At 57.3% G+C, this 138,106-nt stretch overlaps 4 protein-coding genes across 6 annotated transcripts; 2 read left to right on the top strand and 2 right to left on the bottom strand.

Moving 5' to 3' along the window:
- Positions 1–17,306: 17,306 nt before the first annotated feature.
- HES6 (hes family bHLH transcription factor 6) lies at positions 17,307–18,739 on the bottom strand. Of its 2 annotated transcripts, none has more exons than XM_058664270.1 (4): positions 18,439–18,700; positions 18,272–18,358; positions 18,068–18,149; positions 17,307–17,992 (listed from the first exon to the last, which is right to left on the bottom strand). In XM_058664270.1, the coding sequence occupies exons 1-4, from the start codon at positions 18,520–18,522 to the stop codon at positions 17,583–17,585; spliced, it is 663 nt and encodes a 220-aa protein (XP_058520253.1). In that variant the 5' UTR covers positions 18,523–18,700; the 3' UTR covers positions 17,307–17,582. The 2 variants fall into 2 exon arrangements, with proteins under 2 accessions (XP_058520253.1, XP_058520254.1); XM_058664271.1 differs by having other exon boundaries at positions 17,864–17,992; positions 18,108–18,149; positions 18,439–18,739.
- A 3,797-nt stretch (positions 18,740–22,536) lies between these two features.
- Positions 22,537–58,005, bottom strand: PER2 (period circadian regulator 2). 2 transcript variants are annotated; one of them, XM_058665197.1, is made up of 23 exons: positions 57,920–58,005; positions 49,538–49,779; positions 49,030–49,092; positions 47,816–47,970; positions 44,721–44,842; positions 43,967–44,168; positions 38,617–38,668; positions 37,888–38,030; positions 36,389–36,467; positions 34,707–34,813; positions 34,192–34,345; positions 33,875–33,983; positions 33,232–33,357; positions 32,872–32,932; positions 31,070–31,232; positions 30,853–30,959; positions 30,191–30,355; positions 29,327–29,509; positions 27,307–28,040; positions 26,345–26,516; positions 25,571–25,739; positions 24,749–24,899; positions 22,537–23,350 (listed from the first exon to the last, which is right to left on the bottom strand). In XM_058665197.1, the coding sequence occupies exons 2-23, from the start codon at positions 49,651–49,653 to the stop codon at positions 23,201–23,203; spliced, it is 3,483 nt and encodes a 1,160-aa protein (XP_058521180.1). In that variant the 5' UTR covers positions 49,654–49,779; positions 57,920–58,005; the 3' UTR covers positions 22,537–23,200. The 2 variants fall into 2 exon arrangements, with proteins under 2 accessions (XP_058521180.1, XP_058521181.1); XM_058665198.1 differs by lacking the exon at positions 49,030–49,092.
- Positions 58,006–77,764: 19,759 nt separating this feature from the next.
- Positions 77,765–115,330, top strand: TRAF3IP1 (TRAF3 interacting protein 1). The gene is made up of 17 exons (XM_058664308.1): positions 77,765–78,005; positions 79,951–80,019; positions 80,333–80,494; positions 83,992–84,135; positions 84,219–84,467; positions 86,481–86,549; positions 87,394–87,469; positions 90,059–90,151; positions 94,287–94,388; positions 96,954–96,974; positions 97,677–97,761; positions 98,014–98,097; positions 99,035–99,158; positions 99,272–99,308; positions 101,109–101,185; positions 113,860–114,083; positions 115,142–115,330. Exons 1-17 carry the CDS (start codon positions 77,883–77,885, stop codon positions 115,314–115,316), a joined length of 1,914 nt encoding a protein of 637 aa, XP_058520291.1. The 5' UTR covers positions 77,765–77,882; the 3' UTR covers positions 115,317–115,330.
- Positions 115,331–123,372: 8,042 nt separating this feature from the next.
- On the top strand, positions 123,373–137,867 carry ASB1 (ankyrin repeat and SOCS box containing 1). Its single transcript, XM_058665199.1, has 5 exons — positions 123,373–123,545; positions 124,819–124,960; positions 126,339–126,641; positions 135,402–135,787; positions 137,724–137,867. Exons 1-5 carry the CDS (start codon positions 123,512–123,514, stop codon positions 137,849–137,851), a joined length of 993 nt encoding a protein of 330 aa, XP_058521182.1. The 5' UTR covers positions 123,373–123,511; the 3' UTR covers positions 137,852–137,867.
- Positions 137,868–138,106: the final 239 nt, after the last annotated feature.

Here is a 138,106-nt window from a genome sequence, read left to right on the forward strand (position 1 = left end):
AGGTTAGAATTCAGCCCATGAGACTGAGGGGCCTGGGCAGAACAGGCAGCCTGGGAGCTGCTCCAGGCGTTACCACACAGTCCCACCCATGCGCTGAGCAGTACCCAGCGCACCACCTAGTCTGACGACCCTGGGCAATAAACCCTTAGTAGGCATTTTCCCGTTTCCAACTCAGGAGACGGTGGGACCGAGGGAAACAGCAAAAATTGGATCCCATTCCCTTAGGAAGCCCAGTCTGGATCTAGACTGGCCGCCCACCTCTCCTGAGACAGCCACCTGGCCACCAGGCAGCTTTCAGCCGTCTGCTGAGCTGCCCACCTTTCTGCTCACGTGTGCTTGCCTCCGTCTGAATGGCCAGCTACTTGGTCCATCTGAGCAGGGGCCACACCCTTCTGACCAATGCTATACTCCGTTAACCCTTGCTACCCTCCTTACTCTCTGTCACAGTCTCAAGTATGTTGCGCAGAGGCCCCCGTCTGTCCGTGTCCACTGATATTAACGTTCAGTTCTCCTGTGACCTCCCCTTCTTTGGGTGTGAGCGGGAACTGTGACTTGCTTTGACCGGTGGAATCCGGCAACAGTGACAGCAGTATGTCATCCCCTGCACGGGTTTGCAAGGTCCATCCCGATGGACAGACGCCTTCTCTGTCTTCAGTTAGTCTAGAAGAAGCAAGCTACCATGTTGTGGTTGTGACAGGGAGAGCAACTGGGAATGGCTTCCAGCCGTCAGCCCGCAAGGAGCCCAGGCCTCCATCCTTGACTGCAGGGAATTGGGCGCTGGCATAGGTGGGTGGCACAGTGCTTGAGGTCACTGCTTGGCACATCCACACTCCAAATGGGAATGCTTCTGCCAAATCCTGGGTGCTCTGCTCTGGCTCAGCTGCCTGCGAACATACACCTTGGGGGTGACTGGGTCCTTGTCATGCATGTGGGAGACAGGGATGGTGTCCCTGGCCCCTGGCTTCCTGCTGCACCAGCTCTACATTTGCTGGGCAGTTAGGGAGGGAACCAGGGGATGGAAAATCTCTCTCTGCCTCCCAGATGAAAATAAATTAAGACTTGGGGAAGGGAGCAGACCTGTGGCCACCGTGTGAACCTGCAGGTCAATGCTGCCCAGCTGAGACTCAGCTGAGATGCCGGCGTGGCCAAGCGCCGGGCTGCACCTCCCAGACAACTCACTGAGGCTTGCACTTCTGACCTGTGGAAACTGTGGGACGATAAATGACGGAGACAGAAAAATAGGTAGGTCTTTTAAAAGAGAGAGAGAGATGGAGTTATTACTTAGATATTTGTTTGAAAGCCAGTGTGGGCACACACAAGAACAGAGCAAAAGCATCTGTACCTTCTGCCCCACTGCCCACAAGCCCACGACGGCAGCAGCTGGATTGGGTTGAAGTTGGGAGCCAGAAACTCCACCTGGTTTGCTATAAGAGTGACGGAACCTGAACGCGTCGGCCATCTCTTGCTGCCTCTATGGCAAATTAACAAGAAGCTGGGTGGAAATCGGAGGAACCAGGACTGGAACCAGATTCAATGAGATGCAGGCATCCCAAGCAGCAGCTTAACACACTACGCCACAGCACCCACCCCGCCCCCGGATGCCCTCTGACCTCCCCTCCGTTGGCGTCCCTGCTTCGCAGCCGCCCTTTAGAGCTCACGCTCACTTCTGTCAGTCCTTTAGGCTTTGCTTTTTATTTTTACACTCTCATGTCTTGTACTCTATTCAACAGGGGCCACGCAGCTTGGGGTCCCCTCAGCCCTCACCCCGGTACCTCCCATTTCCTGGGGCCTTGCGTGCTTGCTCGGGGCTGCACAAGCTGTGCAGACAGCATGGGATTCGGAATCAGACCTCAGCCTAGCTACAACAAGGAAAGCATTGCTGGTGCTTTAGGCGGTACTTGGTGTTCTCTCAAGTTCACGGTGACAACCTTTGCGGTACCAGGTGCTCTTCTTTTTATTTATTTATTTGTATTTTTTGGACAATCTTTACATAATTAGGGTAAAAAGGTTCAAACCCTACAGGAAGATGGGTAAGACAGCCAGTTGTGCATTGTTTCCTTCATATATCTGATGTAAAAGGGGATTTTAAGGGAGAAGCCCCAGCCAGTCTCCCACCCCCCCCAGGTCCCGGATGTGGGGCATGCTCCGAGGGTCTTGCTCAAGTGGTTTTAATAGTTCAACAGTTCTGAATTGCTGCCAATCTCGACACTCCAAGCACGATGAGGTCATTGAAGAATCCACTGATTGACAAAGTGCATCTTAGAGTCTCCATTTGCCCAGTTTTTCGCTGCCAACATATAGCTGAGGTGGTTGACTTGTTCTGTCTTCTGTCTTTTCTTGGTTAGGGTTCTAAGTCCAGCAATTCGATTGGAGTGATCCCCAAAGAAACTTTGTATGAGGTGTTCCCAGACCAGATTCCTGTATGTACTAGCAAGCACAGGGCCCAACCAGATTCCTGTATGTACTAGCAAGCACAGGGCCCGGCACAGTCCAGTACCCCGATCAGCTGGTGGCTACAACTGCTGGGTTGGTTCTGTTTTCAGCCCCATCTTCCATTGGAACCAATGGGTGTCGCAGTCCAGCCTGGTCCTACCCAGCACATACTCGGCCCTGACACAGACCAGTGTGTGAAGCCCAGTCTGAGCGACCCACAATAACCCCCACCAGGCCCGCCCCCTGCCCTGGTTTGCCAGTATGTGCAGCAGACCAGTCCAGTCTGTCCCACATCCCATTCGGCAATTGTACATGTCAATGGGTTTTAAAACTCAGTTCCATCCAACCAGCTCAACCATCCAGCCGTCACAGATGCTGTTGGCTGCCTCTGTCTAGCCACCCCAGTCCCTGTCCTAGTTTTCATGCCCTTCCGTGGGGTAACCCAAGAGGGAGGAGCCCTCTATTTCCCTCCCAGGCCTCTCCCACTCTAGGATTATGTACTCTGCAGGTGGTTCTGTGGTTTAACTTGGCAGAATTAGCCCTCAGTGTCAGCTTCTGCTGTGGCTAAGCCCAAACAACCCTCACCCGCTCTAATTGTAGATTACACCAGTAGGATCAATCAGGCCAGCCTGGCTTTTCCCTGATCCAGTCCACCTGAGGCCCACAGGCGTCACCCTGCCTAGTCTGGTCTGCCCCCATCCCAGCCCACGCTCTCCAGTGGGAGTAGCAGTCCAGCAAGGGAACCCCCCGTTATTCACCTGCCCGCTCTGCCCCTCCCTTCCCGATTCTCACCTGTGCTGGTTGGGCGCTGCAGTCACATCTGGCACGGGCAACCTCACCTTGGCATTCCATATCGTGTACTGCTTTTGTTGCGACCGAACCTGGCTCGACCCATACTGTTTTGGCATCCGGATTAGCCAGTGGATGACGTGAACTGATTCAGCCTGGTCTGCCCCCGACCCATGCCAAATGTATGCCAGTGGGACACTTTCCATGGCCTGTTCTGGGCTGTTGTCTTTCATGCTTCTTGCGCTTACAGCAGGGTCTGTGTCCTGCCAGAGGAGTTGCCCAGGCTCCTCCATTACAGCCCCTCCGAATGCTAGATTTTGCGCATACCAGTGGGTCCATGAGCCAGCACAACTACTCAGTTCACCTCCTGTCCTAGCAGGAACAGTGGCTTTTCCTGACTGGCCTTCAACCCAATCTGGTTCTTGCTGTTCGATGTTTCAGCCCAGCCACGAATCATCCATACAGCTCCTACATGGCTCAGTAGGGGTTGAGACCTAGCCTAGTCCGTCCCACATCTACCCTGGTCCTCCAGATCACCAGAAGGTGTTGCAGTCTGGCCTGGCCTGATGCATCCAGTCCACACTTGCACCAAGAGAGACTACAACCATTTCCTGATCAGAACGCAGCCCCCATTCCAGCCCATGCGCCCCTTGGTGGGCACCTCAACCCAGCTAGGGTGTTGCGTTAGCTCCCCAACTTGGCCTGTTCCCAGCCATAGGTTGCGTGCATGCCAGTGGCTGCTCTGACTCAGCTTGGCACAGCCCCTCACCTGTCCCTACCCCTGCCTTAGCGTCCGTGGCTCATGCAGACCAGTAGGTGCAAGAACCTAGCTGGACATGTCTTGTGCTCCATTCTGGTTTCTAATTTTACTTATGGGTAAGGTTTCTCAGTTCTGCCCAGCAGGCCCATTCCATTGCCATTTCATCCATTGACCAGCCGTTGGAGCTACTCTGCCCAGCTTGTCCGACCCCCAGGTCTGGACCACATGTTCACCGGGGGAACTATGGCCCACCAGGGGGAGTTTCCCAAGTTCCTCCACTAGATCCCCTCCCAGATCTAGTTCTCATACATGCCAGTGGATTTTAGGCCAGTGCCTGGCATAGTCTGGCCTTCCTTCTGGCCTTGCATGAGCTGGTGAATGTTGCAGCCTGGCCCACCCCACACCCTATTCAGGATGCACATTCGGGTGCTGCTGCCTTGACCAGTCCGGACTGTTGTCGGTTCTCCAATCTGTGATTGATGGCAGGCTCCTTGGTCACACCTGGCTTAGTCCATCGCCACTCCATCTCTTGAAGTAACGCATGGGGTTAGAATTTCCATAGGGTTTGGCCCACACATCCCCCACAGAATCTTCCCCCCGATACGGTTCTCAAGCGTGCTTGTTAATGTCAGTGGCCCTGCCCAATGTGACCGGACTCCGCTGGGTCAGTTCTGTTTCCAGCCCTATCATCCACTTGAACCAATGGGTATTGTGTTGTATTTTCATTTTCATTTCAGTAAAAAGGCAGAAACACACACAATCACACACCTTTATAAACAGTTCTTCCGTCTGCTGGTTCACTGCCCAAATACTCATCCAAGTCAGGGCTAGATGAGGTTCTGCCCGGAAGCCTGAGCCTGCGGCCACCCCAGGCACACATCAGCAGGAAGTTGAACTGGCAGCAGAGCCCAGACACACTGAGAGTGCAGGTGACCCAGACAGCATCCGCGCCTGCTCCAGCAAGATAAAAACGCTCACCCTGAGAAATCTGGGGCTCATGGTTAGATAGTGTGTTGCTTAGAGTGGAGTGCTGGTACACTAAAAATCCCAATAGCTCAAAGATCTTTAGCTCTGGGCAGCAGGCTAAAGCTGGCAGGGTCTTGAGAAGACAGGCTTATAGAAAAATGAGGGGAAAATGTAATTGAAAAATGAGAATATAATTTTTCTGTAGTGTGGAAAGTTTAGTAAAGCAATGGACCAGAATAACATGGAAAATGTACAATGGGCAGATGGATCTGGGTGAGGGCATTTCCAGGGAAAATGGAGTAAGTGCCTCCTACAGCGACAGAAGGACCTTTAACAACAACGACCACGCCAATTCCCGACTCACAGGGCAACATAAGGCACTGCTTTCAACTACAACATTTGTGCCGGAGTCCAGCTCCAGCCGGTTCAGAACTCGTGACGTGTGCGTGGAGTCGGCGCAAAGAGAGAAAGAAAGAGACGGACCAGGGCCCGGCGGCGTGGCCTAGCGGCTAAAGTCCTCGCCTTGAAAGCCCCGGGATCCCATACGGGCGCCGGTTCTAATCCCGGCAGCTCCACTTCCCATCCAGCTCCCTGCTTGTAGCCTGGGAAAGCAGTCAAGGACGGCCCAAAGCTTTGGGACCCTGCACCCGCGTGGGAGACCCGGAAGAGGTTCCAGGTTCCTGGCATCGGATCGGCGCGCACCAGCCCGTTGCGGCTCACTTGGGGAGTGAATCATCGGACGGAAGATCTTCCTCTCTGTCTCTCCTCCTCTCTGTATATCTGACTTTGTAATAAAATAAATAAATCTTAAAAAAAAAAAAAAAAAAAAAAGAAAGAGACGGACCACTAGGATTCCATGATGGTAGTGGACTCTGCAAGAATGCCATCCACTTTATTTAAGCAGAATCAGTCAAACTCTGGCTCAGACTTTCCACGTCATGGTCAAGTGGGTGTTTCTAAAGACAACCCTGCCACCTGCTTTACCCAAAAACAATAGAAGTTCCTGCTACAATTCTTATTCTACAACTTAATCTTGTATCACAAAGAAAAGGAGAACCTAAAGATTAAGGAAAGAATGAAACCCTAAACACAGGTCCCTTGATTAGCATAAGGTCAATGGGGATAGCCAAGACAGTAGGAGTAATAGAAGGCCCTTTTGTAAGACATTATTATTGACATTAACCTCCAAGCTCACATTGTGTAAAAAGCCAGTCTCACAGTAGCAAAAATGCCTGGACGGATTAGAATTCTTCGGCACGGTGGTCCGGTGTCCATGCAAAGGAAGGTGGAGCTGCATCCAGGTGGCTGCAGATATCCGCCGGGCCCTGCCAGCAATGGAACAATGTCTTCACACCCTCGTGTCCCCCACATCCACTGCACGGACCCCAACACATCTGGAGAACCATGAAAACACAACAACACTGATTCTTCCAGTCAATGCCCATGAGATGGGTCTGGCTCAGTGGCCTCATGGCTAAAGTCCTTGCCCTGTAAGTTCCGGGATCCCCTATGGGCGCCAGTCCGTATCCTGGATGCTCCACCTCCCTTCCAGCTCTCTGCTTTTGGCCTGGGAAAGCAGCAGAAGAGGTCCAAAGCCCCAAACATCCCTGACCTGCATGGGAGACCCAGGAGCTCCTGGCTCCTGGCTACCGATCAGTTTAGCTCCGGCCACTGGGACCATTTGGGGAGTGAAACAGTGGATGGAAGATCTTCTCTGTCTCTCCTTCTCTCTGTAAATCTGACTTTCCAATTTTTTTTTTTTTTTAAAAGAACATGAGGGCCCGGCAGTGTGGCCTAGCAGCTCAAGTCCTCGCCTTGAACGCACCCGGATCCCAAATGGGCGCCGGTTCTAATCCCGGCAGCTCCACTTCCCATCCAGCTCCCTGCTTGTGGCCTGGGAAAGCAGTCGAGGACGGCCCAAAGCTTTGGGACCCTGCACCCGCGTGGGAGACCTGGAAGAAGTTCCTGGCTCCTGGCATCGGATTGGCGCAGCTCCGGCTGCTGTGCTGACTTGGGGAGTGAAACATCGCACGGAAGATCTTCCTCTCTGTCTCTCCTCCTCTCTGTATATCTGACTCTGTAGTAAAATAAATGAATCTTTAAAAAAAAAAACAAAACATGAGTTGCCTTTCTACATTTTTTGTGTCTTCCTCGTTTGTTTGTTTGTTTTTAAGATTTATTTTTATTGCAAAGTCAAATATACAGAGAAGAGAGACAAAGAGGAAGATCTTCTGTCCAATGATTCACTCCCCAAATGACTACAATGGCCGTTGCTGCACCGATCTGAAGCCAGGAGCCAGGAACTTCCTCCTGGTCTCCCACGTGGGTGCAGGGTCCCAAGGCTTTGGGCCGTCCTCGACTGCTTTCCCAGGCCACAGGCAGGGAGCTGGATGGGAAGTGGAGCAGCTGGGATCAGAACCGGCGCCCAAGGTAAGGACTTTAGCAGCCAGCCACTGCACTGGGCCGTCCTCAGTTTTGTTTTATCATTTTCATTGAAGAGCTCTTTCATCTCCTCGGCTACATTTATTCCTAGGTTTTTTCTTTCTTTTTTTTTATTTGTAGCTATTGTAGGTGAGATTGCTTTCTTGTTTTATTTTTCAGCTAGTTCATTAATGTTGTATGAAAATACTACCGATTTTTTGTATCAATTATCATCTGACTACTGAATTCATTTACCAGTTCTAACAGTTTTCCTATTCTAAATTTGTTGAGTTTTCTTTGTTTGTTGTGTGTTTTTATGAAGTTACACAAAGAGAGCAGAGCGTCCGTCTGCTGGCTCAGCAAGCTGAAGCCAGGAGTTGAATGTGGCTCACCCACACGGACGAGCAGGGCCAGGCACTCGGGCCAGCCTTTGCTGCCTTCCCAGGCACACTAGCAGGGAGCTGGGGGGGAGGCAGAGCAGCCGGGACTCTGACATTGCAGCTAGGGGCTCAGTCCATCGTGCTGCAACGCTGGCTTCAGGATGTTGAAGTTATCAAGTTCTTTTTCTGAATCTTTTGAGATAATTATGTTTTTGGTCCTAGATTCTGTTGATTTTATTTTAAACTTTAACACCTATCTTTGTAACTTCACAAGAAATTTTTAAAAGATTTATTATTATTATTTTTATTGGAAAGGCATATTTACAGAGAGGAAAACGGAAATCTTCCATCCACTGGCTCACTCCCCAAGTGGCTGCAATGGCCAGAGCTGTGCTGATCTGAAGCCAGGAGCTCCCTCTGGGTTTCCCACGAGGGCACCGAACCCGAAGGCATTGGGCCGTCCTCTGCTGCTTTCCCAGGAAGTGGAGCATCCAGGATACTAACCGGTGCCCATATGGGATCCCAGCATGTTCAAGGTGAGGACTTTAGCCACTAGGCCACCGCACTGGACCCCAGGCTAATCTGCCTACAACACAGACACTGGTTGAAGAGCTGGTTGCTCCACTTACACTTCAGCTCTCTACTTATGACCCAGCAGAGCAGTGAGGCTGACCCACATCTTGGGTCCTTGCATCCATGTAGGAGAGCTGGAAGAAGCTGCTGGCTGCCAGCCCACTGTGACCATCAGGGGGGTGAACCAGCGGATAACAGTGCTTTCTTTGAGTCTCCCCCACCCTCCCTCTTTCTCTTTCTGTAATACAGAATTTCAAGTAAACTAAAAAAAAAATTTTTTTAAAACAAACAGGCAAAACACGACAAGCAACAAGACAGGAAATGAAACAGCTGGCCTGGAACTGCTGCCCATGTGCGTTGTGGGCGTTGCAGGTGGCACCTCATCCTGCGATGCCACAATGCTGGCCCAGGAGCATGCTACTGAACTGCTATGTATTTCTATGGTTTCCAAAATTTCTTTTCTGATTGATTTCTAGTTCATTCCATTGCTGTCAGAAAAGCTATAATTAGGGTTTTGATTTTTAAAAAGTGTGTAATGGGTCCAGCGGCGTGCTCTAGCGGCTAAAGTCCTCGCCTTGAACGCGCCGGGATCCCATATGGGCGCTGGTTCTAATCCCGGCAGCTCCACTTCCCATCCAGCTCCCTGCTTGTGGCCTGGGAAAGCAGGTGAGGACGGCCCAATGCATTGGGACCCTGCACCCGTGTGGGAGACCCGGAAGAGGTTCCTGGCTCCTGGCTTCGGATTGGCGCGCACCAGCCTGTTGCGGCTCACTTGGGGAGTGAATCATCGGACGGAAGATCTTCCTCTCTGTCTCTCCTCCTCTCTGTATATCCAGCTTTCCAATAAAAATAAAAAAATCTTTATAAATAAATAAATAAATAAATAAATAAATAAAAAGTGTGTAACGCTTGTTTTGTGGCCTAACATACGGCAAATCCTGGAGAACACTCTGTGTTAAGAACACACACTTTTTGGGCCCGGCAGCGTGGCCTAGCGGCTAAAGTCCTCGCCTTGAAAGCCCCGGGATCCCATATGGGCGCCGGTTCTAATCCCGGCAGCTCCACTTCCCATCCAGCTCCCTGCTTGTGGCCTGGGAAAGCAGTTGAGGACGGCCCAATGCATTGGGACACTGCACCCGCATTGGAGACCCGGAAGAGGTTCCAGGTTCCCGGCATCGGATCGGCGCGCACCGGCTGTTGCGGCTCACTTGGGGAGTGAATCATCGGATGGAAGATCTTCCTCTCTGTCTCTCCTCCTCTCTGTATATCTGGCTGTAATAAAACGAATAAATCTTTATAAAAAAAAAAAAAAGAAGAACACACACTTTTCATTGGTTGGATAACGTGTTCTGTAGATGCTTGTTAAGGTTGTGCGACCTCTAGTGGAACTTCACTCTGATACCTCTGCTGGTTTCCGATCTGCACGATTTGTCCATTGTTGAAAAAGGAGCTCCTTCTGCCCCCAGCTGGGTGGTTTGCTCCCAGGGGCTGTGGAACTCGTGCTGGGGGCTGGCACCCACAGAGTGGACCTGGGGCCTCACGAACACGCTTCAGTTCCAAGCAGGCAAGCAGGGCATGGAGAGGTGTCGGGCCCAAAGCTGACACACTGGCATGGTGTGCCAGGGGACTAGGCTTGGTCACTTGTACACATGATGCCCCAGGCAGGCATGGTGGCAGGGGGCCTAGGGACCTGTGGACCTATGTAAGTGCTTGGGTCCCAGGCCAGCACACATGTCAGGAGACGAGTTTGGGTCCATGCATGGAGTTCGGGGTGGATAGGCAGGGCCCCAGGCCAGCATGCCATCCCACCAGAGGACCTGGCTGGGGAGCACACGCATTCATGGATGTGAGGGTGTGACTGTTGGGGAAAGGAGCATAGGATGTGGGGGAACACCACTGAAGGAACCATTACAGGTGAGGTGGGCAAGTCAAGGACCCACTGATACATGCGAGGTCTGCCATTAGGACGTGGTCCCTGCAGGTGAGCACAAGAACCGAGGCTGGGAGCAGCCCAGACTAAGCCAGCTTATAGTACCCATTGGTATATGCAGCTAAAAACTGCAGAAACCACTTGAGTAATGCCCTGGGAACATGCTCCCCATCGGGAATCCTGGGAGGTCTTCGAGGCTGTCCCACATCCCTGGTTACTGATGCGGTGGGCTACTGGGAGGTGCTCTCTCCTCTTCTCTCCCCCAGCCCCATGTTACAGGAAGAAAGAAAGAAAGACACCCAGCGCGGTGGCCTAGTGGCTAAAGTCGTTGCTTTGTAGGCACCGGGATCCCATAGTGGCGCCAGTTTGTATCTGGGCAGCCCCGCTTCCCATCCAGCTCTCTGCTTGTGGCCTGGGAATGCAGTCGAGGACGGCCCAAAGCCTTGGCACACTGCACCTGCGTGGGAGATCCAGCGGAAGCTCCTGGCTTCAGGTCAGCACAGCTCCAGCTGCTGCAGTCACTTGGTGAGTGAATCATCGGACAGAAGATCCTCTCGTATATCTGACTTCGCAATAAAATAAAATAAATTTTTTTTGAAGGCTGATAAATTTTATTTTATTATTTTTAAACATATTTTTATTGCATTTTCATTTTTTAAATTAATTACATTACATTATGTGATACATTTTTTATGCACTGGGATTCCCCCTGCCCCTCCCCACACCCTCCCCCCACGGCGGATTGCTCCACCTTGTTGCATTTCCATAGTTCAGATTCAGTTGACATTCTTTCATTGGAGGTGTTTACCAAGCATAAAGTCCGGCATCTTATTGTCCTGGTAAGTTCAATGGTTTCTTGGTGAGACCATCTCTGGTCTGAAGGTAGAGCCGGCAGAGTATCATCCCAATCAATTAAAAGCCCCAACATAATATTTCCAACCATTTACAACATTGTGGCATTAATTGACATGGTATTGATTAACCAGTATGTTAATAGGAAAATGCAGGTTCTCAACCACAACCTGTGACTTCTTCATAGACATTTCAATTTTGGTTTATATTCAACCGTGTTCTATACACCTTAAAATGGCTATAGATTGCTATTCAGCTGTCTCATGCCTATTTTAATTTTAGTCTTTAGCAGTTTATAGCATTGAAGCATGTTTTCGCTGAACCTGGCTGTTTTTCAGGTGGTCTAACTCTATAATTCTAACAGGATATATGTCAACAGTTTAGGTGAGCATGTTTAGGAGGGGTGTGCAGAGAAATCTTCCATACCCCAGTGAGGAGTAACCTTTTTGTCCCACCCAGTGAGTTATAAGTGCATCCCCGCTGACCGTTTCCTGTCTGTTTCTAAGCTTGCCTTGTTGTTCTCTGTCTATCTATTCTCATTTTGTTTGTTTGTTTGTTTGTTTTGAGGGGTTTCTGGAGGCTCCTGATGGTTATTACAAGAGGGGGTGGGGGCCCAAAACTGGAAGCAGACAAGGACCAGAGAAAGCTCCTCTCCCTAGTCCCGAAGGAAGTTTACTGTTCTTCTGTTTCTGCGGATGGCTCAGGGATCCTGGTTGTCATTCCGATGACCCTGGATCCTGCAAGGCAGGATTTGGGCTTCTTCCATCCCATGTGGTAGATCCAATTGGGGGTGGGTGACCTCAGAGTTCTTGGTCTCCGAAGGCACTCCATTTCCCCGTGGTCTCCTTGACAGTAGGGATGTAGTCCTCGGTGCTCATACTGATAGTTCTTGGTGAGGATCTAGGAGTCTTCAGGATTGGGATAAAAGCCTCCTCCTGTCCGCCTGCTCCACTCTGGGGTCCCCCCTACTCTATGCGTATGACCTCCTGTTAAGAGATTGTTAGGATTACTCCTGATTCCCCCATATGCCGTTGTAGTTTTGCTATTGTCTAATGCTAATTCGAGTCTGTTGTCTATGAGTTACCAGTTATGATCCTGATAGGTTATACTTCCCGTCTTCCTCACACCTTCTAGGGTGATGTAAGATTTCTCTGCTCTCCCTCCCCATTTCCAAGTATCATGGGGCCTTACAAGTACATTAGGTTTTCCAATTCTTTGGTGTAGATCATAAGCAATCTGCCTCATATCATTGGTTACTTCACAATATCTTATTGCATGAGATACAGGCTGTTTGGGGTTGAGATAATATTACTGTTTTTCGGATTGACATCATTTCATAACAGCCACATCGATCACAATAACAACAACAACATGAACAACAAATTGTAGCACCCTGCTAAAATAATGTGCCACTGAGTATGCAACACATGCTTAACTAAAAGGAAACACAGAAGTCTTTTGGGAAATGTGATGCCCTCGTATACTTCATGAGCACTTGATGAATTCTACTAGAGAATAGAGATTATTTGGAAGCAAACAAACTGACATAAAAACATCAAAACATATGAGATACAGCCAAAAGAGCAAACAATCACCGAAAAAAAAAAAAAAAAAAACAATTGTCTCATCTACTTTCCCCTACTTCCACATCCTTCCCACACTAATCGGTGTTCCACTTGGACATGCATGCTTCTGAACTATGTAAACATCATCAAAACAAAAATTAAAAAAAAAAAATCCCAGTTGCATGGTAGTTGTGGCATGGTGGGTTAAGCTGCCCCTTGAGAAGGTATCCCTTAGCATCCTCTATCAGAATATCAGTTTCTGTCTGGCTAATCTGCTTCCAGCCAGCTCCCTGCTAGGGAGGATGCTTTTACATGTGACTTGATGCTTCTCTGCTGTCAAGCATTGTGGCAGAGTGCATTAAGTTACTGACTAATGCCAGCCATACTGGAGTGCTGACTCAAATTCTGGCTGCCTGGGCCTGGTGTGATAGCGTAACCGTTAAAGTCCTCGCCTTGAACGTGCTGGGATCTCACATGGGCGCCGGTTCTAATCCCAGCTGCTCCACTTCTCATCCAGCTCCCTGCTTGTGGCCTGGGAAAGCAGTCGAGGACGGCCCAAAGCTTTGGGACCCTGCACCCGCGTGGGAGACCCAGAAGAGGATCTGGGCTCCTGGCTTGGGATTGGCTCAGCACCAGCCGTTGTGCTCACTTGGGGAGTGAATCATTGAACGCAAGATCATCTCCTGTCTCTCCTCTCTGTATATCTGCCTTTCCAATAAAAATTAAAAATAAATAAATAAACAAACAAATTCCGGCTGCTCAACTTCCCGTGCAGCTCTCCCTAATTCACGTGGGAAAGCAGTGGACAATGGCCTACGTACTTGGGTCCCTGTAGCTCCTACGGGACAGCTGTGGGCAGTTCCTGGCTCCTGGCTTCAGCCTTGCCCAGCCATGGCTGTTGCAAGCACTAAGGAATAAACTAGTGGATGCAAGGTTGCTCTCACTCTCTCTATATATATAATTTTCATAGCAATAAATCCCTGGCCCCAAGTTCACAGCCTGCCCCGCGTCCCCATGCTCACTAGGGTGCGCATCTGACAGAAGAGTGAACCCACCTGACGCGTCATCATGCCAAGTCCACGGGGGCATTGCACACTCGGGGGGTTACCTGGTCCTGTCCTGGCGGGAAGGACACCGCCCTTTGTCCCACCCGCCTTGTGGGCTGGTCAGTCTTTCCCGGGAGTGGGTACTGTGTGCTGCCGCCAGAACACCCCACCCCAGGGGCACTGTGGGCTGCCTGGAAAGGGGTTTGTGAATGTGTGGGATTGGGGACCACCAAGGTCGTGCTTTACAGGTGTGCAGTGACTTCAGGGGGATTCTAAGGACCAATCCATGGTACTTGCAAGTCAATGAGCGAGCTGAGACTGCGTGCTTTAGAAAGCATATCCGGGCCAGGTGAATGCGGCTGCCCACGTGGGAGCCCTGGCACCCCCGTAGCCTCCAGAAAAAAAAAAGTGAAGACACTTGCCCACTCATATTCCTCCCCACCCTAATCAGAGTCCTACCTGGGTGTATACCTCAACTACGTAAACAACGGTAAAAATAAAAAAATAAAACTGATTGAAGAAAAAGCTACCTGTGGGGTTGGGACAGGGATACTGCAAGCTGATCCTCTAACGCTGGTGCCGGCGTCCCATGTGAGCCCCACTCCCATCCAGCTCCCTGCCTGTGGCCTGGGAAAGCAGCAGAGGACGGCCCAGGCGCATGGAACCCTGCACCCGCGTGGGAGACCTGGAAGCTCTTGGCTTCTGGCTCACAGCCATGCCATCTGGGCAGTGAAGCAGCAGGTGAAGATCTCTAATTCTTCCATTCTTTAAAATCTTAAACAAGTTCAAGACAGTGTCGGGGTAGATCAGCTTGTGCAGGGGACAGGCTGAGCAACACAGAACGGGGACAAGGACAGGTGAGGGGGAGCGGCAAACGCCTGGAAGTTTCCATGAGGATGGAGCAGGCTCGGGCCGCGGGTGACCCCCTTCTGCTGCGTCCAACCCACGTCAGGCCGGCCCCTCTGTCTTCACCGGCTCACACTCACGCCTGGGTCGGGCTGCTGGGCCATCGCCACCTCGGCCGCTCCCAGGGAGGACGCGGCGGCCCACTCGGCACCCCGCCCGCAGAGGCCTCTGGGAGACGGAGTCCCGGCCGTCCGACCGGCGCGGACTACAAGTCCCGGCAGGCCGTGCGGCCGGGCGAGCCGGAGGGAGTGTTTTGGGCCTCGGCTTCTCAAATGGGCTCCGGCCGAACCCCGCTTCTCGTGCTGTGGAGCCCCGCGCCGCTCCAGGGCGAGGCCCGGGCGGCTGAGCGAGACTGGCCGGGTCCCGGTGCTCGAGTCCCGGGCAGCAACCTTGGGGACAGCGGGGAGTCGGGGTACGATTGGGGCGGAGGCCCGGTTAGGACGGGGTGCCCTAGGCCTGGTGGGCGGCAACGGAGGGTGCGGAGAGGACTCAGACTTGGTTGATTGGAAAGGAAGCAGTAGGGAAAGAAATTGAGGGTGACCTCTCGGATTTATTGCCTAATCAGTAGTATGCCTCCCAGGGGAAGACAACCTGTGCCTAGGCCCGCGGGGTCAACGTCTGGTCCATTTGCAATGTTTAGCTGTAACAGGTAGGGTAACAGCCGGGTGGCTGGCACCTGCCGTTCCTGGGCAGCCAGGATGGAGCAAGTGTGACAACGCTACCCGCTAGTACTCAGGCTTGGCTCAACACCCCGGCGTGCTGGCCCCTATGACTGCTGGAGGGCTTGGTAAGCCCCAGGCCATCCTGTGACCGGGAGGCTGTTCTCACCAGGGATAGTAGCTTCTTGGGGAACGAGTGAGCTCAGACTGAGCAGACAGGGGGTAACAGGGGAGGAACCCCAGATAGGAGCATCCCAGGAGGGCTCAACTCCCCTCCCCCACATCTGCAGGTTTGTAGGCTGGCAAGAATGTTCCAGAAGGGAGGAGAAATGGTACCTCCCACGGGGCAGGCTGGGGCCTCAAGGAAGGTGGAGTGCCTGGGAGAAGTGGGTATACTCATGTCCACACCCCAGGGCCCAGGACCCGTGCACTTGTCACACCGCAAAGGGATGGGGTCACACAGGTGTGCCAGTGTTAGTCCTAAGGGCCCTTAAAAGCCAGAGGAAGAGGCAGGCGAGCAGGGTCCGTGTTGAAGGGTGCTTGCACCTGGTGTAGGGTCAGGACACCTGCACCCTCAGCAGAGCACCCGGATCCTGGCTTCCCGCCCATGCACCCCCTAGGAGGCGGCAGGGATCCCTCAAGTCCTTGGTTCCTGCCTCCCGTGGGCGAGACCGGGACTGGGTTCACATCAACTGACCTCCCTCTTAAGTAAGGGTATAAACACACATGTAGATATTTACACATGTGACAGACGTGAGGATGGCAGAAGAGGCAGAGACAGCTGCTAGCTCTGAAGATGGAGTCGTCGGTGAGGGCTGTTCGCAGGCCAGGATCACAGCCCTGCCTGCTGACTCCCCAGCTTAGCCCCCGGAGTTGCCAGACTGTAACCGCCAGATGATAACCCATGTGGTTTCAGGCCGTGGACCTGTGCTCACCTACAGTGGGCGCCACCGAGCGCAGGCAAGGGCCAAGGGTTGGGAGGTGCCAGTTAGCAGGGAAGGTGGAGGGAAGCCTGCAGGGGCCTGGGGCTGCAGCAAGGTGGAACAGCTCCCCCTGGGGGGCATCTGGGTGCAAGGGACAGGCCCAGGGGGTCCTGGCCCGAGCCTCACCCCCTACCAGCACCACTGGGCAAACGGAGTCACTCCTTTTAAGCAGCCCACCTGGCTAACGCTGCCCAGAGAGCCTGGGACTCACTGTGGGGGTCTAGGGAAGCTGCTGACCTGTGACCTGGCCACGCCCGAGGCCACCTGGAATGACATTCCAATCCAGAGGACCAACACCCCCCACACCTTTGCTAACATCCAGTCTCAAGAGGCCAGAGCAACACCTGCTGTAGCCAGGCCCACCTGGGGACAATGGTCTGTTAAGCAACAGCCTCTAGCCAGGCAGGAGACCACGCGGCAGTCCCAGTGGTCACACCTCAGCAGTCTTGGGGGCTCTGACACCCCGGCTGCCAATTCTGTTACCTGTGCTCCCCAAGTCTTCAGAGCTCCTAGGCTCAAGCTGCCCCCATTAGGGAAGGGACACCCTGACACCAGGGGCCTCCGGGCAGCCCAGGAGCCCCAGAACAGTGGCATAGTGCAGTGGTGCGGGCACCAAGCTGCACTATGCCACTGTTCTGGGACACAAGGTGAGGACTTTTCTCTCTGGACGTGAGAGGTGGTCCATCTGCTGGCTGACCCCCCAGGTGGCTGCAACGGCCAAGGCTGGGCAAGCTCCTCCAAGTGTGGGGCTGTTTCTGCTGCCTTCCCAGGCACGTTAGCAGGGAGCTGCATGCGAAGTGGAACAGCTGGCACTCGAACCAGCATTCATGACTGACGGCGGGATCACAGCTTAAGATGCTGCTCCAGTGCCCAGAGCCACACGCATCTGACGTAACACCACCCACGCCACACCCCTCAGTGTCTCTTCACCGGGACCTTCCTGCATACCTTTATTTAATACAATGGAACACACAGCCGTTGTGCCGCCAGCCAGGCCTCCGGAAAACCTCAGCCCTTTCCCGCAGTTTTGAGGGACACCTCCTGGCTCCAAGGCCGCAAATGCGAGCTGCTGTGTGGGCCAGGACTAACAGGCTCTGTGCTCCCTGCCTGGCACGGGTGCCCAGCCCCTGGGAGAGGCTCCGCCCCACTGGGGGTTATCTCTGCACAAGAGACCCCTGGCAAAGGTGACGGTTGGGATGGGGAACCCTCCCCACCAAAATCAGGCTGGAGCCTGGCTGGGCTGCCCCATCAGGCATCCACCGGGAGCTGACTACTGCCCTCCCCGCTCCCGGGCCCAGCCGGTTCAGGACTGGCTTTGGTCACCAAGGCCTCCAGACACTCTGGGCTCTCCGGGCCGTCGTGAGGCTGCCCAAGGCCGCGGGCACCAAGTCCAGCCCCTCGGCAGATGCTTCGGGGGCCTCTTCCAGGTCGGAGCCCAAGTCATCCCCAGGACCCGGGGGGCTGGGCAATGGGGACCCAGGCGCGCCTCCTGTGGGCCAGCCAAGGCACCCAGGGGCTGCTGGCGGCGCGGCCAGGGCGTCCCCCAGTAGGTCTCGAAAGCTGCTGCCCTCGCGCAGCGGCATGGACTCCAGCAGGTGGTTCAGGAGCTCAGCGGCGACGGTGGCGTCGATGGCTTGGCACGTGGACACGAAGGTGTGCACCTCATGCATGCACTGGATGTAGCCGGCGGCGAAGCGCTCGCTGGCTTCTGCCTGCAGCTGCTCGCACTCTGCGACCGAGGATGGGAAGCGTGAGGGGGGCCCGCCCCGGGCCCCCCGACCCCGCCTCCGGGACCCACACTCACCGCGCGCCCGGCCCCGCAGCGCGCCCTGCACGCGGCGCACTGTCAGCTCCAGCACCTCGGCGTTCTCCAGCTTGGCCTGCACCTGCGCCGCCGGGGAGAGCGTGAGCAGGGGATGCGCCCCGCAGCCCACGAGCCCGCAGCCCACGCGCCCGTCCCCAGCCGCACCTCGGCGCCCGCAGCCCACGCGCCCGTCCCCAGCCGCACCTCGGCCCCCGCCAGCAGCAGCCGCAGTTCCTGTAGACTCTCGTTGATCCGAGCGCGCCGCTTCTTCTCCACCAGGGGCTTCCGGGCCTGCGGGAAGCGAGTGCCTGAGCCCCGGCCCCAAGCACCCCGCCGTCCTCACTCCACCCGCCGCCCGGCCGCGCCCGCACCTTGCGGTCCCCACGCGCCTCCCCGCAGCTGTCCTCGTCCTCCCGGCCCGTGCGGTCCCGGCCCGAGGCCAGGGACGGGGCCATGGCCGCCCCGCGCGTCTTCCGGCCTGCGACCGCCCCGCCCGTTTTTATAGCGGCTCATTTGCATCTCAATGCGCCGACTGGCGGAGCTGCCCGCCGCCCGGCGCGCCGAGGCCAATGGCAGGCGCGCGCTTTGTGCGGCGCCGGGGCGCGGCGGGCAGCTGGCGGGGCGGGCCCGGGCCGGGCGGCCTCGGCGCGGACGGGGGCCGGGCCGGCTGGAGGACGCCGGGCCGGGGGAGTGGGCGCGTGCACGCCGCCCCGTCCGCGTCGCGTGCGGCTTGGCTGCCGGCGAAGCGCCGGGGAGGTGGGCACCGCCTGGGCAGCCGGGCGCCGTCCCCGACGCTCACCCCCGGAAAGCCGTGAGGGCGGGGTCCATCCGCCTGTTGCTCCCGGGAGCTCCCCTACCCCAGCCGGGACCACCCCGCCCCCTCTTGAGCGCCCCCACCTCCTGGTGGTCCCCTGGCCCGAGACCTTCTCCTCCCCCCTCCGGAGCCTTGGTGCCCCTCTTCACTGTGAGCCACCCCCCACGCTACCCCTCGCCTCTTAGGCCCTTCCCGTGGTGACCCCCAAGCCTCCGAGCCCTTACTCGGCGTGTTTCCCCGCCCCTCTGTGGCCCCCTTTGTGTCCCCCTCCCCCTCCGCACCCCTGTATCCGCCCCCTCCCCGTCGCCGTCTGGCGCAGTAACTTGATGCCCGTGACAGTTGGCAGCTGCAGCCGCGCCAAGAGCGGCAGGTGTCGGCCGCGTCTTTGTCTCCGCCGGCTTTGTGCGCCAAGCGGGCGGGCGCTCGCTCGGGGCGGCCGGACGCCCGCGACCCCCACCGCGGCCGCCCATCTGCCGGCCTGCCGGGACGTCGCGGTGCCTCCTGCGCCCCCCACCCGAGGCTTCAGCCTAAGGCGCAGGACCCCGCAGCGGCTCCAGGCCTTCGCCCTCCGCTGGGTGGGCCCAGGGCTGGCAGCACGTCCTCTGCCCCACAGCCCGCCGAGCCCTCGGGACCCGCCTGTCCCGCGGAAGAGAAGCGGGTCCCCTGGCCAGTTGGAGGCCTTAAGGGGAGGGCAGTGGGGGGCGCCCGTGATTGTGCCCGAAGGTGGAGCTGCGTCACCTGGAGAGCCTGCTGCGGCCTCTCCACAGAGGGAGAGGGGGCAGGCCAGGCGAGCAGGAGAGCTGGAGGGTTCTGAACCCACTGCCTGTCCACTTGGCCCCTCCCTGCGGCTCTCGGCTGGCCCTGCGTGTGCTGCCGTCCAGGGGCAGTAGACTGAGCTTGCCCCACTAGCTCGTGGACGGAGCACACCCTCAGGACACACACCTGAGGCACACACGCATGTACACGTGTCCCCTGCTCCGTGGCGTGCCCCAGGGAGGCTGTGCCATACTCCTCTTCCCACCTGAAGGAGACCCCCAAAATGACTGTACTTTAAGTGTCCACTATGAGAAACAGGAAAATAAATAGGGTGATTTTTAAATGTATTGTTTAAAAGGTTTATTTTTATTTAAAAGGTAGATTTACAGAGAGGAGACAGAGAAAGCTTTTCCATCTACTGGTTCATGGCCAGAGCTGGACTGAGCAGGGGCTTGTAACAGACTTCCCACATGGGTGCAGGAACCCAAGGACTTGGACCGTCCTCTGCCACTCTCCCAGGAGCATTGGCAGGGAGCTGGGTTGGAAGTGGAGCAGCTGGGACTTGAACTGGCGCTCATATGGGAAGATGCTGGGGCAGTTGGCAGCTTAACCCACTATGCCACAGCACCAGCACCAGCCATCTGCTGGTTCACTCCCAGAGTGTCTACAGTGGCTGCACGCCAGCCTGGGATTTCATCTGGACCTCTTGTTCTAGGAAAATAAAAAGCAAAAGGCCACCCAAGAAACGTGGTATTAGCGTCTTGCTTGGCTCAGCAGTCAGCAGTCTCAACACACCCCGCATGCCAACGGTGTCTGGAGGGAGTTGCATTTGGGATCAATCCCAGAGAAGGCAAGAAAGCTGGGTTCTGCTTACAGGTGTTACCAAAAGCCGAGTTTGTAGAAACACAAGGACGGGTGACAGGTGTGGATGAGGAGGGGAGACAGAAGGCAGGTGTTGGCACCCTGGGGAGCAGGTATTGAGGAAAAAGCTACATTGGAGCTTGGCAGGTGCCTCAGGGTGAGCCCTGACGGCTTGAGTCCGCACGCTGGGAACTGCGCTTCTACCAGCAGTGTCTGCTTGCCAGGCGTGCTCTGCTGTCCCCATCTGGGGACCACCATGCAGTCCCCCCGACTCCTCCTCCAGTGCAACCCACTTCCTGAGCTCTGGCCCTTGGATTCCTCCCACAGCCAGGAAGGATGGCACAATGGGCCATGAATCCCAGGGAGCAAAAGCAGCATGGGGTCCAGCCCAGTGGGCAGGCTGCCCAGGAAGCTGAGCTGCTCCTTTTGGTTTGGAAGGGCACGGGTGCCCTCGGGGTGTAGGGTAAATGAAATCACCCCGACAGCCTCAGGCACTCTGCAGTCCTGGTGCCCTCCAGGCCCCCAACCTTCGGGGGAACAGTGAGAGGGAGCCAGGGCAGGCGCAGTGGGGCAGGCTGCCTGGGGCTGAGCCCGCATTAAGCAGGGCTGGGGTGGCAGAAGCAGAGCAGAGGGAATGCTGACTTGGCCACTTCATGGCCTGCCTTCAGCCCTGTGGCCACCACTCTGCCAGGGCCAGAGTGGGCGCCTGGGACGTCCCAGGCCAGTGGAGGGCAGCTGGGGATGGGGAGTCGGGCAGCTGCACCCTACAACTGTAAGTGAACATCTGCAAGCAGGCGGGCCCTAGAATCACATTTGCATCACACAGGGTCCATGGGCACTGGGAGCTGGTCAGGGCTGGGCGGCCAGCCGAGGGGAGAAGCCCCGGCAGGCCTCTGGGTCACAGCGCTCAGAGTTTCTGGAGTTCTTTTCAAGAAACAACCCGGCAGCAACCTTTGATCTCTATCCCAATCTTTTGTCTATGCCTCCAAACACTCACAGTTGAAAATAAAAATATACTTGCTTTATTTACCAATGTTCTAAAAGACAAAACAAGTCTTAAAAAGACACAAGCAGTCACACAAAGGGACCGCACTGGGAGACGCACGTCCATTTCGCACAGGAACGGCCTGTGTGTCCACGAGGCTCGCCGACCGTCCTGGGGGCACACGCGTCTCTTGGGAAGGTTTGGGAAAGGCTCGGCTCACAGCAGAGAAGGGCTAACCCCGGCCAGGCACACACACAACAGAGAACAGGACGCGTACAGCATGTGAACACACTCACAAAGTGAGTCCACGCGGCCACGGGGCCGTGACGGTAAACATTCCCCAGGACTTCCTGGCAGCTATAGGGACATGAGAAGAACCCCCAGAGGAACCCCCATCACCCCGAGGACCCAGGACATGAGAGGAACCCCCATCGCCCCGAGGACCCAGGACATGAGAGGAACCCCCATCGCCCCGAGGACCCAGGACATGAGAGGAACGCCCGGAGGAACCCCCATCGCCCCGAGGACCCAGGACATGAGAGGAACCCCCATCGCCCCGAGGACCCAGGACATGAGAGGAACCCCCATCGCCCCGAGGACCCAGGACATGAGAGGAACCCCATCGCCCCGAGGACCCAGGACATGAGAGGAACCCCCATCGCCCCGAGGACCCAGGACATGAGAGGAACCCCCATCGCCCCGAGGACCCAGCTGCTCCTGGCCACCCTCAAGGGACACTGCTGGGTCCCTTTGCTGTTCTTCTTTCATTTTTCTTTCTTCTTTTTCACATTCAGGCGTAAGGCGGTTTTGCAAACCGCATGGAACACAAGGAGACAGCGCCCTTCCCTTGGCCATTTACAAGCAAGGAGAGACCTGCTTTCTTCTTCGCTTTGTGGGCTTGGTCCAACTGCAGCTCAGCTACTGTGTGTGTCCGTGATCACTTGTCACTCTCAAGGGACCAGTTAGACATTCTCCCAGCCGCCTCTGGGGTGCACGATGCACCAGGAGGCCCTGCTGGGCTGACAGCGCCCGTGGCACAGGCAGGACCCCCATCTCCATGGAGCCCTGTATCCATGCTCTCAGGCGTGGCTCACATTGGCTGGGCTGGCTTCTGGGGGCTCCAGCAGACCCAGCTGGGGCCCAGGAACCACAGCCAAGGCCTGATCTGTAACAGGGCACCCAGGTAGCTGAACGGGATCACACACTTCGTCCAGAATGGTCTGGAGGACATGGAAGCATCCGGAGAGTCAGGGAGTGGATGCTGCAGGGGCTGGCCAGCAGCCACAGACTCCCTGAGGGTCGTTCTCTCACTGCAAGCGAAGGGCCGACTCGACTGTCCCACTGCAGCAGCGGCTGCCAGGGTTGCCAGCTGTGCCCACGGCTGAAGGGGAACTGCCCTGAAAGCACGTTACAAGGGGCGACACACTTCTTGGTGTGGGGAGAAAAGCATCAAACTACAAAACAGTCTCAAGAGAAGGCAGAGGGCGTGAACAAGCACACTTCAGAAAATTCTGGAAGCCACACCCTGGCACGAAGTCTCGGGACATGGGCCTCATCCTTGTAGCTGTCAGAGTTCCTCGGGCTGTCCTGCAGCTTGCCCCTGGCCACCAGACCACCGCCTGGGGCTGCCCCTTCAGAACATGACATTTTTTAACAAAATGAAGCAAGTGACAGAAGCGATGCCGGGCTTGCCCATCCCCGGGGGCTGCCAGGGCAACTATGGGTGTCCTGCCTGTGCTTGAGTCAGGGTGGGCCTGCCCTCCTCCTTGGCGTCTGGCCCCTCGCTGAGTCCTAGGGAGTCACTGTCGTCCTCCTTGTAGGGTGCGCAGAGGCCGCCCTGGTCCCCGTCCTCACAGTACACACATTCCTGGAAGACAAACATAAGCTTTCCTTGGAAAATGTGGCTCAGATGCAGGAAGACCCAGCTCCACTTCCCTGCAAGGCCACCCCAGCCCGGGGTGCTCATGGTCGGGCAGGGCAGGGACATAGAAGGGCCCGCAGAGCACCAGGCATGCAATGAGGCCAGAGGGCCTAGGCAGGGGTCTAGAACTTGGCCCTCCTACTTGCCCAGGGTAGGCACCTCTAAGAGGGCAGGCCCTCCCCCCACTCCCCACTCCCTTCCTCTCTCTGGGGAACTCCAAGTGGCACTGCAGGCAGGTCCAGAGGAGGGACCCTCTGAATCCTGGGCTGGGAGGCTCTCCAGTTCCTGACCCTGAGAAACCATGACTCCACATGGGTGGAACTGCCCAAGTTTTGGGATCACATGTGCCACAGCAAGAGAGAATGCTTGGGGACTGTGGAAACGATGGAGCGTGGGTCCCCAGGGGCGGAGGAGCTCAGCACGGCATACACCTGCCTGGCCAGTCGCTCAGTGGCTTGAGCGGCTCCTGAAGTGGAAAGTGACAGGAGGGGGACAGATGTGTGTGGCTTTGCCACCACTAATCAAGTGGTGGTGCAGCTGGGAACGACTGCGGGGCGAGCAGGGGGAGGTGCCAGATGATGGAAGCAACTGGTCCTGCACCTTGAAGGTCACGCCCACGGATTTGCTGACAGCCTGGAGGGTGCACAGAGAAGCAGCCGAGCCCCAGGCAGGAGGAAGCCACTCCCAGCTACAAGGAGTGGGATTGGGTAGGTTCTGAGGATGACGGGAGTTCAGGTTTGGACCCAGGGAGGGGAGGACTGGACTTCAGGGCCCCTCAGGGAACTGCCTGCACGGACAGTTTCCAGCCAGCAGGTGAGGAGTGGGGCCGAGCCAGGCCCCAGGAGAGAAGGGCTCACGGGAGAGCTGCACTGGCGCAGGAGAAGACAGTGAAGGTGCGTGGCACTCAGCAGCAGGGGCCTGAGGTCCCAGGGGAGCAGTGTTTCCAGTGCAGTGGGGTGAGGGTGCCCGAGTGGGCAGGGAGGGGCTATGGGTCCGGCACAGAGAAGGGTTGAACACCTCCAGCCTTGGCCTCTCAGGAACAGGCTGCAGGGTGCCCACTGCCGCACCCACCAACAATGCAGTGGGCACGTGACTGCTGCGGACTGGAACTTCTGCTTTCATTTTAGTTTTTGAAATAGAAACCAGAATTGATAAAGCGAAGACAATTCCAATTGCAATGAGTGGCCGACATCAGATATTTAACCTCTGGAGTGATGCTAGAGGAAAGTTGTCTGAAGAGGTCCTGGCATGACAGACCTCTCTCCCTCTGGTCGCCTCAGCCTCAGCGGAAAGGCGCAGGGCTGGTACTGGGAGACCATGTCTGCGGGGCCACAGTGAGCTCACCGCCACGTCCAGCGCTGCAGGCAGGCTGCCCATCTGCACCCAGGGGTGGACCTCACGCAGCTCCTGCCACTGGCCCTCAGAGAGCCGGGGCTGGGACTTGTGCAACAGCTGTAGCTTCTCTCTGTCCTCCTTCAGCACGGTCTCCATGTCCCTGCATGGGGGCGAGGCAGGCGCCTAGGGTCTGGAGGGATTCTGTTTCCCAAAACACACTCACCTTCTGCAACTTTCCCAACAGGGATGGTGTGGTCTCAGATGATTTTGCTAATGCTAGTCGATCATTCAAGTCCCACTACCCCGGCAGGAAACCAGCCCCCCGGCAGATGTCAAAATGCTAACCCAAGTCAAGATTCCAGCTTATGTGAAACTCCAGCGCAGGATCCAGGCCAGGCAGGCGCAGCCTTGCTCCTCCCGAGGGGGTCTGGACATGGCTCCGGGCTCACCCTGAGAGTGGAGGCCTGACTTGCCCTCCCTCCCCCTCTCTGCTGCTCCTTCCCTTGTGGCTCCTCCTCCAAGGAACGGCTCCGTATGGTGGCCTGCTGTGGACTGAGCCTGGGCACAGACCAATGGCCGTGGGCCATCCCCTACTGGGACCCCCACAGCTCTCCCCAGCTTCCCAGCAGCAGGTGCACAGGACACTGGCAGACACTTGAGAGCAGCCGCAGGTGAGGCCCCAGAGCTGGTGCCAGGAGCCAGTCGTCCTCACGGGCTGCAGGCAGCTACTGCTGGGCTCTGGCTAACTGGATGGGGCCGCACTGGCAGGGTCACCAGGCGGCCCTGCTGGCCGTCCCTCCCCGTGTTCCCAGGAAGAGGCAGAGCAGTTACCGAGAAGGCAGCTGGTAGGTGAGCATGGCACGGTCATCTGTGTCGGCCATCAGCAGCCGGACGGGGTCCACACTGCCCTCCAGGGCCGGCGCCCGCACCGCCTTGTGGCTATTCTCTGAGGGGGCTGTGCTTCCCAAGCATCTGCTCAGGTGACTGGTGTCACTGCTATCTAGAAACAGACAACGTGCCAGGTCAAGTCCTGTCCCAGGGAGTCCCTGCTGCCTCAGCTGCCTGTGCAGTGACCAGGGAGGCTCTCAGCACGCACGGCCCCTTCTTCCAAGGCCCTCCACAAGTCCTTGGTGGGGCTCTTCCTGAGGCCCTGTGTCAAAAATCAAGGTCTTTCCCAGGCATGCTCCGTCTGCAGCAGAGCTGCCCGGGAGGATGGTGAGCACTCCCCAGGGCCTATGCGGAGGCTGCTGGCCTGTAGAGGCCGCAGGTGTCCACAGCCCCACGCACGTGAGTGTAAGTGAGGAAGGTGGCACACTGCCTGGGGAGGCTGAGGGATGGCTGGGCCTGGACTGATGTGGCGAGTGGGCAGTGGGGACAGGGGACTCCGTTGAACACTACCTGGGAACTGCTGCGGGCAGAGTGGCCACCTGGAAACCCTGGACAGTACCCTGACAAAGCCCAAGGTCCCGCAGGCTCTGCCCCACCGCATCCCAACACAGTGCTGGTGTGTGGTCCCGTAGGTTCTGCCTCATCACATCCCAGCATTGCTGTCCCGTGGCCTTGCAGACTCTGCCCCGTGGCCCTGCCACCCTCAGCAGCACACACCTGTCCCACTGCGTGTGGCGCCGGAGCCCAGGAAGTCTGAAGTGGCCGAGGCACTGCTCCCAGATCGGGCGGAGCCTGTGGCGGAGCCAAGGTGATCGTTCAGGAGCAGGTTGAGCAGGTCGCTGGAGGTCGAGAGGGCGTCACTGTTGTGCTTGTCTGCGGGCTCCTCAGACTGCAGGGGGACAAGGAGAATAGGACAGGACACCTAGGTGTGTGGGCTGCCGCTGCAGACACAGTGCTGGGGTCTGGCCGTGGGCAGTGAAGGGGGCCACTCGGCTAAACCTGGGCTGACAAGGCTGGCCTTCTGGGATCCAGGGACAGCCTTACGCTGTTTGTGGTCATAGTGACCATGGAGTCCGGAAAACAGCTTCCATGCCACTCTCTCCCTCCCCGAGGGCCCTCCTCACAGCGAGTGGGAGGCTGCCTTGGTCAGAGGGAGGGGCTTGGCATGGCGAGAAACACTGAGCCTCAAGTCTTTGGACTTCCAGGCTGTTGGCTCAGAGTACAGGCTCAGGAGCGGGAATCACGGCAGGGGAAGTAGGACTCACGGGGCCCACCTCCAGGCCCATGAGCCTCACTCAGGCCCCCAGCAACGGGATCCCCTGGGACAACTCCCACCTGTGAGCCCAGGACACGCTAGCTACACCTGTAAGGCCCCTGGATGGAAACAGGCAGCACACTGCCCCCTCCCTCCTGCTCTGTGTGGACACCTGGGCAGGCCTAGCCTCTGCCCAGGGAGCCTGCCACCCAGTCTGATGGTGCCTTGTGTGTGAGGACTGACAGACAGAAGCCCCCGTGGCCGTGTGAGCTTTGCAATACAATACCAGGACAGTACAAAGTGCCAACGCCCCTCTGACAGCTCTGGAATGGCACATGCTCCCTTCTGGCACACCTGCTCATCCCAAGCCTAGCAGGTGGGAGTCATGCCTGCCACTAGCCTGGGCACAGAGAGCATCACTTACGGCTGAAGATGCCTTCGGCAAACGGTCTGGAACAGTCCCGGGCTTGTAGTCTGGCCCTGTGCCTGCTGTCCCAGAGGTCCCAGCGGCCCCCACACTGCCTTCGGGGGCCTCCTCCAGCTGCAGCAGGTTAAGTTGCAGGGGTGAGCTGCCGCGGGACTGGAAAAGGGGTGGGGATGTGCTGCGCCTGGTCCCGGAGGCCGGGCAAAAGGCGCTCGGAGGTCTGGGCAGTGAGCTCTGGCTGGGAACCTCAGGCGGCGAGGCTGAGGTCAATGAGGCCTCGAAGCCAGGCTGGCTGGGGAAGGCCTGGGGCGGGCTGAGGGGTCCCGGTGAAAAGGGGTAGCTGCTGGGAAGCATGAAGTCTACAACTGGGGCCAAGGGAGCAGGGAACAGCGAGGCCTGCACGGCGAGCTCCGGCTGCCCTGGCATGACGAAGCCAGCAGACGGAGCCACGGGCATGGCCGCCACCATCCCTGGTGCCGGAAACACAGGCAGGGAGTAGGCAGGCATGGGGGCGGGGAAGGGCACTGCAGGGCAGCTGGACTGGGACGTGGCCAAGGGTGACCAGGCTGTGGCACTGAGGCCTGTGAGCGGCGGGTGCTGGGGCACGGGCCCCCCAGACACTGTGCTATCCGAGGAATCTCGGGGCTTGACTCGCTTGGACTTTAGCTTTCTGTTCTTTCCAGTTTTTTTCCAAGATGAGTCCATTCCAGAAACATTTCTTAGTCCAGGGGGAGCTGAAATGTGAGGTACCCCCAGTTAGGATCCCACAACCTGACGCCCATCCCACTGGCTCCTGAAGACCACCCCCCGCACCTCCGAGGCCCACAGTCCAGGGGTCCTCGTGCCAACCAGGGCTAACTGTTCCATCTGTGTCTCCTGACCTTTGGTGAAGTGAGACAAATCAGGACAAAGGTACCTTTCCTAGGAAGGGCTCGCACCTGTGTGCAGGCCCACCCGTGGCTGGGGGATGCCGCCACCTCCCGTGGGAAGGACTGGCTGCTGGTGACGGTCCCATCTGTACCCAGCAGACAGCCCAGTGAGTCCGGCACTCCTCAGCAGTGGGCAGGCCCCAGTCTGCGCTGGGAGAGCAGGACCAGCCATGCCTCACGGAACCTCTCCAATGGCACTGCAGCTGTCCTACGAACACAGCCATTTCCTGCTCCTGTGTAGGGAGTCAGCAGCTCCAGCACCTGCTGGGGCAGTCCTGGGGCGCCCCCCACCCCAAAGCGGCTGCGACTGGATGGCTGCTCTGTGCACGCCCAGGGACTCGAAGCTGCCCCGCAGTGGGCGCGGTGACCCTGGGTCTGAAGCTGCACAGCCTCCTGGGCATTCTTGGCGGGTCCTGGTGGGGCGTGTGCCCTGGGCCACAGTCCGGAGCCAGTGTTGGCTATGGTCTTGGGAGGGGGCTAGGGCCATGAAGGGGCCTCTGGACCAGGAAAGGACGTGCAGCAGCTGGCTCCCCGCACCACAGACACTGCGCCGTGGTGCAGGATGGGCTGCAGTGCCTCACGCCTGGGCCAGGGTGCTCAGGGAAGCAGGGCCTCACGCAGGGCCCAGCAGCCCTTTCAGCAGGGGGCTGTTTGGGTACCCCGAGGCTGAGGTCCTCTTCACAGCACCCTGGCCCCAGTGCTGGCCCAGGCAGCAAAGCCGCAGAACAGACCATGTGGCCAGCAGCTCCCAAAAGCGTACTTCTGATAGGAGACAGCTCACCATCTGAAAGCTGCCCTGGGGCCGGCATGCAGCATAGTAGGTTAAGCCACCGCCTGTGGGCCCACATGAACAGTGTTGGCATGAGTCCTGGATGTTCCGCTTCTAATCCGGCTCCCTAACAATGGGCCTGGGAAGGCAGCAGAGGATGGCTCCCTGCTCACATGGGAGACCAGGATGGAGCTCCAGGCTCCTGGCTTCAGCCTGGCCCAGCCCTCACTATCAGAGAGTGAAGCAGCAGATGGAAGATGTTGAACTGTGCCTTTTATAGAAGCCCAGCTGTAAGGTTCTTCATTGGGATGTCCTCACTCACCTGGCTCACTCGACCGCGGACACAACCGCCAGTGTGAGGGGAAGATGGCCAGCCTTCCCACACCCCTGAACTTGTGCAAGAAGCTCTGCTCCTCCTTCTGGGTGTGCGCAGCCAGCACCTCCTTGGTGAGGCCGCAGGGCAGGTCCAGGGACTCGGGTCCGCCCATGGCATCTTCCACTGGCTCTGTAACAAAGACCCAGGCCTGGGTCCACACGTGTCCCCTGCAGGTCTACACACACCATTCTTGTGAATGTAGAGGAGGATGCCAGGCCGCGCTCAGCATCTTTGCCCTGTGTGTTGAACCTAGGGCTACCGGGTGTCCGGGAGCTGGGCGAGCCCGGAGCCCCACCTGCAGCTGTGGTGCTCCCAGGCTGCCCTTAGCTTCCAGAACAAAACAGACTGCAGTGCCTGTGACTTTCTGGGTCCCCGACCAGTGACGGTGGGGGAGGCACTGGCTGAAAAGGGACGGAGGGACACTCCCCTTCATCTCCCACTTCCTGGTGAAGAACACCTTCAGTCACCCCTCCCGGGAGCAGGCAAACAGCCAGGCCCAGCCTTCGAAAGCCCTGCTGCAGCCTAGGCCACCTCCCCTACACTTGTGCTTTTCGGCCTGAGCAGGTAGCCGCCACCAGGTGGCGCCAGAGGACAACAAGGAGGGCCAGACGGGCATGACCTGTGGGCCCTGGCTGGCAGCACCCCACCCCTACAATTTACACACCTGGACTTCTTGCACCCCTCTTACCTTACGGGGCTATGGTAGAGTTCTTCTGCACTTAGATAAAGAAACGTTGAAGACAGCAGTCAAACTTGGCTTTTATGCTGAGAATCGAATTGCTCTTAATTCACCAAGTAACCTGGGCTCACCTAGCTCCGGCTGAGGCTTTTTGTCGCCCACGTGGACGATGGTGCTGCTGTAGCTGCACTGGCTGGTAAGGGAGACCACGCTCTCCGCCTTGCTGGGCAGCGTCAGCGAGCTCAAGTGGGCACTGACCTCCACATGGCTGCTGACCTTGGCAGGTACTGCAGCCTCTTTGCAAGAGAAAATGGAGCGAACATGGAGCATGTCAGAGTTACCCTGGTCACGCGGCCCCATGACAGCCACTCTGCCAGGCTGTGCGCGAACCACAGCGACCCCACCCAACACACTTCTCTGGGCAGGTTCCAGGGAGGGGCTTCTCCACGGCACAGCTCTGAATGTTGCCTGGGCAGTGCCAGCACCAGCTGCCTTGCCGTGGGTTAGGGCAGAGACCATGCCAGCACCACCCAAGGCCAATCCCTGGTACTCCCTCAGCTGTTAGGTTCCCTACGATGGGTGCCAGCGAGGACTCTAGCAGCAGGTACCCACAGGTAGCTGGTCCTCTCACAGTCCAGAATCAAGTGACCTCCATCCAGATGGTCTGAGAAGCCACCTACTCCCTTACACTTGTGCCCGGAGGTCGCCAAGACCCATGCGGGGTGCGACATGCCTAGCACACGGCAGGAGCCAGTCCCTGCTACCCCGTGGCAGCTCTGGGCAATCAAGATACCTTCAAGAGGCAGCCCAGGGCTGCTGGCGCTCTTCCGCGAGGGGATGTTTGCTGGGAATTCGCACTTCCTCTTCAGAGTGGCAGCCTCAGTACAGCTCTCTAAGTACCTGTGTGGAGGGAGCGTCAGTGACCTCAGGCAGCCTGCGGGGCGCGAACAGGGCGCTTGCCAGGCAGGGTGCTAGTGGGGCAGCAGCCAAGGGAAGATGGACACACAGACCTGATGACACTGTCCAGGCAGCTCATCTGCTGGTACGAGCAGGAGGGCAGTGGCTTGCAGGCCAGCTCCTCGAGGAAGTCAGCCTTGGAAGAGCTGTCCCCAGAGCTGTCCTTCTTGGTGGCAGGGGCAGCTTTCATTTGAGCCAGGCGACTCCTCTGCAGGTCTGGAAGGAGGACGAATCTACCCTCCTTTCTGTCCTCCTCCCCAAGGGTTCTCAGCTTTCTTGGGGCACATGGGGCTGATGACAACCAGCAGGACACAGTCTAAGGGCTGGCCTGGCCTGGCCCTACATGTCACCACACTCAGTGGAGCCCCAGCACATCCCACAGGCCAAGAATCCTGGTGATGTGTGGCCAAGGGAAAACCGAGGGCAGGCCAGTGTGTGCTCTGGGTCCCCATCCTCTTTGTAGCAAGAGGAGAAACTGGAGCACAGCAGTGAGAGCCCTAGCTCAGAGCACTGGGCACGCATGTGTGTGCAGGCCTGTGTACGTGAATGTGCCTGTATAGCTGTGTGTGCGTGGGTACGTGTGTACGTGAATGTGTGTATATGAATGTGTACAGTGGTATATACAAGGGTGTGCATATGTGTCTCTGTGTCCATGTTTGTGTATAGCTGTTATACACGGTATGTGTACATATGTACATGGATGTGCGTATATAGCTGTGCATATACACGTATGTGTGCACGTGTACACATGTACATGGATGTGCATGCGTAGCTGTGTACACAGGTATGTGTACATATGTGCATGGATGTGCGTGTGCATGTGTGTATACACGGGTATGTGTACATGTGTGCATGGATGTGCGTGTGCATGTGTGTATACACAGGTATGTGTACATGTGTGCATGGATGTGCGTGTATAGCTGTGTATACACGGGTATGTGTGTATGTGTATGCATGTACATGGATGTACTTGTGTAGTTGTGTGTACACAGGTATGTGTATATGTGTGCATGGACGTGTGTGTGCAGGTGTGTATACATGGGTACACATACATATGAACATGGATGTGAGTGCATAGCTGTGTATACACGTGTATGTGTACATGTGTGCATGGATGTGCGTGTGTAGCAGTGTATACACGTGTATGTGTGCATGTGTGCATAGATGTGCATGCATAGTGGTGTATAAACGTGTATGTGTATACATGTGTGCATGGATGTGCATGTGTGGCTGTGTATACACGTGTATGTGTACATGTGTGCATGGATGTGCGTGTGTGGCTGTGTATACACGCGTATGTATACACGTGTACATGGATGTGCGTGTGTGGCTGTGTATACACGTGTATGTGTACATATGTGCATGGATGTGCATGTGTGGCTGTGTATACACGTGCATGTGTACATGTGTGCATGGATGTGCGTGTGTAGTTGTGTATACACGGGTACGTGTGCATGCCTATGTGTATGTCAGTGTGTGTGCATTCACACAACAGAAATGGCGCTAGGCAGGGGACTGTGCAGCCCAGACATGACGGTGTGATGAGGGAGGGCCAAGCTGGGGGTAAGCAAGGTCCGAGCCAGCACTGCCCACTGCATGGTGCATATCCATGCAGTCTCTATGCAGTGCACAGAGATTAGCCTCTGGGCTGAGGCGGGGTCCTGGGGACAAACCCAGGATGCACAGGTGGCCAGCGTGTGGCAGGGCAGGGAGGCTGGGGGTCAACACGTGCTGAGGGGAGGCCCTGCTGCCAGAAGCTGCAGGCCGTGACCCACAGCTCAGACGCCTGTCCTGTCCCTGGTCCGCCCAGCTACACCGTGCCACACTCGCACCTCAGAAACCCGATGCTCCTTACCTGGAACAGACTCGTGAGAATGAGGACTTCTGGTTTTGGTCTTGTCACTTTTAGGGACATCCTTGAAGAACAAAACAAACACAAGGTTCACTCCTCAGCCTGTCCCCTCAGCGAGACAGAGCGCTGACATGGCCTCAGACCACCCACCTCGGCACCCCGGGGAGCAGGAAAGAGCAGGTCTGCAGACCACCCCTCCCTGTCCCCAGAACCTGGATGTCACCTGCGTCAGCTCCCATAGGTGCAAAATGCCCCCACACGAGTACATTCACAGACAGCATGCAACGCTGGGGCTCACTGGCAGGGGCGGCTCTGGACCCGCATTCTGCCCCCCCGGACTTGTCTTGGGGAGAGGGGACATACAGATCTCCTGTGGCCAGAGTCTTCGTGGCCATTGCTGTCGCTGGAGGAGGTGTGGCTCAGGGGCTGCTCTTGCGACCCGTTGCTGCCCAGGCTCCCGTACCCACTGGAGCCACTGTGCGGAACTGGCTGTGGAGACAGCAAGCAGAGCTGTGGCTACGGAGAGTTGGTGTCACGCCCAGAGGCTCATGCTGGCTCCCCAACAGAGTGTAGCATGGCAGACTGACTGCCCTAGGAGAGGACAGCGTGGGGCCTAAGGTCTGGGGGCTCCACAGATGGACCCCTGGCTGATGGGCAGGCCTTGTCCTTAACACAGCATCACTCAGCAACAGGCCCTTGGTGACTTGAGTCAGAGCTAATGCCGCCCTGGCTGCGTGCCACAGCGATGGACAGTCACAGAGATGGACGCCCCGCCGGGAGCAGACTGCACTCTCTCAGGTCCCAGGTCCCAAGGACAGGCACCGAAGAAGTTCAGGCAGGCAAGGAGGGGCCAAGTCCTGATGAGGGGATTGCTCTGAGTTGTGGTTCAGATGCAGAAGCCAGGGGCAAGGTGGGGGCAGCCGAGGTGTCAGGGACTGTCCAGGCCAGCATTGGGGGGTGATGGGATGAATGGTGATGGTCAGGTGCAGGAGGACAGGTGTGCCACCTGCAGCAACAGCCGATGGATCTCTTCCGTGAGCTCCTGAATCCCAGGGTGTGGCGCCTTCTCCTCGGCACAGGTGTGGGCTGCAAACACATCCTCATTCGAGGGACCCCTGTGTGGTTACAAGGCACTTGTTAAAGGTCCTGCGGGAGACCTCTCTGATGGCAGTGGGTAACCGCATGTCAGGACTTCCCCCTCCTCCTGTCAGCCCTCCAGGCTGCCTCCTGACTGCTCCCAATGCCTGACCAGGCCCCCCTCCCCAAGCTGGAGGCAGGTCACCCTCCCCTGTCCACCGGCCCGCAGGCCCTGGGAGCACTTACACCCTGACTTTGTGCCGCCCAATGATGAAGGAGATCCTCCTGCTCCAAGGGTTGATGAAGCTGGACCAGCTCGAGTCCAGCGTGATGTATTCACCATTCCGGGCCCGGAACCGGATGGGGGAAGAGTCGAAGGGCTGCCCACCAGCCTGCACAACTGAGAAGGGCAGCCGTTGGGATGCAGTGGGCATGCAGACATGCCCAGGCACACTCAGAAAACCGGGTCTGCTCTGAAAGGCGGGGCTGCGCTGCACACCCAACCCCACGAAGGGCACGGTTTGTGGGGTACCTGGGTCTGCAAGGGCTGGGCTGGGTGGGGCACATATCACATCATGCAACTCCCCTGGACATGGTTATTGGGACACCCAGGACAGAATCATAGACTGAGAGACATGTGGCACCCCCAGTCGGCCACCCCCAGGCAGGCTGGGCTGGGCAGGGAGCACCCACCGCCTTATGAGGATAGGGCCCAGACAGCATGCACTCTGTCCCCACGTGAGGACGGGGTGGGGACGTACTCTTCTTATGAATGGTGAGCATCAGGGGCCGGTCACTGGGGTGCAGCTGCAGCAGCACCGGGGTCTCGAGCAGGTCCTGAGGCAAGTAACCCAGGAGGGGCACAGCCCTGCAAGGGGGAGATGCATGTTAGCCCATGCAGCCATCTCTCTGGCATCTCATTGCTGGCAAGGGAGCAGACGCCTGCGTCCCAGGGCTCACGGCACAGGCACAGAGCTGACACGGGGCCTGTGGGGCGCCAGCTGTCCTGCACGCGGAGATGCCAGCAGCCTGGAGCCCGGGGCATGGAGGGGGCTCTGTCCACCACGGCCACGTGCTCAGCAAGAACCACAGCAGTGCAGTCCCTTTCCTTAAGACGTCTTCCTTGCTCCCATCAGGGCCGGGCCGGTGTGGACGCCCGCCTCCTGCCCGGCTCCTGGCCTCTCTGCGTCTCACTGCTTTGCCCGTGGTGTCCAGGCTGCCTTCTCGAGGCTCCTCCGGATGTCACCGCCATGGCTGCACCTTTGCCCTGCACCTGTTCTGCTCTGGTCACCAGTGTCCCCTGGTCCATATTTTCTCAGCTTCCTCCCACTGAGGCCTCATGGGGCTCCCCACTCCCCAATTCTCCTGTCTGAGGCACACTCTCCAGGCCTTAGGCTCGCTCTGCACGGACAGTACATGGTGCTGCTGGTGCTGTCCCTGGCTGTGGCTGGGCTGGGGTGGGCAGGATGGGGAGGAGCAGCAGCCCTGGACCTTGCTAAAGAAGCTGTGGCGAGCACACATCTCATCAACCTCCACGCTCGTGCCACCTCCACTTGGGGGCGCTACACAGTTCTTAGACTTCCGCAAAAGCAGACTCTCCTGGGTGGCTTTACATACAGAGCTCCCAAGCCCCACTCTCCACTGTCCATGTTCCACAGGAGAGGGCAGAACCCAGGAACCCGCATCCTGCAACTCTGTCCTGAGCCTCTGCCCCAGAGGGACAGCAGAGCACACCTGAGCAGCATGGACACCGAGTCCCCGGGAGACTGTGTGGCCTTACAGCAGGGCTGGGGTAATTGGTGGAGGACCTGACCTTCACAGTGTCTAGGCGACAACCTGGTCCATTCTCAGGAAGCCCCGCCCATGGGTGCTCCCTGCCCAGCTCCCACGATGTTCTCCGAGGACTCAACCTCCCCCTCTACACCCTTCTGTATCTGCAGGAACTGGGGGAAGGCACTTCTGGGGCAGATCCCACTCAGAACCTGTGGGGACATGCATCTGCTAGTGCACTGTGAGCAGAGCTCCTGTGGCAACCCTGCCAATGGCATCCCCAGCATCTATGCCAACCCTGGCCCCTGGCACACCCCTGCTGTGCCCTAACTCCCTAGAAGGAGTTCAAACAGAACAGCGAGCCCAGCACACAGATCACATCTGGGGAAACGTCCAAGTATGTCCTGTGATCACCTCTGCCTACACAGAGGTAACTGTCTCAGCAATCATCTCCTAAGGAAAACCAACAATGGACTTTGGCTATGGCCAAGGAGTTTTAACGTCACAGTGCAAAAGCCTGGTGGGCTTACTTAGCTACGTGACAGCCACGCTGATGATGAAGGCCACACAGCTTTGGAGGGAATCGGGGAATGCAGACTGCCTCGCAGGACCCAGGAGCAGTGAGGCTGCCGCAAGCAGGAACCTGTATGTAGCAGTCCTACAGGCCACTCACCTCTCGTCCACATCCTGGAACAAACAATTCGGTGTGTGAGTGGTTGTAAAAATTCTCTTTTCAGGAGGAATTCGAGGCGCTGAAAGAATAGAATCGGGTACACATTTCCAGTTAGGAGGAATGCCCAAGTAGTCATAACCACTGGGAGGCTTCCCCGACAGCTAACACTTGGAGCCCACCCTGGGTGGCTGCCACCAGCCCCTGACTACAGGACCACATGCAGGCTTCTCTCAGCAAAATCAAGCCTAAAGGCCATCTCCATGCTGTTTAGCATGAGACGAGAATAGTTTTCTACAAACCGGTTTTAGGAGCCAACATTCTCGGCAGAGGCTCAGGCCATTGCCTGTGACCACGGCACCCTACGTGGGCACTGGTGTGAGTCCTGGCTGTTCTGCTTATGACCCAGCTCCCTGTCAACAGCCCGGGAAGGTAGCAGAGAATGAATGGCCCACGTGGGAACCAGGAGGAAGTTTGCAGTTTCTGGCTTCAGCCTGGCCTTAGCCTTGGCCGTTGTGATCACTTGGGGGGTGAAACAGCAGGTGGAAGATCTCTCTCTCTCCTCTATAAATGTCAACAACAAAATTCTCAGAAGAAATCATTGTTTTGGAGAACTTTTGTCGCTGAGACAGGCAAAGGTAACAGAGAAATTTAGATGAAGGAAGTCACACATCCACAGATTTATTTAATTAAATCATGGAGCACACACTCAGATTCCACAAGCTTTCACTCCTAATGAGATTCTGACAAGACAGGGGAATCGCCTGTTGAATTTTAAGTGCCCTCGCACAACCCTCAGGGAGGGAACATTCCACATTAGAGAATGAACTACATATTGAAAACAATTGCTGTACTATTTTAAGAAGTGCTTTTTAAGGTCAAGTGTTCAAATCTTCTTTAATTTTATTTGAAAGGCAGACAGAGCTGTTCTACTGCTGGTTCACTTCCCGAATGCCAGGCTGGAGCCGGAAGCAAAGACTCACTCAGGGACCCAGCAACCTGAGCCATCGCCTGCCACCTCCAGGGGACCCTAGCGCAGGATACAGGTGTGATCCTACAAAATGTGAACCCTGAAAAAGCTACATGGTTTAAAAACCCAATGCACATGGCCCAGAGGGGTACCCCATGGACTAGGAGGCAGTGGCAGCCCCCGCTCCCAGCGAGTGTGGACAGCGTGGAATTACGGGACCTCACAGGACCCAGGAGCAGTGAGGCTGCCATGCAGGAGGTGCCCTGCTGGGGTCCCTGGGTGGATGGGGTGCTGTGGCAGCATTTGTGCAGAGGCAGGAGCTCAGGCTCCTGGAGGAGCAGTGATGGGAAGGAGAGTAAACCAGGTTGGGGGGTTGGCTGGCGGGTGTACAACACTGAGGGACCTTTTGGGGTTCTGGTGCAGGCCAGGCGGCCACCACCCTCACCCACAGAGGGGCCAGGAGGCTGCAGCACAGTCAGACAACGCCCTGGAGGGAGCAGGGGAGATGCCCTGCCTGGCATGGGCCCGGTACCTTCGTAGCCAGAGTGGACCCTCTCCGCCAGCAGCAGGCAGCTGAGCTGACTCTCCGCACCAGGCTGCTCTTGCACCTTGGCCAGGTAGGGCGTCATGCGGAAGGCGTGGTAGCGGATCTCATTTTCGTGGTTCTTCCCGACACTGTGGGGTCACGGCAGAAGCAGTCCTCCTTTGCTGCACCCAGCCAGGCTTGGCTGTCAGCCACGCTATTCCTCACGCTGTGGGGCCCACGGCCTGCCCAGTGGGGCCCAGCCAGGCTTGGCTGTTCCTCACGCCGTTCCTCACACTGTTCCTCACGCTGTGGGGCCCACGGCCTGCCCAGCAGGGCCCAGCCTGCCCACCTCTGGGCAGTTCGTATTTTGCTCCGGGCACAGCTGGTGGGACGAGATGCCTCTCCCGTGGGGGTCCTGGGCCTCTGCTCCTGAGGGACTCGTGGCCTGGCCCTGTACACGCAGACAGATTCCCTGCTCCAGTCAGGAAAGCTGTGGGACTCAGCCTGGAAGAAGGGACCTGAAAACCCAGGAACCCTGCCTGGGTGCCATCCTGAGTCACTGCCACGGGTGCCTCCTCTCAGCACCCTGGGCAACTCATGACCGTACAGGCACCCGCATGCCAGTCTGCCCTAAGGGCCTGAGACAAGTGGAGTTGGGTCCCTCCCACGACTGGGGCATGGTGACATCTCAGAGCCTGTGTCTGCTGCCCTGTTCCCACCTGAGGGCGGGCTTACCTGACCCGGCAGAAGAAAGACTTCACTGCGGTGCACTCCTGAGTGAAGGCATCTAGGAGAGAAAGGCCGGGGTCAAGGTCAGCCTCCAGGCCAGCACCCTCAGCTTGCACAGACCGGCGGGGGGACAGAGACAGTGGCCCTGGGCACAAGGAAGGCCATGGCTCAGAGCCTGTCATTCCTTTGCACGCATTCTCTCGGCCAGGAGCGTGACGCTACCAGCTGCATGCTGGAAGATGACCAGCCACCGGGTATAGACCAACACGTGAAGCTGCGGACTTGGGAATACTCAGTCATTCCAAATGCCACACCAATCCACGGGTGAGACACCAAGCCACTCAGAGCATCCAGTGTCTCCTAAAAACTTGAGGTCTACTTGCCAGCCCTCGGGAAGGAGGGCCCAAGTGTTCGAAGAAATGTTTCTAGAAGAAAATCTTCATTTAAAAAAAATAGTTATTTTATTGGAAAGGCAAATTTACAGAGATAAGGAGAGACAGAAAGGTCTTCCATCTACTGGCTCACTCCCCAAGTGGCTGCAATGGCCAGAGCTTAGCTGATCTGAAGTCAGGAGCCAGGAGCTTCTTCCAGGTCCCCCATGCAGGTGGCAGGGTGTGGGAGATCACCCCTGGATCTCTGCTTGGCCTATGTGGGAGGTCATGAGGACATGGCACACTGTGTCCCCAGGGGAACACCCTGGCAGTGGTCTTGGCTCACCGAGACCTCAACCTGACCTCATTACTGATTATACAGGCAAGAGCGGTGGGCTGCACCCGTTTCTCTTCTCTGTCCTTGGACAAGCTGTGCGGCGACTTCCCTGACAAGCAACTCCAAGAAGTCAATTGTGATCCACAGTGTACCTGCCAGGCACACGTGGTGAATGTGACCTGAGAATTACCTGCCGGCCGTGTTTTATGTGACCTGTGACTTGACTGAAGGGTTCAGAGAGATAGACTTGCCCTCTAGCCAATGATAGTGTCACTACTGGGTGGGAGGACTGTCAGGAGACACCCTTCTGCCTTTCCCCTTAGTCTATATAAGCTTCTGCTTGCTTTACAATAAACAGACATGCTCAAGCAGTCTGTCTCTGGTGGTCTGTGCTGCTGAGAAATGCCATCACCTCACCCTTTTGGTGGTTTCAAGCGCCTGCTGGCCAGGAAACTCCCGAGACAGAGTCCCAAAGCTTTGGGCCATCCTTTACTGCTTTCCCAGGACACAGCAGAGAGCTGGATCAGAAGTGGAGCCCATATGGGCTCCTGGCACTTGCAAGGTGAGGATTTAGCCACTGAGCCGCTGTGCTCGGCCCTAGAAGAAAAGCCTACAGCCAGACCTCTCACAGAAGGCTTCTTCTACTCCGAAGAAATGAGCAACAGTGGAGAGTGACCGGAAACAGCCTGGGAACGCCTCCAGTGACCACTCACTCTCTTCATTCAGATGTTCACTTGGCACTGAAAGGGGGAGATGAGACAGTTCTCGGCTTGGAACTTCTGCAGCAAGCAAGGCTCTACTTCCCCGGTGATCCTACAGCACGCTGTGCGCCCGAGCAGCCCAGGTGGGGATAAAGGCAGGTCCTTCCTCACGTCTGCTACCGACTGGATGGGAACAGGGTGCAGGGCCTACTGCAAGAGCCTGACCCAGGCTGGACAGGATGAGGGCTGGGGAGCTTGGCAAGGCAGCCCACCATGGTGTCAAGTCGAGATCCTGAGGCCAAGCCATGTGGTGACTCCCAGGCCTGTCCGTGTCCTGGATTTCTCCCCTGGCTCCTCGCAGCCTCTTCAGTTCCATGTCAGCTCTGAGCAGCCAGGGCCCAGGAAGGGCCTCACAGGGAATTTTTACTGGCTGCCTGGGCCCAACACACACACGTTAACGTCAAGAGCCTTGAGGCCAGATGAGCAGGAGGGTGGAGGGGCTGTCTGGGACTGAGATGGGCAGGCTGAACACCCCTCAGTGTGGAGGTGTCTCAGTCCATGTTCTGAGCTATGACAAAGTCCCAGAGACCGCATGAGCAGCAGAGAACAGACGATGGAAATTCAAGGGTGCGGGAAAGCTTGGAGGGAGCCAGGGTGGTGGCAGGGAGAGAAGCAGAGGGCGAGGGGCTACAAGGAAGATAGAGAACAAAGAGGCAGTCCCTGAAATATTCTGGGAAAAGCGCTGAGCCCATGAACTGACCCAACCACCTTCGTGCATGGCCACCCTGGCAAGCAAATGCGAGCATGTTCAGTGGGGCAGGAGCCACGTCCAGGCCTCATACTCCTCCCTGGTCCAGGCTGCTTGCCCCTTTCACTGTGCCAACGGCAAGCTCCCTTCTGCTCATCCTCAAAGTTGGGCCTGGTGCCAGCACCACTGGAAAGTGCATAGTCCAGCAGCAGGTCTACAAAACCAAGTATCCTTCCAGGAAGCAGGAAGGAGTGACAAGCCTCGAACAACTGTGAAACCCAACCACATCCAGTCTCCTCTTTCTACCATTTGCTGGTTCACACCCCAAATGGCCAGTGCTCTTGTTGGGCCACGATGAAGCCAGAAGCCAGGAGCTTCACTGAGGTTTCCCGCATGGGGCAAGAGCCCAAGTACTTAGACCATTCTCTGCTGGTCTCCAAGGTGAGAGCGCTGAATCCTAACCACTAGACCACCAGGGAGGTGCTTGCTGGTTTCCAAAGTGCATTAGCAGAGAACCAGATTGGACCCAGCATCACAGAGCCAGGTGGTAGGTCTGGCTAGAGCAGGACCGCCCACTGCCCACTCCACCTCCCAAGCACTGTGGGGCTGGGCTGGGCTGAGTCTCCCAGGTGCTCAGCAGTGGACTTGCACACACATGCCTGCAGCTTCCCAAGGTATGACACATTCTGCCGCATGCTGTACTGCTTTGGGTACCTGGGCAGGGGTCTTACCCCCAGGGCCCTGTGGGCATTCATGGGGACTCCAAGCAGTCCATCTCTGTGGTAGGCTTCCTTGGACATTGAGGACATCAAAGTGGGTGAAGCCACGCCTCCAAACTGCTTGCCTCCTGCCTGCCTTGCCAGCAGCATTTGCATTGCACAGCCCCTGCCAAGGCTGTGACCTCACACAGAGGGGGACAGCACCTGGGACACAGTGGGCAGCAGGTCAGGGCACTGTGGGCAGCAGAGCTGGGCCGTGGGCAGCAGGTCAGGGCACTGTGGGCAGCAGAGCTGTACCATGGGCAGCAGCTCGGAGCACTGTGGGCAGCAGAGCTGGACCGTGGGCAGCTCGGAGCACTGTGGGCAGCAGAGCTGGACCGTGGGCAGAAGCTCGGGCACTGTGGGCAGCAGAGCTGGACCGTGGGCAGAAGCTCGGGCACTGTGGGCAGCAGAGCTGGACCGTGGGCAGCAGCTCGGGCACTGTGGGCAGCAGAGCTGGACCGTGGGCAGAAGCTTGGGTACTGTGGGCAGCAGAGATGGACCGTGGGCAGCAGCTCGGGGCACCAGAGCAGCAGTCCTCGTCCCTGGGCTCTAAGATAGACACTGCGCTGGCAGGACACCAGAGGTTTCAGAAATGCCTCCCCTACCCTGACGAACAGCCCCCTGCTCTCTGCCAGCTGTGCTCCTCCCAGCTCTCACGGCCAGGCCACAAACCTCCCAATGTTCCTGCTCAACTTCCCCTCTTAGCTGGAAGCTTCATGTCAACACAACACATTCTGCCCTCACCTCGCTGTGTATCAAACCACCGTGGGCCACAGGGCGTCCAAGCACCCTTCCCTGCAGGAATCTTGTATGTCACTTACCCCTAAACCCTAGGGCTTGCACAGGGACCCACCAGCCCTTGTCCCAGCTCCAAATCAGACGCCCCACATCTCCTCTTGAGGCGCCACTGGCACGTCCCTCTGGTCCCCACCTGACCAGGCATGACTACACACATGGTCTTGGAGAAGCTTCCATCATCACTTATCCGTTTCCTTGTATTTCCTTATCTTAAAAAAATATTTATTTATGTATTTGAAAGGGAGAGTGACAGAGACAAAGGAATAAAGAGATCTTCCAAGCGCTGGTTCACTCCCTTAACATCAGCAACAGCCAGGAGTGGGAATGGGCCAGGCCAGCGCTGGGAACTGGGAACTCCATCTGGCTCTTCTACCTCCAGGTGCATGAGCGGGAGCTGGACCAGAAGGGGAGCAGCTAGGACTCATGCCACTGCTCTCGGATAGAAGAGGCGGGTACCCACGAAGCAGCTTCACCTGCAGGGCCAGAACGCAGGCCCCTGGGGGCACGTGCTGAGCCCCCTAGAATTGCCCTTTACGCTCAGGTCTCTCCTTCACAGCTGCTCTGGCCGCTGCCCCTTGTCCAATGCCAAAGCTGCCCCCACAGTTCCAGGCATATGCCCATTTATTGGTGCCCTCTTTGGTCCCGTCCCATCCTGTAACGAGGTTCCCGTGGCTGAGTGACTTAGAAGAACAAGGTTCAAGGCCTGGGCAGCCTGACACATGCCAGGGGGCCCTGCCGGGCTCCTCTGGCTGCTCCAGCACACAGCGGGAAGCAGTGGGCCATGCATGTGCACGAGTGAGGCAGCTGACGCGGGCACCTGCTCTCCGGGCACTCATCCAGCCTCATGAGGGAAGGCCTCATTTCTCCAGGAAGGGCATTCATCTCACTCAGCACTGACTTCACCCCCCCCACCGCCCGAAGGCTGGCTTCCCAACCCCCCTTCATCTCGCTCAGCACTCACTCCCCCCCTCCATCCGAAGGCTGGCCTCCCAACCCCCCATTCATCTTGCTCAGCACTCACTTCTTCCCCCCTCCATCCGAAGGCTGGCCTCCCAACCCCCCACAATAGCAAATTCCAAGCTGAGTGGAGGGGGAGGTGCACAGCTTGTGGGGTGGTGGGCACAGGGAGAGGTCTGGGGCAGCCACACCGTACACTGGCTCCTGGGACTGTGGTGCGCTGGCCTAGCAGAGAGGCTGGACCGCAGGACACAGGAGGTAGGGCAGCCTGGGTAGTGAGTGATGTAAGCCCAGAGCACCCCACTCCACTGCCTCTGGCTAAGGCCCAGGGTTCTGGGGACACCAGCCTGGCAAGGGCTGTCTCTGTTCACTGTGGCTGCGGGCTGAAGGGCTGCTCACCTGAGGGAGCTGTGCACCTCACTCCCACTCCTGCCCATCCCCCGCCAAGACACCAACCTGACAGCCACAGGTCGTATTTCCAGGCACCCAATGTTTCCAGAAATCTTTCCCACTTTGAAGCTAACAGTCTTCCCTTCTCTAAGGAGACGGACACCTGTTTCCCTAGTACCTCTGGCATGGGAAGGGCTGCCCAGTGTCCCTCCCACCCGCCACAGCCCCGGTTCACCCAGCAGAAGCACCTGCAACCCCCTTCTGTGGAGTAGGCCTGGCTGCAGGGACCTCACCTCCAAGGCTGCATGTACTCCACGCCGGGAGCTTGTAAGGGGTGGTGGAGCTGTGGAACACGCTGACATCGTGCGGGGCCAGGAACTCCACAAACTTGGCATCGTGAAAGGTGTCCCTCTTACAGTGGAATAGAGATGCCACCTGGCTGGAGATGTACAGGACCTTCCCAGTGACCAGGGACACAGCCACAGTGAACATGTCCTAGGGAAAAAGAGCATGGCCAATGGAGGAAGGCGGCACCTGGGCCGTGCCCAGCACGATGCCACTCTCCCTGCTCCATCAAACACAGCATCAGACAACCTGCAGGGCTCCACAGCCACATCAGGCTGCCTCTGCCAGGCGCCCCCAGCCCAACACAGGCTCGCTCCCTTCAGGCTTGGGCCAGGGCCTCCCTGGGCAGAGCTGCAGGAGACAGCAGGGAAGCACTGGGGCTCCTTGTGTGGCACGGTCGGTACTCTGGCATGTCGGGAGGGCCTCAGCTTTAGCGGGTACTCAGTCTCTGAATCTGATCTCAGCTCCTTCCTCACAGTCATGGCCCTACAGTCACCAAGTGTGTCTCCTCCCCAAGCCCAACCCCCGCTCAGTCTCAGCTGGGTTTGCAGTCAGCTGGGACGATAACCCCACACTCCCAGTGGAGGCAGAAGTGGGCCACAGCCACACACCTTGGACCCTGACGCCCCTTTTGTGACACTTCATTCTTGCAGCCCTGCGCTTTGCCCGCATGGACAATGAGTCTCTTCCAAAGCAACTCACCCCATTCTTCCCGATGAACTCAGAGGTGATGCTCTCCACCTCGGCCATGCTGTAGGAAGCCACGTCCAGCCCGCACGGCTGGCTCCCGCTGGACATCAGGAGCTGGTAGTACTCCTCGCTGGCTGTGGAGAAAGGGGCTTACCCTCAGCAGGAAGAGCCCAGGGGGACCTCGCAGGCCGGGGCTCAATTCTCCAACAGAGTCTTTCTGGGATCCAGATGCTCAGCAGGTGAGGGCAAAGCTGACAGACAGGAGCCATCTCTCCTGACAGAAAGCCTCTGATGGCGAAGTGTCCTCAGACGACAGACATGCTCCTCCAACAGCCCACAGCTCTCCAGAGCCCTCTGTGCACAGGTCCTGGCCTTGGAGTGCCCCCCAGACAGCTCTACACGGGACCACGGTGGCAGGCCCCACACCTGAGCCTTGTGCCGCCCCACCTGCTGCCTCTATTAGGAGGGAGTGCACCCGGGAAGCACAAGGCAGAGAGCCAAAGGGCAGGCCATGCCAGCTGCCTACCCATTCGTCCCTGGTGCAGCCTCTGGGGCTCTGGGCTGCCCACACTGGGCCCTGCACACCAGGAAGCAGACCCTCAAAGACACAAGAAGTGCCGGCCTGCCTGCCAGGCCATGCCGGGGAGGCCCTCGGGCCACAGCTGCACCTTCCCGGATTCTGACTTCCTGTCTGCCCCCTCATCAAGACACAACTGCTGTGATGCCTCAAGTTGGCAGCTTCCAGATGCCACAGCCAGGCAACAGAGAGCAGAGTGGCCTGGTAACTCCTTCCAGCCACACAGGCATGCAGCCCCAAGCTGGCCCTCTATGCAGGGGCCCTGTGTTCCTATGTGGTTTCCTCATGCCTGACTGCTCCAGCAGTCCTAACTGCCACCGATGGACAAGTGGCTCAGGGAGAAACATGCAGAGAAATGGGCTGCAAAGGACACCCACTGGGGGCACAGCAGGGTACCCCGGGGACAGGGATGAAGGACTGCTCCCTGCAACACAAGTCTTTCCATCACCCAACAACATGGAGATGTTTTGACCCAGTGTCTGCACGGCCCCTCTCATGCACTCGCCTTTATCTCAGCCTTTTATCTACTTCCATTCCGGCTTTCTGTGCAGGATCAAGCAGGCCCCAGCACACGTGTGTGAGGAACGCAGGAACAAGGGCACTAGTCCAAAGAGGGAGTGTTCACACAGCTGCCAACAGTTGGGAGCGCACTGACTCTGCTACCAGGCACCCCTTCTGTTCCAACAAGATGCCCAAGGATCATGCCCAACTGAGGAGTTGATGTCCGGGGGCCATGAGCTATAGGAAGCAAGCACCAGGTGTGGGAGTGCTGTGGGCTGTAGGAAGGATGGGGCAGGTGCATGGGGCCGTGGGCTGTAGGGAGGATGGGGCAGGTCCATGGGGGCCGTGGGCTGTAGGAAGGATGGGGCAGGTCCATGGGGACCGTGGGCTGTAGGGAGGATGGGGCAGGTTCATGGGGACGTGGGCTGTAGGGAGGATGGGGCAGGTTCATGGGGGCTGTAGGGAGGATGGGGCAGGTGCACGGGGCCATGGGCTGTAGGGAGGATGGGGCAGGTGCACAGGGGCTATAGGGAGGATGGGGCAGGTGCACGGGGCCATGGGCTGTAGGGAGGATGGGGCAGGTGCACGGGGCCATGGGCTGTAGGGAGGATGGGGCAGGTACACAGGGGCCATGGGCTATAGGGAGGATGGGGCAGGTGCACGGGGCCATGGGCTGTAGGGAGGATGGGGCAGGTGCACAGGGGCTGTAGGGAGGATGGGGCAGGACCATGGGGACCGTGGGCTGTAGGGAGGATGGCGCAGGTGCACAGGGGCCATGGGCTGTAGGGAGGATGGGGCAGGTCCATGGGGACCGTGGGCTATAGGGAGGATGGGGCAGGTGCACGGGGCCATGGGCTGTAGGGAGGATGGGGCAGGTACACAGGGGCCATGGCCTGTAGGGAGGATGGGGCAGGTGCAGAGGGGCCATGGGCTGTAGGGAGGATGGGGCAGGTCCATGGGGACCGTGGGCTGTAGGGAGGATGGGGCAGGACCATGGGGACCGTGGGCTATAGGGAGGATGGTGCAGGTGCACAGGGGCCATGGGCTGTAGGGAGGATGGGGCAGGTCCATGGGGACCGTGGGCTGTAGGGAGGATGGGGCAGGTGCACAGGGGCTGTAGAGAGGATGGGGCAGGACCATGGGGACCGTGGGCTGTAGGGAGGATGGCGCAGGTGCACAGGGGCCATGGCCTGTAGGGAGGATGGTGCAGGTGCAGAGGGGCCATGGGCTGTAGGGAGGATGCACAGGGCACTGTGAGGTGCTCAGGAAAGCAGCAGGCTCCACCTGTCGTGTAGACAGAGACCCCTGCAGGGACCCGAGATCTGCAGGCATGGGCTCCGCCTGGAGGCAGAGCAGCAGCAGGAGGGTGATACAGGCTCAGGAGGGATTTACACAACTTGTGCTCTGTGGGCTGGGGCAGCAGCTGAGCTGGGTGGTGTGGTGGCACCTGGGGCCGGCGGTGCATGCCTACCGACTGCTTTGCGTGGTACGGGCTCCTGCACGTGCCCCTCACGTGAAGCATTGGTCCGGCTCACCACTGACCAGCAGCAACAGCTCCTCCCTACACTGCCACCAAGCACACAGCCAACGGGACGCAGCGTCTAAGCTCCCAGCTGTGCATGTGATGGGGTGGCACTTCCTGCCTGGCTAAAGCGACCACGGGTCAGGACAGTGTGAGCAGGGCCGTGTGAGGCTCCACGGGGGCTTGGTCCCTGGTGGTGTGGGCTGAGGAGTGCCCCTCATTGTGTCTGCACGCTGACAGGGCTGGCACAGTGCTGTGTTTTTTCCCAACTCCTGCCCGAGCCCAGAACTCCTGAACAGGCTCTGGCCCGAGCCCACCAGCTTTATGGCAGGTCTGTGCTGTAGACACCCCGTCCCCCTCGTTGTCTACCTTGAGAGACTTCAAGCCCCCGTGGCCTTGTCAGACTGTGGCATCTCCTCCTACTGACTGAGGAATGAGTGAGCTGCAGTTTGGGGGCGCGGGGTAAAGTGTGCTGCTGGGGTCTGCACAGCTGCGCGGGGGCCGCACCTTTCACCTGCTTCACGCTCCGAAGGGCATACTTCAGGGTGGCCAGGGTGCTGGCCCTGCCCTTGGCCTTCCTGTCCGTGGGCAAGTGGACCTTGAGCTCCTTCAGCGTTCTGATCAGCTCCTGGTATGTGTCTGCTTTGGCAGACTGCTCACTACTGTGGAATGCAAGACAGAGAGAGACATCAAACGCTGCTCCCCCATGTCCCCTCCTGAGGAGACGTGCCAGGCAGTGCGTCTGGGGGGCTCTCAGCGGGTCTATAGCAGCCTCAGCCTTTGCAGGCAGGAGCTCCCTCACCAGCTACAGCAGCCAACACAGGCTGCAGGCCCTGCCAGGTGACTCTGCAGTCACTGTGCAGCACAGAGGGTTAAGCCGCCACCTGCAGTGTCAGCATCCCACGCAGGCATCAGTTCAAGTCCCAGCTGCTCCACTTCTGATCCAGCTCCCTGCTAATGCACCTGGGAGGACAGGGGAAGGTGGCCCTGTCATCTTGGTGGGAGACCTGGATGGAGCTGTAGGCTCCTGGTGTTGGCTTAGTCTAGTCCAGCTGCAGTGGGCATCTGGGGCGTGAACCAGCACATGCACAATCTCTCCCTCTCTTTCTCCGTAACTATACATTTCAAATAAATAAGTATTTTTCCAATAAGTAGTTTGTTTTTAAAACTACACCCACGAAGAGCTTCTGGTCTACCCACCTGGTGGAAAAACTGCGTCATCAATAAAAGGACTGGAGGCATAGACGACCCCAGGACAGCAGCTCCCTGGGACACACAGGTGGACCATGGGTTCAGGGGAGAGCTAGGGGCTTTCTGAGAAGGGTCTTCAAGCATAAGGACATGTCTGGGGGGAAGACAGGGTAGCTGGCACTTGCTGATGGTGCAGGTGACAGGGAGCGCTCAGGACTCAGAGCTGAAACGGAAGTGGTATAGCGGCCACGAACTACTACGATGGGCAAAAAATGTTCCAGACGAGTATGTCCAAGACTCAGGCAAGGTGTCGAGCTGGGAGGAGCCCCAGGAGCCACCTACAGGGACACTCAGCTGGACACCCACGGACACAGTGTGCAGGCTACAGGGACACTTGGATGGACGCCCATGGACACAGTGTGCAGGCTAATGGGCTTGCACAGAGATTCAAAAGTCATGTCACTCTGAGAAAGCAAACCCACAAGTGCAGGTCTCCCTACACGTGGAAGGCTCGGGGAGGGGGGCCTTACCTGCAGCCGCTGCTGTAGGGGTTGTGCTCAGACTCTGCCATCGCGAGGCTGAAGGCAGTGGGACTGTGACAAGAAGCAGAGAAGGCACAGCTCAGGCGACCAGAGCTCCATCCTGCACTGTCTGCACCAGGCAGGGAGCACAGGAACACAAAAAAATAGTTTCCTGAGAGCCAAGTATTGGGAAATGCAGACCCGCAATAAAGGAGAGAGTCCATCTCTCTCAGCCACCACGGCGGGGGCAGAAGCTGCTGGCTGGGCTGCCTGATGCCACCCCCTGCAAGGACCTCACTGCTTTGCTACGCATCTGTCTGTGGGTGATCAGAGATGCAATCAATGAACATTACCAGGGAAGACTCGAGTAAATTTTAGTTACTCTGAGTTAAAGAACCCAAAAGTTTAGAAAACCTTGGTTGGGATGATCCAAAGACTGTGTAAGCAGTTGAGCTACCATGGAAATGACACACAGGAAGCCCACAGCCAGCCTTGGCGTGGCCAGAGCTGAACTTACCCTTGACAGGTGTCCGGCTCTTGCAGCAGCGTGCCCAGCTCCTTGCCGCTGCCACGCGAGCCCTGCCCCACGGAGCAGTTCTCGTGGGCTGCGTTTCCACTGCAGCCGCTGCTCATGTCCTTGTCTTCCTGGAGAGAGGCCTGGGCAGGCTGGGGCTCCAGGGGCTCCAGGGCTCCAGGTGGGGGTGACCAGGGCTGGGACGGAATTCCATGGAGCCATACATGTTGGGCTCCCGAATCAACCTGGGAAATGGGAGCAAAGCTGTCCAGCACTGAAACAAGCACACACAGGCCCCAGAGCCACCAGGAAGAACAGTGCAGTTACCCAACAGAGCAGGGCCGCTGGGACTGGTCACGCAGAGGACACGGGCCTGTCCCTGCTGACCCAGCTGCCCGTGACAGCATAACAGGAGACCAGAGAACGAGGTGGCCTCAGCCTGAGAGAGGGCACCCCAGAGTATGAATGGCACTCCCCAAGCATGGGGAGCTTTGGGAGGAATACTGAGGCCCCCAGAACAGTGGCAGGATGTAGGGTACTTCCATAGCTCCCTGGGCAGGGGGGTCAGGTCTTGGGTATCAAAGCACAGCGACAGCCACAGGGACCCATGAGGCCTGGGTCCAGCGGCTGGGGGCTCATGCATTAGAAGGTGTGCACAATGCAATGGCACAGTGGCAAGGCAGCGTTAGCGCGGCCGGAAAATGGTTGGCAACCATTGAGGTACCCTGGGGACCAGGTCCCCAAGATTGCCCTTGTACAAATTAGCTGGGAGCTTGAATTTTAATGCTTTGGGGACAGGCTGACAAAGGAAAGGTCTCCACAGTTGACCCTGGAAGGCACAGTGGGAAAGCTGGGCTGGGCATGGGACATGGGCCCATCAAGAGGCCCGGGGATTGCTATATGCCACTGGGCCAAATAAGGAGGATCTGGGCAATGTTCCCAGCAAGGTTCCAGCCAAAAGCAGGTGTGGCTGTGGGGACTGCAGTGGCTGGCAAGAGGGGTGAGTGATGGAGGGACCCAAGCCCCCAGAATATAGCCTCCGGTCGTCCCTCCTGCCCTGCAATCTGCCCACCCCCTGGAGGCCATGACCTGCTGTCTTTGGCTAGGTCCCCAGAAGACAGAAGGGGCTCTGTGGCTTCTGCATGCTCCATGCAGACTGGGGCTGGCAGGGGTGGGGCTGGGATGGCTGGGAGGGTGGGGCTGGGATGGCTGGCACCAGCCACAGGCAGGACAGCCTTGTACAGTTTGTGCCAGCAGGTGTGCTGGACTCCAGCCCAGCCCTCACAGGAAGGGCCCCAATTCCACACCTCGGTCATGCGATGCACTGACGGGCTGGTGCGGCACTGTTCCTCTTATGTGGGGGAGGTGGCTCAGTCTCCCTCCCCACCCTCAAGACAGCACGCGGGGAGAAAAACATTTCTCGCCCCTTCCCCCTCCAGTCCCCATGAAATGGCTGAGGACTGTAGTACCGACAAGGGAGGGTTCATGCCACGTGTCCACAGCTATGGAAAGCCCAAAGGGGCCCCACAGTTCCTGGCAGCATACAGCACTACCTGTGGTTGTAATGTGTATGTAAGGGAAGCTGAGGGCAGTACCAGCGCCTAATTGCTCCCGAGGATGCCAGTCAATGTGGTAGATCCTTGCCACCCTTGTGACAGAGGGACGCAGCTGGAGCCAAGGACAAAGCAGGGCAGAAGGGACACGTGGAAGGACCAACCCTGGAATTCAACCCTGGTATCCTCCTGGACACAGCTCCCCACATGAATGACCCCAAGGCCCCGCCCTCCAGGGCCAGGCGTGCAGGCCGCGCCAGCAGCAGAGACTAGACCGTAACTGCTGGTGCCAGACACGCAGCATTTCATTTGTCTCACCCTGGGCGCCTAGGCGGGTGCCCAGGAGGAAGCCACACTATCGGTGGGCAACAGTGGGACTGGCAAGACCTTCTCTTGGTCACAAGCAAGGGACCTCCTGGTACGGGGAAAGCAGCCCACTGCAGGCAGCACTGTGACGAACAAACTGCAGGGAAGACAAGTGCGAGGTGACAAGCAGGGAGGGAGACGAAGCCACACAGGCTGACATGAGACCGTCACATCAGGTCAGACCAGCAGTGACAACACTTGAAATTAGTCATGGGGTCGGACAGGATACATGGTGATTCCGGGGAGGGGACAAGGTGGGGACAGCTATAGGTTTTCAGGGCCAATAACTCGTCCTGAAACCAACACCTGGTCGGCAGGGACCCGGGAAGACACAGGGAGGAAACCTCCCTTAGCAGGAGACAGGCTTGACTCTGCCACTCAGGACAGAGCTCATGGAAAGCTCTGTCTAACTCGGGGGACAGAGACCCACGGGATCCTAACAGGAGAGCAGGCAGCAAGCACCCTGCAGGGCACGAGGCGTGGTCAGGAAGCAGGATCTGCGTGAGGCCCTTGCTCGTGAGCGCCAGCACGTGGGGTGGCTGTCCCGCATGACCAGGGGTGCAGGTCTCCATGCCAGGCCCTTGCTCGGTGAGTGCCAGCAGGAAGGGTGGCCGTCCTGCACACACAGGAGCTGCTCACAGCAACAGCCCAACACGAGTGCAGACAGGTGGGCAGGCCCACCACACCTCACAGGAGCTGTAGGGAATCAGCACAGGAACAGGTCTCGGGACACTGCGTACAGATCCCATGTGGGAAGAGCACCCCAAGGCCAGGGCTCGCACAGACGGCGTTCCCGTCAGCATCAGCCAAGAGCGAAGGACAAGGTTATTCTGGCAGGCTACCAAGTGTCTCAGGACTGACCGCTGGCCGAGAACAGAGGCCTTTGATGCAGGCCGGTATGATAACAGTCTCCCAGGGGGCTGGCACTGTGGTTTAGTCAGTTAAGCTACTGGCTGCAGTGCCAGCATCTCATACGGGTACCGGTTCAAGTCCCTGCTACTCCATTTCCAACCCAGCTCCTAGTGCCTGAGAAAGGAGAAGATGGCCTAAGGGTCTGGGACCCTGCATCCATGTGGGAGCCATGGAGGAATCTCCTACCTCGTGGCTTCAGCCTGGCCCAGCCCAGGTCCTTGCGACCATCTGGAGCTCTCTCTGTCTCTTCCTTTCTCTGTAACTCTCTCAAATAAATAAAATGAATCTTAAAATAAATAAATAAATAAATAAATAAAAGTCTTGCTGGAAGGAATCTCTCTCACTTCTGGGACTTGAAGGCAGAGAAACGTGTACCCAACAAGTGGGTGTGCAATGGCAGAAACCTGGAAAGCCCTTTGGCAGGAGGCTGGTCAGTGTGACCACCACCTGGGGAGGCCCCAGCCTTAGCCCCAGCTGGGGCCTCTACCTCCACCTGGCCTGGCTGTGCTCAGCATAGCAGTGAGGGGGCCTGGCAAAGGAAAGCCATCCTCACCAGGCCGATGCCCGGAGCACGGTCCTGGCATGCACAGCCTGGGTCCCACTTGTCAGCAATGTCCTGTACCTGCCCTGGCCTTGTGGCCTCGAGAGACCTTGCACTTGCTGCCCCTCACTGCCCGGCACCCTCACTGCAGGCACCCTAATAAGATGTCACCTCCCTGCCTCTCCTCCTCAGCACTGGCATTGGATGGTCCACTCCACTCCTGAGGGAAGAGTGAGTCAAGGCCACTGAGGCCATCACACTGCAGGGCACCGAGTACCCTGCTGAGGGACTCTAGGACAACAATGGACAGGTGCCAGAGCAGTAAGAGGGCCCTTCACACAGCTGGTGCTGCTCCCCAACACCCGGTCCCCGCTCACCTGCTCACTGCCTCCTGCGGACGCAGGACAAGCACATTCTTGCCTTAAGCAACAGACACAAGGCACGAGCAATGCAAGAGCAAACAGAGCAGGGACCAAATCACGTAGGGCAGGTGCTACGGTGAAGCGGGTGGTCAGGGAAGGCCCAGGTACCGCAGGTACTGCACAAAGCCCACGGACTTGAGTCCCCCAGGCCGGCGGCCACCTGCTCCTTCCTCACACTTGCCCCTGGCTGCACACCAGAGGCAGCAGCACTGTCGGTGCAGTGGGACGAGACAGCACACGGCGCGTGGGCCCTCACTTCCCCCATGACGGGAGGAGCCCGCTCTCTGGGATGAACTCTGACCCCAGGAGATGGGGAAGCTGGGAATCACCCTCTCCCAGCACTCTGGGAACTGGCTGTGTGGGGCACTCCCTCCCTTCCTGACAGGGCCCCAAGAGGCAGATGGCCAGCGGGTCCTCCAGCGTGGCCAGTGAGGCCCTCTGGTGTGTGCGCGTCTGGGGCTTGCTGCCTCCCTTCCGCTCCTTCCTTCTGCTACGCCAGGATAACACCAGCATTCACAAATTGCTTCACACCGCTGTGGTGAGGACCCAAACCCAGACAGACCCGAGGCAGGGAGGGGGACAGTAAGACCAGGGTCCTACTGGGAGTAGCCTGCACGGACAAGGCTGCAGCAGAGCCGGCCGGATCACCAAGTGCCTGGCAGGGCAGAGGCACGGCTGGCCTTGCTCCAAGTGAGGGGAGCCATGGCAGCTCATGTGTGTGTGTGTGTGGCCCAGGCACACACTGGGCCCAACGTCTGGGCAGGGTGGCCAGGGACAGGGAGCCCTCTCAGGAGCCAAGGGCCTCCCCCGGCTGCCTCCCCTCCCGCCCTGGGGGCCCCACTTTCCCACCCCCCACAAGCAGCCACGCCTTCCTGCTCTGAGGTGATCAGCAGGCCCACTGCAGGCAGCAGCAGAGTGCTGGGGGGCGGGCATTTCAGCTGGGTCCAGCCTTGTCCAGCTGTGTGACCTCAGCCAGACTCAGTCTCTCTGCAACTCACTCTCCCTGCCCCCCATGACAGGCAGCATCTCACTCATGGCGGGGAGCACCTCACCCATGGCGGGGAGCACCTCACCCATGACAGTGCCTGCCTCCTGCTGGCTGTGGGGGTAAGGAAAGAGCGGCACTGAGGTGGCACAGTGAGTGTCCAGCAAGCACGGACTGCCCACCATGTGTCACCGCAGGGGCAGATGGGGCAGCACAAGTCTCACAGAGAGACAGGGAATCCTTGCTTGCATGTAGAGGGTGAAGCACTCAGCACAAGCCCACAGGGGCCAGGGCAGCCTGGCTGTGAGGGGCTGTGGGAAGCTGGGCTTCCCCTAGCTGGGGACGCCCCTCCAGCCCCGCCCTCCCTGTGCACCTGCGTCCTTGGGCTCTGCCTGTGAGAACAGCTCAAATCCCCGAGTGGGCTCTTGGGCACACCCTGCTACGTGGCTGGCGACACATGGACATTCAGAAAATACAGCAGCCACGACCTCCTGGAGCCTGGAGCAAGTGGCTGGCGGGGAGGGGCATTCCATCACCTCTCCCGGTCCACAGACACTCAGAACACAACCAGGGCACAGCGTCATGGCACTGTGGGACCCAATGGCCTTGCCCCACACAGCAGCATGTCTCCTGTGGAAAACTGACCAGTAGGCAGCCAAAGGGAAAGGCCTAGAAGGGTCCAGGAAACTCTCCCTGGAAGGCCCTGGCCTGCTGTTGGCTCATGGGACCCACACCCACATGAACAGACAGGACACTGCACGCCCCCCAAGTCCCCCCAGCCTGGCCTATCCTCCCTGTTTTGTAACTTTATGTAACAGGGATCGCAGCTGGCAGGGCAGTGTTTTACAACCCAAATGTTGGACCACGTTTCCTGCTTCCTGGTAGGAGCCAACTCCTGGAGGCCAGCCTGCTGTAATCTAGAGAAAATGTTTGTCCTGCTGAATGAACAGCCATGCTCTCCATGGCGACGGCTGGACCGCAGGAAACTGTGAGCAGGGACCCCAGTGAGGAGCAGCGGCGGGCCACGCGGCCAGGCCTGGTCCGGCTGCAGTGGGCTCTGCTGCGCCAGCCTGGGTGCTGGGGCGGCTCTGCAGGAAGCGGCTTCTCCTGCACCGAGCACTGCTCCTTTGGGCATTCAGGTCTCGGTCCCTCTCAGGCCAGCCCTTCCAGGGCACACGGCAGCCCCCCGGCTGGGGAACTGCAGACTCCGCCAAGCGCGGCCTTGGCCCTGGCCCCCGCAGGCACCCACTGCCTGTGCCCGTTCTGCTTTGCACTCAGAAACACGGCAGCAAATTTCTAACACAGGTCTTAATTTTCTGAAAGGCAGAGAGAGAGAAACAGAGCAGAGGTGTGCACCTGCTGTCTCACCCTCCCGGCGCCCGACAGAGCCAGGGCCAGGCAAGGCTGCAGCCAGGCCGCCGTGCACGGGCAGCCAGCGGGGTCGGGTGTGGAGCCTGGCCTTGATGCCAGCAGCCCCAGGCACCTCGTTCCCACTGTGCCAAAGGCCCCCGCCACAACTGGCAATAGACACGCACACAGTGACACACACCTGAAATGAGGCCGTGTCCCAAGAAAAGCCCTGAGGCGTGGGGGCAAGCCCAGCAGAGGCCCTGCCCCGGTGCTGCCCTGGGTGGGCAGGTGGGCAGCTTCCCACAGGACCCCAGGGTTCTGCACGCAGGTCATCACCATCAGGCCTTCCTTGTGACTAGGCGCCAGAGGCCCGGGCAGCCTTCCCTGCCCCCGGGGGCCTGCGACGGTGACGTAAGCACTGCTACAGAGGCGGCCTCCAGGACACGTCCCTGTGTCCAGCTGGGCCCCCCAAGGACGCTCACCCGTCCTTGGCTCCCGTCCAGGCGGGGGGCTCCTCTGCACGCCACAGGGAGCCCACCCAGAGCACCCAGGAGCCTGGCTGTGCTGTGCCCACTGCCGGCTGGCACAGCCAGGGCTGCGATGGATCACACGGAGACGACAGTGCCACACGGCCGCCGGCCGGCACGCAGCTCTCTGGCAGCAGGGAGGCCCTGTCTCCGCGCCAGTCACACCAGCTGGGGACGCGACTCACGGAGCACTGGGCCCTGCTGCTCGGGGAGAGCACGCGTGGAGAGCCGGCCTCGCCGGGCCAGGACCCAGCCCAGGTGCCCCTCTGAGCACGCGTGGAGAGCCGGCCTCGCCGGGCCAGGACCCAGCCCAGGTGCCCCTCTGAGCACGCGTGGAGAGCCGGCCTCGCCGGGCCAGGACCCAGCCCAGGTGCCCCTCTGAGCACGCGTGGAGAGCCGGCCTCGCCGGGCCAGGACCCAGCCCAGGTGCCCCTCTGAGCACGCGTGGAGCCCTCTGAGCACGCGTGGAGCCCTCTGAGCACGCGTGGAGAGCCCTCTGACCACGCGTGGAGAGCCCTCTGAGCACGCGTGGAGACCCGTTGACCACGCGTGGAGAGCCCTCTGAGCACGCGTGGAGACCCGTTGACCACGCGTGGAGAGCCCTCTGAGCACGCGTGGAGAGCCCTCTGACCACGCGTGGAGAGCCCTCTGAGCACGCGTGGAGCCCTCTGAGCACGTGTGGAGTCCTCTGACCACGCGTGGAGAGCCCTCTGAGCACGCGTGGAGAGCCCTATGAGCACGCGTGGAGAGCCCTCTGAGCATGCGTGGAGAGCCCTCTGAGCACGCGTGGAGACCCGTTGACCACGCGTGGAGAGCCCTCTGAGCACGCGTGGAGACCCGTTGACCACGCGTGGAGAGCCGTTGACCACGCGTGGAGAGCCCTCTGAGCACGCGTGGAGACCCCTCTGACCACGCGTGGAGAGCCCTCTGACCACGCGTGGAGACCCCTCTGACCACGCGTGGAGAGCCGGCCTCGCCGGGCCAGGACCCAGCCCAGGTGCCCCTCTGAGCACGCGTGGAGCCCTCTGAGCACGCGTGGAGCCCTCTGACCACGCGTGGAGACCCGTTGACCACGCGTGGAGAGCCGGCCTCGCCGGGCCAGGACCCAGCCCAGGCGCCCCTCTGAGCACAGGGGGCCCCGCAGGTGGCGGGGAGGGGGTCGCCCTCTTCCCTGTGCCCGTCCACCTGCAGCCCCCAGGGGCCTCTGCCCAGGCCCTGCCCGGTGTGCCCGCCAGCCTCTGCGTGTCGGTGAGCCGGCCACGCGGGTTCCCTTTGCATGACTGACCAAAGCCTGGCCTCCCTGGAGGAGGCGGCCGGCGGGGCGGTGACCGTGCCCACCCACGTGGACACAGGGGACACACACTAGGTGATGGGCTCGTCACCTGGCCACCGTGGCTCGGCCCCTGGGGCAGCGGGGCTGGGGCGGAACGGGGGTGTCGGGTCAAAGCCCCCAAGAGGCTCCGCCAAGCTCCCAATCCGGGGTGGTCAGCCTCTTGGGGGGACCTCAGTTTGCCAATCCGCCAAGTGGGCACACCGCCGCCCACCTCACAGACGCTCCCTCCTAGACGCCAGGCCGAGGCCGTGTCGGCGTCCCCCAAGTCCGTAATGTAAGAGGCCAGCGGCGACCAACGGCGCCCGCGTCCCCGCCGCCCGGGCCCCGGTCCCTGACGGGCCGCCTCAGCCCTCGGCCCTCAGCCCTCAGCCCTCGGTCACCTCAGCCCTCGGTCACCTCAGCCCTCAGCCGCCTCAGTCACCTCAGCCGCCGTCCGTCAGCCGGTGACCGGCCGCGGCAGTCGCTGTCACATAGTGGAAAACGTGACCGCCCGCGCTGCGCCCGCCCTCGCGGCGCCCCATTGGTAGCGGCTCCACCTCATCTGCATATCGAGGGGGCCGGACTAGCTTGTGCCACGCGCCCATTGGTGGAAGCGCCCGTCACTCTCTTTACATAAGACGCACATGGAACTCCATGTTCACCACTTGTGCTCCTCAATGAAGAGGCGGTGCGCTCGCGTCCCCCCTCCTCGCTGTGCCGAGTGGTCCCTTCCACTTCCGGTCCCGAAGCTTTCCATTCAAGAGAGCTGGCGTCGAGCGGCTCCCGGCGCGCGGAGTGGCGCGTACCACTGCGGGGCGGGGGTGGCGGGCGCGGGCCGCGCTTCTGCGCACCTGCTGCAGGCCGCAGCCCGGCTGCCACCGCAGGCCTCGGGCCCGAGGCGCTCCCGCAGCGGCCGGGACGCGCTCGGCTTCGTGTCGGCGCCCGCGTTCACTCATTCATCTGCATTCATTTATCCGTTCGTTCCTTCATTCATCTCTATGCCCAGGGGACTGAGCCAAGCTACGCATAGGTGCCCGTGGCCGCTACTTGTCCTCCATTGGTCAGCACAGTCAGCTTCCAAGTGATGTTTATTTATTTATTTAGTAAACCAAATGTTCCATCTTTTGCTACTATGGATTATTTCAAAATAAGGTGACGATGTCCCTGGCCCTAAGCACGCCATCAAGGAAAAGGGGCATCTTGTGGAACACGAATTGGTTGATGTGGATTACAGATTAGCTAAGGCTAGAACCGTCCCTGAGGCTCCCTGGAGTGTGGGTGTGATGGGACAGGCTTCGTAGCAGGAGGGTCTCCCCAAGGGACAGTCACAGAGAAACGGAAGCCAGGGCCGGGCTCTGGGGAGGCAGCCCTGCTGACTGGAGCCTGATAAGCCACCCACTTCCCGTCCAGTGTCCCAAGGAAGCAGCAGCCTTACCGGCCCAGCCGGAGAGGCCGGCCTAGTGTGGTGCTTCTCTTGTAGGCTCCCAGGCCTCAGAAGCACTGAGGGGTGTGGAGCCTCTCCCCTGCTGTCCCCCTTTCTGCTGGGCCCTCCTGGACTGGGGGTGCGTGGGAATGAGAAATGGTGAGCTGGCAGCCTGTGTCTTGGAATCCCCTCCCCCTGGTTTGGGGATCCCTGGGTCAGACCTGTTCTTTGCCTCTGCTTTACATGGTGCATGTGCAGGGCCCAGTGCGTTAGCCTAGTGGTTAAAATCCTCGCCTTGCATCTGCCTGGATCCCAAATGGACGCTGGTTCATCTCCTGGCTGCTCCACTTCCCATCCAGCTCCCTGCTTGTGGCCTGGGAAAACAGTGGGGATGGTCCAAAGCCTTGGGAGCCTGCACTTGCATAGCAGACCTAGAGGAGGCTCCTGGCTTCATATTGGCTCAGCTCTGGCCATTGTGGCCACTTGGGGAGTGTATCAGTAGACGGAAGATCTTTCTCTCTGTCTCTTCTTCTCTATATATAGATCTGCCTTTCTAATTTAAAATAATTTTTCAAAATAGCAAGGTGCATGTGCAGTGTCAGGGCCAAGCCAGCTCAGGGCCTGGGTTCCACGGAGCAGCTTTTCCGGGGCTGTGAGGGCGGCACCTCCTCCGGCCCCACTGACCTCTAACTTTACTCCTTGACCCACTGCCTGCCTCAGTGCTGGATTGCTGCTCCCTGCACACACCCCAAGGCCCTTCAGGTGGCCGCGTGGTTCTGCCAGCAGGAGTACACCTCCCTCCCCGGGAACCTCCTTCCTGCCCAGCCTGGCCTGCTCCACCTCGGCCTGGTGTACCGGTTCCTCCTAAGCAGCAAATCCTACGGAAAGACAGGGCACCCAATCCTCCTGGAACAGGAGGCAGGCTGGCCTGGTAGGAGGAGCTGCCCGCGCCACCCCGCTTCCACCACTGAGGCTGGCCACTGGGAGCCCCAGCCCTTCCCTGGACGGCACCCCTGCACAGCTCTCATGCCCTGGCCTGCTCTCCCTGTCACTAGGCCAGGCAGGCAGCTCAGCACTCAGCGTTCCAGTCTGTTCTAGCTTGCTAAGACATTTGTTTTTATCATACATGGGTGCAGTGGAATATCATCCCAAGACGTATGTGAATCATTATAATAAAGAAGAGTAACACAAATCCATTTATAATCGCTATGGCAGGCAGTACTAAATCTAGTTTTTAAATGTTGAATTTCATTGCCAATATAAATTACTGCCTCTTCTAATGCATTAATCTTGGCTTCTAAATTTTTATCAATACTTTCTTGAATAAACAAAGCAAGAGTAACATTACGAGATAAGGAATTAACATGATCAGCTGTATGAACTTGTTGTACTAGGGCAGTAGGGGAAGCTGTAAGAGACCCTATGAGAGTCATAAATGCAATAATACTTAAAACTAAAGAAACTATGAAACGAGCATGACAAGGCTGTGGAAATTGATTCTAAAGCATGAAGGGCAGTATCATCATACCAAGGTTCAATCAAGTTTACAGGTAACATTAAATACGAGGGTTTTCTCAAGATAGCAAAAGTATCAGGTGACAGGGAAGAACTAAGACAATTGGTAACGATACGCTTAGTACAAATTACAATGCATAGAGCCATCTTTGGTAATGGAGAGGGAACCTAAGAGTCCATCTGTAAGTTACTTATCAGCAGTCCCTTCTGGAAAGTAGCTTGAGTCCTGCACGGGGATGTCTTTGGTGGTAGAGAGTAGATCAGAAGACGTATTTGTGACGTGTCTTCATGGTGGAAGTTGATCTTCTGCACAGACTCAGTCTTTCAAACATTCCCAGGTGGAAGTGTCTGTAGACTGCAGGAGAGGTAGCACTGAGGCTAGTGAAACTCTCTCTGTTGTTTTGGCCCGAGGGAGGCAAGGTGACGAGATGGCATCAGGGTTCTTCCTGGACACACAGCTCATTGCTCTTCCTCTGGGTCCCTGGGAAAGCGGGCTGCAGAGGCAGTCTTTAGGAGGTCAGGTTTATAAGATAGCCATAGCTGTATTAATTCTGGAGATCTAACTGTATATTCTGAGAGGCCTTTTGTGGTTTTAGAGAAGAAGTAGAGGAAAAGTGAAGAAAAAGGTAAAAATTATATCGATCACGCTCAGTAACAACAGCAGGTGAAAACTATTAAACAACAGCCTTAGAAAATGTTTACCCAAAGGTCTAATGTTTGCTATGAATTTAAAATAAAGATGCAGCCTTAAATGATACATAGAAAAGGTGATGAGAATATAACCTGAGTAACCTGGTTATGAAGTGAATTTGAGCACAAGCATATGGATGACTTGAAACATTTTCAATGATAGTCTGAAATTCAAATATGTGAGCCAAAAAACAATCTTAGTTTAGGACAGAACAGTAGTTTCAATAACGATCTAAGATCTTTAAACATTTTAAAATTATAAGTTGGTTTGAATTACCTCTTACTAGTAGTAACATAAGTTTGGCATGGTTTTTCAGATGGTTTACAAATATAGATGGAGAATACAAAGTGGATTATGATAAAGATTTTACCAAGATGACTTAGGGAACATATATCAGACAAGTAATCTGTTTTTGAAATAATTTTTCTGTTACAAAAACATCAAAAATCAGTTAAAAATATAGCATTTCCTAACTAGTAAACACAGACAGTAATGTATGATAACATTTAAAACAATTTTTTGCAATAACTCTAGCTGGGAAAAAACGGCATAAAACTAAGACCTATCATGTGCCCATTTCTCATCCGATCTCAAGGAACATTGAGACCAAATAGTAAAACAACAAACACACACACACAGACACACACTCTCTTTCTTCTTATTATTTTTTCTAATGGAGAACTGTAAGAGTAAGATTTCAAACAATTTTAACAAAAAGACATACAACAAGACAGACATAGGTGGCCACCACACTCACTCAAATTTTGAAAGGCTAATGGGTCATAAAGATATCTCATATGGACCCTGACTCAAGAAGTTGTGTTGCATTCAGCCTTTTTAATTCCAGATGAGTACTCAAAGCAAGCAAATTTAGATAATAAGATACCTGTAAATAGGCAGAGGTCAGTGCCAGGACTGGCAGCCGGGGCCGTGTTAATCATCACGGTGGCCTCCCCAGACTACCAAGCCAGGCTTCAGAACACAGGACGGCTACTACCCTCTGACTGAGGCCTCAAAAAGTGTTGTGGAGAACAAAAGGGATCATGTCACATAAATTTAGGATTTGCTAAGAATTCTTTATAAACCAAGCTTGGTGATAGCAGTACCCATTAAAAATTAATAAGTGATGGATCAACTATGATAATTCAGTCTGAATAGAAACCCTGAGAGAAAAATAAAAATTTGGTCATTATTGAAAATCCTGATTTTAGTTATCCTAATAATATAAATTAACCTAAGAGATATGCAGTTAACAGCCTGGACATATTTACAAAACTGTAAACATTTATTCTTTTCTGGCATTTCGGCCTATATTTTATTGTTGTTGAGTATTAGCTGCCCCAAAATTTTTGGAAATACAGAAATTTGATTAGACTTCTGTAAAAAAAATTTGTAGTAGGATTTTGATATGACAGAATTTTGCCCGACTTGGCATCTAACAGTATCTTCAATATAATCCAAAAGCCTATTCAATCATTATATCTACTAAATCAAACTTTTCAATTTTTAGACGCATATCAAGGATGCCAAGACTTATAATATCTAATTGAAATAGAATCTCTATATAAAATTATAGATTAGATTAAATTATTGGCATTAAGAAATCACTTAAATAACTATAAAATAAGTACATAACGTTTATCAATCTTAAGCAATGTGAACATACTAAAAGGCACAAAACACAAAGATCACCTTGATATAGAATCTTATCATATTCTGAGACACTTTGATAGTCAGGTCTGGAGTTGGCTGGAGCTAATTAGAAAAATTTAATCATTAATTAGATAAAAACATTTAAGAGGAGATGTTATAATAACATGTGATCTTAAAACTTTGTTGTTGTGACAGAGGATCAGATTTCAATCCCATAAATCAGGGATGAATCTTTTAGGAAATACTGCAAATAGTATTTAAAAGCGATGCTTAATTATATTGCATACAAATCATGCAAGATGTATTCTTTTCACACCCTCCATGGCTTTCCCATCTCTTCTTCAACAAACTTTATCCTGTAAATATTTTTTCCTCTTCAGCGCTGTAATCTAACATAGCCATACTCCTGTAGGACAGAATATTTCATAAGCCATGTTCTTTTCTCTTATATTCAAAAAACTCTCCTTTATAATCTTTTCCATCAAGAATACGTTTATATACTTGCATTTACTCTTTTTCTAAATATAAAGACTAGCAGATAAAAGCACATGGCTGCATTCCATACCTGGAAAAAATTTAACAATGAACTAGATGTTACTTTTATACCAGTTTATATTTGGTGTAAACGTCGCACTTTTAAAGCAATGCTTTAAACAATACCTTAAGAGTTATATTCATAAAATTCAAAAACAGAAGATAAAAATCCAGCATAGTTAAAAAAAAGGAGGTATTAATTTTGTACAAACATTGTTTATAAAGCACAAGAAGCTATTTATTCTTCTGTAGATCCAGTTTAGTTTATCTCCTACCACCTCTCTTGGCTAAGAAAGGTTGGGGTGGGAGACTTGACAAAGAAAAAAAAAAAAAAGGTAAAATGTCCTGGAGAAAGTGCACTGATGAGCTGAGTAGCCTAACAAAGAGGAGAGGGAGGAGGTCAGGGAGAGTGATTGTACCTGCTGGAGAGGAGAAAGTGAGAGTGTAACCCTGAAGTTGCTGGGCAGGAGGAGGGACTTCTGTAGAGGCTGCTTGCCGCTGTGAAATGTCAGAGGAGTTGAAATGCAAACTGCACAAGAATGTCTAATTAGTCAATCTGGAACCCAGGTCAGCAAGTCCAAGCCCTGTGGAAAAACACAAGCATACCTTCTTCCAAAAGTTAAGAGGAAATCGGGTCCTTTCCATTGGATTGTAAGGACATCTTTCAATTTTACTAGAGGTTTAGGGGCTATTGGGGTAAGCAATATGAAATTGTACCCACAAGGTTTAATAGTGTTATTTGCCATGTTTCATCACAAGCATCCAGTTGGGGCATGAACAGTATGTAGTATAATTAATTACCAAGGAAGATACCAATTTTTAATTAGCATTTCTTCTATCAGTATCGGGTTTTAAGTCTGTTACTCTTCTATAGACACAGCTTGGATTGGATATTGGTGTTTCGTAAACCTCTCATTGTTCAGGGCCCGGGACTGGCTCCTCCAGAAGTTTTCTGACCACAAGCGCTGGCCATCACAATCAATTTTAGATTTACATTTACATATTTTTGCCCAATGTACGCCTTTATGACATTTAGGACATATTTTAGGACAATGATCCTTAGTAGTGTTAGTGCCATATTTTTGAGCTAAAAGAGATGCTGCTTGGCATTGTTTTTGAAGGTGACTGGGCTTCCCACAATTAGAATACTTAGCATTCATTTGCTTCTGAATAGCAATGGTTTTAAACCTTGCAAGGTGGGCAGAATGTCTCAAAGTCCCAATGTTAAGACAGGCCTTTAGACAATTCATAACTTTTTCTCCAGATTTTTGGGTGTTTCATTTCCTACAGTCTTTCCACATATGTCCCGATTTGCCACAATTATGACATTTAAGTCTATTCTGCTTTAATCCAGCACTTAATGCAGCAGTCATCATTTTAATTTTGTACCCTTCAGAGCCAATATCCGTGCATGTCCTCATTACCTGGGGGCTCCAAGACTGGGCCCGCCTTCCGTTTCCCTGCATCTGACCCTGTACAGGCTGATTACTCAATCTGGATTGATTTCGAGGCAATAGAACGGTTCCGTTCCTGTGGAGTTTAGAGTGACAAGCCTTTTGCCAATGAAATCCCTTCTCACACCGTGGACAGATGGTGTGAGGAATATTTAAATAGGATTTAGGAGTGTCTATAGAAGTTTTTTCCTGTTTGAAATTTTGGGATGATTTTCTGGCAGGACAGCTGTGGCTGAAATGTGCTACTCTACCACATGAATAGCAATTGTTTCTTTTTTTATTTCTTTGGTTACCTCTTATGTTCTTTAAAATCTGAGTGGCAGTTTGACCTTGAAGAGCTGCAGCAATAGTTAACCCTTGCATGTAAGATGGAGTTACCTCAGCACAAGCTCGAATATAGTCTGACAAGCCTCCTGTCCTTCTCACTGGTTGAAGTAAAGTTTGACAAATTGGAGTAGCATTTTCAAAAGCTAGCTGTTTAACTATGAGATCTGTAGCTGTATTGTTAATTACTGTCCTGCTCACTGCTTCTGTGAGTCGAGCTACAAAATCTTCAAAAAGCTCCTTGGGCTTCTGTTTAACATTTATAAAACCTGAAGACTTTTGATCTGGAGATGGCAGGCGTTTCCATGCGCCTAATGCCAGGGAGGAGATAAGCTGTAATGTCTCCTTAGGCAGAGTAAGTTGTTCTGAAACGCCAAGGTGGGTGCCCTGTCCTAAAAGCATGTCTAAGGTAAAAGAAGGTTTGCCATGCCTCACAGATCCCTGAGATTTTACTTCTGCCTTAGCTAATTCCTCATACTCCATTTTCCGCAAAAGGAAGTTTCCTCCTGTGAGGCAAGCCTTGGCAACCTGAAACCAATCATATGGAGTCATCCACTTTGCTGCTAGGCTCTCCACTATTGTGATAGTGTACGGGGAGTTTGGCCCATAGTCAGAGACAGCATGCTTTAGTTCTTTAATAAGCTTATAAGGCAATGGTTCCCATTCAGGTTCATTCCATTTATAAATAGCAGGAAAACAGAAAAAATCACCTTCTTTATGTGCCTGCTGTATTGCCCCTCTAAAGCCAATCTTTGCTGGATCTGGTCTAGCTGGAAAGGGCTCACACTGCTTAACGGAATACATTGAAGCCCTATCATTCACAGCAAGAGACCTTTTATCATGTAATTCAGCCATTTGCCCCTTTTCACAATCTCCAATCCCTGATCTAAATATTTCTGACTTTAAAAAATCTTCTTCCTCATCTATTAAACCTTCCTGATCAGTTTTATGAAATTTTACGTTATTTTCAGGAAGGACACTTTCCATTGAGCCATAACTAAGGCCTAAGCCTCCCTTCTCAGGATCAATCAATGTTCTCTCCGCTGAGCTGAAGGAGCGGGATAATGCTCAGGTCCCACATCTAGTGCCTGCCGTAAAACATTCCAGATGGCATATGCGGAGGATGGCATGCCCACTCTTCCATTACTCCGATACCACCTTTTCATATCATTCCCTACCTGATCCCATGTGTGTAAGTCTAAAGTGCCCTGCTCAAAAAACCACGGGCTAACTTTTTGTACAAACTGTAAAAATTCTAATGATTGCTTCTTGCTAACTTTAATGCCCTTCCTATGTAAGGTATGTTTAATAATATCAGCATATAAACGTCTTTCACTAGAATCACTCTGGCCCATGTTTACAGCACAGAGGGTACACGACTTCTCAATATAAGTTCTGACTATTCACCCCTCCTAACCTGACCTTCCGTCAGGGGGCCTGCAGCACCCTTGGGTGAAGTCCGATCCACACCGCAAATATGAACATCAATATCAATATCAATAGAGAGTGAAGAGGTCTACCTTTGTCAAGCACTCACGTCGGGCGCCACTTGCCGGAGACCAGCTCCAGCTGACTGAGAGCTCGCAAAGGATGCGTGGATCGGCGAGACTGTAAGAGGAAAAGATAAGACACGGACCACTATGGCTTGATGCTCATAATGGACAACTCAGAAAAGCTGCCTTCTTTATTTATACACAAATCATCACAGACTTTTGCACAATATCCAATTGTTTCATTTTTACATCATGGTTAAGAAAATGCAAAAAACAATCCTAACATATTATTTACTTTAAAGAAAACATTTTTGGCAAACCATTACTCATTGAAATCTGCAGTGACCTGGCTAAAGCCAGGAATTCCACGGTTGGCAGCACATGCAGTTACATAGTGAGAAGTAGTTTACTTATACTCAAAATTAATCTTATACTCAAAATCAATTTCTACTAAACACAAACTAAGATTGATTAAAATATTAAGAGTACAGAATTAAAAGATTATAAATGAAAGGATCTTATAAAAGCATATAACATAGGTTCTTTGCTAAATCTTATAATCAAGTTATGCATTAATTACCGTCACCTTCACCTAGTGCTGATTCAATTGTTTTTTGTTCTTTTGTTAAAGGGCAGTGAAAGGGATCAAGGCAGCTCAGCCAATCTACAGAGGGCTTTACAAGAAACTTCCTTTTATCTGTATAAACTGTTTTCTTTCCCTAAATATAAGTGCCAATATAAGATAGAGATTTTAAGCCATTTTGAGGGGGTTCACATTTGTTTCCCTTTAGAAGATGCCACATATACTTTTGCTTTCTGTGGTGAGAAACTAGAATACGTCATATCATGTGTTGTAACAGTTTGAGGCGCATGGTAAACAAACTCTTTGTACCTCCATGATTGCCATCAGTTCCAAGATATTATCAAGCCATTTCTTAAGGAAAACATTACTTATACTAGGGCAAATTCCAGGACAAAAGTGGGCACATAACAGGATGTTTGGAGACATTGCGGGCTCAATTGTACTATTGTATACTTTTAGCTGTGTGTCATAGCCTTACGTAGCTAAAGATGTTTTTATCATAACATGATTGATCAATTTGAAGTGTTATACCAGTTACAGGAATCACTTCACATTAGCAGAAAAACAACATCAGAGAGACATCAGAGACATCAGAGAGGTGATTGAGTGTCCGTACAACGGGCTGAGGCAGCAATGAGGTGACCAGAGACGTTCCGCCGGGCCTTGCCTCGCTGCTAGAAACTCCTCATAGCCTTGCTAACCAAGGAGCAGTGCTCATCACACACCCATGCCATCCGACCCAACAGTGGTACCATCGGCCCTCTGTGCCTCTCCTCCCCCCCACAGTGAGGATAAGACAGAAATGAAGATTCGGTGATGGGGGAGATACTGAGGGTCTGAAGAGATTGGGGGCTGATTTTGCATCGCTCTCAGGGAGCAGATGAGGCAGACAGTCCACTGGGGGGACAGTGACTCTCCCAGCAGGCTGCCCTGGTGTGTTCTGCCACGGCTTGCCTTGCCAGTCTCAGACTGAAAATGCAGCACACTGAGTTACATTTAATCCTAAATTAAAGAAAAAAACATTCAGCGCAAGCGTGCCCCAAGTATTGCTTGGAATGCATTTATACTAAAATAAATGTTCATCTCAACCCTGGGGTTGGACTAGAGGTGGGTGCCTGTGCCTCACCCCACCCCCCCCCGCCCTCCTGGGCCCTGGGCTGTCCCCCTGCACCCTGCACAGCCTGACCCACACCCAGGCTCCCGCAGACCAGGCCTTTGTCTTGGGAGATGTTTACGGGGAGAGAGCAGCGGGGCTCACTTTGTGTTCTCACTGTCCTGCAGTGACTCAGGGCTTGGCTGCTCACTGCAAAATCCTCTCCCGCCAGCCTTTTCTTCCAACAGCTGCCTCATGCAGCTCCTTCTTGGAGGGGAATGACCCTGGGCATGTCTTCTGCCTTTCCCTCCAAGGTTCACAGGATTCTGAGGCCTGCAGGGTGCTGTTGGCTCTGCGACCGCCACCCCCACCTGGCCTTGGAGTCCACAGGCTCCGGGTCTCCTCTGCATGTGTATACACAAAGTACACACAAACACACACGCTACACATCCACGTCACATAAAATCACATGTTACACACACATGCCCACATGTACATAATATACGCTGCACGCAGATTCACACATGTACTTACACACACACAGATAACACAGCCGTGCATATAGTCACACACTCGCACCTCTGAGAGGTCCTGGTTCCAGGTTTCTGCCTTGGCGGCTGGAACCCTTGGCCTCACCTTCTCAGAGATCCCAGTGCCCACGCTGGCCGCAGGGCCTCCCTGGGGCTCCCAGGCTGTAGGGTCCTTGGTGCAGTCATTGGACCCAGGGAACTCTGAAGTCCCCACCTACCTCCCCCACGTTCTGAGTAGCCACGGCTCTCCCACAGGCCTGCCCAGCCACAGCATTCTGGGGCAGGTGGTGGGGACAGGGTCGGGGGCACGTGTTAAAAGGTAGGACAAGGTGGACCTGAGTCCCCCTAAGCCCATGTGAGCTGGCCCCGGGCAGGGCTGGCCTCAGGGCTCACAGCTGGATGGGCTCACACCGAAGTCTGGACCTGTAGCTGGGCCACAGCAGACAAGTCAGAGATGTCTGGCCAGTGTCCTCCGCTTGCAGACCCCACAGCTCCCGAGTGCACGGCGTCTCCTGCTTTGCTGCAACGGCTCTGAGGCCTGTCCCCCGGCGGAGTGCCGTCTGGCACCCGGCAGGCCAGGGGGCTCGGGGTCCTTACCTTGGGCTTTTGTCATTTCTGAGCTTTGGACAGGTGCTGTGGACTGTGACAGCTGCAGAAGCCCACTGTCTCATTATGCCTCTTCCATTCCAAAAAATCTTCCAGCAGGGCCTGTGGGGGGAGGGCAGGCTGGGCAGGGATGGAACTGTGGGACTAGCACTGTCCTCTATGGTGAGTGAGGCATAACTTTTATGGGGTGGGAGGGGAGACTGGGCAGGAGGGGGCACTTGGGAAACTGTGTTGTTCTGCCTTGTGGGGGCTGATGGACTGCTTGGTCTTCCTTTTTGGGAGGCAGATCACGGGTGGGTGAAGTCTGGTTCTTGGTGTCTACTGTCATTCTGGATGGCACCGATGGCCTGTCCCATGGAGATCCCCGACCCTGGGGCATGAGGGGAGGGGACTGCAGTTTCCAGAGGACTAAGTGGGGTTCAAAGACTGCAGTGCTCCAGGGCGGGTGAGTGTGGGAGCAGGTGAGCGCTGGAGTCAGCCAGCCCGGGCCCTCTGAGATGCAGATCTTCCATGGACTGTGGGGGACTTCCTCTCTCCAGGGATGCCTGCCTTTGGGTTTCTCAGTCAAGGTCACTCTGTCAGGACCCCTGCCCCGGGAAGTACAGAGAGAAGGGCTGCTGAAAGGCCTCAGGGAGACGAGCCCTGGCCCTAGTTCACCTCCCCTCCACCTTAGCAGGCAGAGCTCACAGGATCCCGGATGTGGGCAGGCAGCATAAGGAGCGGTGTCCTACCTGCCTGCCCAGAGGTGTGCGGCTCCCCGTTCAATGCCTGGCACCCACAAGTACTGTGATCTGGCCAATGTGTGCATGACACAGGCACGATCCAGGAGGTACGGACAAGATGTTCCAGGTCGCTGACCACCCCAGCAGCTTGAGGGGCACAGCCTACGGCCTGCGTTCACCCAGTGTGTGCCCTGCCTGCCACCAGGAAGCCCAAGAGGAGGGTGAGTTCCACCAGTGGGGAAATGGGGAAGCCCAAGATGAGCCGGGTGAGGCTGCCAGCTAAGCTTGCGCCTGCAAAGTGGAAATGAAGCCTGGAACAGCAGCTGCAAAGGATACACTGTTGGGCAGGAAGGTACAAAGGGAGAAGAGACGCGCTGGCTCATCCAGGCCTGCAGAACACGGACAGTCCAGCTGCGAGGGAGCCAAGGCCGCGTATTGTCATATACCACGTCAGTAAGAAAATCTGTTAAAGAGCTGTTTGTTTATACGTAAATCATCTGTTGGTGCACCTCCCACCTGGGGCCGCAAGGGTCAGGACTGGGCCAGGCCAAGCCAGGAACATCTTGGGCCATTCTCTGCTGCTTTTGTTAGGCTGTGAGCAGGGACCTGGGTTAGAAGTTGAGCAGCCGGGACATGAAGTAGCGCCCATGTGGCATGCTGGGACTGCAGATGGCAACTTTATTTGCTATGCCACACCATTACCCCCCCCTTTTTTTTTTTTTACCACTTTGTAAACCCAAGTTGTTGGTGGCTGTAGAAACATTTTTTTTTTTTTTTTTAACCGGGGCATTGGTTTCATTTGATTTATTTTGCGCGGAGTCCGGGAGGCGGAGGACACACAGCCTTGGGGAGCCCTTCACAGGGTGGGGCTGCTGGGTCAGAGCACCTCGAAGTGCTTCCTGATGTCTTGACGCAGTGGTGTGAGTACTTGTCATCTGGGGAGAAGCGAGCAGGACAGGCTGAGCAGGTCTGCTATCCCAGAGGGTCAAACTTCTTGAGCGTACAGCGGCATCCTCCATCCTCGCTGAGATAATACGGCAGAAACGTGACCAGGCTCTGGATGCTCGTACACACACCCCAGCTTCTCCCCCGCCACCTTGGTGCGGTCCCCCACTTCCTGCCAGGGAGCCTGGCGGCTGCCTAAGAAAAAACATTTTTAAATATGGGAGATCCCACTTCATTCCATTTGTGAAGTGTGAATAATTTCCTCTCTGTTTTTGGAACAACTGAAAGCAGCAGGACATTGAATTGACAGGAGGCTTTGACCGTCTTGAGGGTCAGCTTCAGCCTTCACACACGGACAGGGTGGTTTTCAAGGGCTGGGCGCACAGCTGTGCATGGAATGCCTTGCACATTTTCAGTCGCTTCTCCCAGGTTTTTCATCGTCCCTCTTTTGCCAGAGCCGTGTGCACTCCAGGATGTTTTCTCAACGTGTTGTGGAAAGCTGAGAATCTGAGTGTGCCATGCTTATAATTTTACATTTTATCTGGCGGGGTTTATGTAAGTTTATTCATGTTTGATACACTGGCACTTGACACCTGCTTAAGGAAGAGCCATGCTCAATCCAACGCTGGCAATTCACTGGGATAAGCTCAAGATTGACAGCTCAAGGCTCTTTATGCTTTTTGGTATTCATGTTAAGAACTGTGTGTGAACGGAAATGTCTGTGTAAAACTCACAGCACCAATAGCTTTTCAATTATGACCAAAAAAAACCACTGGTCGCCAATTAAATCACAAGAATCCATTACACACTCACTATAACGTCTGAAGTAGACAAATCAGATGTTAGCAGGGAAGTCAAACAACTGGACATTTTGACCTTGAGATTTATTTGTTTATTTTAGAAGGGTTATAGAGAGAGGGAGAAAGGTACAGAGAGAGAGAGAGAGCGAGAGAGAGAGAGCGAGCGAGCGAGCTCTTGCATCGATTCTTTCACTCCCCAGGTGGCTGCCATAGCCAGCACTGCACCAGGTCAAAGACCCGAGGCAGGCAGAGAGCACCCGGTCTCCCACAAGGGTGCAGGGACTCAAACACGAGGGCCGCCTTGCCCTCTCCCAGGCCATTAGCAGGGAGCTGGACCGGAGGCGGAGCAGCAGCACACAGACAGATGGCAGAATTGTAGGCGACTTCACTGCTAGGCCTCAGTGCTGGCCCTGCAACTGGACATTTCACACAGTGAGGTCAGCACTAAAGGCGTGCTCACTTTGGAAACAGGGAGTGGCCGGAATGCCCAGGACCCCTGCGCGGCAGGTGGGTTTGGCTCCTGGCTCTGGCCCTGGACTTCAGCTTTCTGGTAGCACGGACCTTTGAGGACTTGGGTACCTGGCTCCCTGCCATCCACCCCTGCTGCAGCTCTTCCGGGCATCTGGGTGGTGAATGTAGATGGAAACTGTAAGGAGTTATTCCAATATCCCTCCCTGGACCCGGCACCATTCCTTCTTCCTCACAGCTCATGAAGTTCGCGCCGGCCTAGCTATCCACCAATCGGATGTAACCTGGCTTTCCACCTGAATCCCACCTCCCAATCTTCCAGCCCCTTCCCCAACCCCGCCCACTTGCCAATCATCCCCAGGCATTCACCTGCAGGCACCAATCCCCTGGGGGCCTGCCCTCAATCCCTCCCCAATCCCCACCCCCTATACCTGGCCGACAAAAGGCTCCCCCAGGTGCGGCTCTCTCTCTTTCCCGGCTCTTATCCCTCCCTCTCTTACCCTGCTCTTCTCTCTCTCTCTCCCCTTCCCTTTTTCTCCTCCGAACTTTCACCACCTCTACCCGTTCCTGCCCTGTTGGAATAAACCTCCTAAGATATACCTTGTTGCGTCTGGTGTGTTTCAGCTCACGGTAAAGAACCAAGTTGTGGGAATTAGCTGCGCGTAACAATATCGGGATAATATCGTAATATTGTATGAACTAGAACTCTCCAAATCTTTTTAAATAACTAACAGAAACCGTCTCGCAAGTAACTAGATTTTAAAAAAACGATGCGAAGTGAAACATATTCTTACCCTATAACCCAGAAATCCTGGTTCAAGGGAAACGAAAATTTATGTTGGTACAAGACTTACAATGAATAGTCATAGTAACCTTTTTCAATTAAATGTGCACCAACTGTCTAATGGATAATCAAAGCGCTATGAAAGACAATTCAGTCACAAAACGGAATGACTCGTGAGTGTATGGCACAACACAGAGGAGACTAAAAGCCAGTAAAGGAAAAGGAATAGTTTTCAAAAAGATTTATTTATTTTTATTCAAAAGGCAGCTATGTAGAGAGGAGGAGAGACACAGAGGAAGATCTTGTGATCACTGATTGACTCCCAAAGTGGCCACAACAGCCAGAGCTGATTTGGTCTGAAGCCAGGAGCCAGGAGCCTCCTCCGGGTCTCCCACATGGGTGCAGGGTCCAAGGCTTTGGGCCATCCTCGACTGGTTTCCCAGGCCACAGGCAGGGAGCTGGATGGAAAACGGGGCTGCCAGGATTAGAACTGGTGCCCATATGGGATCCTGGAATTTGCAAGGCGAGGATTTCAGTCATTAGGCTATCATGCTGGGCCCAAGGAGCAAAATTTTAAAAATAATATACAACTTATGATTCCACTTACATGACATTCTGGAAAATATAAAATTATGTGAGAAACCTACAGGTTGCTTGGGGCTGAGAAGGGAGCATCACGTGAAAACGGAAGATTGCAGCAGGAAGTGTTTTCAGATTGTTTAGGAAGTGTTAACAGGTTGTGTCCTGTTCCAACTTTGGCAGTTGCTAACAAAACTGGCAAAAAATTGTCCAAATTGTATGTATGTAAATAATAATATATGTAAATGATGACATAAATTTTAGGAAAAAAATCTTCACATGATGGGGAATGTTTGACAAACCTGTGAAAAGAATAAAATCTTATAAACATTTTTATTTGAAATATAGATTTTTATATGGAGAGATTCTTCCATCCACTGTTTCACTCCCCAAATAGCCACAATGACCAGATCTGGGCTGGTCCACAGCCAGGAGCCAGGAGCTTCTTCCAGGTCTCCCACATGGTTGTCAGGCCCCAAGGACTACTGTGGGCCTAGGAGTTGATTAGCGCTCTGCCGGAGTCCAGCTCCAGCCTGGGTTTCGGAACTCGGGAAGGGTGCGTGGATGAGGCGCAGAAAGAAAGAGACGGACCACTAGGATTCCATGATGATAGTGGACTATGCAATAAAGCCGTCCGCTTTATTTATACAGTCAGTCAAACTCTGGCTCAGACTTTTTACGTCATGATCAAATGGGTGTTGCTAAAGATAATTCTGCCGTTTGTCTCGCCTAAGGAAAGCTCAACCAGTAACACATACCTCTTGAATCAGCTAAGGGAGGAATGTGTCCGGGAGGCAGGACCCAAAAGATCAAAGAGAGAAAGAATGGGTTTCCCCGGCACCTGGGAAGTTAGCACCCTTGATTAGCATATCGTCAATGGGAGAGGAAAGGCTGTAAACAAGTCCCCGCCACCTGAGGACAGAACACCTTTGATTAACATAGCAATGGTGGAGCCGTAGCAGCAGTAGGTAGAAACCTTTATGCTGGAAGCGAATATCAGTAACATCAACTTCCAAGCTCGCACAGATACCATACATCAACTGTTAACTCCGCAGGGGCAGACAGTGCCTAGGCAGATTACTGAAAACTCAGTGGGGAAGTCCGGCAATGGAAAGCGGGCTGCATTCAGGTGATCAAAACAACGTCCCGCCGGAGCCCTGCTCGACGGGGAGTTCCTTCGCGGCCTTGCCTGCAATGGAAGCAATGTTTCTCACACCTTCCTGTTTTTCCACATCCATCACACGGACCCCGGCAGCGCTCCTTGGCCTGGGCAGGAACAGGAACTGGGCTTGTGGCTAAAAACACCTAGACTAATTGGACTCATCTGTACCCAATATCCTGCTAAATGAGGATGTGGGAGGAAGAGTATATACGGAGAGGTGAAGGCGCAATAAAGAGAGACTGGCAGAGACTTCCACCATCACTGGTCTGCTGTCGGTGCTTCATCCCAGACCCTCCCCCGTCCACGTTACTGGCTCTGCTGGCCGGAGCAAAGGACTTGGGTCATCCTCTGTCGCTTTCCTAGGTGCTTCAGCAGGGACCTGGATTGGAAGTGGAGCAGCTGGGACAAGAAACTGGTGCCCACACGAGACGCCTGCACTGAGGGGTAACCGGTGCCCGCACGGGCTGCCTGCACTGAGGGGTGACCGGTGCTCGCACGGGCTGCCTGCACTGAGGGGTGACCGGTGCCCGCACGGGCTGCCTGCACTGAGGGGTGACCGGTGCCCGCACGGGCTGCCTGCACTGAGGGGTGACCGGTGCCCGCACGGGCTGCCTGCACTGAGGGGTGACCGGTGCCCGCATGGGCTGCCTGCACTGAGGGATACAGGGTTAGTCTGCTGAGTCACCACACTGGTCCCAAGAATAAAATCTTGAAGGTAAGTGGAAACATAATAAAACAGGAATAAGAATTACAGAAGACTTCTATTTAGAAGCTATGCAAGCTAGAACCCAATCAAATGATATGTTTATTTATTTATTTAAAGATTTATTTTTCTTGGAGAGGCAGATTTACAGAGAAGTAGACAAAGATCTTCCATTCATGGTTCACTCACCAACTGGCCACAACATACGGAGCTGAGCTGATCCGAAGCCAGGAGCCTGGATCTTCTTCAAGGACTCCCACATGAGTGCAGGGTTCCAAGGTTTTGGGCTGTCCTTGACTGCTTTCCCAGGCCACAAGCAGGGAGCCAGAAGGGAAGTGGAGCAGCTGGGACACAAACTGGCGCTCCCATGGGATCGTGGTGCATGCAAGGTGAGGACTTAACCACTAGGCTATCACGCTGGGTCCCACTGTGTGAGATTTAAGCCCATCTGAGCCGAACTACCCTATCCTAGGACAGACCTGGAACAGGAAGGGAGCCTGACATGGTGCCCACTCCGCGCAGGGCTCTTCTCCCACTTTCGCAATGTGAACCACACAGATGTTGAAGACTGGACGAGGCAGGGTGAGTGGGTGGTGCTGCTGGGAAGGTTTAGGGTAGGGGAAGGGGAGCTGAGTTGAGGTACCCCCAGGCTCCAGTGCCCCAGTTAGTGTGATGGCGCAGCTGCTGTGTGCCTACAGAGAACCGAGGCACCTGGAGCTGCTGTCATAGCAAGCAAGACCTCCAACTCTGGGTCCCCAACCCTGTGCCTATCGTACCTGCTCTGGAGGCTGCACTGGGCCTCAGCTCAACCTTTGGTGACAATACAGCACGGTCACGTCTTCCCAGTGACACCACATGGAAACGTTTGAAGAGCCCAAATTTAGTTCCAGCAGAAAAAGGGTCAATAGGATGCCTGCAGGCAGAAGACCTTGTAGGATAAGGAGAGGCAGTAGACCTTGCAAGATAGAGAGCTAGGAGCAGTTGGATGCTTTCCAACAGCTAAGACAATTGAGTTTCAGTCTCCCAAGTTTCTGTTTCCCAAGAAAGAGATAAGTTTCTATTTCTCGGACACTGAGCCATGCTTGAAAACTGCCTTTTAAGCAGGGGCAGCTCCTGTACCAATCATAGCCTTGTGTGACTTAAAAGTGCCAATGGGATCCCTGTAACTATGCATCTGCTTCTGTAACCCGCTTCCTGCTTCCCATATCCTATAAAAAGACCCAGCTTGTGCGGCTCGGCGCGACTCCTTACTCGATCAAACAGGAGCACCCACGAGCCCGTGTGAAATAAACCTTGCCTCATGCGTGATTGCCTCTCTTGGTCTCCTGTCTCGTGTCTGCCGGAGGGCTCCGTTCGTCGAGGGGCCCTCGCCCACTCGGGTTTAACACGTTAAAGGAAATGACGAATGGGGACAGTGGGGGTGGTGTAGCAAGGCAATGATCTGCTTGCAGAACCAGTGTCCCATATGGATACGGATTCAGGTCCTGGTTGCTTCATGTTCAACCTAGCTCCCTGCTAATGGCCTGGGAAAACGGCAGAGGATGCACCCCGTGGGAGGCCTGGAGGAGGCTCTTGGTTCTAGAAGACCCAGCTCCAGCCGTCGTGAACCAGTGACTGGCGATGGTTACCAAGGGTACAGGAAGTGGGTGGACGCCACAGCGACCTCGGCCAGATACCTGGCCCGTTGCGAAGGCAGCCAAGGCCACGAATGGGCCAGTAATGGACAAAGGCCGACATTCCTTGCCCCATTTGGCCCGAGCAGGGCCAACGCCAGCACCGCGGCAGATGGGGTATACAACCTCTGTGTCCACTACCCAGCTTGTTTTTCCCTCTTGTGGTTCCCTCCTCTCCTGTTCATGCCTCTGCTGCGCGGGGAAGGCCCACGCACGGTCTGCTTAATAAAGGCCTGTTTGTACCTGTTTCACGGATGGATGGTCGGTAATCTAAACAGATGGAAGATCTTTCTTCCCCCGTGGCTGCCGCGCAGGCGCCGTGCGGAGGGCTGCGGCGGTGGGCGGGGCGCGCTCGTTGCCAAGGCCGCACCGCCCTAGCGACCGGGCGTCCCGTGGTCGCCGCGCAGGCGCCGTGCGGAGGGCTGCGGCGGTGGGCGGGGCGCGCTCGTTGCCAAGGCCGCGCCGCCCTAGCGACCGGGCGCCCCGAGGCCGCTGCGCAGGCGCCGTGAGGGGCTCCGGTGCACTGTGGGATGGGAGCCGGAGCGGCGCGTCGCGGCGGGACCGGGCGGCGGGGCCGGCGGGGCCAGGGCGCCGGGCTGAGGCTCGGCCGGGCCGCCTGAGGGGCGCGGGCGGCCGGGCGCCGCCATGAACGCCGCGGTGGTGCGGCGGACGCAGGAGGCGTTGGGGAAGGTTATCCGCAGACCGCCGCTGACGGAGAAGCTGCTCACCAAGCCCCCGTTCCGCTACCTGCACGACATCATCACCGAGGTGGGTGCTGAGCGGCCGGGGTTGGCCGCGGGGCGGGACCAGCGGCCTGGGTCCGGCCTCGAGCACTCGCCCTCCGCCCTCTGCGCTCCCGGCTGCCCGTCCGGCCCCCGAGTGAGCCCCGCGCCTGCCTGGACACCCGGCTGTCTGGAGAGCGCAGCTGCCCGCGGGATGGCGCCTCCCCTGTACTCTCCTGGGCTCCCCTGGGCTCCCCTGGCCTCCCCTGAACTCCCCTGGCCTCCCTGGCCTCCCTGGCCTCCCCTGCTCTCCCCTGGCCTTTCTGGGCTCCCCTGGGCTCCCCTGCGCTCCCCTGCGCTCTCCTGGGCTCCCCTGGCCTCTGGCCTCCCCTGAACTCCCCTGGCCTCCCTGGCCTCCCCTGCGCTCCCCTGGCCTTTCTGGGCTCCCCTGCACTCCCCTGCGCTCTCCTGGGCTCCCCTGGGCTCCCCTGGCCTCCCTGGCCTCCCCTGCGCTCCCCTGGCCTTTCTGGGCTCCCCTGGGCTCCTCTGGGCCCCTGACCTTCCCTGGCCTCCCCCGGACTCCCCGTTCTCCCCTGGCCTTCCCTGCCTCGTGGGGCACATGGAAGGCGCCCTCTAGGCCCTGGGCCTGGGGGGGTGATGTGCGGGTCCCCGTCCTTGCCCCTTGGACACTGTGTTGGCTGCTTGGTGGGTGGTTGCTGGGGAGCTGAGTGTGGACTGTCTGTGTGGCCGCCCCCTGCCCGAGGACGCAGCTGGCTTGCCCTGCAGACCTGCAGTGGGGAGGGATTCCTGGCAGCTGCTGGGCGTGGCCGCAGACCGTTTCCCTGGGCACCTGGACTCCTGGGAGCTGTCATGTTCTCTGGGATTAGGGCGCAGGTTTGGTGTACAGGCGGTGCCTGGGGCACATCAGCTGCCCAGGCTCTGCTCCTCAGGCCAGTCCCCTTTTCCCTACACAAACTTTTTGATCCCTCCTGCCCTCTTAGCTTGTGCCACATTACCGTGTGTTTCAAACCCTCTTGGAAAACTCCTGAGTTGCCCTGCACCACAAAGCCCCTCGGCTAGTGGGCACTTACACCCAGTGAAGACAGTGTTTGGGGAAGGGACCAGCTGTGTGTGTGTGTGTGTGTGTGTGCCATGGGTGTGGGTCGGTGGGCTACACCACCTGCACCCAAGGAAACAGGCTGTGTGGATGTGTTAGGGGCTCCTTCTGTCCCACAAACTTGTTCCGACGTATTTCTGGAGTTTCTGCTGCTGTGAGGATGGGTGGCTGCCCACATGGTGAAGGCGATGCGCACGCCCAAAGGCCAGGGTGTGCCCTGGCTCCCTCTGTGCCCGGAGTGCTGTCCCCGGGCCTGGTGCGGGTGCTGCCACCATAGCGGGGCCGGGTGTGGGCGCTGAAGAGCCTCAGCAGGGACGCCGTGCAGGGCAGGGGAGGTGTGCGCAGCCGCTCTGCCTTCGCTGCAACAGGCGGCTGCCCAGCTCTGAGGCACCTTGGTGTGGCCTGAAGCTACCTTTGTTGATAGCTGATGATACAACTCAAGTTGTAGGAGCCTGGTGCTGAGAAGGAGGCTGGCACTGGTGTAGCATTGTGTCGTCCTTGCGGTATGATCACAGCGGGCCTGGGACATGCGCAGTGGACACATATGTCCTGCTGCCTGGCCCCCGTGCTGCCTGGTCTTCTCTGGTTTCACTAGAAACAAAAGCTTGTGGTAGCTACCCATTCGATTGACTTGAAAGTGTTGTGCCTCAGGGTCAAGCCAATGTCCCCTGGCCCGTCCTCCAGCTCCCCTGGTCTCAGTTCAGTCTTCCCTGGGGACTGGGTGCCTGTGCTGCTTGATGCTGTGGTCTCTGTCCCCTGAGGGACAGGAGGGGTTGGCCTGTGAGGTGGAGCAGGTCTCTGAGTGTGGTGCCCAGCGGTTGGCTGGTGAGGGCTGTCCCAGGACAGCTTTTGATGGCCTCTTTGTCTTTTGCAGGTGATCAGAGTGACTGGTTTTATGAAGGGCCTCTACACGGACGCCGAGTTGAAGTCTGACAATGTTAAGGTGGGTCTGGGAGAGGGCGCCTCCTGCCTGCCCCGCCAGCGCAGTGCACCCTGGTGCGTTGCCTTCTGTTTGTGATAGTGTGAGGCACGCTGCTTTTACCCACTGAAGGATGGAGTTTATTCTTTCAAAGGTTGATGTAAGCCCTCTAAGTAAATCGATGGACTGCTTCGTTCTGACGTCAGTTTTTCTAAATTTGTGACTTCACAATAGCCTTTTGGGGACAGAGGGGCTGTCTCATTTGCATTGAATGCAGTGGTATAATGCAGGCTCTTGGAAGTGTTTTCATATCCGTGTTTTAAACATAACATTGCAGGATAAAGATGCCAAAATTAGCTTCCTGCAGAAGGCCATAGATGTGGTTGTGATGGTTTCTGGAGAACCGTTGTTGGTGAAGCCAGCCCGGATCGTGGCCGGGCATGAGCCTGAGAGAACCAATGAGCTGCTTCAGGCGATCGGGAAGTGCTGCCTCAGCAAGGTAAGGTGAGCTCCTAGACTCAGGAGGTGCAGGGCAGGGCTTGGTGTGTCCAGGTACAGGAGGTGCAGGGCAGGGCTTGGTGTGTCCAGGTACAGGAGGTGCAGGGCAGGGCTTGGTGTGTCCAGGTACAGGAGGTGCAGGGCAGGGCTTGGTGTGTCCAGGTACAGGAGGTGCAGGGCAGGGCTTGGTGTGTCCAGGTACAGGAGGTGCAGGGCAGGGCTTGGTGTGTCCAGGTACAGGAGGTGCAGGGCAGGGCTCAGGTGTGTCCCAGGCACAGGAGGTGCAGGGCAGGGCTCAGGTGTGTCCCCGGTACAGGAGGTGCAGGGCAGGGCTCAGGTGTGTCCCAGGTACAGGAGGTGCAGGGCAGGGCTCAGGTGTCCCAGGTACAGGAGGTGCAGGGCAGGGCTCAGGTGTGTCCAGGCACAGGAGGTGCAGGGCAGGGCTTGGTGTGTCCCAGGTACAGGAGGTGCAGGGCAGGGCTCAGGTGTGTCCAGGTACAGGAGGTGCAGGGCAGGGCTTGGTGTGTCCAGGTACAGGAGGTGCAGGGCAGGGCTCAGGTGTGTCCCAGGCACAGGAGGTGCAGGGCAGGGCTCAGGTGTGTCCCCGGTACAGGAGGTGCAGGGCAGGGCTCAGGTGTGTCCCAGGCACAGGAAGTGCAGGGCAGGGCTCAGGTGTCCCAGGTACAGGAGGTGCAGGGCAGGGCTCAGGTGTGTCCAGGCACAGGAGGTGCAGGGCAGGGCTTGGTGTGTCCCAGGTACAGGAGGTGCAGGGCAGGGCTCAGGTGTGTCCAGGTACAGGAGGTGCAGGGCAGGGCTTGGTGTGTCCAGGTACAGGAGGTGCAGGGCAGGGCTCAGGTGTGTCCCAGGTACAGGAGGTGCAGGGCAGGGCTCAGGTGTGTCCAGGTACAGGAGGTGCAGGGCAGGGCTCAGGTGTGTCCAGGTACAGGAGGTGCAGGGCAGGGCTCAGGTGTGTCCCAGGTACAGGAGGTGCAGGGCAGGGCTCAGGTGTGTCCCAGGCACAGGAGGACGTGCTGGACACAGGTTCTGGGATGGTGACACCTGGTGGGAAGGTGTGTAGTGGCAGCTGTTGATGCTGGGCTTTGAACCTGACCTCGCCTTTCTTGTCACAGAATAAGCAGGGGTATGTCAGCACAGGTCTGCAGCCCTCCGTGTTACTGGTCACCCCCGGGCCCTCTGCTTTTGGGCTGTGGCTGGGGCTGCATGCCTGCATCTGCTCTTCCTCAGGGCGCATGGGAGGCCTATCCTTTCCTGTTTGTAGCCCCCAGGATCTGCTCCCGTTCTAGTGGTCACCTCAGAGGGTTCACGCATGATTGCCAGGCCTCGGGCCTCTGGGCGGGTCAGCCCGGGCCCTGGTAGGACTCTGGGCCGGAACGCTGGGTGCCAGGCCTTGTGCCTCTGGGCGGGTCAGCCCGGGCCCTGGTAGGACTCTCTGGGCCGGAGCGCTGGGTGCCAGGCCTTGTGCCTTTGAGGGGGTCAGCCCGGGCCCTGGTAGGACTCTCTGGGCCGGAGCGCTGGGTGCCAGGCCTTGTGCCTCTGGGCGGGTCAGCCCGGGCCCTGGTAGCCTTGGCGCTGCAGGAGGTCAGCTCAGGACCGTGCTCCTTCTCCTGTGTGGCAGCCGTGGGGAGGCAGGCCATCAACTTGGAACCTCAGGAATGCCTGGCTCTGGCCCAGGTCCACCGGCAGGCGTGAGGACTCGGACGTGGATGCTGCTCAGACACTGGCCGTGCTCCCCATTGCCTGGTGGCTTCCGTGTTGCTTCTCTTCCTGAAAAGCAGATCTGTCTCTCTTATTTATTTAGAAAGAATTACAGAGACAGAGAACATTCCTACCCCAGATGGCTGCAGGCTTGGCCAGTCCAGGTCTCCACGGGAGTGGCCGCAGCCCGGGGCTTGAGCCGCTGCCTCCCTGGTGCATGCGAACAGGAGGCTCAGTGGGGCAGAGATGGGACTGAGTGCAGCCGTTTGGATGAAGCCGTGTTCAGAGTGAGGCCCCCAGCTGTGTTGAGTCCAGATGCTGTGAAGTGGGGAGTGCAGTACTTGGGTCGCAGGCGTGCGTGCTGCCAGCTCCAGCATTGCCCAGGCTCCTCGACGCCCGAGTTCGACCCCCAACCCCACCAGCGCCGGGCACCCACATCCTGTTTCTGTCTATGAATGTGACTAATCTTGGGACTCTGGGATCGTAGATTTTGTCCTTTAACGTGGACTTGACTGTCATAGTATAATGTCCTTGAGTGTGTGCCGTTGTAGCAAGAGCCAGGTGCATTCTTTTTCCGAATGTGGCATTCTCAACTTTGGAGTGGTATGTCAGTGGTGTGTGTGGGCACAGTGTGTGCGGTGGTGTGTCAGTGTGTGGGCACAGTGTGTGCAGTGGTGTGTCTGTGTGCACACTGTTGATGTGTCAGTTTGTGTTCGTTGTGTGTGTGTGCACACTGTGTGCTGGTGTGTGTGTACACTGTGTACTGGAATGTTTGTGCACACTGTGTGTACTGGTGTGTATGTGTACTCACCGTGTGAGAGTGTGTGCACGCTGTGTGTGCTGGTGTGTGTGTGCTGGTGTGTCTGCACATTGCTGATGTGTGTACATGGTATGTGTACATGTGTGTGTGCACGCTGTGTGTGCTGGTGTGTCTGCACACTGCTGATGTGTGTACATGGTGTGTGTGTGCACGCTGTGTGTGCTGGTGTCTCTGCACACTGCTGATGTGTGTACACGGTATGTGTGCTGGTCTGTGTGTTTACCACAGTGTGGCATTTGCACGTATGTACTGTATTTTTAAAATCTATTTATTTGAACTTTTTAAGGGTTTATTTAATTTTGTCCAAGAGGCAGATTGACAGAGGGGCTGGGGCCCTCCATCCCTGGCTCACCGGCCTGACCTGGGCTCGTCTGAATTCGGGAGGCAGCAGCTTGCTCACTGCAGGGAGCTCCTGCTCGTAGTCCTTCCCTGGTCCATATGCGTTCCAGCGGATCAGAAGTGGAGCAGCCGGTCGCGATCCAGGGCCTGCATGGTTTGGGGCCCCCGACACCGGCCTCACAGCACCTTTTTCTCGCGCATTCTCTTGGACACATGATGGCTTCCATGTTTTAGTTCCTGTGATAATGCACTGTATGTTCTGACGTGCATACACTTCCGCTTCTCTGAGACCATTTCCCTTCTTTTGGCTGGAGGCCTGAGGAGGAGCGGCAGGAACACGGAGAGCTGTCTTGTGTCTGGTGGCTTCCCTGCTCCTGTGCGCTCTAGCCGCTCTGTTTTGTCTGTCTCGGGCTCTGTTGCAGTAGCAGGTGAGGCCGCTGTGGACTCGGTCAGCTTTCCCCTCCTGTAGTTAAACCTGCGGCGGGCTCTGCCGTTGGACTGCGAGGCGCTGTGCTGCCTGTGGAAGTCCGTTTTCTGGCCGTGTGGCGGGGCAGAAGCGTGGTCAGTGTGCTGTCTGATGTGTATGCGCTGTCCGCTTTGTCCTCCCGCACGTGGGCGAGCAGCTCTCCAGCGAGGAAGCCGTGAAGAGAGTCCTGGCTGGCGAGAAGGGGGACGTGAAGGGCCGGGCCTCGCTGGCCTCCAGGTCTCAGGAGCCGGACAACAAGAACATGAGAGAGGAGGAGCCCCAGAGTCGTAAGGAGAAAGAGGTGAGTTGTCTAGGCTTGGAAATGAAGCCATCTTCTTGGCATCAGCTCAGGCTCTCCTAGTGACGGTACATGTTCTTTCCTAGGACAGAAGAAGCCGAGACGGAAAGCAGAGAGAAGAGAGCAAGCCGAGGGGCAAGGAGGAGGACGGAGATGGCCCCCGGGACTCGGAGCGGGACAAGCACAGGGCCAAGGCGGACAGGGAGAGGGACAGAGAGGAGCGCAGGGGCGAGGCGGGCAGAGAGGAGAGGCTGCGAGACAGAGGGAAGGACAGGCGGAGGCTGAGGAGCGGGGAGCACTCCAGGGGCCCCGAGCGGGAGAAGGCAGACAGGAAGGTGAGTCGTGGGAACGAGGCTGTACTTTCCGAGCGCTCTGGGGGCTCGCCAGCGCCAGGCTGCCGGTGCCAGGCTGCCGGTGCCAGCCGCCCCTGGACAGGCACAGCTGCTCGTGTCTTGCCAGCCTGTGTCTTGCTGGCGGCACTTGTCGGTCGACCTTTGACTTCACTTTATACACACGAGGATTCATGTGAGAATGGAAGCTCCTTGACAAACTTGGGCCGTGGAAAAATGCAGTTAAAAGATAATTTCAGAAGTGTCCATCCCCAAGGAAATGTATTTTTTTAAAGATTTATTTATTTTTATTGCGAAGTCAGATATACAGAGAGAAGGAGAGACAGAGAGGAAGATCTTCCGTCCGATGATTCACTCCCCAAGTGACCGCAACGGCTGGTGCTGTGCCTACCTGAAGCCAGGAGCCAGGAACCTCTTCCAGGTCTCCCATGTGGGTGCAGGGTCCCAAGGCTTTGGGCCGTCCTCAACTGTTCTTCCAGGCCACAAGCAGGGAAGTGGAGCTGCGGGGATTAGAACCGGTGCCCATATGGGATCCCAGGGCATTCAAGGCGAGGACTTTAGCCTCTAGGCCACCGCGCCGGGCCCGGAAATGTAGTTTTAAGCCCATTTCCATGAATGTTTCGCGGTAACTTGCATATCGGCTCTCAGGTACCTGTACCTGCTCTTGTAGGGAAGCGATATTGTGAGGTGTCACAAATGACCCCAGTGCCATTTGTCCCAGCGATCAGGGAGGGTCTAGGATCTGTCCCCTCCATCCCCTGATGGGGTCCGTGCCACCCTCACTGCAGCTGAGGCTGGGGAGCAAGTCCCCCGGAGGCTGGCTGGTGGGAATACGTCAGGAGTACGTCACACGTGGCCGTGTTAGAGCAGGTGAGACTGGAGGAAGTGGCCCCTGCTGCTCTGGAAGGTCGGTTTGTGTAGCTCATTCCTGCTGCCCCTGCCCCTCCGTGTGCCCCTGGGGCAGCAGCCCTCTCAGTGGGGAGTGAGTGCAGTTGTGAGCCGCTGTAAGCCGCTCTCAGAGCCCCCGTCCCAGCAGCTGGGAGGGTCAGCTCTTGGAAAGACAGCCGACCCATGACTCTTGCCAGCCATGGTCATGACCCTTGCTTGGTCCCCGTCTTCTCCTGCCCTCTGGCGGCCCTGTGGGCTTGTGTGATGTACGTGTGGCCGTTCACCCAGAGCCGAGCTCCAGGTGTCAGGTATAGTGGCCAGCAGCAGGTCGCTCCCCTCTGACGGAGGCAGCCTGGGGGTGGCAAGGACGCGGTGCCTGGCCTGTAGTCAGTGTTAGTAATCCCTGCACTCAGCCTGGCCCCTCAGCAGTGCTCAGGACGTTGTCGAGGCATTAAACAGGCATTCTTTGCTTTCCAGTCTGGGGGGGAAGGTGCAGGTGCTGTTCTGTTCTGTACGGTCAGGATCCACGTGGTTGATGGTGTGAGATGGTGTTCTAGGCCTCACGGTGTGTGCGAGTCCTTCCCTGACTTAGCACCTGCGTGTTTGCTTAAGAACAGTCAGCCAGGCGTAAGACATGGCTCAGCGTGGCCCAGGGACCACAGGGCGGGAGGACAGTCCGTCTCCCGTGGCCCAGTGACCACAGAGTGAGGGGACCATCCATCTCCCGTGGCCCAGTGACCACAGGGCGGGGGGACGGTCCGTCTCCCGTGGCCCAGTGACCCTCACCTCCGTCCCTCGTGGTTCCCTGGGATGTCTTCCTCAGCAGTCTGGCCTTGTGTCGGGTTTGGGGTTCCAGGTGGTTTCCTGAGAGACGGGAGTGTCTGGTGTCTCCGCCTGGCTGCCCTGCCTGTGTGGGGTGAGACTTGCCGTTTGTGGTTTGTGTGTCAGCCCCCCGGGCTGGGGCGGTGGCAGCAGCCTGCTGGAGTTAGAGCTGGGAGGCGGGTCTCCCACAGGAGGACCTCCTGCTGTGAGCCCGTGTGTAACATGTCTTGTGATGTTTCACATGGGACAGTGTCTCTAAAGTTTGTTTTTTTTGTTGTTTTTTGGCAGTCAGCGAGCTCGGGGGAGATACCTAAGAAGTCCGAAGGGTCTTTCAAGGACTCCAGAGCGGACATGGAGGTGGGTGTTCAGGGTGACGGCCAGAGGTGAGAAGGTGCCGCGTGCTGGGGTAGCAGAGGCTGAGCCCTGGCTTGGCCACGGAGGCTCGGAGAGCATGGCTTGCACTTGCACCAATAGGTGACTTTGATGTCATTGTGAAGGTGATGACACAGGTGCACCTGCAGAGGCACAAGGGTGGCTGGTGGATGCCTGACACTCGTGGCGTTCTAGTGTGTTTCTTTTTCAAGCCTGATGTACAGAGTCCCAGGGTTGGTGGCCTGCCACTTCCACCAAGCCACCCCCGGTAGGACTTTGTAGCTCAGGCCCTGGCAGGAGGTGGGTCTGGCGTGGAGAAGGGAGACTGGCGGGCTGTTAAACCACAGTGACTTTTCTTGGGGCGCACGGAGGGGACCCTAGAGTAGAGCTGAGCCACCGGAGGGAGCTCTGGGGTGATCCACTGCAGTGCCTTGTTTAGACATACTGTGTGAGCTCTCCTTCTAAGACTGGACACACTGCCCAGGGGCAGACCTCTCACCTCGCAGTGTCCTGCGGGGCTGTGTCCGGCGGTATAGCTGTGGTTCTCACCACGACACCTGGTGATGCTGGTCTCAGCGTGGCTCTGATGGGTGGAGTGTCACTGCTTTCTCGAGGCAGGGCCGCAGGGCGCCAGTCCGTGTAGCACTGCACAGAGAAACGGAATCTTGCGCTGTGGATGACGCGCGTTGGCCGTGGGCCTCTGTCCCGTCGGGGCAGGCGGCTGCTGTGTGATGCTGCCGGCTTGTACGTGGGTCATCAGGCTCGGCAAGCACCTTCTGGGGTCACTGGGATGTGCCAGCTAATTCTCCTCCCTTCTTTTCTCTTGAAGACTGAGATTTCCAGGGGAGCATCCAAGTCAGTGACATCAAAATCATCGAAACGGCGATCCAAAAATTCTGTGGAAGGTACTGCACAACTTTTCCTGCTCTTACACGGAGCTAACATGCGGGTCTTGGCGTCTAGGCCTGCACGGAGCTAACACGCGGGTCTTGGCGTCTAGGCCTGCACGGAGCTAACACGCGGGTCTTGGCATCTAGGCCTGCACGGAGCTAACACGCGGGTCTTGGCGTCTAGGCCTGCACGGAGCTAACACGCGGGTCTTGGCGTCTAGGCCTGCATCACAGAGTCTAGCTGGGAAGACGCCCCATGGCTGGGAAACACGTCTGATGTGTCTGCGAGTGGAAACCGTGGTGTTTGGGGTTGTTACACACCTGGCACGCGTGTGCCTGCTCTCAGCAGTCGGTAGTACAACCCCTCTCAGAGACGTGGTTTGGGATGGAAGACGTGTGATTTGGTTGTTAGTCTGAGCAAATGCCGAGCAGTCAGCAGGTTCCTGGGTGCCCGTCTTCCACAGTGGTAGTCTGCAGTCCCACGTGCAGGCTGACAGGAGGTCACGACTGGGGTGTTGTGAGGGCTCAGCCCGAGTGTGTCGACCGTGTAGCCACTGGTGTGGTCCCTGACCTCTGATGCAGCGGCATTGGCCTGGAGTGGGAGGTGGTGGTCCTGGGAAGCCCCTACCCCTCGTGTGGTTTTCATGCAGCGAGTTCCTCCTCGGCTGGCCGTGCTTTGGCCCCTTCCCAGACAGGCTGGGGAGCAGTGCCTGCCGGTGCCCAGGGCCGGGTCCTGTGTGCCTGCAGCCACGGGCTGTACCCCTGTTCCTCGCGCCTCTTGCAGTGACTGGCAGTGGGTGTAAAGGGGACAGAGGCACAGTCCCGTCACTGGCGTGTGTTCCTGGTTTTGTTGGCTCCTTGGGTTGCCCTTGGTGGCTAACATCCTTGTCCCCTGTGGGTCATCGTGTGCCTCACGTACATGCTCCCTGCACGCTGTGGCTGCCTGTGTTAACGCGAGGCTCAGCTGGTTATGTCTGGTCTGTGAGTTGTCTACAGGTTTAATTTTTGTGTACTTAAAGCTGTTATTCCTGTTGTAATTTGTCCAGAAATTTGGGATATGTATAGTTGTGCGTGTTTTAAGATATACTTATTTTTATTTCAAAGTCAGAGTTACAGAAAGAGAGAGAGAGATCCCCCTTCTGCTGGCCTACTCCCCAAATGGCTGCAACAGCTGGAGCTGGGCTGGTCTGAAGCCAGGAGCCAGGAGCTTCCTCCGGGTCTCCCATGCAGGTGCAGGGTCCCAAGGCTTTGGGCCATCTTCTGCTTTCCCAGGCCACAGGCAGGGAGCTGGAAGGGCAGTTAGCAGCCGGGCTATGACATCCTGTGGGGTGGCACAGCAGCGGCCCCTCACGAGTGCATTTTAGTTTAATGATGTTGCAATGTTGCTGATTGTTAAGATATTTTTATTGTGCGATTTGGTGTCAGGAAGAAAGGACGCTAAGACTTCTTGAAAAGGTGAGCTCTCTCCCTGGTGCAGCTGGCACGGGACTGCCTGGCGAGGCAGGCTGGCAGCGTTGTGTCTTCTCTGCTGGTCTCTGCGCCCTGGTGGAGCCCACAGGGTGGCCCGCCACGTGTGGGCTGCTTGAGCTCTGAAGTGCTGTCGCCTGGCCAGAGCTGAGCAGGGACAGGACATGTGGCCCCTGCGGACAGACAGCCCCAGGGCTGCCTGAGTGCGGCCTGTGCTGAGCACGGTGCACCCGCCTTTCTGCGGTCCAGACGTTTATAACGGCAGAGCGCTTGGGAGCGGGAAGGCTCCAGGGAGGTCAGGAGCTGCAGGGCTAAGGGGTCTGCTGAGGGGCTCCTGCTGAGGGGCGCGTCTGGACGGAGGGCCGACTGATGTGGAGGAGGACCTGGCGGTGTGCAGAGACCCTGAGCTGGGGCAGCTTTGTTGTGTGTGTGGCAGAGGCATGGCTGGGCACGCAGGGCTGGACCCATGTGGGGCCGTGTCTCCTGGGAAGTGTGAATGCATAGTTCTTGGGGTTCAAGTGGGGTGGTGGCAGGATCTGACTGTTTCAGGACAGGTGTGGAGCCCAAGCTGGGCTCACAAGGAGGGAAGGGCACCGCGTGGTGCAGGGCACCATGAGAGGGGGTGGGGGGCATGCGTGGTGCAGGGCACCATGAGAGGGGGGAGAGGGGGCACTGTGTGGTGCGGGGCACCATGAGAGGGGGGAGAGGGGACACTGTGTGGTGCGGGGCACCATGAGAGGGGGCACTGCGTGGTGCGGGGCACTGAATTGTGAGGGTTGGGAGAGGCTGGCTGGTGTGCGGGTGTGAAGCCTGGTTGAGGGGAGGTGGGCGTTCTGACAGCAGGGAGAGAGTTGGGGAAGAGTTGGAGAATTCCCAGTGTGCAGCTGGTGTTGGCGGCCTTGGACCTGCGGGCCGAGGAGGGTGGGGAGCTGGCCTGGTGTGCAGTCGGCTGGGGAGGACAGGAGAACCACAGGCCAGCGAGCTGGTGGGGCTGGGGAGCCCTGGGGAGGTGGACGGGCATCCTGTGGGACCCCCAGCAGGGCTCACGTGGAGGCTGAAAGTTAGCTTGGGGTGGGCTTGTCCTAACCCCCGCGAGGGCTTGCACTGTTCTAATCTGTCACTACTATTTCATGTTAGGAAGGAAGGAAGATAATGTTTCAACTAAGAGTTTAGACCCCATAGTGTCTGGATTAAACAGTGAACCAAAGCGACCTGCGGCTGCAGAGCTAGGTAAGCAGACTGCACTGTTGGCGTTCCCTGCGCCCTGAGGTATGTAGCGTAATCCTAAGGTCATCTTGTTACTTCGTGCCACTGCAACACCAGGTTGTTTGCCCACGGCCTCAAAAGCAGGAGTTCTTTAATGATTTATTTGCTTAGTTTTGCTGAGTTACTTGATAGCTTCATGAACTCAGCTTTAAATTAATCTTTGCTTGCTTTTTTCCTGCAGAATTGATAACCTTTAAATCAAAATGCGTTCTTAATCTTGCTGTTGGCAGTGATGGAGTGACTGGGACTCCCTGGTCCCATGTCGCACGTGCTGTCTCGGGGGTGTTACTATCTTCATGTGCGTGTTGACTCTGAGGGAGGTTACCCTTTGCTGCTGGGCTCAGCGAGCTCCTCGCCTGTTGCTGTAGCTGGCAAAGCACAGGCGTTCTGGCCGTGCCCTGCCCTGCCCGGTGCAGCGCACACTGGTGAGGGCGGGCCGTGGCATATTTTATTCCAGGTGAGATAACTGTGATTATGCTGGGTCTTGCGAGTGTGGGAGACCAGAGGGAGAGGCTGCCAGCCTGGAGCAGGGTGCTGGCCTGCAGAGGAGGGCTCTTCTCCAGGCGCATGTGTGCTGCAGGCCAGCTGGGGCTTACCTCCGTTGCTCCTCTCTGCCTACCGGGGAGAGTGGGCTGCAGCTCCCGGAGCAGGGGCAGGGACAGGGTGAGTGGTGATGCCAGCTTGAGAGGGAGCCTTCCACTCAGGTGCTGATGGGCAGCCCAGCTTGGAGCTGGGCCCCTTGGGCAGCAGGGCCGTTCACTCGCCCGCCTTGGGGACGTGCATAAGCCGCAGCCTCTGCATCCTCAGTGGCTAACACCATGTACCGGACAGCGGTTAAGATGCTGCCGTGAGGGACTGACTGCTTTATCTGGCAGCCCAGAACAGAAGGGACAAGCTCATCGCCAGTGGCAATGTGGATTTAAAACAAACTAGGGTTTTTATTTATTTTATTTTATTTAATTAATTAATTTATTTATTTTTGCTTTAACCACTGGGCTAAATGCTCGTCCCTTTGGCAGAGATGGGGCTGACATCTGGCACCAGCAGGTGGGATACGCAAGACCTGCCTGTGGCTCTCGTTGGGACCTGGCCAGTGCCCAGGAGCAGGGCCTTGCAGTCACGCCAGCCTGCGCTTTGGGACTCAGGGAGCCAGCGTGGGCGGTGGTTCCTGAGTGGATGTCTGACATGAGTGTGACTTCGGGTCTGCTGCTGTAGGGCTGGTCAACGAGCCCTCCCTTAGAGTCACTTTGGGTTCTTGGCGCTGCAGGTCAAAGTCCCGTTCTCCAGGCTCGTGGCCTCTGTCGTGCTGGCTGATGGGGCCTCAGCTCCACGCCCACTGCCCGGGCCCGGCGGGCACTGTTTGTCAAGGCCGATGTGAGAGAACTTGTGAGCTTTGCCGTCATCGTTCTGCTGTTTTTGGGCAGAGGGGCCAGGTGGTCCTCCTGCACCCTGTGTTTTGGGCAGAGGGGCCAGGTGGTCCTCCCTCACCCTGTGTTTTGGGCAGAGGGGCCAGGCGGTCCTCCCTCACCCTGTGTTTTGGGCAGAGGGGCCGGGTGGTCCTCCTCTTCTTGCTGTAGTTGTTTGACAGTTCCCAGTTTGTCTGGAACATTCGCCCATATCTTTGCTGGGCTTAGTTTCTCTCATTCCGTGTTTGTTTTATCGTTTAAACTCCTGTATTATTAACCACACTGCACACACGTGGGAAGGTAGAGACTAGTGGACTGAGCCCCGTCTGCCCACCCCTGGGCGGAGGAGGTCTGGCGTCCGGCTGTGGGCCTCCCCCGTGCTTAGACACGTCTGACGTCCTGTCTCTGGCATGTGGCAGCACACAGGCCACGTGATTCTGGCCCGCCGAGCAGAGGGTGGTGTGTTTTTAGATCTACTTATTTTTATTTGAAAGGCAGATTTAGAGAGGAAAGGCAGAGAGGGAAAGATCTTCCATCTGCTGGTTCACTCCCAAACAGCCGCAACAGCCGGAGCTGAGCCAGTCTGAAGTCAGGAGCCTCTTCTGAGTCTCCCACATGGGTGCATTGTCCCAAGGAGGTGAGACTTCCTCCACTGCTTTCCCAGGCCAGGCAGGGTGGGATCAGCAGTGAGGCAGCTGGAGCAGGACGCGGTGCCTGTGTGGAATGCCAGTGCTTGAAGGTTTAGTCTGCTATGCTGCAGTGCTGGCCCTAAGCAAAACTTCCGAGAGCTCTTGAGCCCCAGGCTGTGTTCCCATCGTCCCACGAGTTCTGCAGTGTTGTTTGTTGTTTAAAATCACTGGGTACTTGCTGCCATTTGAACTGGGGTGGGTTCCCTGGCAGCAGCTGCCAGCTTTCAGGGCACCGTGTGTTAGCGTCCACGGGAGGCGGCTGGAGAAGGGGTCCCTGGCCAAGCCCGGCGCTCGGGCCCTGGGCTTCATACACGAGAGTGAGGGCGGCGTGAGGCATGTGGGAGGAGCGGGCATGGAGGGCTGGCCACCTGCGGGGCTCGTGGGGCCACGAGGGCCAGACAGCTGATGACAGGAGCGCTTGCCTTTTCTTGCTGCTAATTCATAACTTTTGTTTTTAAATAGATGCATTGTTTATTTTTTTTAAAGCGGTTATTTGATGAGCTGGTTCATCTGCGTGTTGTGATTCCAAACTGATGGTGGTGATGTTCGTGAGAGAATCGTGTGGCTTCCTTGGAGTTTAGGAAAGCTGACCTAAGATTATCACCTGGGCTTTGAAAAGAGAGCGCTGTGCGTAGGTCCTGGGCCCCGTGAGGGTGATGATTTTGCAGGCGCTTATGACATGTTAGGTGTTATAGAGTCCAGGCAATACTCAATACTGCCAAAGCAGGTCTAATGGTGTAAAACTGTTAAGGTGTTTCAGTTGATAATCTTTCAAATTGATAATCTAAGATTGATAATTGAAAAACTAATAAATGCTAAGATTATATTCACTGTTAGGTTATTTCATCTTTATTGTCTGGTTCCCCTCTGCAGAATACCAAAAGTTAACTGTTAGAGTATTTACGTTAGCATTGTTTTTATGGTTATAAAAAGCTTCCTTAAAAATTATATATGGTCTGTTTTATATAGTTCTGTTACCTAAGTAAACAGTTATTTGATAGTTAATGACAGGTTGATTCTAAGTGTTTTTGAATAGTTTTTAGCAATTGCGAGGCTGTTTCTGAGAGGGGAGCACTGCTGAATTGCACTTGCTGGGGCCTTGGGCTGCCGGCCCTGCGTGCCACCACGATCCTCCAGTGCCTGCCGGCCCTGCGTGCCACCACGATCCCCCCTCCGGTGCCTGCCGGCCCTGCGTGCCACCACGATCCCCCCTCCGGTGCCTGCCGGCCCTGCGTGCCACCACGATCCCCCCTCCGGTGCCTGCCGGCCCTGCGTGCCACCACGATCCCCCCTCCGGTGCCTGCCGGCCCTGCGTGCCACCACGATCCCCCCTCCAGTGCCTGCCGGCCCTTCTTATTTTCACCAGGGAAAACCACTTTTTCTCAGTTGTTTGATAAGGAAAATTTTGTTTCTCCTATATTTGAGGGGGGAAAATGGTTCTTTTCCCAGGTGTTTGATTTTTTTTTTTTTCTATTTTCATCAGCCTTGAAACACCAGCCAGTAGTCAGCAGACAGGCGGGTGCAGGTCTCCAGTGCCGAGGCTCATGCACCGTGTCCTGGGCATTCTGTCTGCCTCCTGCTTTCCTCTTAGCTTCTACCTGGCCCTGGGGCCCTGGGGCCCTGGGCTAGCTGTAGCACTGCGAGGTGGGGCCTTTCTGCCTCTGCCAGGGAGTGCGAGGTGGGCCCCATCGGCCTGTGCCGGGGTGTGTGAGGTGGGCCCTATCGGCCTGTGCCGGGGAGTGCGAGGTGGGCCCGTATGCCTCTGCTGAGGAGACCCTCGCTTCTGCCCGGGATGGTGGATCCTGGTGCTTCTCCCAGTCGGTGATGCCCCTGCCCTCCCACCTCATCCCAGAGCCCCACTGAAAGAATGTTCTCGATGTGTGCTGTCAGAAGTTATCCTTGGCTAGTCCTGCATCAACATGGAGTGGGAAACGTGAGATGCTGTGCCGTCTCCAGCCCTCAGCAGACAGTCTTAACGACCAGTTTTAAACTGTTTTATGTCAGGAACAGAAGGAGCCAGTACTAACTCAACTAGCGTTTCAGACGGTAACTCGCCTCGTCTGTGGCGGGAGAGTGCTGAGCCAGAGCCAGCCGCGAGGCAGCCAGGTAAGCAAGGGCAGGCCTTCACTAGGCCCCATGTGGGGGCAGGTGCATGCCCCGCCGGGCCCCAAGCGGGCATCGCCAGTGCTCCAGGCTGCCCGTCGGGCATCGCCAGTGCCCCTGGCTGCCCGTTGGCGTGAGCCAGTGCTCCCGGCTGCCCGTTGGGCATCGCCAGTGCCCCCGTTGGCGTGAGCTGGAGCCGAGCAGGCTTGCTCTTCAGAGGATTTACCTCTGATGCCCATGTGGTGTTTTCTTTTTTACTTCCAAACAAATTTTTAAAGAACTTAGTTGAGAGCCAGAGAACGTGGGAAGAGGACTGTGCAGCAATGGCTTGCTGCAGGTCCGTGATCTATCCATGTGTAGCAGTGGCCATGGCGGGCTGCTCCAGGACGGGAACTGGAACTCTGTGCGTGGCATGGACTTGGCTCCGTAGGCATCCCCACTGCCTCCCGGGAACTCCCTGGTGGGGCCCAGGCGGCCTCGCTGCCAGACCACGTTCCCTCCACCCTGTGTGTCTTCGGGGTTAGGACCCTGTGGAAGCTTACGGTGCTGGCCCTAAGCTGCGGTCTGTGATGATCTTCGGGGCCTTCAGTTGTCCCTGCTGCGATCATTGTCACGTGGTCTTGCCAGCGTTTAGGAATGCGGTGAAGTAGACGTGTCGTTCGTTTTCCCTCAGAGCTGTGGACAGGGTCACAGTGTTGGCTGGGCAGGGGCTGGGTCAGGCCTGGCCTCCCCCGAGCAGAGTCCCACTGGTCTCCTGAGCTTGGCAGATGAGGAGATGAAGCCGCAGAGAACACGTGAAACTTTGTAGGCAGAGGTGCCTCAGGGAATGCGGCAGGGAGGGCCTGGGTGACGTGGGTGCAGGGTGGGTGGATCTGGGTAACCTGGGTGTGGCAGGGAGGGCCTGGGTGATGTGGGTGCAGGGTGGGCGGACCTGGGTAACCTGGGTGTGGCATCACTGGGAGGGCCTGGGTGGCTCGGGCACAGGCTTCCTGGGAGGACATGTGAGGCAGAAGGAGTTGCACGCATGTAGCTCTGAGGGACAGGTGTTCACTTGGAAAACTGTGTGCTCCTGGACCGGCTTCATGGTCAGGGCAGCGGAGGCCAGTGCTACTCTCGAGTGGCAGGATGGTGTCTCTTTCCACCGAGGCGGCCCACGCGCAGCCGGAGCAGCCTGGGCTCTGGGGATGTAGGCCTCTGGGCGCTCTTGGCCTTCTGGTGGCTGGGCCTGGCTCTGGGAGGAGGGCTGCCAGGCCTGCCATCCTAGGTGTGGTGGGAGCAGGTGGGCAGCGGCCCCTGGGTCTCCTGGTGGCTACATGGGGGATGCCTAGGGACGGGGGTTCAGGGACTGGAGGGACCCATCGGGTTAGGGACCCTGCTGAGTGCCTACTGTGTGGCCTGGGGTCTCGGGTCTGTTTTGTTCTGCATTCTTTGGAGAGGCAGTTTCTGTCTGCGATGGCTGAGGGAGACCAGGCCGAAGCCAGAGAACTGGGGACTTGGTGCCATCACCGGATGCCTCCCAGGGTGCCTGTTGGCAGGACGCTGGGGGCAGGAGTGAGTCAGGGTTCCGGTGTTAACCGTGCTTCCACAATCAGCCCAGTGCCTGGTCCCTTGTCTGCCGCTGTCACTGGGGTGCATGTTGCAGAGGGGAGAAGCCAGGGTCTGGTGCCCTGTCCCTCTGCAGGGCTGCCCAGGGCTGAGCTGGGCTCCCATCCTGGCGGTCTGGGCTGCAGTGGCCCCTGGTCACTGTGCACCCAGCCTTCTGTCTGGAGCTGCCAGCTGTAACCCGACTGCTGCCCCACAAGTCCTCCAGCACTGGTCAGGGCCAGATAGTCCCCTGCAGTCCCTTTGTGGCCCGTGACCTCTGAGCCTGCTGGGCATCCCCCATAGGGTCCCAGAGAGCCCCCTGGTTCCCATGGGCCCGTGGGAGCCAGTGCCCTTCTAGAACCTGGATTTACCTTCTCAACAGGCTGTTCTGGGAGTTCTGCCTGGGGTGTTGGTGCCAAGTCCTTCATGGACGCACTCAGGTGTCTGTGTGGAGTGCAGGTGATTTCAGGGGGCATGTGGGACCCCGGCTGGAGGGAACGCCTGGAATGGGGTTTCGCATTACTCTTCTGTGGTGTCCCTCTGTCAGCTGTGCTGCTGCCGCCAGGTCACTGTGCCTGCTGTGCCGCCACCAGGTCACTGTGCGTGCTTGGGTCACCTTTGCGCCCTGAACTCAGCACCTAAAGGGAAAGGACAGTGCGCAGATGGGCGGGTGGAGCTGTGTGGCCCCGTGTTGAGGAGCTGCTGGGCGGATCGCGCGGGCCAGGCCTGCTCCTGGGGGGTTGGGAGCCTTCAGCCATCCCCTCACGCTGGGTTGGGGGGTCTCTGTGGTCATCTGGCCCTCCCCACTTGTCTGCCATGTTTAACTGACCCGGAGATAAGCTTGGCCATATCTCTGTGTGCTGCCCGAGTGCAGCAGAGCACGGGATAGCGTCCCGGGTGACTGATGAGGCGGGTGGTGTCTGGGAAGCCCGCTGCCCAGAAGTGCAGCCGCCTTTCTGATGTGTGTGTGTCTGTTTCTCTTAGGTGATTCTGCCAGCGAAGCAGGTAAGCCTGCACGTGTGTTTGGGGAATCCTGTGTGCGACCAAGCCACTAGGAAGTGTGTCCCCGCTGTGCCCGTGTGATGTCTGGGATTGCCGTGCGCTCTGTGTGCTGGTCCTGGGTCTCCCTGTCTCCCTTTCTGTGTCCCCGCTGTGCCCGTGTGATGTCTGGGTTTGCCGTGCGCCCTGTGTGCTGGTCCTGGGTCTCCCTGTCTCCCTGTATGTGTCCCCGCTGTGCCCGTGTGATGTCTGGGTTTGCCGTGCGCCCTGTGTGCTGGTCCTGGGTCTCCCTGTCTCCCTGTCTGTGTCCCCGCTGTGCCCGTGTGATGTCTGGGTTTGCCGTGCGCCCTGTGTGCTGGTCCTGGGTCTCCCTGTCTCCCTGTCTCCCTGTCTGTGTCCCCGCTGTGCCCGTGTGATGTCTGGGTTTGCCGTGCGCCTTGTGTGCTGGTCCTGGGTTTCCCTGTCTTTCTGTCCATGTTTGTCTGTCTCTCCAATTTAAAAAATCTGAAGAATGGTTACAAATTATCTCATTTATATCTGTAATTGTTTGACTGCTGTTCTTTCAAGTATTTGAATTAAGCAGATAATTAACTACTGTTTATATGCAGATCAAACATATGTAACTGATATCCCAGTGTTGTTGGAGTTGAGCCTGTTTGAAGTGGTAGTGACTCAGACAGGCATTCATGGCCTGTGTTTCTTTCTTAGAGGGAGAAGCTGGACCTGCCGGCCGAGACAAGTCTGAGGTGTCGGAGAGCTCGGAAGTCCCTAATGAGCCTGCGTCCAGCGCCAGGTGTGTGGGGGTGGCGGCCCTCGGAGGGCACTGCCGTCAGGGAGCGCCCAGCTGTGTGGGGCCTGGGCTAGTGAGAGCTCTTAGCTTTGTGGCGCCTGGAAGGGACCGCAGCTCTTTGGGAGAGTGGGGGCCCTCACCTGCACAGCCATCGGGCACTGGCCGTCCCTGTCAGCCTCTGTTCTCTCTGCCCCTCCTTGAGGTGCCAACGTACTTCTCACTTGTTTTTTCTCCTCCAACGAACGTGGGTTTTAGAAGAATTCCTCGCCCTGGGAGTGCAAGGCCAGCGCCTCCCCTGGTCAGGCGGCAAGCGAGTGTGGAGGTGTTAGCGAGCGACAGGTGAGCCTCAGGCCTGTGCTGGGGGGTGGGGCCTGGGAGGCAGCAGAGGATGCTGGGAGAAGTGGCTTGATGAGGGCGGGCCCTAGCCGAGGGAGGGAGAATGTTCCCACCTGCATAAGGTCACACCCACAGGCCAGAGGTCGCAGGGTCGCCAGGCTGCTTCCAATGGGATGACAGCAGCGGAGGCCAGCGCTTGCAGGAGGGGACGCTCATGCATACTTTGAGGGCGGGTGAGGCAGGAGGCTGACCAGCAGCCTGCAGCGTGTGGGGCTCGGGAGCTGCTGGCCAGGTGCAGAGGGTCGGGCGCCCAGGTGGGCTGGCAGTGAGCCGCAGTGGGTGATGGTGCAGAGGGTCGGGCGCCCATGTGGGCTGGCAGTGAGCTATAGTGGGCAGTGGGTGCTGGTGCAGAGGGTCGGGCGCCCAGGTGGGCTGGCAGTGAGGTATAGTGGGCAGTGGGTGCTCCTGGGGCACAGAGAGCCCTGGAAGGGAAGTGCTCCCGGGCCAGGCTGTGGGAGTTCATTCGCCAGGTGTGACAACAACCAGGGTGGACAGTAAGTGCCTGAGTGGGGTGTTGGGCAGCACCAGCTCCTGGAAGCAGTGTGAGGGTCCCGAGGAGCTGTTTGAGGGGGAAAGGTATGCGGGAGACCCTGGCACCCGGGGTGACTCTTGCCGCGACTGTTGAGGTGTGGGAGAGCAGCCTATTGCAGGTGGAGGGCCACAGGCATGCCGGGCAGAGGAGGCTGTGAGGACGAGCTGGGCCGCTGGCCGGTTGGAGGGAGCTGAGGGCGGGACACTGCCACCAGGCTGGGGGCTGTCCGTGGGGACACCGCTCCTGCCACCACCTGTGCTCCTGCCGGCCCTCGGGGAGGGCCCTGGCTCAGGCGCAGGCCAAGGCGGTGACAGGCACAGTGTCTCATGTGGTCTCATTCTCGCGCAGGGCAGGGAGTGGGAAAGCGGTGTCCTCCGTGATCAGAGACTCACAGAACGGTGACAGCGGGGAGGACGACCAGTTCGTGGTGGACGCCATGCCTCAGCCCTTGGAGCTGTCCCCGCTGGAGACGGTCAGTGCCGCAGCCCCGGACAAGGCTGCCCTCTGGCCTGCCGTTGGCTGTGCCTGGCCCTGGCACCTCAGCAGACCTCAGGCTGATCGCCTCTACCCTGTTTTTGTGCTCAGGTACCAGCAGCAGAGCTGGAGGAGGACGAGAAGCACGGTGAGTTCTGGTGCGTGTGCGAGCGTGTGCGCACACGTGTGTACCATGTGCAAGTGTGTAGTGTGTACACATGTGTGCACATGTGGGCATGTGGCTGGTGCTGAATGCAGACTGCCACTTCCTCGTGAACCTCTCCCTCCGCGCCTGCCTCGTGGCCCTCACGGCGGCTCCTGGGCCTTTTGGCTGCTGCGTTGTTCTGTCGGGTGTTAGTGTCTCATCTCTGCATCTCACATGTTGCCTTCAGTCTCTGTGTTGTAACTGCCTGGCAGGGAGCCCGCCGCTGCCACCTGCTGGGGAGCGTCCTGCTTGCTCTGGCTCCTTCCCGTGCCGGCTGCCCTGTCCTGCACCCTTCTGGCTGGCCGTCACTTGTAGATGCTTTGGCTGCATGAGGCCGGGGCTTAGACCCACACATGGAGACGTCCCTCGAGCTTGTCCAACCTGGTGTGGCAGGGTTTTACTTCCTGATATTTTTCTTTAGTACAACAAAATTACACTTTTATTTAAAAGAAATAGTGCAAACAGGTGTGCAGAGTTAAGTGCCTTGGTTGAATGCGCGTGGAAGTAGCCTGGCCTGCCTGCAGGGTCTCCCCGCCGGCGCTGTGGCGGCCTGGTTCCAGGGGCCCTTCGGGACTTGTGTTTTTGTTTTGGGGGTACATCTGTCCTGGGGGTGTACGTGTCCCTCTTTTCTTACATTGTTTCATGACATAGTTTGACGGGCTCCCCTCCCCAAGTTCCCTCCCATTGTCTTCCCCTCCAGTCTGACAGTAGGTGTCTCCCTGCTTTTTTGTTTTTTTAAGATTTATTCATTTTATTACAGCCAGATATACACAGAGGAGGAGAGACAGAGAGGAAGATCTTCCATCCGATGATTCACTCCCCAAGTGAGCCGCAACGGGCCGGTGTGCGCTGATCTGATGCCGGGAACCAGGAACCTCTTCCGGGTCTCCCACGCGGGTGCAGTGTCCCAATGCATTGGGCCGTCCTCAACTGCTTTCCCAGGCCACAAGCCGGGAGCTGGATGGGAAGTGGAGCTGCCGGGATTAGAACCGGCGCCCATATGGGATCCCGGGGCTTTCAAGGCAAGGACTTTAGCCGCTAGGCCACGCCACCGGACCCTCTCCCCTGCTTTAAACCTAGGAAAGGATTCTTTTACCGCACGCTGGCCAGTGTGATGTTTAAGCTTACTTTAGCTTGCTTCCGATTTCTGGCCACTGTGGCTTTTGTTGGATGTGTGTGTGACATGTTCACAGTCTTGAGGTCTTAGGAGCCCCAGAAGGAGCGTGTCCTCGTGGCCCGTAGCACGCCTCCTTCCCATTGCTTAGAGACACTTGTGAATTGGTGTGTGTGTCTTTGTTGGGCCGCCTGGCCTCCGCAGTGTGGCAGGGCTGTCCCCCTGCCGTATGGTCCCTGTGCGTGGCCTTGCCATGCCTTGGTCAGGTGGTCCCGTGTCGGGGCGTGCTTGGGTGAAGCACTACTTTGAGGAAAATGATTTTGGCTCTGTTGCTTGCCCCCACATAGAGGGGGTGTTCCTGTCCTGTTTGTGGGTGCTCATCTGTATTCCTGGTTTTGGGGAACATTACCAAAAGCTTTTCTCTTTGAAGCGTCTTGAAGCTCTGGAGTTGCCCCTCACCCCCAGCCGTTGAGTGTTCTGCTGTTCTGCCATAGACTTTCTGTCACATAAAAAGATTCTTTGAAACTGATTCAGCATAGAGCAAAAGTAAGAGTTCAGTGTTTCTCCCTCTGACCGCACTTAGAACAGCTTCTTGCTGAGCGAGGTTTGACATGACTGGTTTCCAACAGGTGGACTCGTGAAGAAGATCCTGGAGACCAAGAAGGATTACGAGAAGGTGCAGCAGCCGGCCCGGCAGGGAGAGAAGGTAGGCCGCGGCTTCCAGGCGATTAGTTGTGGCTGGCTGCACACGGCCACTGGGGTTGTCACGCTCGGTCGCAGCCTGCTGTATGCGACTCTGGGGTCGTGACGTCAGACTGCTGTACGCGGCTCTGGGGTCGTGACGTCAGACTGCTGTACGCGACGCTGGGGTCGTGACGTCAGACTGCTGTACGCGGCTCTGGGGTCGTGACGTCAGACTGCTGTACGCGGCTCTGGGGTCGTGACGTCAGACTGCTGTACGCGGCTCTGGGGTCGTGACGTCAGACTGCTGTACGCGACGCTGGGGTCGTGACGTCAGACTGCTGTACGCGGCGCTGGGGTCGTGACGTCAGACTGCTGTACGCGACGCTGGGGTCGTGACTTCAGACTGCTGTACGCGGCTCTGGGGTCGTGACGTCAGACTGCTGTACGCGGCTCTGGGGTCGTGACGTCAGACTGCTGTACGCGGCTCTGGGGTCGTGACGTCAGACAGCTGTACGCGGCTCTGGGGTCGTGACGTCAGACTGCTGTACGCGGCTCTGGGGTCGTGACGTCAGACTGCTGTACGCGGCTCTGGGGTCGTGACGTCAGACTGCTGTACGCGGCTCTGGGGTCGTGACGTCAGACTGCTGTACGCGGCTCTGGGGTCGTGACGTCAGACTGCTGTACGCGGCTCTGGGGTCGTGACGTCAGACTGCTGTACGCGACGCTGGGGTCGTGACGTCAGACTGCTGTACGCGGCTCTGGGGTCGTGACGTCAGACTGCTGTACGCGACGCTGGGGTCGTGACGTCAGACTGCTGTACGCGACGCTGGGGTCGTGACGTCAGACTGCTGTACGCGACGCTGGGGTCGTGACTTCAGACTGCTGTACGCGGCTCTGGGGTCGTGAGGTCCGACTGCTGTACGCGACGCTGGGGTCGTGACTTCCGACTGCTGTACGCGACGCTGGGGTCGTGACGTCAGACTGCTGTACGCGGCTCTGGGGTCGTGACGTCAGACTGCTGTACACGGCTCTGGGGTCGTGACTTCAGACTGCTGTACGCGGCTCTGGGGTCGTGAGGTCAGACTGGGGTCGTGATGCTCAGTCGTGGCCTTGTGGCCAGTTGCAGCCTCCCTAGAGTGGAGTTGCAGCCTCCCTAGAGTGGAGATGTGGGGCCTACTGGCCTGACACCTAGCCCCGTCCCAGGGCAGAGCTGGCTCTGGGCAGCCTCTTCCCAGCCTGCTGGCCGGAGCACTGGGCTTCTGGCCCGGGCTGCCTGCGATGAGAGCTGAGGGCAGCTCTCGGACCTGGTTTGGATGGTTTGCAATGTCAGCGAGTAATTGCAAGAAGCTTTGTGTATGAGAAGTCTTATCCGGGTGTGTGCATGTCGCCATGCGCTGGTGCCCAGGCACATCAGAGTGTCTCCTTGAATGATGCTGCCTGAAACACGGCGCTCTGTCTTGCAGACAGGGCCAGGTGGGCCAGGGCAGCTGAGTCAAGATGAACACTAGAGGGCACCCTGCCCCGTCATCCACAGAGTGTGTTGCCCGTCCACAGTTGGCATTTCCGGGTCTGTGGAGCCATGACCATCTTAGCCCATCCGTGTGTGTGTGCCTGTCCTGGTGGCCCCAGCGAGGTGCAGGACCCCAGTGAGGACCTGGGTGGGCCCCGCCTGGTATCTCAGTGGAAGCCCTTCAGGACAGCTCACCTGGGGCTGCCCGAGGGTCCTAGGGCGAGTCAGCTCAGCTCAGCTGCTCTGGGACAAAGCCTCCTGGTCTGATGCACATCGTGCTTTGGAGCAGAGCAGCTGGCACGTGCTTAGGAGTCGGGGGGTGTGAGAGATGCTGGGGAGCGTCAGGGTGGGCAAGTGACGGCTGGGGGTTGGGGCGGCGTGGGTGACGGCTGGCGTGGGGACCATGTCCCGTAACTCCCGATAGTGTAAGGACATGGAAAGGGGGTGTCTCTGTCCATCAGGTCACCTGAATCCCCAGATCCGTCAGCTCCGACAGCTCGCCGTGGTGTGCCAGAGCACCGGGGCCTCTGGTTTCAGAGTAAACGAACACCAGGCTGAACCCCACATGCTGCAAAAAAGTAGCCCCGAGTGTCACGCCTTGCAGCTGCACAGCGCTGCCCACAACACCCCAGCTGGGCAGAATGCTGGTGGCAACCTCGGGTGCCCTTGGGTGCCAAGTTTGTGTGTAAAAAATGGATCCCTGCTTTGTTGGAGCTCTCGCCCAGTGCCTGCCGTCGTCTGCGTAGCTTGTTCACTGTGCTGTTTCTGGGGTGCTGCTCGTCTGTTTGTGTGTGTGTGTGGAAATGAGGTGAACGTGGCGTCTGTCGTGGTTAGGCCCGCGTGTGGAAATGAGGTGAACGTGGCGTCTGTCGTGGTTAGGCCCGCGTGTGGAAATGAGGTGAACGTGGCGTCTGTCGTGGTTAGGCCCGAGTGTGGAAATGAGGTGAACGTGGCATCTGTCGCGGGATGAAGGATTCTGGTCCCTGCTCTCACAGGCTTGGATGGCCTCCCAGGCTGTTGTGTGACATTACGTCTTTTGACTTACCAACCTCGGTGTTCAGATGTAGGATTTCTGTATGTGCTCTGGTCTGTCCCGTGTGGGTCACGCAGCTCGTCGGCTGGTCCCTTCCCTGCTCTGTCCGTTGGGTCAGTGGGGCCTCGGGCCACGAGGAGTCTCTGCTGGCCGGCCTGGTCGGGCTGCCCCAAGAGCTGGCCAGGGTCCCTGTGCCCCCACAGCCGCCCAGGATGCCTCGGCTGGCAGCGCACGCTTGATTTCATGTGAATTGGAGTCAGATGGCGCGGCTCCTTGATGGGTCCTGCTGAGACTGACTCGGCTGTCATCTTCCCTGGCCTTGAACCGAGGACCTGCGTCTGTGCTGTCCCCTTGGCGCAAAGCTCGCCTAACGCCGGGCCTGCAAGCTGCCTCTCCCTGGGTTTGTAAGCCTCCTCCATAGAGGCCAGGCACTTCCTTCCCCCAGACCTCCCTGGTGATGTAGCCCTGTGAGCGGGTGCCTTCCAGTCCCAGCCCTCACCCCACTGCACGTGGCAGCGGTTCCCTGCCTCGGGGTGACTCTAGTCCATGCCCCAAGGTACCCCTCCACCCTGCTGGCCTTGCCCTGGCCTCCCCACTGGTCCACACTGGAGTCGTTGCGTCGTTAGGCTCTGCTCTTAGGCCGCGAAGCAGCGTGCATTTGGGTGGCTGTTTCTCTGCTTCGGGTCCATGTTGGTGGTGAACCTTTATGCTGGCTGGGTTTTGGTTTTCACAGTGTTTGATCCTGGCAGTCTGCAGGTGACCCCGAGGTGGCAGTGACCCAGTTCTGCATGGCCAGTCGTGGACCTTGGGACAAGGCCGCCCCTCTCGGGCTGTTAGGAACAGTGCCGAGTGCTTCCCTCGCCTCCTGTCAGCCAGAACTCTGTCATGGGAGACGGGTGAAGCTCCAGTCGGGCTGCTGCTAAGAGGTCTTGCCCTGTGCTCTCAGTGCTGGGCCAGTTGGAATGGCCCGGGGCGAGTGCAGGGCTGGCCGGGCTGGCTGGGTGGGGCCCTTGCCTCTGGGCTGGCCGCCAACTGCCTGTGGCCTGCAAGGGACCGGCAGCAGTCAGTCCGAGGGGAACAGGACCCCGGGAACGGTGGGCAAGGATTCGGCGAGTGACAAACAGACACGACAACTCAAGGCATTTGCATCTGAGTGCATTTTGCAAAAGCAAGGCATCAGCTTATATACAATAGATGATTGCAAAGGGACATTTTCCTTGTTTATTCCTGTGGTTACATTTCTGCAATTATCCCAGGGAGGTAAGCGGGTCTGTCGAGAAAAGATTGTTCTGTAATAGCCTGGTGACGGACTGCAGTTGCTGTTTCTTGTGGACGCGGTTTGGCACCAGCTGCAGTTTTAATCATTAAGCGGTTAGCTCTCATTGTGCTTTGTGCCTTACATTGGTTTTAATACTAACTTGTCTATTTTTCTTAGTTTTTCTTCCTGTATGGCTTTTTAAGCTATAGATTTCTGCTATAATCTTCTTTTTAGGAATTCTCAAAAATAGTCGCAGGTAGGTTTATTAAAGCTAGTGACTTAATAGTTCTTATCCTATACTGCTTGCAATCCTTGTCCAGTCTCCTGTCAGAAGGCCTCATAGAACTATAAAGGAACATTGAGCCTTTGCCGCACATAAACAATATTATTCCAGCCATAAAGATAAGAGTAAAGAGAGTACAGCCAGGAATGCCAGGACCACCAGAGATGCAGCCGAACCCAGGAGGCATCCTTCCTTGAAGCTTCCGCCTCGGCCTGGCGATTTGTCACGCAGGCTCACTGGAGGTGGCGTGACAGTGGCCTACCCGTGGGATGCCCGCGGGATGCCCGTGGCAGCGGAAAGCCTGGCTGGGGGTGACCAGCTGCCCCTCTGACTGTCCCAGCTGTTTTCTGCCCTGGTGGCCTGCAGGCGTCCCAAGGACCTTTGTAAGATTTAATGAATATTGGGCCCGGCGGCGTGGCCTAGCGGCTAAAGTCCTCGCCTTGAAAGCCCCGGGAGCCCATATGGGCACCAGTTCTAATCCCGGCAGCTCCACTTCCCATCCAGCTCCCTGCTTGTGGCCTGGGAAAGCAGTTGAGGACAGCCCAATGCATTGGGACCCTGCACCCGCGTGGGAGACCTGGAAGAGGTTCCAGGTTCCCGGCATTGGATCGGCGCGCACCGGCCCTTTGCGGCTCACTTGGGGAGTGAATCATCGTACGGAAGATCTTCCTCTCTGTCTCTCCTCCTCTCTGTGTATCTGACTTTGTAATAAAAATAAATAAATCTTTTAAAAAAAAAGATTTAATGAATACGCCAGCGGAAGCCACTTTCCCCTTTTCTCTAAAAATTTTGTCTTACAATTCTCCAGTGAGTCTTTGTGGAAAAGCTGTTAGAATGGACACTTTCTAGGAGATAAACAGCTTTCAGTTTCGTAGATAACCCCATCTGTTTTGCTTGCGTCTTGTTCATTCTGCTGTTTCCTGTACGTGTGGGTGTCTGGCTCGCTCTGTGCGGGGTCCCTGTCTCGCTTTATCGAGGTTGTACACTTCGTCTCTGGTGTGTGCTGTGTGCAGTACTGGTTTCCACACCCCTGACTTGGTGTGCGTGGGCCACTTGGTGTGCGTGCGTATGTCGGGGTCCTTGAGTTTTCAGAGTGCCCTTCGGTGGGCGGTGCTTGTGGGAGGTGTCCGCTGTGTCCTGGGCTGGCTTGGGGGCAGGCGGAGCTGGCCCGACCCCGGCCTGGCTGCACGCTGGCAGACTTCCCCAGGGGGCACGTATGGGGCACGTCCTTGGCATGTGGCCGGTGCCCCTCATCGGCACGTTTGTCCTAGCTTTATCTCACTGAAATCTCCCAGGAAGCCCATTCCTTGGCGAGGCCTCGTCCTGGTCTGCTCCCTGTTTGGAAGGGAGCATTCTTTCCGAGCGTGTCTCCAGCTTCCTTCTTGCTGCCCTGATGGGCTTCAGGGACGCGTGCTGGGCTGGGCATGCGTGTGACATGCTGCAAGCGCCTTCCCCGCCGGCCTGCCCGGCTCTCCTTCAGAGGGAAGTCGCTCTTGCTAATGGTAAGATACTAGTTTGTGCCAAACATTTTTCCCTTAACTCAGATTTCTAAAGTTTTAAAAAAAATGCTGAAGGCCACTTTTAGTGCTGGGTTTTTTGTATTGTAAGATGCTTGTCTTGTAAAGCCTTGCCAAGGGGCGGGCGCTGTGCAGGGCGGCGCCAGCAGTTCTGGGGTCACCCACCTTGCGGGCGGGTTCGGTCCTTACTCACCCTCCCCTCTGGAATGCCTCTCTGACGGTCCCCTGGGACCCTGTACCTGGAAGGCCACGCCACAGCTCTGGTTCCGTGTGGGCTTTCTCCTCCGCTGGGTCTCATGAGGGGGTCCTGGGACCACTGGACACTCAATGGCTGCTACACAGTCGTCTGATTTAGTGCTGGACACACAGGGCAATGGATGAGTGGCAGTACAAGAAGCTGGACTGTCTTGGAATGCTTCCCCCTGGATGAAATGACAAATGTAGCAGGCATGTGACGTTTTAATTTAAATAACTTGCTGAAAGCTCCAGTGAGGGTCAGGGATTTCAGTCTGAGTCATCACAGAAGTTCTCGCTGCGGCCACAGGATGGCGACATTTCCTCATAAGCGCCATGGAGATAGTCTTTGTTTCTTGTGTGTGTTCCCTGTGTTCTGGGCGTTCCTTTTGTTAGGAATATTGTTTACATAGAAATTCCTACGAAAGGAACATGAGATATAGGAATTCTTTATCGGGAATACATTTGTAGGTAGGTTTGGCATTCCTGAAATTGATTTTGTTATTTTAAGTGCTTATGATTGGAACAGAAAGGGTGATGCCAGGCTCTGCCCGCCTCTGCCCATCTCTGCCCACCTAGCCTCCAGCCCAGGCTCCCAGCAGCCAGGATGGGATCCGGCTGAAGCCGGGAGCCTGCCCCTCAGGGTGGGGCCCGTCGCCCGCGGGGGTCTGCTGCCTCCTGCGCATGTCAGAAGGACGCTGGGTCAGAAGTGGAGTAGCGAAGACCCCGGCTGACCCTTCTGTATGGGGTGTGAGCCTTCCTGCTGGCGACTTAACCGGCTGCTTCACAGCACCCAGTAATTGTACATTCCCAAGCCAAATCCCTGAATGTGGTGTCGTTTTTGTTTTTATTGATACTTGATCTTAGCCAAAAGGCCAAGAAGCAATTATTTGTTTTGATTTAGATGGCTGTAGTGGCCAGAGCTGAGCTGAGCTTAGGCCGGGAGTTCCTTCTAGGTCTCCTTCCTGGACATGGGCCGTCCTCCGCTGCTGTCCCGGGTCATAAGCAGGGAGCTGGATGGGAAGCAGCTGGGACATGAACTGGCGCCCATGAGGGATGCTGGCGCTGCCAGGTGGAGAAGCAGCCCGCTGAGCCACCACGTGGGCCCCTGCATGTGGCAATTTCTAGGCAGGCTCGAGGATTTAAGCTTTGAGTGTAAAACTAAATTGTTACCACAAGATCTTGTAAAGATCAGCCACTGATGGTGTCACTTAAAAATATCTGCGAAAGGGCCCGGTGCCGTGGCTCAGGGCTGAGTCCTCACTGTGCGAGCGCCAGCATGCCATCAGAGCGCCGGTTCGTGTCCCGGCTGCTCCGCTTCCCATCCAGCTCCCTGCTTGTGGCCTGGGAAGGCACTCGAGGACGGCCCATAACATGGACCCTGCACCCACGTGGGAGATCTGGAAGAAGCTCCTGGCTCCTGGTTTCGGATTGACTCAGCTCCGGCCATTGCAGTTACTTGGGGAGTGAACCAGTGAATAGAAGATTTGTATCCTTCTCTCTGTAAATCTGCCTTTCTAATGAAAACAAAAACATATAATAATAAAATAATGGATATAAATAAACAACAAAGTAGTATAAAATAAAAATATTTATGTAGTAAATACATTTTTATTTTTATTGAAATGTCTCGCATGGGAAATGAGGCAGTATCAGTGACCCCATTGGCAGTAGCTTGCCATGGTCTGGAGAGCTGTCCAGACTGGGAGGATCCCTGAGATGGGACATGAAATTGTGAGAAGACGTGAGACTCAGGCTCACGAAGGAGTTCAGGCTGTTTGTGACACCCGAGGTCAGGGTGCTGTGTGAGATACCCAGGGTCAGGGAGCAGTGTGAGACACCCGGGGTCAGGGAGCAGTGTGAGACACCCGGGGTCAGGGTGCAGTGTGAGACACCCGGGGTCAGTGTGCAGTGTGTGACACCCGGTATCAGGGTGCAGTGTGAGATACCCGGTGTCAGGCTGCTGTGTGTGACACCCGGGGTCAGACTGCAGTGTGAGACACCCGGGGTCAGACTGCAGTGTGTGACACCCGGGGTCAGGGTGCTGTGTGTGACACCCGGGGTCAGACTGCAGTGTGTGACACCCGGGGTCAGACTGCAGTGTGAGACACCCGGGGTCAGGGTGCAGTGTGAGACACCCGGTGTCAGGGTGCTGTGTGAGACACCCGGGGTCAGGGTGCTGTGTGTGACACCCGGGGTCAGGGTGCTGTGTGTGACACCCGGGGTCAGACTGCAGTGTGAGACACCCGGGGTCAGACTGCAGTGTGAGACACCCGGGGTCAGACTGCAGTGTGAGACACCCGGGGTCAGACTGCAGTGTGTGACACCCGGGGTCAGACTGCAGTGTGAGACACCCGGGGTCAGACTGCAGTGTGAGACACCCGGGGTCAGACTGCAGTGTGAGACACCCGGTATCAGGGTGCTGTGTGCGACACCCGGGGTCAGGGTGCTGTGTGCGACACCCGGGGTCAGGGTGCTGTGTGCGACACCCGGGGTCAGGGTGCTGTGTGAGACACCCGGTGTCAGGGTGCTGTGTGAGACACCCGGTGTCAGGGTGCAGTGTGAGACACCCGGGGTCAAGGTGCTGTGTGAGACACCCGGGGTCAGTGTGCTGTGTGAGACACCCGGGGTCAGTGTGCAGTGTGCGACACCCGGGGTCAGGGTGCTGTGTGAGACACCCGGGGTCAGGGTGCTCCCTGTTGGGATGGCATTACCCCAGGATGGGCTCCCTCTGGTCCACTCCTGTCACCCTAGGTTCTGTGAGGGCTCAGTGCTGGCCTTCACAGAGCCCTGCGGGGCTGGTTACCTGCCAGGGTGTCCCAGGACGCCGCTCTTCCTGTGGAGCCACAGAGCTGGGCGGACGCTTGTTGTGTTTCCACATTCTGTTCCCTCAGCACCCTCGGGGTCCTGGGCAGCTTGGCCTCCAACTCACCATCTTCCCTCTCAGCTCCCCGCCCATCCCCCTCCGCTTAAAAGTGATGGATCCGAAGAGTGTGACGCCTGGGAAGGGGCTGAGTGTGCGCTCAGGGCAGGCTGGGAGAGACCTGTGGGCTCTGGGAGATCAGGGCTGGCTGCACTGGGGAGGGCCTGCTCTTGGAAAGCTTATCCCCCGTGGGTCCTGAGGAGCCTACGCCAGGCTGGGGACAGGGCACAGGGGCCCCCTGCCTCAGGTGCTGCCCTGTGAACGAGGGCCACCTCCTGCACTGCTGGTTGCGGGTGGGTCTAACAGTGTCCTGACTGCAACCTCAGCCTGCCGCATGTGTGGGCACCCTCACGTCCTCTGTCAGCAGAGCTGATGCGGGCTGGGCTGCACATGCGCGTTGGAAGGGAGCTGGCTGCGGGACGGGATGCCTAGTGTGTTTGTGCATGGCATGCCAGGATTAGAGAGAATGCCCCCAGGAGGCAGGGGAGCAAAGGGGTTGGTGGGTAGCAATGGGGCTGGCCCAGGGGTGCAGGGTTGGGAACACTGAGCCAGCGGCAAACTCCAGTGGGCCGCCATGTCAGAACAGGCAGAAGGAGCGGCTCTGGCGGCCCATGTGCACGCTGGTTCGTGTCCAGCTGCCCCACCCCCATCAGCTCCCTGCTTGTGGCCTGCGAGAGCAGCCGCGTCTGAGACCCGGAAGAAGCTGCTGGCCCCCCGCGTTGGCACAGCTCGGCTCTGGTGTCTGGTCATCTGGGGAGTGCGCAAGTGGATGGAAGCTCTTTCTCTCCCTTTCGCTTTCTTTCAGGTAAAAATAAATAAATCTTAAAAATAAATCCTCCCCTTTTAAAAACAAAACTATAAATGTGAAGCTGGCAGTCCCAACCTCTGGCTGAGCTACAGACCTGCACAGGAGTGTGTTGAGGTGACTGGGCCTGAGCCACAGAGCCGGGTGGGAGCGTGTTGGGGTGGCTGGGCGTGAGAGCCACGGAGCCGGGCAGGAGTGTGGCGGGGTGGCTGGGCGTGAGAGCCACGGAGCCGGGCAGGAACGTGTTGGGGTGGCTGGGCGTGAGAGCCACGGAGCCGGGTGGGAGCGTGTTGGGGTGGCTGGGCGTGAGAGCCACGGAGCCGGGCAGGAGTGTGGCGGGGTGGCTGGGCGTGAGAGCCACGGAGCTGGGCGGGAGCGTGTTGGGGTGGCTGGGCGTGAGAGCCACGGAGCCGGGCGGGAGTGTGTTGGGGTGGCTGGGCGTGAGAGCCACGGAGCCGGGCAGGAGCGTGGTGGGGTGGCTGCTTCAAGAGGCTGTGGGGCCAGGTGACCACAGCATCCTTCTGGTCTCCTGCATGTTCGTCCCCTGTGCCAAGCCTCAGTTCTGCTGGTGTGAGCGTAGGTGTGAAGCCAGCACACGGGGGAGCATTGTGCCCTGGTTCTGGGCGAGTCCACTCTTCTCAGCCACGACAGCCATGCGATGGTTCTGTCCGCTAGAGCAGGCTTTGTTCTCGTACCGGGGTCCGGCTCCGTGCCCAGGGCCTGAGCTCCCGGCTGGGCATCACTCGTACAGCTGTCAGCTTCCCTCACATAAGCACTGAACTCGGAAGCCATCGCAAATTCATGTGCAGTTGTGAGAGATGCTGGAGAGAAGCCCCGTGCCCCTGCCCGCTCTCTGCAGTAGCTGTGGTGCCATCACACACCATCCCAGATGGCCGCTGACCCCTGTGGCTGGGAGCAGAACCTTCCGGGCCTCACTCACCCCTCGGGAGCTGTTACCACGTCCCCCATTATAACGTCGTCTTCCTGAGGACATGACGTGAGGCCACTCTGTGCAACTCTGTCCTCTCACGCAGTGGTTTTCTGAGGGTGCCCTGTGTCGTGGTGTGTCCCCCTTCACTGCTGGTGGGCACGTGGGGAGGGCGCCCACCAGGGCCCGGGCTGTGGCTGCCACAGCACGGCGTACAGGCGTGTGTGAAGTCATGTCCATCACTGGATACATGTCCAGGAGAGCAGCTGCCTGCTTGTGGCTGCCACACGTGTGTTCTAGAAGCCACCACGCTGTTTCCTTTGGCACCACGTGGGGCGAGCTGCCCTGCCCAGCATCTGGCTTAAACCATTCCGGTGGTGTGTGGCTGAAGCTCACTGAGCTTTGATTGGCTTTTCCTCCCACCCCGGCCTCTGTGGATGGGACGTCCCCTCACCCCTCCAGTGACACAGCTATCTGTCCTTGGTTTCTTGTCCCCGGATGGTTGCTCAGGGCGGTGACCTGCTCTGGGATTAGACTGCAGCTGGCTGCTGCTTGCCAGCCTCCCAGCAGGGTCTCGTGCAGGGGAAGCATGTCCAGTTTGGTCAAAGCCAGATGCTTCAGGTCGTGCTGTGGCTCCTGCTTTCAGTACCTTGTCTGCAACTTGGTGCTTGGATCTTGAAGACTTTGTCCTCCTGTGCTAAAAAGTTGTGGCCTGCGGTTAAATCCTCAGTGTATTAGAGAAAGCAAGAACTCTGATCCAGCCCTCCCTACACACCACAGCAACTGGGGCTGGCCAGGACCAGGAACCAGAACACGGGCAGGACCCCCATCCTGAGCCGTCGCCGCTGTCTGCAGGATCTCTGATGTGGGAGGTGGGCATCTTCGCACTGTTTAGCATAGACGGGTCTGTTCTTTGCTTTGTTTCTGCCTGTGGATGCGCTCTGGGAGTGGAGGCCGAGTTCCTTGGTTGGATGTATTTGCAGGGAGCTAGTTTGGCGTTTCTGGTTTGTGCCACGGATCTGCGTGCCACGGATCTGTGTGTGCCACGGATCTGTGTGTGTGTCACAGATTGTGTGTGTGTGATGGATCTGTGTGTCACAGATTGTGTGTGTGTGTCAGATTGTGTGTGTGTCATGGATCTGTGTGTCACAGATTGTGTGTGTGTGTGTGTGTGACGGATCTGTGTCCAGTCCCATGTTGTCTCAACTCTGGCAGCTTGATGAATATGTCTGACTTTTCTGTTTTTCTTTTTTCCAATTGTCTTTTTTTTTTTTTCATTTGTTTTATTTTTCGGTTCCATTGCCTTTCCACATAAATCCCAGGTCACTTCTGTCCACAGCTGGGATTTTCATGCACTTGATGTTAACTGTGTGCAAGGGTGGGAGGAGCAGGTGTCCGTCCATGTACATGGTGTCTGTTAATGTGTTCAGTAAGTCCTGTCTGTCAGGTGTGCATCTGAGTTCTGTAAATGGCGAGGTACTTGAAGTGGTGCTGCGTGTGTTGCCATGAGTGGTGGACTGGGGCCCCGGGAGGTGAAGCCACAGAGTCACAGCGGATCCAGACACAGCTTACGGTCAAACCCACAACAGAATTAAACTGGCCTCGCGTGGCTCTGTCAGGAAGTTAACTGGCGTGTGCACTCAAGCTGGACATGGCTGAGACAAGGGCGTCTCAGCGGTTAGGCTGGAGGGGCCACGGAGGGCGCCTTGAGGAGACTGTGACAGGAGGACGCTGAGCGGGGCTTGTCGCCAAGTTCCAGGCCTCCTGGCCCACACGCCGTGCAGCTCTCCACTGGCCTCTGTGTGCGGCCTGAGCCTTGCCCTGCACGGGGCTCATGGCCTTGCCCTCCGCTGACTCCATCCTTCCTCTCCACGTCCCGTTTCCTCTGCCTCCTCCTGCTCCCACTGAGCTGCAGGGTCAGGCCCTCTTTGCTTCCCAGTGGAGGCCGTCCCTCTGGCTGCTCTCTGGGGTGGCAGCTAACGCTTTCTGCTCACCTGCAAGGTGAGATTGGAGCATGCAGACAGGGTGTAGGCTCAGGCGATGTCCAAGCAGAGCCCTGTGCCCTCGGCAAGGAAGGCCTGGCTGCCGCGGCCTGCGTCTCCCACGACGCCGGCCCTCCCACCCCTTTGCCCGCACTGCAGAGCGTGCCCTCATAGCCATCGTGGCTGGGGACTGAGCCTGCCCCTTCCTTGTGCCTGACTGCAGGAGAAGTCACTCGTCTTTGAGTCGGCCTGGAAAAAAGAGAAGGACATTGTTTCCAAGGAGATGGAGAGGCTCCGTGCGTCCATCCAGACCCTGTGCAAGAGCGCGCTGCCCCTGGGCAAGGTCATGGACTACCTCCAGGAGGACGTGGACGCCATGCAGAACGAGCTGCAGCTGTGGCAGGGGGAGAACAGGCAGCACGCGCAGGCCCTGCAGGAGGAGCAGAGGTGAGTGGAGAGGGGTGGGAACGGTGGGATGAGGGGTGGCCAAGGGGACAGCCCCCCAGGGGCCTGCTGGACCCGCCAGGAGCCCAGACAGACATGATCCTCAAGTGGCCACCTCTCAGCCCTCCCTCTGTGTGTCCCCACAACCCCAGGCCCAGGGAGTAGTGGGAACAGAGTCCCAGGGCTTTGGGCCGTCGTCGACTGCTTTCCCAGGCCACAAGCAGGGAGCTGGATGGGAAGTGGAGCTGCCGGGATTAGAACTAGCATGCATGTGGGATCCTGGTGTGTGCAAGGCAAAGATTTAGCCCCTAGGCTATCACCCCTGGCCCACATCTGTTAATAATAATAAAAAGAAATGTAACGACTGAAAGTGAGGCCCACCCCGGGAAGTGTTTGCCTTCTGGGCTGCTGGGCGGTGCACTGAGCACACGTGCTTGGCGTGGAGGCTGCAGCCAAGTTGTTCTTTTTGTCTTTGGTTTGCTGCTGCCTGTGTGTGCCCTAACGTTTTATACGACAGCATCAAGGAAATTAGCAAGTCGCAGAGCTTTTGGTGGGTGGCCTGCTTGGCCCCTGCTTCTCCCCTTTGACGAAGGGAGTTAGCCAATCTGACCGCACACCTGTCTTCCTCATCAAAGCCAGTCTGGCTATATAGGGTGGAGGTTTTATTTGTTATTTAGGGTGGTTCAGCTTGACCGCCTAGACTTTGTCCAGAGCCTAGCCCAACAGCTGAAAGGTCCCCCGTCACTGTGTTGAGCAGAGGCAGCCGTGCCTGCTGATGGCCCTGCTGGGCCGCGGGGCTCGGGCCGCCCGCCTCCCGTCTGAGTGTCTGTTGCAAGGGCTGCCAGCCCACCCGTGGAGAATCTCGCGCGGGACCTCACTTTTGGTTGTGGTGGCCGTGAGAGGTGGCCGTTGGATCCTGCTTGTCATGGCCCTGGTTCTTCAGGGTTGTGAGCCAGCAGAGCTGACCCAGTGGCCCAGCAGCGGGAGCTGGGAGGGCGAGCGGCGCGTGGCCCGGGTCGTTGCTGTAGCGCTCGTCACTGCTGACGCGTTGTCCCTGGCAGCATCACCGACGCGGCCGTGGAGCCCCTGAAGGCCGAGCTGGCCGAGCTGGAGCAGCTGATCAAGGACCAGCAGGACAAGATCTGCGCCGTGAAGGCCAGCGTCCTTCGGAACGAGGAGAAGATCCAGAAGATGATCCGCAGCATCAACCTCACGGCCCAGAAGGTGGACGCCTAGGACGGCGCCGACGGCCGGGGCGCCCGGCCTGGGGAGAGGCCCTGTCGGCTCGTGTCCTTCCTGCGCTCCAGCCACCGCCCGCAGCTCCTCCGGCACCGTGGGCAGGACAGGGTCGGCAAGCCCCTCTGCCTTGGCCGGCTCCTCCAAGGCAGTGGCCTGCCAGGCCTGAGCAGAGGCTGCAAATAATGTGGCTGGAGTGAATAAATGACCTTTCAGTTCATCTGCCTTTTCAAAGGGTGAATTTCAGCTTGTGTCCTCAGAAGGTGTGTGTCATGCTGCATGTCTGTGTGTGTGAGCTCTGTGTGTGAGTTTGTGTGTGTGTGTGAATGCACTGTGAGCTTGCTGTGTGTGTGTGTGTATCCCCGCCTGTGTCCTCAGCAGGTGTGTCTCAGCACTGTGTGTGTGTGTGAGCACTGTCTGTGTGTGTGAGTTTGTGTGAGCTCTGTGTGTGTGTGAGCTCTGTGTGTGTGAGCTCTGTGTGTGAGCTCTGTGTGTGTGAGCTCTGTGTGTGTGTGAGCACTGTGTGTGTGAGCACTGTGTGTGTGAGTGTGTGTGAGCTCTGTGTGTGTGTGAGCCCTGTGTGTGTGTGAGCCCTGTGTGTGAGCCCTGTGTGTGAGCACTGTGTGTGTGAGCTCTCTGTGTGTGAGCACTGTGTGTGAGTGTGTGTGAGCTCTGTGTGTGTGTGAGCCCTGTGTGTGTGTGAGCCCTGTGTGTGTGAGCACTGTGTGTGTGAGCTCTGTGAGCACTGTGTGTGTGAGCTCTGTGTGTGTGTGAGCTCTGTGTGTGTGTGAGCACTGTGTGTGAGTGTGTGAGCTCTGTGTGTGAGCTGTGTGTGAGCTCTGTGTGTGTGTGTGAGCTCTGTGTGTGTGAGCTCTGTGTGTGAGCACTGTGTGTGAGCTCTGTGTGTGAGCTCTGTGTGTGTTTGAGCTCTGTGTGTGTGAGCTCTGTGTGTGAGCTCTGTGTGTGTGAGCTCTGTGTGTGTGAGCACTGTGTGTGTGTGAGCTCTGTGTGTGTGTGTGCATGTTCCCCTCACATCTGCTCCGTGTGACTTTCTTGTTAGTTCCTAGTGCCTCTAGCATACGTTTCGAGCCCTGCAAGTTCCAGTGTCCAGGGTGGTCCCAGGACACTGACCTGGCCGTGGGCCTCCTGCTGCCTGCTCCCCCAGCGCCCCGCTGGCCCTGGGCGTCCTGAGCTGCTCGTGGGGCCCTCAGCCCTCCCTGACTTGAGGGTCTCTCCCAGGATGCACTTAGAGTTGGTGTGGGAAACCCTAGAAGGGTGCACGGTGCACCTCGTGTGTTTCATGTTACCTGTTTCTTTGGAATTATTTTTAGAGCATAGTTGGTTTTTTTCTTCTCTAAAAAGACCCACCGTGATTCATGTTTTAGTTTCTCACTTCCTACGATGCTGTAAATGCTCTCTGAAGTCAGGCAGACTTGGAGGCCCTGCCTTGCCCGGCCTGAGCTCGGACCTGCGGGGTCTCTGGGTCCCAGAGGTGTTGGCGCAGCCCCACAGTGCCAGTGTGGTTTCTTTAAGGATTAGCTCAAGTGGTGCCGTTTGGCAGTAAACCCCCCACTAGGGTCACATGATTCCCTGTGCCAGGTACAGCAGGAGCAGGTGGCTGGGTGCACTGAGTATGGGGGCCAGAGTGGCTGCCTGGTCCTTTATCCAGGGCCAGCTCCCCTCTCCTGGACCAAATGGCCGATTCACAACCTCATGCTGGCCCGTCCTTCTTCCTTGAGTGTGTGCATATGACCGGGTTTATGTGTTGTGGCAAAAAAACAAACATACATTGTGAATAAAATTTTGTATGTATCCTGTCAAATTGTATCATAAGATGTATTTTCTTTTTATACCCTAGTCATTAAAAATAATCATTTTTTCTATAAGTATGGAAAAACTTCAACGTTTGGACTTTTAATTTTTTAGTGTGTGCGCGCGCGAGCGTGGTTTTCTTGAGGGCCTTCCTGGTACAGGTGTTCTTTGTGACACGCTGTTGCGGGTGAACTGAAGCTGTGTAAGACAGTCTTAGGGTCATCGCCCGCATCCAGGGGTCCCGGCCTGAGCTTCCTTCTGTGGGTGTCAGAGGAAACAGGTTCAGTCTGACATGGGTGCTTGTTTAGGGCTCTGGTTTCTCAGGGAGGACGGGAGCTGTGATGTCAGGAACTTGAACTTAAACATTGAACGAATACTAATTTATATTTCAAGGAACTCTGTAAACTTTTGGGAAAAATAATTCAAGCTTTCTACCTTGAGGTTCCTACTCAGCATGTGTTTGAAAGGCAGAGTAACAGAGAGTGGGAGAGACAGAGCGAGAGAGATCTGGGTCGGCTGTGATGGCCTAGTGGCTGAAGTCCTCGCCTTGTGTCCCATATGGGCATCAGTTCTAGTCCTGGTGGCCTTGTTTCCCATCCAGCTCCCTGCCTGTGGCCTGGGGAAGCAGTGGAGGACGGCCCAAAGCCTTGGGACCCTGCACCCGCGTGGGAGACCGGGAAGAGGCTCCTGGCTCCTGGCTTCAGATTGGCTCAGCCTCAGCCATTGTGGCCACTTGGGGACTGAACTAATGAATGGAGGATCTTTCTCTCTGTTTCTGCTTCTGTCTGTAAATGTAACTTTCCAATAAAAATAAGTCTAAAAAAAAAAAGAAAAATGAAGAAGAGATGAATCCCTGCTGGTCACGTGTGTTAGGGCTGGGCCTGACGGGGTCTCCCACAGGGCCTAGGCAGTCACAGTGCCTGTGGCATGTTAGCCGGGAGCTGGAGCCAGAGTGGGGCAGCCAGGACCACAACACTGGGCCCCGTAACTCCTCTCTGGGAACGGGTGCTGTGGTATAGCTCATTAAGCTGCTGCCTGCAGTGCTGGCTGCCCTACTTCTCATTCAGACCGTTGATAATGCACTTGGGAAAGCAGCAGAAAATGGCCCAACAGCTTGGGCCCCAGCACCCATGCAGGACGCCTGGAGGACGCTCCTGACCCTGGCCTCACCCTGACCCAGCCACGTAGGGAGTGAACGATCTGTCTCAACCCTAACTCTTCCTTTCAGAGAAACAGGTTGGTGTGCCAGCTGCAGTGCCCGTGTCCTGTAAGGGCATCGCTCTGTGTTCAGGCTGCTCTGCTTGCCCAGCTCCCTTCTCATGTGCCTGGGAGGGCAGCAGCAGATGGCCCAAGTGTGCTGGCCCCTGAATCCACGTGGGGGCTGCTGAAGAAGCTCACGGCATCAGCCTGGCCCTACCCCAGCCATGGCAGCCGCCTGGGGAGTGAGTCAGTGCATGGAGCGTGTTTCTATCTCTCTCTGCCTTTCAAATAAACAAATCAATGAACCTTTTTAAAAAGAAGCCAATTTGACTTAAAAAAAAACTTGCGTTAAAATACAGGTAGGAGAAGCCATCGTGAGCTTGTGGTGTGCTCTCAGCTCAGCTACGCCCACAGTGCTGTGCAGCCCGCTGAGCCCTGCACCCCGCTCCCTCCCATCCCGGCTCGGACGCCCTGCTCGGCTCGCTCTCTGTACTGGGGTCCTGGAGGTGCCGTGGCCGAGTGGAGCCGTGCAGTGCCTGTCTGCTGGTACCCCGCCCCTCTGCCCGATGTCTCCTGGCAGGCCTGCCTGGAGCACCTGGCAGGTTACAGGGAAGCCCACCTGGTGGTCTGCTCACAACAGTGAGCGTCACAAAGTGTGCGGGGCAGTCCTTTGGCACACACACTCCGACGCGAGTGTGCAAACTGCTGGATCTTGGGCTAACGCAGCGTCCATGCGTTTGAGGGCCGGTCACGCCTTCCGCTGTGGCTGCATCCCTTATGTGCCCACCGACAGTACGCGGGCTCCGCCGCCTCCACTGCCTCCACAGCCTTGCCAGCACTGGTGTCTTTCTGATGAGCTGCTCCATGGGTGTGTGGAGTGCTGTCCCTGGAGGCTGCAGCGGGGTTTACCTGTAGAGTGGGGATGGTGAGCACCGTGGCAGGGACATACGGGTCCCTCGTCTTCCTTGGAAAAATGTCTATTCAAGCTCTTTGGCCATTTCTATGGAAGCTGTATTGATTTATTCGAAAGGTAGAACTGGGGAATGGGCAGAGATCATCCATCCCTGGTTCTCTCCCTCGGCAGCTGCAATGGCCAGGGCTGGGCCAGGCTGGAGCCAGGAGTCAGGAGCTGGCTTGTTTGAAAGGAAGAGTTAGGGTTGAGACAGATCATTCACTCCCTACGTGGCTGGGTCAGGGTGAGGCCAGGGTCAGGAGCGTCCTCCAGGCGTCCTACATGGGTGCTGGCAGGAGCCCCAAATACTTGAGCCTTCGTGTGCTGCCTCCCAGGAGCGTTGGCAGGCGCAGCAGCCCTGACTTGCAGCAGCACTCCAGCAGGAAGTGTGTGTGGTTCTGCTGGTGGTCTAATCTGTGGCCATGTTCTAGCCACCTCAGTTGTCGGTATTTTAGTGCCTGCTTAGTCTCTCCGCAGGGACTTCTCCTTAGAATCCCCCAGGAAAGGGCCCAGCTCAGTGGCCTAGTGGCTAAGGTCCTCGCCTTGTATGTGCTGGGATCCCATATGGGCGGCGGTTCTAATCCTGGTGGCTCCACTTCCCATCCAGCTCCCTGCTGGTGGCCTGGGAAAGCAGTGGAGGGCAGCCCAAAACCTTGGGACCCTGCAGTCATGTGGGAGATCCAGAGAGGCTCCTGGCTTCAGATCAGCTCAGCCTGGCCATTACAGTCACTCGGGGAGTGAACCATCGGACGGAAGATCTCCCTCTCTGTCTCTCCTCATCTTTGTATATCTGATTTTGCATTAAAATTAAATAAATCTTTAAAAAAAAGAATGCCCCAGGACAGCCCCCAGGCTGGGCTCCAGCAGTGGTCTCTGCAGGTCTCTCGAAGACCCGAGAGAAATGCCTAGGCCTCCCGTGGGAAGGGCTGCTACCCAAGACTGACCTGGCCAGGTTGGAAGATGGCCCGTCTGCTTGGGGTGAGTTTCTAGCCTCTTGGCCAGTGTCCTCGCGCTCCAGTCCCAACTCTCTCTCGGTCCTGCTCTGGAGGATCTCAGCTATGGGGTTCCCAGTGTGGATCCCAGGGTGTGGGTCTGTGAGCAGGCAAGTCATTCAGGAGCCCTTCCAGTGCACCTGAGTTCAGCCCTAGCCCTGTCAGAGCATGAGCCGTGTCCTGGCGTTTGCCCAGGCAGGTGGGCAGCAGGCTCTGCTGCCCATCCCCTGGTAGGGTGGCGGCCCCAGGAGCTCGTGTGTGTGTGTGTGACGACAGAGCAATCCCCATGGCAGCTCAGGATCTGGCAGACACCGGTGGTCTGGCCACTGGGAGGCCGTTCTTGCCAGTGGTCTGAGCAATACAGAACATTGCCTGGCAGCAGGAATCCATCCTACAGACCTGCCTGGCCCCACCAGTCCCGCTCTGAGCAGTTCACTTCCTCTCAACTTTCACTACGCCGCAGACTCCAGCTCGGCGTGCGAGCCTCTGGGGACTCGCCCCAGCCATATCCAGCCAGACCCCGGCTGTGGCTTGCTCAGCTCCAGGGACACCTGCCTCAGGTACTGGTCTGTCTGGGTAGCCAGGTCCCCAGTACCCTGATGAGGCAGTTTGTGTAATCAGTTGAGTCCTGCGGCCCAGGCAAGCTCCCAGCACAGGGCTGATAGGCAGCCAACCGACCAGGTTGTCACCCAAGACCACTTTCTGGGAACTTGTTTCTGCTGGGGGAGATAGGCTGGCTTCTGCCGGCTGTGCTGAGATTAAGAGCTGCTGCTTGAGAGGCAGGGCCTGAGGGCGGGGTGAGGTTACAGGTGCCTGGGGGAGGAGGGAGGTGTCTGTGGCACAGGGTGTGACCAGGGAAGGGCTGGGTATTGATGCAGGGTCCAGCCCGAGCTGGGAGCACCTCTTGTATGGGACCTCAGCCAAGGAGCAGCCAGGGAGACCTCTGGGGGATCACCACAGAAACCACGTTTTGTGGCCAGAAAAAATACCCTGGTGGGAATGCTGCCCTCGCCACCCCTGGTGGGGACGCTGTCCTGGCCACCTCTGGCTGCTGGGCCCTCCGCTGCTCAAGAGAGCCACTCCCAGGTGGCAGTCTCCCTGTTGGCTGGAAAGAATCCAAGAACCCTCACTCTTTCGCTTCCTCCCTGCCCCATCCCTGCCCTGGACTGGGGGCTGTTGGGACGCTGTGCCCTGAGAAGTGGCAGGCGAGCCAGCCTGGAGGTAGGGAGTGGGAGTGTCGTAGGTGGACCCTGCCCTGAGCAAACTGCAATCGCTCAAACTTCCCCTGTGCCTGGAAGAGTCCCCTGGAGGTCAGAGACCCTGGACTGAGAGGAGAGAGAGCTGGACCAGGAGGTGTCCCTGCCTGGGCCCTGGAGAGGCCAGGCCTCCAGAGGCCAGCCCAGCTCAGCCAGTGGCTGGACCCTTACTACCTGGCCTTCCAGACTCCACGTGGGCCCTGCCTCTGGCTGCAGGGCAGGGACGAGGGGCTCCTTCATTGTGGGAGTCCTGACCCCTGCCCAGGCCCCCTGAGCCATTGCTGGATATATCTTTTTTTTTGGAATGTGTCTGGGGTCACATTGAGCCAACTGCCTGGGATGCCCGCATCCCATATTAGAGAGTTGGTTGGCATCCGGCTGCTCTGCCTCTGATTCAGCTCCCTGCTAATGGCTTGGGGAAGCCATGGAGGACTGAGAGCTTGGGCCCTGCACCCACGTGGGAGGCCTGGAGGACGCTCTGGGCTCCTGGCTCCAGCCGCACCAGGCTGCAGCCCTGTGGAGAGTGAGCCAGAAGGCCTCCCCCTGCGTGCCTTGTCACTCTGCCTTTCAATAAATGGAAACTGTGCCAGATAAATACCACTGTGTGCGATCATCTATTTCCTTAGAATAAATGCGTCTGAACCCCAATAACATCCAATGTAGACTGCCCTTCCCCTCCCCCACCAGGAAGACAGAGCATTCACCGAGTGACCCTTTGTTGGTGAGTTTTGGGCTCAAAGCACTTGGCTGCTAGACATGGTGGGAGGGACCTGGCCCCGTGGGAGCTGTGTGGTCCTGGATGCCCCTGGACCAGGGGTGCCTGACCTCCAGTTCCTGAGAGCTGGCGGCCTTGGCATTGGCAGCAGCAGGGCTGAGTCCTTCCCTGGTCCTGCCATGTCCGGGTGGAGTGTGCAGCTGGAAGTGGGTGGGGGTGGGTGGGTGCAGGGCCAGCTTGCAGCCAGGGCCCCCAGGGTGGCTCAGCCCTGCCCAGGGCCACCTGAGGGGCAGGTGAGGTGTGGGAGAGAGTGTTGGTGGGAGTGAGTCTGAGACCCCAGGACCCATCACAGCCACCTGAGGGGCACCCGGCCTGCCCCAGACCAAGTGCACTCAATCTCTTTTTAAGCAATATTGGAACATTTTGGTAAGATGCACATGGCACGAAGCTTTACCACTGCTGACAAAGTCTCCCGCCCCGCTCCCCCTTTCCCAGCCAGGCTTCAGGCACCTGACTCGGCCACAGGGGTCTTCCCGGCAGTCCCGGGCACCCGCCCTCAGGACTGGCCTGTCTCAGCCACACTGTGGCTGAGACCCCATGGCCCATGTGGCCATCTGTTCAGCTGTCCATGGACACTCGGCCCGTGCAGCCTGGCCCTGGGTTCACCCTGCTACCTCAGGCAGGGCTGCTGTCCTCTGAAGACGCACAATCTTCCCATGCAGGCCCAGGGAACCCGTGCTCAAGAACCAGCCTCTGCACACGCCGCAGGGCAAAGTGGGAACGCATCCTCTGTTATCTGCCCACAAATGCACCTGTGGCACGCACGGTTCATCCATGCCCAGCCCCGCGGTGCCCTTTCCCCGCATCTTCAAAGCCGCCCTCCCAGGGTGGCTGCGCACATCCGACAGCTGGGCTGGCGGGCCGCACTCCGGAAGCAGCGTTTGGCAACAGACGCCCCACACAGGGTCACTCCTCTCCTTGGATTCGAACCTGCGTCCCGAACCGCCCACACGCCAGCCCGGAGGACACGCCCCTCGGAGGCGGGGTCGGGCCCGGCCAATCAGAGTTCCTCGGGGCGGCCTGTAGGCCCCGCCCCCGGGCCTGTTTTTCCAGACCGCTCCGCTGCCTCCGCGGAGACGCCGCCGCCGGGTCGTTGCGGGGTCGAGCGGCGCGCCGGAAGCCGTGCCCCGGGCTGTCCGTCTTCCCGCGGCGCCGGAAGTGTGCGCCCACTGCGAGGGTCCGGCCCGAGGGTCGGGGGCGAGGCCGCCATGGCTGAGGGCGGCAGCCGCCCCGGGCCTGCAGGTAACGTGTGCGCCGCCCGCTCAGCCCGCGGGGACCCCAGCTGGGCAGCGGGGCGGGGGTCGTCGCGGGGAGCCGCCGGGCCCCGCAGGCCCGGGGTGCGGGGGAGGTGCACCTGCTGCCCCGAGCGTCTTGGGGCGCCGCCTCCCCCAGGGTGCTGATCCCTGCTGCTGAGCCAGAGGCGGCCGGGGACAGCGGGAGGGACTGAGGGGGCCCAGGGGGGAAGGGCGGGCAGCGCCTCGTCAGGGTCTTTGCTGGCCACGTGCTGCCCGGCCCTGAGCGCTGGACGGTAGGTCCCCAGGTACGCCTCAGGGTGCCCGCAGGTCCCCAGCTACACATAGGGTTCTCGTGTTTTGGCTCAGAGCAGTGTGGGGTCCTGGAGCTGAAGTTTTCCCACTGCAGGAGTTACAGCTGGGGTAACCCCTGAGGGCTGCTGGGAAGGGGTGCCTCCCCGGGGAGCCCTCCTCGCCGTGCCAGCCTGCCAGCCTGGGGCCCCTGTGAGTGCTAGGCGTGCGGGAGTGTGTCCTGCGGTGCGGGTGTTGTGCGGACGGGGCCTCAGTGCCTGGGTGGGTGCCGCTTGCCCAGCGTGCTGTCCACCCGCGCTGGTTCAGACAGAGCTTGCACCGCCTGCTTCTCGGCCCAGCGCCCCAGCAAGGCCGCTTCTCCCATTACTCGTGTGGAAAGTACAGCTGTCCCTTACTGATGTTTCCAAGCAGGCTTTGGTGTCCCCACCTCCCAGCAGAGCTCCGGAGAGCTTGGTGAGGCTCGGGCCGTCCTGGCCTTGGGTCTCCTCCCCCGACTCCGTGGTCGTCTGGCCACTGCTCTGGGCCTCCTTATTTGCGGGCCAGCACGGGGTGTCTGTCTGTCCGTGGACCTTGGCCTTTTTCCTGTGCTGGGTGCCCTCCGTGCAGTGGATGTGGCCAGCCCTGCAGCGGCGTGGGAGTGACCCCGCAGGGCTGCGGCGGGTGAGCCGAGTGTGCCCCCGTCTTCCCCTTGTCTTCCCCTTGTCTTCCTGAGTCCCTGGAGGAGCGTGATTGTGCGTGTTTATTCGGTTTGCGGATGTTTAACCCGGGACGCTGAGGTGCGCCTCTCCGCACTCCTGGTTCGCTGTCCCCCATCCACACCGGCCTGTAGTGTTCTTAGATGTGGGGCAGGAATGTGTGGTTTCATGTGGGCAGCTTTCTGCCCTTCTTGTGGGATTGGGTGTCCAGGCGCCAAGTGAGGGCGGCTCCCGGGCTCGTGTCCCCCAGCCGACAGTGGCGCCTCTCCAGTGCAGGTCCTAATCTGAAGGAGTGGCTCCGGGAACAGTTCTGTGACCATCCGCTGGAGCACTGTGAGGACACGCGGCTCCACGATGCGGCCTACGTGGGTGACCTCCCGACCCTCAGGAGCCTGCTGCAGGAGGAGAGCTACCGCAGGTGAGTGGGCAGGGGGCTGAGGGAATGGCCAGGGGCTCCTGGTGGGCGGGCAGGGACTGTGGGCAGGGCTTCCTTGTAGGTGGCAGGGACTCCTGGTGGGCGGGCAGGGACTGTGGGCAGGGACTCCTGGTGGGCGGGCAGGGCTTCCTTGTAGGTGGCAGGGACTCCTGGTGGGCGGGCAGGGACTGTGGGCAGGGACTCCTGGTGGGCGGGCATGGGCTGTGGGCAGGGGGCTGAGGGAATGGCCAGGGACTCCTGGTGGGCGGGCAGGGACTGTGGGCAGGGACTCCTGGCTCCAGTCGGCCTCTGTGGTTGAGCTCTGTGGCCTGGGGACTTACCACTCCTAATCTCTGGAGAGTGCACTGTTAGCCTCTGGTCTGGTCTGCCCTTTGCCATCTCCCTTGGCCTTGTCCCATGTGGTTCTGTCCACCCGCCTCTGTATCCCACCGTTGCTTGGGTCTGGTGCAGGCCAGCTGTCCTCTGGCCCTGGGATTGGTGGGTGCTCTTCTTGTTGCCCTCGGCGACAGTCCCCTAATCTGATCCTGCCAGCGCTGCCTCTGGCACACTCCCCGCAGGCCCCTGGGGAGCTCTGGGCTGCTTCTCTGGTGGTGTTGGGGTTCTGTGGGCCTGAGGCTGGTCCCCACAAGCTCCTCGCTCTTGTCTGTGGGTACTTTCCCTTTAGCCTGGGGGTGGCAGTACCTCAGGAAGAAGTGCCTCCATGTCCGGGCAGGCGACTGCTGTGCCCGTGTGCTGTGGGTTGTCCCCAGAAGGCCCCTAATAAGTGTAGTGGGGCTTTTCTCTGCCTCTCCTTCTAGTGCCTCAGTGTCTGTCAGGGCAGGTGTTGGTGTCCAACAAAACCCACCCAGAAGGCTTTGCAGTGCACATGTTTAGGTTTAGCTGGGATGCCCGTGCCCTGCAGTGAGGTGCCCGGGAGAGCTGGGACGCCCGTGCCCTGCAGTGAGGTGCCCGGGAGAGCTGGGACGCCCGTGCCCTGCAGTGAGGTGCCCGGGAGAGCTGGGACGCCCGTGCCCTGCAGTGAGGTGCCCGGGAGAGCTGGGACGCCCGTGCCCTGCAGTGAGGTGCCCGGGAGAGCTGGGACGCCCGTGCCCTGCAGTGAGGTGCCCGGGAGAGCTGGGATGCCCGTGCCCTGCAGTGAGGTGCCCGGGAGAGCTGGGACGCCTGTGCTCTGCAGTGAGGTGCCCGGGAGAGTTGGGATGCCCCATTTCGTGAGTGGACCTGTCTCAAGGCAGATGAGTTGGGGTGCCGCAGACCTGAGGGCCGCCCCTGGATGCAGACGCCCGCTCCCGGGCCTGTGGGTGTGGTGTTGAGTGAGGCCCAGAGCAGCCCGCTCACCAGCTGCCTGCCATGTTTCCTGCAGCCGTATCAACGAGAAGTCCGTCTGGTGCTGTGGCTGGCTGCCCTGCACGCCACTGCGGATCGCGGCCACTGCGGGCCATGGGAACTGTGTGGACTTCCTCATCCGCAAGGGCGCCGAGGTGGACCTGGTGGACGTGAAGGGACAGACGGCCCTGTATGTGGCTGTGGTGAACGGGCACCTGGAAAGCGCCCAGATCCTCCTGGAAGCGGGCGCTGACCCCAACGGAAGCCGACACCATCGCAGCACACCCGTCTACCATGCTTCCCGCGTGGGGCGGGCCGACATTCTGCAGGCCCTCATAAGGTCAGTACCCGCCGCCCGCCTGGGCTGGACACCTGCTGGCACACCCTGGGCCTGCGGTGCTCCAGGGTTCCTGGGTGCTGTTTGCGGGTTGGCCCGACATTCTGCAGGCCCTCATAAGGTCAGTACCCGCCGCCCGCCGGGGCTGGACACCTGCTGGCACACCCTGGGCCTGCGGTGCTCCAGGGTTCCTGGGTGCTGTTTGCGGGTTGGCCCGACATTCTGCAGGCCCTCATAAGGTCAGTACCCGCCGCCCGCCTGGGCTGGACACCTGCTGGCACACCCTGGGCCTGCGGTGCTCCAGGGTTCCTGGGTGCTGTTTGCGGGTTGGCCCGACATTCTGCAGGCCCTCATAAGGTCAGTACCCGCCGCCCGCCGGGGCTGGACACCTGCTGGCACACCCTGGGCCTGCGGTGCTCCAGGGTTCCTGGGTGCTGTTTGCGGGTTGGCCCGACATTCTGCAGGCCCTCATAAGGTCAGTACCCACCGCCCGCCTGGGCTGGACACCTGCTGGCACACCCTGGGCCTGCGGTGCTCCAGGGTTCCTGGGTGCTGTTTGCGGGTTGGCCCGACATTCTGCAGGCCCTCATGAGGTCAGTACCCGCCGCCCGCCTGTCTGCCTGTCCGCCTGGGCTGGACACCTGCTGGCACACCCTGGGCCTGTGGTGCTCCAGGGTTCCTGGGTGCTGTTTGCGGGTTGGCCCGACATTCTGCAGGCCCTCATGAGGTCAGTACCCGCCGCCCGCCTGTCTGCCTGTCCGCCTGGGCTGGACACCTGCTGGCACACCCTGGGCCTGTGGTGCTCCAGGGTTCCTGGGTGCTGTTTGCGGGTTGGCCCGACATTCTGCAGGCCCTCATGAGGTCAGTACCCGCCGCCCGCCTGTCTGCCTGTCCGCCTGTCCGCCTGGGCTGGACACCTGCTGGCACACCCTGGGCCTGCGGTGCTCCAGGGTTCCTGGGTGCTGTTTGCGGGTTGGCCCGACATTCTGCAGGCCCTCATGAGGTCAGTACCCGCCGCCCGCCTGTCTGCCTGTCCGCCTGGGCTGGACACCTGCTGGCACACCCTGGGCCTGCGGTGCTCCAGGGTTCCTGGGTGCTGTTTGCGGGTTGGCCCGACATTCTGCAGGCCCTCATGAGGTCAGTACCCGCCGCCCGCCTGGGCTGGACACCTGCTGGCACACCCTGGGCCTGTGGTGCTCCAGGGTTCCTGGGTGCTGTTTGCTTTCCCCTGTAGGACTGCAAGGCTTACAGGGCTGTCTGCTTTGCTAGTATTTTTAAAAGAATTACTCATTTCTTTTCTGCTTTAAGAATTGAATCTGTTGTTATCCTTATTCTGTTCTCATTAAGTTTTTCTTAAATAAGATTTTTTTAAAGATTTATTTTTATTGGATAGTCAGATTTACAGAGAGAAGGAGATGCAGAGAGGAAGATCTTCCGTCTGCTGATTCACTCCCCAAGTGGCCACCACGGCTGGAGCTGAGCCAGGAGCCAGGAGCCTCTTCCGGGTCTCCCACGTGGGTGCAGGGTCCCAAGGCTTTGGGCCGTCCTCGACTGCTTTCCCAGGCCACAGGCAGGGAGCTGGGTGGGAAGGGGGGCAGCCGGGACACAATTGGCGCTCCGTTGGGATCCTGGCACGTACAAGGTGTGGATTTAGCCATTGAGCTATGGCACTGGGTCCAGAACGTTTTTTTTTTTTTTTAGATTACTGAAGTAAACCTTTAAGATTTTGTATCCTCTATGCTTTTTATTTAGTAAGCACGATTGAGGTTGATTTCTTCTTTTTTGTTAGAGTCATGGAGGAAAAAGGTTTTTTAAACGGTGTATTTTTATTTGAAAGGCGCATTTGCAGAGAGAGGAGCAGACAGAGACCTTGCATTTATTGGTGCATTCCCCGATGGCTGCAGTGCTGAGCTGTGCGCTCTGAGCATGGGAGCCTGGAGCTTTTTTTGGGTCTGCCATGTGGGTGCAGGGAGACTTGAGCTGCGCCCCACGGCCTTCCCAGGTACGTTAGTGGGGAGCTGGGTTAGAAGTGGAACACCAGATGGGTTGTCGGCACCAGGCAGAGAGAGGCTTAACCTACAGGCCACGGCGTCAGTCCCCAGGAGGGAGTTCTAAAGGCATTTATTAAGTGCTAGTTTTATTATTTACTCATTTGGGGGCTTCGTTTGTTAATGGTGAGGAAGAGGACGGGAAGGGGGCAGCCACACCGTGCAGTTGTCGCCTCCTGGGGTGGAGTTTGTGATGGTGTGTCCTGCGTTGCCTCTGCAGGGCCCCTGTGTCTCACTTGTCTGTCTTCAGCAACGTATTCTGCATAGCTGTTGCTTTGAAGGCCTTGAAGCAGAGCTCACGCGCGCGGCTCTGCCCGTCGGCAGAGCGGGGCTCACGCATAGCTGTGCCCATTGACAGAGCGGGGCTCGCGCACGCAGCTGTGCCCGTCGGCAGAGTGGGGCTCACGCACGCGGCTGTGCCCGTTGGCAGAGCGGGGCTCGCGCACGCAGCTGTGCCCGTCGGCAGAGTGGGGCTCACGCACGCGGCTGTGCCCGTTGGCAGAGCGGGGCTCACGCACAGCTGTGCCCATCGGCAGAGCGGGGCTCGCGCACGCAGCTGTGCCCGTCGGCAGAGTGGGGCTCACGCACAGCTGTGCCCATCGGCAGAGTGGGGCTCACGCACAGCTGTGCCCGTCGGCAGAGCGGGACTCACGCACAGCTGTGCCCGTTGGCAGAGCGGGACTGTCTGTGTCGTGCAGGCTCATTGTGTAGTGCCGTTCAGTAGTTTGCACCTTTGGGATTGTTAGAGTTCTGTGTGCTGTCTGCCTGGATTCCTTTTTTTTTCCTTGCAATTACAGTTATTACCAGCAGATACTATTTCCGTTGTCTTTGTATTTCTTCATTATTTCCTGTAGGCATATTTGGCATCTTGTTCCATGATCTTTTTTCCCTTTCTGTTATTTTAGTGAGCTCATGAGTCTTATTTGAATCATGCCAGTGTTACATTTATTTCTGTATTTTGTTTGAGCCAGATGTGTCTCCGTTTCCGGTTTGCAATGTCTTCTCTTGTCCCTGACTCTGGAAGCCACGCCGTTGGGTGGCTGAGGAGCCCTTCCCAGTGCAGGGACTAGTGGTGTGCAGGATGTGGCGGGTGCTGCTCCTATGGGCCACTCGGAGGGTGCTTCCTTCGCCTGCTCAGGAGGGTTCCTGAGCACACCCCCCCAAGCAGAGGATCCTGCAGGGAGTGGCGCCTGCGTTCGCCAAGAGAGACGTGGGAAGCTATGCCCGGCAGGTGCTGAGGCTGTGCAGCCTGGCCACTGAGACACTTCTGTACGTGTCTCGCAGAGAATATGTCACGGACTCAGGGTTGTTTGAGCAGGATTGGTTCTAGAGACCCCCTCTGGGCTGCCCGAGTCCCCACGGGCCTTGGGGCCAGCTCGCAGGCACTGCTGCTGTGTGGGCCTGTGGGTCTGACAGTGCTAAGAGCGCTGCACGTTGCCCTGGCGACAGGTGCTGCGTCTCTCCATCGCTCTGGGACTGTGGTTACCGTGCTCTCGACTCCGGGGAGGCAGAGTGGCCGACGAGGCTGTTGTGAACAGAGAGCACTGTGTACCTAGGCTGTCACCCGGCTCCCCACAGGGGTTTTTGCCCTCAGTTTTTTTTTTTTATTATTGATTACATTGCGTTATGTGACACAGTTTAATAGGCAGTGGGATTCCCCCCACCTCTCCCAACCCCCAGCCCCCCCATGGTGGACTCCTCCACCCTGCTGCGTTACCACAGTTCAAATTCAGCTGAGATTCTTTCATTGGAAGCATCTACCAGGCATGAAGTCCAGCATCTTATTGTCCAGCTAAGTTCATCATTTCCTTGGGGAGACCATCTCTGGTCTGAAGGTAGAGCTGGCAGAGTTGTTTTGACACTTCAAAGGATCTGAATTGCTGCCACTCTCACCACTCCAAGCACAAGGCGGTCTCTGGAGGATCCACTGATTGACGTAGTCCATCATAGAGTCTCCATTTGCCCAGCACTTACATTGACAACTCATAGCTGAGGTGATGATCGCCCTGCTCTGTCCTCCGTCAACTGATGGTTAGCGTTCTGAGTCCGAAAGCTCGACTGGGGAAATCCCCATAGAGCCTTTCTCCGAGATGTTGCCAGACCAAACTCCTGTATGTACCAGCGAGAACCGGGCCCGTCACAGTCCATCGCCCCGATCAGCTGGTGGTTGCAGTTGCTGGGCTGGTTCTGTCCTCAGCCCCGCCTTCCAGTGGAACCAATGGGTATCCACAGTCCAGACTGGCTCTACCCAGTGGGGGCTGCTGTCCAGTTGGAGCGACCCACAATAACCCCACGAGACCCGCCCCCTGCCCTGGTTTGCCAATATGTGTGTCCAGTCTATCCCACATCCCCTTCTGCTCTCATACATGTCAGTGGGCGTGAGAACCATGTCCCATCTAACCAGCTCATCTACCCAGCCCTCACGGATGTTATTGGGTGGCTCTCTGTCTAGCCACCCCAACCCCTGCCCTAGCTCTTGTGCCCTCCATGGGGGGTGGTAACCCAAGAAGAGGAGCCCGCTGTTTCCCTCCCAGGCCACTCCCCCTCCCGGATTATGTAGTCTCCAGGTGGTTCTGGTTTAACTTGACAGAACCAGCCCCCAGTGCCAGCTTCTGCCAGCTGATGCTGCTTGCCCTCAGTTTTGTTGTCAGTTTCCTTGGTGGGTATTTCTGAGGCCGAGAGCGGAGTCAGCGGTGGAGGTTGTGTCTGCAGAAGTTAGACGAAGTTTTGCGCTGTCCCAGAGTTCCTTGCAGCACTGCCAAGGGCAGCAGGGGAGTTTGGAGAGCGCTCAGGGTTAAAATGAACTGGACTGCACGCGGCATGTTTGCGTGAGTGCGTGAAGGTCCCCTGCCCTGCTGCTGCTGGACTGTCCCGTTGCCCAGATGACGGAGTGCCTGTGCGTGAGGAGGGAAGGCCACGTGCGGGCCTGCGTTCCTTTTCCTGATGAGCAGTTGTGTGAGGGAAGGACCAGTTGCTGAGTGGCTTCTCATATGTTCTTGCGTGTTGTCCCTGTCACCCTAGGAGGCTGGGAGGTGTGGAAGCCTTGCTGTCAGTGGGCTGCTGGTCTGTGTGCCTCTGGCGGCATAGCAGGGCTTCGGTGCAAGGACGAGGATTGAGGACAGTGGGCTGTGGCGGAGGCAAGTGGGGGTGCCCTGTCACCTCTGGTTCCCGCCCGTGGGGCCCGTCGTCAGCGCTGCGCAGGAGCCTTGCTGTTGGCACTGACAGGGTGGCACAGGCCTCTGTGGGGCTCGTGGGCACTGCGGAAAGCAGGTGCTGGCTGTGTGACGCTGGCTAGGGCCAGGCGGCCTTCTTGGCGCCTCGGCTCAGGTTCCCTGCTGACCTCTCGGCCAAGTGCAAGGTTTGTGCTCCATGAGATGTCCGCTTTCCTTCTGTGGCTAGGGAGCCTGCTGCGGAAAGGCACTCTGCAGTCATGGGTAGATCCTGTTCTTAGCACCTTTTAAAAGAAAGATTGATTTATTTATTCAAAAGGCAGGCAGGGTTACAGAAATTTGCAGGAGAGATGTCTCCCATCCACTTGTTCAACTCACCAGGTGGCTGCAACAGCCGGGACAGGCTTAGCTGGAGCCAGGCACTCACTCTGGGTCTCCCAGTGGGTGGCAGGGACCACACATGAGTGTCCTCCATTGCTTTTCCATGTGTATTCGAGGAGTGGGTTGGACGTGGAGCAGCTGGGATCTGAACCAGTGTCCGTGTGGAATGCTGGTGTCCCAGACACCAGGTTAGCCCACTGTGTCACAGGGCTGGCCTCTTTATCTCACAGTTGCCACACGTTTACGTTTGTGTAGGCTCCTGGGAGTGTCTTTCTCTTACTCCTTTGCAGTGAGAGAAGCCTGGTGCCCTATCTTTAGAATATGTTCGTGGAAGTTTCCAGCCCCTGGCTGCTGTTTCTGAGCCCCCAGTGCCTGTCTGCTGCTGGGCTGTGACCCAGCCCCGACTCCCCGCCCGGCAGCCGGCCTTGGGTGCCCCTGCGGCAGGTAAGGATGGTTGGGAGTTTGCCTTGGGCCTGTCTGATTGGGGGTCTCTGAAGGCAGCGACAGGCAGGGACAAGGTCTGCCCGTGCGTTGGCTGTGGGGAGGGACGTTTCCCGGTCAGCTGGCTCTTGCCTTTGCCCCGTGGAGAAGTTGGACTCCCACCCAGGCTGTCCCTGGGAGGACCTGGCCCCCTGGCAGGGCTCTGAGATGACCCTGCCGGCAGCTGCCTCCTGTGCCGGGCCCCTCCCGGTGAACCTGATGCCTGCGGTCCAGGCTCGGGGACGGCTGGGACGAGGAGCTTCCAATGGGACGAGGAGCTGGCCGATGTGGTGACACTAGCTGGCTGCACCTGGGCTCATTGGCTTTTTTTTTTTTTTTTCAGTTTTTAGGAACTGCTTTTTACTTAATTATGTTTTACATTGTGGAACACACATATATATAATCTAATAGGCAAGATAATTAAAAAAAGGTCTAGCTTCTACCCTGTCTCCCTCTTTCTATTCTATCTCTTAAAAATAAGCAAATCTGGGCCCAGCATGGTAGCCCAATGGTTAAAGTCCTTGCCTTGCATGCGCCGGGATCCCATATGGGTGTCTGTTCTAATCTTGGAGGCCCTGCTTCCCACCCAGCTCCCTGCTTGTGGCCTGGGAAAGCAGTCGAGGATGGCCCAAAGCCTTGGGACCCTGCACCCGTGTGGGAGACCCGGAAGAACCTCCTGGCTCCTGGCTTCAGATTGGCTCAGCTCCAGCCATTATGGCCACTTGGGGAGTGAGTCATCGGATGGAAGATCTTCCTCGCTGTATGTCTGACTTTCCAATGAAAATTTAAAAATCTTTAAAAAAGCCTATCTATGACTGCACCTAGGTGCTGTAAAGATTCTCACACAGACTCTCTCTCAGTCTCTCCCTCTCTCACACACACACACACACACACACACACACACACACTCTCTCTCTCTCTCTCTCTCCCCCTCACACACACACACACACACACACTCTCTCTCTCTCTCTCTCTCTCCCCCTCTCACACACACACACACACACACACACACTCTCTCTCCCCCTCACACACACACACACACACACACACACACACACACACACTCTCTCTCTCTCTCTCTCTCTCCCTCTCTCACTGCTGCCTCTTCCTGGACCCATGTGGCACACGCTCTGCCTTCACCTCCCTCCTTGTCAACCCTCCTTCACAGCCGGGTGCGCTCCTGTGTTGGGGGCATGGGGTGCTCAGCTGATCCCTTCTGGTGCCCATGGGGGCCTTTTGCTTGCCACCGTGCTGGTAGCTGGGCCCGTGGGGGCGTGTTTCCGTTTGGTGGCTGGGCAGAGCTCCTGGGGAGCAGATGGGTAAGTGCCAGCACAGCTGCTGACTCGCAGCAGGTGTCCAGCCCACCTGTGCAGGGACCAGTCAGTTCATCAGCGATGAGTGCGGCCTCCTGCGGCCTCAGCCTGGGCACTGCATGGGAGCGTGGGCACCAGTGGGTGGGGGCAGCTCCTATGAGTGCAGCCTCCTGCGGCCTCAGCCTGGGCTCTGCATGGCAGCGTGGGCACCAGCGGGCGGGTTTCTCTGTTGTTAGGTGAGGTCTCTGGGGGGGAGGGGTGTTGGGGCTGTCACTTGCCAGAAAGCCACACGTGGTCAAGGTAACGTTTTTCTGTGATGTTTACCCCATTTCTTCACTGTTACATGGCTCATGCTGTTGCTTTTGCCATGCAAAAATATTTCTTTCTTGAATTTTCTTGTTTAAAAAACTTTGTTTTTGAATTTTGTGTCACAGTTGAACAAGGTTTAGCCGTAGGTTTTCATCTGCTTTGAATGTGGTTGCGCATTTTCTGTGCTGAGTGGATTTAATTTCCTCTTTGTCCGTGTCCGTAAGCTCGCCCTCTCCCTCGCACTTGCTGGAGATGCTGCCTTTGCTGTATGCCACAGAACCTGGGGCTGTTTGCTTTGGCTCTCAGCCTTCTGTGCAGGCTGGCAGTGTGTCCGTGTCCTGGTCCCTCCCCCGTGTCCTGGTCCCCTCCCCCGTGTGCTGGTCCCTCCCCCGTGTGCTGGTCCCCTCTCCCCCCTGTGCTAATCCCTCCCCCTGTGCTGGTCCCCGTCCCATGTGCTGGTCCCTCCCCCGTGTGCTGGTCCCTCCCCCCTGTGCTGGTCCCTCCCCCGTGTGCTGGTTCCTCCCCTGTGTGCTGGTTCCTCCCCCGTGTGCTGGTCCCTCCCCATGTGCTGGTCCCTCCACCCTGTGCTGGTCCCTCCCCGTGTGCTGGTCCCTCCCCCGTGTGCCGGTCCCTCCCCCCTGTGCTAATCCCTCCCCTGTGTCCTGGTCCCTCCCCGTGTGCTGGTCCCTCCCCGTGTCCTGGTCCCTCCCCGTGTGCTGGTCCCGCACTGTCACATGGAGTCCTCATGTCTTCTCTCACTGTCTCCTGCTGCTTTGCTTTCTCATGTGGATAACCTTCCAGATGAGTGTTGTGACGCACAGCTCTGGGGTTCTGTTTTGGCTTACTTGCATGGCACGCTGCAGTGGATGGGAACGTGGCGGAATAGTGTTGTTCTCAGTGTGGTGGGTTTGTCCCTGCATAGTTTCACCCTGTGGCTGGTCGGGTCCCTGCTGTCAGCTCTGCCTGTGCTGCACAGGCCCCAGGGGCTCCCCCTCCATCCCTGCAGGGTAGCTGTGGGTGTGTGCACAGAGCTCAGTTCTGTGACTCCCCCTTTCCCCGCAGGTACGGGGCCGACGTGGACATCAACCACCACCTGACCGCTGACACGCGGCCCTCCTTCTCCCGGCGCCTCACCTCCCTCGTGGTCTGTCCCCTGTACATCAGTGCAGCCTACCACAACCTCCAGTGTTTCAAGCTGCTCCTGCAGGCTGGGGCCAACCCCGACTTCAACTGCAATGGGCCCGTCAACACCCAGGAATTCTACAGGGGCTCCCCCGGGTGCGTCATGGACGCTGTCCTGCGCCACGGCTGTGAGGCGGCCTTCGTGAGCCTGCTAGTTGAGTTCGGGGCCAACCTGAACCTGGTGAAGTGGGAGTCCTTGGGCCCAGAGGCGAGGAGCAGGAGGAAGGTGGACCCCGAGGCCTTGCAGGTCTTCAGAGAGGCCAGAAGTGAGTGCCCTGAGCCCCTCCCTTGCTCCTCCAATCCCCCAGCTCGTGGGCTGCACTCATTGAATGATGAAGTCAGCAGTGGGCCAGAATCTGCGGAAGGAGTAGCGGGTTTCTGGATGGTCACTGGGGTACTCTCCTTCTGGGTACCCAGCAGGCTTCCTGGAATTCTGTGAGCTGTACGGCACACGGAGCTCTGCGCTCAGAGCCTGGAGTGACAGGTGTGCCCGCGGAGCTCTGTGCTCAGAGCCTGGAGTGGCAGGTGTGCCCGCGGAGCTCTGCGCTCAGAGCCTGGAGTGGCAGGTGTGCCCGCGGAGCTCTGCGCTCAGAGCCTGGAGTGGCAGGTGTGCCCGCGGAGCTCTGCGCTCAGAGCCTGGAGTGGCAGGTGTGCCCGCGGAGCTCTGCGCTCAGAGCCTGGAGTGGCAGGTGTGCCCGAGGAGCTCTGCGCTCAGAGCCTGGAGTGGCAGGTGTGCCCGCGGAGCTCTGCGCTCAGAGCCTGGAGTGGCAGGTGTGCCCGCCCTGTGCAGTCCCTGGGTTGTGGTCCCTCCCTTTCTGCAGTGCTGTTCACACACCCTGCCTGGAGCGTGGACAGGTCACCCTGCCTGTGGAGCATGGGACAGGTCACCCTGCCTGTGGAGCATGGGACAGGTCACCCTGCCTGTGGAGCATGGGACAGGTCACCCTGCCTGGAGCGTGGACAGGTCACCCTGCCTGTGGAGCTTGGACAGGTCACCCTGCCTGTGGAGCTTGGACAGGTCACCCTGCCTGTGGAGCATGGGACAGGTCACCCTGCCTGTGGAGCATGGGACAGGTCACCCTGCCTGGAGCGTGGACAGGTCACCCTGCCTGTGGAGCTTGGACAGGTCACCCTGCCTGTGGAGCTTGGACAGGTCACCCTGCCTGTGGAGCATGGGACAGGTCACCCTGCCTGTGGAGCATGGGACAGGTCACCCCTGCCTGTGGAGCGTGGACAGGTCACCCCTGCCTGTGGAGCGTGGACAGGTCACCCTGCCTGGAGCGTGGACAGGTCACCCTGCCTGTGGAGCTTGGACAGGTCACCCTGCCTGTGGAGCATGGGACAGGTCACCCTGCCTGTGGAGCATGGGACAGGTCACCCCTGCCTGTGGAGCGTGGACAGGTCACCCCTGCCTGTGGAGCGTGGACAGGTCACCCTGCCTGTGGAGCATGGGACAGGTCACCCTGCCTGTGGAGCATGGGACAGGTCACCCCTGCCTGTGGAGCGTGGACAGGTCACCCCTGCCTGTGGAGCTTGGACAGGTCACCCTGCCTGTGGAGCATGGGACAGGTCACCCTGCCTGGAGCGTGGACAGGTCTAACGTCCTTCTAGAGCCAAGGCCGTGGTTGACTTCTTTGTGAAGACGGCTTTTGTGGAGGATGTAATGAATCCCTGGGCAGGGTTTGGAGCTGACCTGTGGCTGGGATCCAGACGCTGGCCTGCTGTGGCCCGGTTCCCTTCCTTCTGCCCACGCTCCCGCTCCTGCTTGGGTCTTGGCATCCAGTGACCTCCCCTTGCAGGATTTCACATCTGCTGTGTTGGATGTCCTAGACTGGGTTGTTCAGTCTTGCTCGTGTTTAACCATCCTTGGTTGTTGGCTGACAAAACCAGCTGTCTATAGAATCCCTCCAGTCACAGAGACTTCGGGAGGTCTCTGGGTCCAAAGCGGTATTGTCAGCTGGCCCCCCTTTGGTGCTGCCAGGCTGGGATGATCAACCCTTCACACAGAGGGGGCGAGGCCGGGTTGCCGTCCTGGTGGGTAGAGGTGGGTGGAACGTGGCAGCACCTTCCCATGGGTGCCCACTCTGGGTCTCGGCGGGAGCATCGGCGCAGGCCTCACTGTTGGTCCCAGTGGGCTCTGGGCTGTAGTGCGAGGTGGAGCTCACCCTCTGTCCTGTACTTGCCTTCCCCGGCCCTCTCCAGGTGCTCCCAGGGCCCTGCTGAGCCTGTGCCGCGTGGCGGTGAGGAGAGCTCTCGGCAAGCATCGGCTGCACCTGATCCACCTGCTGCCTCTGCCTGACCCCATCAAGAAGTTTCTGCTCTATGAGTGAGTTCGGGGGCAGCGGCTGCGCAGTGAGCAGCGGTCTGCTGTGGACGCGGACCCTCACCCGTGCACCGTGTCCTGTGCTGCTGACCCTCCCCTCGGGCTGCGGGCGGAGAACGAGCCCGCCTCTTGCTGGTTGGATCCTGCCCCGGTGCTTGGGTCCTAGTGCGTCTTTGGATCTGTTGGCCAGAAAGCTCTTCCACACCTGGTCTCGTTTGACCTAGGCATCTCCAGTTGGATTCTCCAGGGACCACGCAGTGTG

This window comes from Ochotona princeps, chromosome 5 (assembly GCF_030435755.1).
Source record: "Ochotona princeps isolate mOchPri1 chromosome 5, mOchPri1.hap1, whole genome shotgun sequence".
Classification (NCBI taxonomy): Eukaryota; Metazoa; Chordata; class Mammalia; order Lagomorpha; family Ochotonidae; genus Ochotona; species Ochotona princeps.

Coding starts and splice junctions, on each gene's coding strand:
- PER2 (XM_058665197.1), bottom strand. CDS start 49,653: ATGAGCAGCGGCTGCAGTGGAAACGCAGCCCACGAGAACTGCTCCGTG. Junction 38,669..43,966: donor GAGTACATGCAGCCTTGGAG/GTGAGGTCCCTG, acceptor TTTCTCTCCTAG/ATGCCTTCACTCAGGAGTGC. Junction 29,510..30,190: donor AAAGCCTCAGCCGGAGCTAG/GTGAGCCCAGGT, acceptor TCTTTGTTACAG/AGCCAGTGGAAGATGCCATG.
- TRAF3IP1 (XM_058664308.1), top strand. CDS start 77,883: ATGAACGCCGCGGTGGTGCGGCGGACGCAGGAGGCGTTGGGGAAGGTT. Junction 97,762..98,013: donor GAGCCTGCGTCCAGCGCCAG/GTGTGTGGGGGT, acceptor CGTGGGTTTTAG/AAGAATTCCTCGCCCTGGGA. Junction 99,159..99,271: donor AGCTGTCCCCGCTGGAGACG/GTCAGTGCCGCA, acceptor TTTTGTGCTCAG/GTACCAGCAGCAGAGCTGGA.
- ASB1 (XM_058665199.1), top strand. CDS start 123,512: ATGGCTGAGGGCGGCAGCCGCCCCGGGCCTGCAG. Junction 123,546..124,818: donor CAGCCGCCCCGGGCCTGCAG/GTAACGTGTGCG, acceptor TCTCCAGTGCAG/GTCCTAATCTGAAGGAGTGG. Junction 135,788..137,723: donor GGTCTTCAGAGAGGCCAGAA/GTGAGTGCCCTG, acceptor GGCCCTCTCCAG/GTGCTCCCAGGGCCCTGCTG.
- HES6 (XM_058664270.1), bottom strand. CDS start 18,522: ATGGCCCCGTCCCTGGCCTCGGGCCGGGACCGCACGGGCCGGGAGGAC. Junction 18,150..18,271: donor TGCTGCTGGCGGGGGCCGAG/GTGCGGCTGGGG, acceptor CCGGCGGCGCAG/GTGCAGGCCAAGCTGGAGAA. Junction 17,993..18,067: donor GCTGCGGGGCCGGGCGCGCG/GTGAGTGTGGGT, acceptor CCTCGGTCGCAG/AGTGCGAGCAGCTGCAGGCA.